The following is a 144,179-nucleotide window of genomic DNA, read 5'->3' as shown; positions in this document are numbered from 1 at the left end:
CTAGAGTCCGTCCTGACCTGTAAGACTTTTGTGTAATAAACTTTAAACTATAAAAGCAAGTTTTGGGTCCGCGGAGATTTCAGCATCAACTTCATCATCATCGACACCTCTCGGCTGCTAAAAAATAGACGAAACTACATACTCTATTCATTTATTGATTCTTCAATTAATTTGTAAAAAAATGCATTAATGCATGTGTTTTTTGTATCAATTCCATGGAAATGATTCATTAGCATTTCCTTGTAAGTTGTGCTCTTCCATGGAACTCAGTGTGTCACTCTACAGGATCATTTCGTTGCCCCCCCCCACCCTCAGCTTCGTTGAGTTTCTGCATGGAAGGAATCCAAGGTGTGTCTCAAACAAAACACCTTTCATTTCCTGGACTGTTTTTAGAGTTGTTTTTATCGAAACCTAATTTTCAGTTTCCTTGGAAGAAACTTGTGAGACTTGTTTCTCGTAAGAGGCGTCTGCTGATTAAAGCGATTATTCAGAAACACACGAGCCACAGCAGCTGATGCCAACGCCTTGTTTACGAACAAGTGGAAAGGGTCCAAGACTGGCCCTTTTGGAAGATGAAATGCGAGCGTATGTTACATATATGGTTAATCTGCATAAAAGAATATCCACATATGTTTCTGACAGGCAAAGAAAAGAGGAGGTGCAGGAGAAGCTTGATGAGCAAAAAAGGAACACAGTGCAACCTGGGGACAAGGTGTTCGTGAAGGTGTTTAGAAGAAAGTGGTATAACGAACGCCGTGAAGGACCATTTGAAGTAGTTCGCAGTACTGGAACCGTGGTCCAGGTTAAAGGATCTCCAACATGGTATCATTTATCACATTGTGTCAAAGCACCAAGTGAAGAGGCTCCACACTTACAGAACCAAGATGTTGAAGGCTCAAGAGAGCCGAGAGACAATCTGGAAGAACCTATACCAGACAGGAAAAGACATGAAAATCCTCAGAGTCAGAACTCAGAAGGAGAGATTGTCCACGTTGTGGACAATGTTGATGATTCTGTGCACATTCCTGATGATGCCAGAAATGACTGTGTAGTTAATGGACAGGAAAGAAGATTTAGTGACATTGTCTTTCAACATGTCCCACCAAGCAGGACCTGTTTAAGTTGCCTGTGAAGCACCGGAAATATCAGAGGGCTGTGACCCTGCTGCAGGACAACTCAGGGATCCAGTTAGACAAAGGAGCCCAAGACCAGTTAGGAAAAGGGCTCAACCAAACTATTACTAGAACCAGGGTTGAAGTAACTTTGGGAAAGTCAGTTCAGCTTCCATGTCAGCGTATAGGAGAAAAAAGTGGTGAAGGGAAACTAAGAGTTGAGTGGAAAGATAACAATGGTAAGGTGCTAGTTCTGTCAGGGACATCACTGAGGAAGTGTGCATTAATTAGTGACAAAAGGAGACTGAAGGATGGAGGAGATTGTAGTCTTTATGTATATAGGCCTCAAAAGGAAGATCAAGGTGATTATAGGTGCTCTTTTTATAATTCACGATTTGGGAGTGAGCGGTCCAAGTTGGGATTTAGTTATTAGGGCCCGAGCACAGACATCAAAGGTGTCTGGTGAGACCCTATTGAAATTGTAAGGATTATTATTATTATTATTATTATTATTATTCAGGCAAATGAATTGGCTTTTTGAGGGCTTTAACATGCTCAACTTCTTACCAAAATTTGCAGAAAGTTAGAAAGTGGTGAAAATTTACGTATTCTGAAGGAATTTTCAATGGGCGTCGCAAAATGACTCAACGGTGCCCCCCGAGACAGCCCGAGACCCCCGGAAGGTGTTCCCATTGACCTATCTTCACAAAAATCGATATACAGGTGTATCATGACCAGACAAACAAAAAAGTCTCTTGGTGCAATTGGAAAAACACAACAGGAAGCCTGCTATTTTGCATTTAGTGGCCATTTTGGCCATATTCCACATTTTTTCTTTGATACACTTGTACCAGGGTTTTCATCGGATCAACTTCAAATTGAAATGAGTGTCATCAAAACAAGATGGAGATAAAAACTGACTGACGGATTTTTTTTTAATCACACGGTGTGACCGTGGCGTGGCGTCAAAGTTTGATTACACGCCATTAAAACACGATGTTCTGTAACGCGGACATACATGGACCATGAATCCTTTGATTTCAGTCTTCCTAGATCAAAGGAAACTTTATGTCTTGCAAAGGTTACGTCTCTCTCTCTCTCAGAACTGGTTATTTTTGTTTTTTCAGACAAAAAGCATGCAACGCTTCAAAATGGATGTGCTCGGGCCCACCCAGTGCTGCTTTGCAGCCCTAAAAATTTTATATTATTCTTGTTACAAGTTGAATCACATTTGATACTGCTCCTGTATATATTTATTTATTATTATTATTATTATTCATTATTATTATTATTATTATTATTCAGGCAAATGAATTGGCTTTTTGAGGGCTTTAACATGCTCAACTTCTTACCAAAATTTGCAGAAAGTTAGAAAGTGGTGAAAATTTACGTATTCTGAAGGAATTTTCAATGGGCGTCGCAAAATGGCTCAACGGTGCCCCCCGAGACAGCCCGAGACCCCCGGAAGGTGTTCCCATTGACCTATCTTCACAAAAATCGATATACAGGTGTATCATGACCAGACAAACAAAAAAGTCTCTGGGTGCAATTGGAAAAACACAACAGGAAGCCTGCTATATTGCATTTAGTGGCCATTTTGGCCATATTCCACATTTTTTCTTTGATACACTTGTACTTATTATTATTATTATTATTATTATTATTCAGGCAAATGAATTGGCTTTTTGAGGGCTTTAACATGCTCAACTTCTTACCAAAATTTGCAGAAAGTTAGAAAGTGGTGAAAATTTACGTATTCTGAAGGAATTTTCATTATTATTATTATTCAGGTAAATGAATTGGCTTTGTGAGGGCTTTAACATGCTCAAATTATTACCAAAATTTGCAGAAAGTTAGAAAGTGGTGAAAATTTACGTATTCTGGAGGAATTTTTAATTATTATTATTATTATTATTATTATTATTATTCAGGCAAATTAATTGGCTTTTTGAGAGCTTTAACATGCTCAAATTATTACCAACATTTGCAAAAAGTTAGAAAGTGGTGAAAATCTACGTATTCTGGAGGAATTTTTAATTATTATTATTATTATTATTATTATTATTCAGGCAAATTAATTGGCTTTTTGAGAGCTTTAACATGCTCAAATTATTACCAACAATTGCAAAAAGTTAGAAAGTGGTGAAAATCTACGTATTCTGGAGGAATTTTTAATTATTATTATTATTATTATTATTATTATTCAAGCAAATTAATTTGCTTTTTGAGGGCTTTAATGTTAGTTAGTTCTCTCCTCTAGGGAGTGATCTCTGACCTGTTAATGGATGAGTATAGAACATGGGACATCATCATTAGAGATGAAGCATGTCTTTATGAATACACTATTTCATTTACATTATATGCTTAGACACATGCAGTTATGTCCTGCTGAACCACGAGATTTGGGACGTTGTTTTGCCTTGGGTCGCAACCTCTCTATAAAATGTGGGCTTGACTCCTGCAAAGGCAGGCTTCCATTATTGGCGTATGGATGTCTCCAGATTTCTAGAGTCCGTCCTGACCTGTAAGACTTTTGTGTAATAAACTTTAAACTATAAAAGCAAGTTTTGGGTCCGCGGAGATTTCTTTCTTCAGCATTAACTTCATCATCATCGACACCTCTCGGCTGCTAAAAAATAGACGATACAACATACTCTATTCATTTATTGATTCTTCAATTAATTTGTAAAAAAAATGCATTAATGCACATGTTTTTTGTATCAATTCCATGGAAATGATTCATTAGCATTTCCTTGTAAGTTGTGCTCTTCCATGGAACTCAGTGTGTCACTCTACAGGATCATTTCGTTGCCCCCCCCCACCCTCAGCTTCGTTGAGTTTCTGCATGGAAGGAATCCAAGGTGTGTCTCAAACAAAACACCTTTCATTTCCTGGACTGTTTTTAGAGTTGTTTTTATCGAAACCTAATTTTCAGTTTCCTTGGAAGAAACTTATGAGACTTGTTTCTCGTAAGAGGCGTCTGCTGATTAAAGCGATTATTCAGAAACACACGAGCCACAGCAGCTGATGCCAACGCCTTGTTTACGAACAAGTGGAAAGGGTCCAAGACTGGCCCTTTTGGAAGATGAAATGCGAGCGTATGTTACATATATGGTTAATCTGCATAAAAGAATATCCACATATGTTTCTGACAGGCAAAGAAAAGAGGAGGTGCAGGAGAAGCTTGATGAGCAAAAAAGGAACACAGTGCAACCTGGGGACAAGGTGTTCGTGAAGGTGTTTAGAAGAAAGTGGTATAACGAACGCCGTGAAGGACCATTTGAAGTAGTTCGCAGTACTGGAACCGTGGTCCAGGTTAAAGGATCTCCAACATGGTATCATTTATCACATTGTGTCAAAGCACCAAGTGAAGAGGCTCCACACTTACAGAACCAAGATGTTGAAGGCTCAAGAGAGCCGAGAGACAATCTGGAAGAACCTATACCAGACAGGAAAAGACATGAAAATCCTCAGAGTCAGAACTCAGAAGGAGAGATTGTCCACGTTGTGGACAATGTTGATGATTCTGTGCACATTCCTGATGATGCCAGAAATGACTGTGTAGTTAATGGACAGGAAAGAAGATTTAGTGACATTGTCTTTCAACATGTCCCACCAAGCAGGACCTGTTTCAGTTGCCTGTGAAGCACCGGAAATATCAGAGGGCTGTGACCCTGCTGCAGGACAACTCAGGGATCCAGTTAGACAAAGGAGCCCAAGACCAGTTAGGAAAAGGGCTCAACCAAACTATTACTAGAACCAGGGTTGAAGTAACTTTGGGAAAGTCAGTTCAGCTTCCATGTCAGCGTATAGGAGAAAAAAGTGGTGAAGGGAAACTAAGAGTTGAGTGGAAAGATAACAATGGTAAGGTGCTAGTTCTGTCAGGGACATCACTGAGGAAGTGTGCATTAATTAGTGACAAAAGGAGACTGAAGGATGGAGGAGATTGTAGTCTTTATGTATATAGGCCTCAAAAGGAAGATCAAGGTGATTATAGGTGCTCTTTTTATAATTCACGTTTTGGGAGTGAGCGGTCCTAGTTGGGATTTAGTTATTATTATTATTATTCAGGTAAATGAATTGGCTTTGTGAGGGCTTTAACATGCTCAAATTCTTACCAAAATTTGCAGAAAGTTAGAAAGTGGTGACAATTTACGTATTCTGGAGGAATTTTTAATTATTATTATTATTATTATTATTATTATTATTATTATTATTCAGGCAAATTAATTGGCTTTTTGAGAGCTTTAACATGCTCAAATTATTACCAACATTTGCAAAAAGTTAGAAAGTGGTGAAAATCTACGTATTCTGGAGGAATTTTTTATTATTATTATTATTATTATTCAAGCAAATTAATTTGCTTTTTGAGGGCTTTAATGTTAGTTAGTTCTCTCCTCTAGGGAGTGATCTCTGACCTGTTAATGGATGAGTATAGAACATGGGACATCATCATTAGAGATGAGGCATGTCTTTATGAATACACTATTTCATTTACATTATATGCTTAGACACATGCAGTTATGTCCTGCTGAACCACGAGATTTGGGACGTTGTTTTGCCTTGGGTCGCAACCTCTCTATAAAATGTGGGCTTGACTCCTGCAAAGGCAGGCTTCCATTATTGGCGTATGGATGTCTCCAGATTTCTAGAGTCCGTCCTGACCTGTAAGACTTTTGTGTAATAAACTTTAAACTATAAAAGCAAGTTTTGGGTCCGCGGAGATTTCTTTCTTCAGCATCAACTTCATCATCATCGACACCTCTCGGCTGCTAAAAAATAGACGATACAACATACTCTATTCATTTATTGATTCTTCAATTAATTTGTAAAAAAATGCATTAATGCATGTGTTTTTTGTATCAATTCCATGGAAATGATTCATTAGCATTTCCTTGTAAGTTGTGCTCTTCCATGGAACTCAGTGTGTCACTCTACAGGATCATTTCGTTGCCCCCCCTCCCCTCAGCTTCGTTGAGTTTCTGCATGGAAGGAATCCAAGGTGTGTCTCAAACAAAACACCTTTCATTTCCTGGACTGTTTTTAGAGTTGTTTTTATCGAAACCTAATTTTCAGTTTCCTTGGAAGAAACTTGTGAGACTTGTTTCTCGTAAGAGGCGTCTGCTGATTAAAGCGATTATTCAGAAACACACGAGCCACAGCAGCTGATGCCAACGCCTTGTTTACGAACAAGTGGAAAGGGTCCAAGACTGGCCCTTTTGGAAGATGAAATGCGAGCGTATGTTACATATATGGTTAATCTGCATAAAAGAATATCCACATATGTTTCTGACAGGCAAAGAAAAGAGGAGGTGCAGGAGAAGCTTGATGAGCAAAAAAGGAACACAGTGCAACCTGGGGACAAGGTGTTCGTGAAGGTGTTTAGAAGAAAGTGGTATAACGAACGCCGTGAAGGACCATTTGAAGTAGTTCGCAGTACTGGAACCGTGGTCCAGGTTAAAGGATCTCCAACATGGTATCATTTATCACATTGTGTCAAAGCACCAAGTGAAGAGGCTCCACACTTACAGAACCAAGATGTTGAAGGCTCAAGAGAGCCGAGAGACAATCTGGAAGAACCTATACCAGACAGGAAAAGACATGAAAATCCTCAGAGTCAGAACTCAGAAGGAGAGATTGTCCACGTTGTGGACAATGTTGATGATTCTGTGCACATTCCTGATGATGCCAGAAATGACTGTGTAGTTAATGGACAGGAAAGAAGATTTAGTGACATTGTCTTTCAACATGTCCCACCAAGCAGGACCTGTTTCAGTTGCCTGTGAAGCACCGGAAATATCAGAGGGCTGTGACCCTGCTGCAGGACAACTCAGGGATCCAGTTAGACAAAGGAGCCCAAGACCAGTTAGGAAAAGGGCTCAACCAAACTATTACTAGAACCAGGGTTGAAGTAACTTTGGGAAAGTCAGTTCAGCTTCCATGTCAGCGTATAGGAGAAAAAAGTGGTGAAGGGAAACTAAGAGTTGAGTGGAAAGATAACAATGGTAAGGTGCTAGTTCTGTCAGGGACATCACTGAGGAAGTGTGCATTAATTAGTGACAAAAGGAGACTGAAGGATGGAGGAGATTGTAGTCTTTATGTATATAGGCCTCAAAAGGAAGATCAAGGTGATTATAGGTGCTCTTTTTATAATTCACGTTTTGGGAGTGAGCGGTCCTAGTTGGGATTTAGTTATTATTATTATTATTCAGGCAAATGAATTGGCTTTGTGAGGGCTTTAACATGCTCAAATTATTACCATAATTTGCAAAAAGTTAAAAAGTGGTGAAAATCTACGTATTCTGGAGGAATTTTTAATTATTATTATTATTATTATTATTATTATTCAGGCAAATTAATTGGCTTTGTGAGGGCTTTAACATGCTCAAATTATTACCAACATTTGCAAAAAGTTAGAAAGTGGTGAAAATCTACGTATTCTGGAGGAATTATTATTATTATTATTATTATTATTATTATTATTATTATTATTATTCAAGCAAATGAATTGGCTTTTTGAGGGCTTTAACATGCTCAAATTATTACCAACAATTGCAAAAAGTTAGAAAGTGGTGAAAATCTACGTATTCTGGAGGAATTTTTAATTATTATTATTATTATTATTATTATTATTATTATTATTCAAGCAAATTAATTTGCTTTTTGAGGGCTTTAATGTTAGTTAGTTCTCTCCTCTAGGGAGTGATCTCTGACCTGTTAATGGATGAGTATAGAACATGGGACATCATCATTACAGATGAAGCATGTCTTTATGAATACACTATTTCATTTACATTATATGCTTAGACACATGCAGTTATGTCCTGCTGAACCACGAGATTTGGGACGTTGTTTTGCCTTGGGTCGCAACCTCTCTATAAAATGTGGGCTTGACTCCTGCAAAGGCAGGCTTCCATTATTGGCGTATGGATGTCTCCAGATTTCTAGAGTCCGTCCTGACCTGTAAGACTTTTGTGTAATAAACTTTAAACTATAAAAGCAAGTTTTGGGTCCGCGGAGATTTCTTTCTTCAGCATCAACTTCATCATCATCGACACCTCTCGGCTGCTAAAAAATAGACGAAACTACATACTCTATTCATTTATTGATTCTTCAATTAATTTGTAAAAAAATGCATTAATGCACATGTTTTTTGTATCAATTCCATGGAAATGATTCATTAGCATTTCCTTGTAAGTTGTGCTCTTCCATGGAACTCAGTGTGTCACTCTACCGGATCATTTCGTTCCCCCCCCCCCCTCAGCTTCGTTGAGTTTCTGCATGGAAGGAATCCAAGGTGTGTCTCAAACAAAACACCTTTCATTTCCTGGACTGTTTTTAGAGTTGCTTTTATCGAAACCTAATTTTCAGTTTCCTTGGAAGAAACTTATGAGACTTGTTTCTCGTAAGAGGCGTCTGCTGATTAAAGCGATTATTCAGAAACACACGAGCCACAGCAGCTGATGCCAACGCCTTGTTTACGAACAAGTGGAAAGGGTCCAAGACTGGCCCTTTTGGAAGATGAAATGCGAGCGTATGTTACATATATGGTTAATCTGCATAAAAGAATATCCACATATGTTTCTGACAGGCAAAGAAAAGAGGAGGTGCAGGAGAAGCTTGATGAGCAAAAAAGGAACACAGTGCAACCTGGGGACAAGGTGTTCGTGAAGGTGTTTAGAAGAAAGTGGTATAACGAACGCCGTGAAGGACCATTTGAAGTAGTTCGCAGTACTGGAACCGTGGTCCAGGTTAAAGGATCTCCAACATGGTATCATTTATCACATTGTGTCAAAGCACCAAGTGAAGAGGCTCCACACTTACAGAACCAAGATGTTGAAGGCTCAAGAGAGCCGAGAGACAATCTGGAAGAACCTATACCAGACAGGAAAAGACATGAAAATCCTCAGAGTCAGAACTCAGAAGGAGAGATTGTCCACGTTGTGGACAATGTTGATGATTCTGTGCACATTCCTGATGATGCCAGAAATGACTGTGTAGTTAATGGACAGGAAAGAAGATTTAGTGACATTGTCTTTCAACATGTCCCACCAAGCAGGACCTGTTTCAGTTGCCTGTGAAGCACCGGAAATATCAGAGGGCTGTGACCCTGCTGCAGGACAACTCAGGGATCCAGTTAGACAAAGGAGCCCAAGACCAGTTAGGAAAAGGGCTCAACCAAACTATTACTAGAACCAGGGTTGAAGTAACTTTGGGAAAGTCAGTTCAGCTTCCATGTCAGCGTATAGGAGAAAAAAGTGGTGAAGGGAAACTAAGAGTTGAGTGGAAAGATAACAATGGTAAGGTGCTAGTTCTGTCAGGGACATCACTGAGGAAGTGTGCATTAATTAGTGACAAAAGGAGACTGAAGGATGGAGGAGATTGTAGTCTTTATGTATATAGGCCTCAAAAGGAAGATCAAGGTGATTATAGGTGCTCTTTTTATAATTCACGTTTTGGGAGTGAGCGGTCCTAGTTGGGATTTAGTTATTATTATTATTATTCAGGTAAATGAATTGGCTTTGTGAGGGCTTTAACATGCTCAAATTCTTACCATAATTTGCAAAAAGTTAAAAAGTGGTGAAAATCTACGTATTCTGGAGGAATTTTTAATTATTATTATTATTATTATTATTATTATTATTATTATTATTCAGGCAAATTAATTGGCTTTTTGAGAGCTTTAACATGCTCAAATTATTACCAACAATTGCAAAAAGTTAGAAAGTGGTGAAAATCTACGTATTCTGGAGGAATTTTTAATTATTATTATTATTATTATTATTATTATTCAAGCAAATTAATTTGCTTTTTGAGGGCTTTAATGTTAGTTAGTTCTCTCCTCTAGGGAGTGATCTCTGACCTGTTAATGGATGAGTATAGAACATGGGACATCATCATTAGAGATGAAGCATGTCTTTATGAATACACTATTTCATTTACATTATATGCTTAGACACATGCAGTTATGTCCTGCTGAACCACGAGATTTGGGACGTTGTTTTGCCTTGGGTCGCAACCTCTCTATAAAATGTGGGCTTGACTCCTGCAAAGGCAGGCTTCCATTATTGGCGTATGGATGTCTCCAGATTTCTAGAGTCCGTCCTGACCTGTAAGACTTTTGTGTAATAAACTTTAAACTATAAAAGCAAGTTTTGGGTCCGCGGAGATTTCTTTCTTCAGCATCAACTTCATCATCATCGACACCTCTCGGCTGCTAAAAAATAGACGAAACTACATACTCTATTCATTTATTGATTCTTCAATTAATTTGTAAAAAAATGCATTAATGCACATGTTTTTTGTATCAATTCCATGGAAATGATTCATTAGCATTTCCTTGTAAGTTGTGCTCTTCCATGGAACTCAGTGTGTCACTCTACCGGATCATTTCGTTCCCCCCCCCCCCTCAGCTTCGTTGAGTTTCTGCATGGAAGGAATCCAAGGTGTGTCTCAAACAAAACACCTTTCATTTCCTGGACTGTTTTTAGAGTTGTTTTTATCGAAACCTAATTTTCAGTTTCCTTGGAAGAAACTTATGAGACTTGTTTCTCGTAAGAGGCGTCTGCTGATTAAAGCGATTATTCAGAAACACACGAGCCACAGCAGCTGATGTCAACGCCTTGTTTACGAACAAGTGGAAAGGGTCCAAGACTGGCCCTTTTGGAAGATGAAATGCGAGCGTATGTTACATATATGGTTAATCTGCATAAAAGAATATCCACATATGTTTCTGACAGGCAAAGAAAAGAGGAGGTGCAGGAGAAGCTTGATGAGCAAAAAAGGAACACAGTGCAACCTGGGGACAAGGTGTTCGTGAAGGTGTTTAGAAGAAAGTGGTATAACGAACGCCGTGAAGGACCATTTGAAGTAGTTCGCAGTACTGGAACCGTGGTCCAGGTTAAAGGATCTCCAACATGGTATCATTTATCACATTGTGTCAAAGCACCAAGTGAAGAGGCTCCACACTTACAGAACCAAGATGTTGAAGGCTCAAGAGAGCCGAGAGACAATCTGGAAGAACCTATACCAGACAGGAAAAGACATGAAAATCCTCAGAGTCAGAACTCAGAAGGAGAGATTGTCCACGTTGTGGACAATGTTGATGATTCTGTGCACATTCCTGATGATGCCAGAAATGACTGTGTAGTTAATGGACAGGAAAGAAGATTTAGTGACATTGTCTTTCAACATGTCCCACCAAGCAGGACCTGTTTCAGTTGCCTGTGAAGCACCGGAAATATCAGAGGGCTGTGACCCTGCTGCAGGACAACTCAGGGATCCAGTTAGACAAAGGAGCCCAAGACCAGTTAGGAAAAGGGCTCAACCAAACTATTACTAGAACCAGGGTTGAAGTAACTTTGGGAAAGTCAGTTCAGCTTCCATGTCAGCGTATAGGAGAAAAAAGTGGTGAAGGGAAACTAAGAGTTGAGTGGAAAGATAACAATGGTAAGGTGCTAGTTCTGTCAGGGACATCACTGAGGAAGTGTGCATTAATTAGTGACAAAAGGAGACTGAAGGATGGAGGAGATTGTAGTCTTTATGTATATAGGCCTCAAAAGGAAGATCAAGGTGATTATAGGTGCTCTTTTTATAATTCACGTTTTGGGAGTGAGCGGTCCTAGTTGGGATTTAGTTATTATTATTATTATTATTCAGGTAAATGAATTGGCTTTGTGAGGGCTTTAACATGCTCAAATTATTACCATAATTTGCAAAAAGTTAAAAAGTGGTGAAAATCTACATATTCTGGAGGAATTTTTAATTATTATTATTATTATTATTATTATTATTATTCAGGCAAATTAATTGGCTTTTTGAGAGCTTTAACATGCTCAAATTATTACCAACAATTGCAAAAAGTTAGAAAGTGGTGAAAATCTACGTATTCTGGAGGAATTTTTAATTATTATTATTATTATTATTATTATTATTATTCAAGCAAATTAATTTGCTTTTTGAGGGCTTTAATGTTAGTTAGTTCTCTCCTCTAGGGAGTGATCTCTGACCTGTTAATGGATGAGTATAGAACATGGGACATCATCATTAGAGATGAAGCATGTCTTTATGAATACACTATTTCATTTACATTATATGCTTAGACACATGCAGTTATGTCCTGCTGAACCACGAGATTTGGGACGTTGTTTTGCCTTGGGTCGCAACCTCTCTATAAAATGTGGGCTTGACTCCTGCAAAGGCAGGCTTCCATTATTGGCGTATGGATGTCTCCAGATTTCTAGAGTCCGTCCTGACCTGTAAGACTTTTGTGTAATAAACTTTAAACTATAAAAGCAAGTTTTGGGTCCGCGGAGATTTCTTTCTTCAGCATCAACTTCATCATCATCGACACCTCTCGGCTGCTAAAAAATAGACGAAACTACATACTCTATTCATTTATTGATTCTTCAATTAATTTGTAAAAAAATGCATTAATGCATGTGTTTTTTGTATCAATTCCATGGAAATGATTCATTAGCATTTCCTTGTAAGTTGTGCTCTTCCATGGAACTCAGTGTGTCACTCTACCGGATCATTTCGTTCCCCCCCCCCCCTCAGCTTCGTTGAGTTTCTGCATGGAAGGAATCCAAGGTGTGTCTCAAACAAAACACCTTTCATTTCCTGGACTGTTTTTAGAGTTGTTTTTATCGAAACCTAATTTTCAGTTTCCTTGGAAGAAACTTGTGAGACTTGTTTCTCGTAAGAGGCGTCTGCTGATTAAAGCGATTATTCAGAAACACACGAGCCACAGCAGCTGATGTCAACGCCTTGTTTACGAACAAGTGGAAAGGGTCCAAGACTGGCCCTTTTGGAAGATGAAATGCGAGCGTATGTTACATATATGGTTAATCTGCATAAAAGAATATCCACATATGTTTCTGACAGGCAAAGAAAAGAGGAGGTGCAGGAGAAGCTTGATGAGCAAAAAAGGAACACAGTGCAACCTGGGGACAAGGTGTTCGTGAAGGTGTTTAGAAGAAAGTGGTATAACGAACGCCGTGAAGGACCATTTGAAGTAGTTCGCAGTACTGGAACCGTGGTCCAGGTTAAAGGATCTCCAACATGGTATCATTTATCACATTGTGTCAAAGCACCAAGTGAAGAGGCTCCACACTTACAGAACCAAGATGTTGAAGGCTCAAGAGAGCCGAGAGACAATCTGGAAGAACCTATACCAGACAGGAAAAGACATGAAAATCCTCAGAGTCAGAACTCAGAAGGAGAGATTGTCCACGTTGTGGACAATGTTGATGATTCTGTGCACATTCCTGATGATGCCAGAAATGACTGTGTAGTTAATGGACAGGAAAGAAGATTTAGTGACATTGTCTTTCAACATGTCCCACCAAGCAGGACCTGTTTCAGTTGCCTGTGAAGCACCGGAAATATCAGAGGGCTGTGACCCTGCTGCAGGACAACTCAGGGATCCAGTTAGACAAAGGAGCCCAAGACCAGTTAGGAAAAGGGCTCAACCAAACTATTACTAGAACCAGGGTTGAAGTAACTTTGGGAAAGTCAGTTCAGCTTCCATGTCAGCGTATAGGAGAAAAAAGTGGTGAAGGGAAACTAAGAGTTGAGTGGAAAGATAACAATGGTAAGGTGCTAGTTCTGTCAGGGACATCACTGAGGAAGTGTGCATTAATTAGTGACAAAAGGAGACTGAAGGATGGAGGAGATTGTAGTCTTTATGTATATAGGCCTCAAAAGGAAGATCAAGGTGATTATAGGTGCTCTTTTTATAATTCACGTTTTGGGAGTGAGCGGTCCTAGTTGGGATTTAGTTATTATTATTATTATTCAGGTAAATGAATTGGCTTTGTGAGGGCTTTAACATGCTCAAATTCTTACCATAATTTGCAAAAAGTTAAAAAGTGGTGAAAATCTACGTATTCTGGAGGAATTTTTAATTATTATTATTATTATTATTATTATTATTATTATTATTCAGGCAAATTAATTGGCTTTTTGAGAGCTTTAACATGCTCAAATTATTACCAACAATTGCAAAAAGTTAGAAAGTGGTGAAAATCTACGCATTCTGGAGGAATTTTTAATTATTATTATTATTATTATTATTATTCAAGCAAATTAATTTGCTTTTTGAGGGCTTTAATGTTAGTTAGTTCTCTCCTCTAGGGAGTGATCTCTGACCTGTTAATGGATGAGTATAGAACATGGGACATCATCATTAGAGATGAGGCATGTCTTTATGAATACACTATTTCATTTTCATTATATGCTTAGACACATGCAGTTATGTCCTGCTGAACCACGAGATTTGGGACGTTGTTTTGCCTTGGGTTGCAACCTCTCTATAAAATGTGGGCTTGACTCCTGCAAAGGCAGGCTTCCATTATTGGCGTATGGATGTCTCCAGATTTCTAGAGTCCGTCCTGACCTGTAAGACTTTTGTGTAATAAACTTTAAACTATAAAAGCAAGTTTTGGGTCCGCGGAGATTTCTTTCTTCAGCATCAACTTCATCATCATCGACACCTCTCGGCTGCTAAAAAATAGACGAAACTACATACTCTATTCATTTATTGATTCTTCAATTAATTTGTAAAAAAATGCATTAATGCACATGTTTTTTGTATCAATTCCATGGAAATGATTCATTAGCATTTCCTTGTAAGTTGTGCTCTTCCATGGAACTCAGTGTGTCACTCTACCGGATCATTTCGTTCCCCCCCCCCCCTCAGCTTCGTTGAGTTTCTGCATGGAAGGAATCCAAGGTGTGTCTCAAACAAAACACCTTTCATTTCCTGGACTGTTTTTAGAGTTGTTTTTATCGAAACCTAATTTTCAGTTTCCTTGGAAGAAACTTATGAGACTTGTTTCTCGTAAGAGGCGTCTGCTGATTAAAGCGATTATTCAGAAACACACGAGCCACAGCAGCTGATGTCAACGCCTTGTTTACGAACAAGTGGAAAGGGTCCAAGACTGGCCCTTTTGGAAGATGAAATGCGAGCGTATGTTACATATATGGTTAATCTGCATAAAAGAATATCCACATATGTTTCTGACAGGCAAAGAAAAGAGGAGGTGCAGGAGAAGCTTGATGAGCAAAAAAGGAACACAGTGCAACCTGGGGACAAGGTGTTCGTGAAGGTGTTTAGAAGAAAGTGGTATAACGAACGCCGTGAAGGACCATTTGAAGTAGTTCGCAGTACTGGAACCGTGGTCCAGGTTAAAGGATCTCCAACATGGTATCATTTATCACATTGTGTCAAAGCACCAAGTGAAGAGGCCCCACACTTACAGAACCAAGATGTTGAAGGCTCAAGAGAGCCGAGAGACAATCTGGAAGAACCTATACCAGACAGGAAAAGACATGAAAATCCTCAGAGTCAGAACTCAGAAGGAGAGATTGTCCACGTTGTGGACAATGTTGATGATTCTGTGCACATTCCTGATGATGCCAGAAATGACTGTGTAGTTAATGGACAGGAAAGAAGATTTAGTGACATTGTCTTTCAACATGTCCCACCAAGCAGGACCTGTTTCAGTTGCCTGTGAAGCACCGGAAATATCAGAGGGCTGTGACCCTGCTGCAGGACAACTCAGGGATCCAGTTAGACAAAGGAGCCCAAGACCAGTTAGGAAAAGGGCTCAACCAAACTATTACTAGAACCAGGGTTGAAGTAACTTTGGGAAAGTCAGTTCAGCTTCCATGTCAGCGTATAGGAGAAAAAAGTGGTGAAGGGAAACTAAGAGTTGAGTGGAAAGATAACAATGGTAAGGTGCTAGTTCTGTCAGGGACATCACTGAGGAAGTGTGCATTAATTAGTGACAAAAGGAGACTGAAGGATGGAGGAGATTGTAGTCTTTATGTATATAGGCCTCAAAAGGAAGATCAAGGTGATTATAGGTGCTCTTTTTATAATTCACGTTTTGGGAGTGAGCGGTCCTAGTTGGGATTTAGTTATTATTATTATTATTCAGGTAAATGAATTGGCTTTGTGAGGGCTTTAACATGCTCAAATTCTTACCAAAATTTGCAGAAAGTTAGAAAGTGGTGACAATTTACGTATTCTGGAGGAATTTTTAATTATTATTATTATTATTATTATTCAGGCAAATTAATTGGCTTTTTGAGGGCTTTAACATGCTCAAATTATTGTCATAATTTGCAAAAAGTTAAAAAGTGGTGAAAATCTACGAATTCTGGAGGAATTTTTAATTATTATTATTATTATTATTATTATTATTATTATTCAGGCAAATTAATTGGCTTTTTGAGAGCTTTAACATGCTCAAATTATTACCAACATGTAATGGGGTGTTATTATATTCCAGCTAACTTTAAGAAACCCTGCAGATGGTATCGTCTCAGGGGGATGTACCAATTGCCGACAATGAGGAGGGGGGGATATGTATTTCTAGTGCTTTCTTATTTTCATTTTATAGCAAATGATTAGGCTAAATCAGTACTTACAAAAGGAGTAATGTTTTATGTACCTTTTATTTTCATGTGTATATGTTGTATATAAGTATTGTGGTCTGTGAACCCCCCTGTCGCGCTGTGGTACGTGCCGCTCAGGAACCTGTCTCTCTGTCTGCATCTGGAGCTGAAAGAGACAGTTACGGTTATGGAGTGTTCCACTTCTAAGTGTCATTGTTACGTTTAATGCATGCTACTGTGACAGCTTTCTTAAAGAGCAATATAAGATGGCTGTAACGTGTTAAGTGCAGAGTTTGAAGAGTTATTTCAGAAGTTAGGTCTGCGTAGTTTTCCCTTTGAAGTGCGCCGATTCGCGCCACTGCAACCCGCGGCATTATGGGAAACGTAGTCTTCTAGTGGGATTTGTACAGAACGAATGTGAAGTGCATTGTTTCTTTTTAAATGTTGTTTGTGAACCCACATGAAGGCATTGTGTATACTCTGTAATGGGTTAGACATGTAAGGCAGGGAATATTTATGTTTATTTTGTCCTTTTGGTTATATAATTATTTCATGCATCCTTCACAGCAGTTTAAGGAGATGTGAACTGATGCAGTCCCTGTTACATGTTTCATCATTACAGGTATGATTGTCAAATTAATCACTATACGATCATTGCAATTGACTGGTTTTGTTTATAATGTATATATGTTTTGTTACTCTCTGTCTGCATCTGGAGCTGAAAGAGACAGCAGTTTAAGGAGATGTGAACTGATGCAGTCCCTGTTACATGTTTCATCATTACAGCTGAAAGACCAAGTAAAAAGATATCCAAAGAGAGGTGATTTTGTGGTGTGTCGCAGAGTCGCTACAAACATTTGCAAAAAGTTAGAAAGTGGTGAAAATCTACGTATTCTGGAGGAATTATTATTATTATTATTATTATTATTATTATTATTATTCAAGCAAATTAATTTGCTTTTTGAGGACTTTAATGTTAGTTAGTTCTCTCCTCTAGGGAGTGATCTCTGACCTGTTAATGGATGAGTATAGAACATGGGACATCATCATTAGAGATGAAGCATGTCTTTATGAATACACTATTTCATTTACATTATATGCTTAGACACATGCAGTTATGTCCTGCTGAACCACGAGATTTGGGACGTTGTTTTGCCTTGGGTCGCAACCTCTCTATAAAATGTGGGCTTGACTCCTGCAAAGGCAGGCTTCCATTATTGGCGTATGGATGTCTCCAGATTTCTAGAGTCCGTCCTGACCTGTAAGACTTTTGTGTAATAAACTTTAAACTATAAAAGCAAGTTTTGGGTCCGCGGAGATTTCTTTCTTCAGCATCAACTTCATCATCATCGACACCTCTCGGCTGCTAAAAAATAGACAATACAACATACTCTATTCATTTATTGATTCTTCAATTAATTTGTAAAAAAATGCATTAATGCACATGTTTTTTGTATCAATTCCATGGAAATGATTCATTAGCATTTCCTTGTAAGTTGTGCTCTTCCATGGAACTCAGTGTGTCACTCTACAGGATCATTTCGTTCCCCCCCCCCCCTCAGCTTCGTTGAGTTTCTGCATGGAAGGAATCCAAGGTGTGTCTCAAACAAAACACCTTTCATTTCCTGGACTGTTTTTAGAGTTGTTTTTATCGAAACCTAATTTTCAGTTTCCTTGGAAGAAACTTATGAGACTTGTTTCTCGTAAGAGGCGTCTGCTGATTAAAGCGATTATTCAGAAACACACGAGCCACAGCAGCTGATGCCAACGCCTTGTTTACGAACAAGTGGAAAGGGTCCAAGACTGGCCCTTTTGGAAGATGAAATGCGAGCGTATGTTACATATATGGTTAATCTGCATAAAAGAATATCCACATATGTTTCTGACAGGCAAAGAAAAGATCGAGCTTCAGGAGAAGCTTGATGAGCAAAAAAATTTTGTAGTTTGGACGACAAATTCGCAGACATTTGAAGACAATGACCCTGTCATCAACATTCACTTCCTGATTGGTTCTCATCAGTCCTGACACAACTACCGGCATTAAGGCAAAGCGCTGTAAACACTTATTGTCAGAATATAGTTCCACCTCGTCGTCGTTCTGAAAAAAACACATCTTACAGCTTTGAGGTGTTTTTTGTAAACAGATGACAGGACGTACTTTGGTCTGCTCCTTCCTGAGTTGTTTGAGGACTGCCAGGTCCTCGCAGTCTTTTGCTCTTTCCTCACGCAGCTTTCCCATCACCGCAGATGTTTTGGCTATACAGCCCTTGATAGCTTGGTCTCTGCTCAGATGGGCCTCCATCACCTGTGTGACGCACAAGGACAAAAGATGCATCATTGTGGAGAAAACTCTGGAAGGGACACTGTGGAGGTTTATACTTCAGTCTCGGTCGTCACACTCACAGATTCACACAGTTGTTTGCATGTTTGTGTGGCAAATCAAAGCATTCTGTACTTCTGTTTTGGCAAGAATCCAGCTCAATACAAGAATGTCCTTCTTCGTTGTTCACATTTGAAAGACGCACGATGAAAAGTAATATTTATAATCTGTATTCATAGAGCACTTTTCATAACATATGTTGCAAAGTGCTTCACGAGTGCAGCATAAAAACAGGTTGTACAAAATCAACAACGTATATAAATACAAGTTCTGTATGAAATTCTAAGTAAAAGTGATAAAGATAAATGAATACACTTCATCATCGCTTCATTAGTCATTCCTCAGAATTGTGTCGGTTGCATTTTTTTCAACTGGTGCCAGTTGGCCTATAACGTTGTTTTGTTTTCTTTTAGTCAGTGGCTTATTGCCCAGTCACACCCACACATATACTGTATATATACTGGTGTAGTGTTCCTCTACTCACCACTCAACCTCCAGGTTCACATTGTGAGAGATTGTTTGTTATGATTTGGCGCCACAGACAAATAAAATTGAGTTTGGTTCAATCCCAACTCATCTGGTGGGTCTCCGGGGTCTTGGCACATTTTATTTCCGCAATAAATTTAAAACAATCACGCAACAATCAGGTGCATTTCTGTTCAGATTTTAAAATATATGTCTAAAAAGCATTTTTTGTTCATTACAGGACAACTGTACATCCTCAGCCATGGCCGCCATTGTAAGCTCAAACACAGCCTTTGCCTTGGATCTGCTCCGGACTCTGAGCCGTGCAAACCCAACAGGGAATATGTTTGTGTCTCTGCTGAGCATCAGCTCTGGCTATGGTCTACCTGGGAGCCCGAGGAGACACAGCTGCTCAAATGGCCAAGGTACATCACACTATGTCTCTGTTACCTGTCATTCAGAGAGTCAGAGCTGTGGGACCAGTTGGTTATGATGGAGCAGACTGAGCAGTGTTTCTAAACCATCTGTTCTTCTGACTCTAGATAAATCCCCTGACATAAGGTCCAGTATGTGCTGCTCTCTGACAGCAGGACATTGAACTGACAGTTCAATTCATTAAACCAGTTTGCTTTCGAAACAGAAGAACAAATCTTACAGTTTCTTATTTGTATCTTATTTTCGTCTCATCTATTAATGACTTCAGTGTTAAAAATGTGCAGATTTTAATCTGCAGTGTTTCACTGGGGTTTCTACAGAAGAAATCTCTATACACAGATTCTGCGTGTGAATATATAGAATTTGCAGGTGAGAGATGAGATTTTGTCGACTTCTGATTTCTACATTTTACAGACATTTTACAAGTGGGCTGGCAGGAAAACTTCCTGAAAATGTTCTGAGCAACTGACTCGGAGATTAGCTTCCTCACCTACAGACCCTGGACTCTTAGGTGCACATCTGAAAGCATTTAAATGTCATGTGTCAATCCAAACTTCCACACAGGCCCTGTCATTCCAACCTGGTGAAGCAGTCCATGCCGAATTCAAGAAGCTGATCGAAGACATCAACTCACCATCGAAATTATACATTCTGAAAACAGCCAATCGTCTGTATGGGGAGAAAACCGAAAAGTTCCTCCCTGTGAGTTTAAATTTTTCACTTATCACAGCAGAAATTGATACTTAAATATATCTTCTTTTTTTTTAACTTACTTGAAAGTATAACATGATATCTGCTCTCTGCAGCCATTCCTGGAACTTTTGCGTCTTTACTACCAGGCCGACCTGAAGACTGTGGATTTCATCGGGGCCGCGGAGGCGAGCAGAGTGGAGATCAACACCTGGGTCTACCAGCAGACAGGAAGTACGACTTTACACCTGAATTTAATGAAAAAGGGAATAAATCTTTTTACATTTTTCTGAATTGTCAGGTTTTCTGTTACATTTCAGATAAAATAAAAGATTTCCTGAAGCCAGGAATGGTCTCTGCAATGTCGAAGCTGGTTCTGGTCAATGCCATCTACTTGAGCGCAAAGTGGAAGAACAGCTTTAAAGACCTCAAAAAGCCAATAATTTGCCTGAAAAAAAAATTATCCTTATGTAGCGACTCTGCGACACACCACAAAATCACCTCGACACCACAGCTCTCTTTGGATATCTTTTTACTTGGTCTTTCAGCTGTAATGATGAAACATGTAACAGGGACTGCATCAGTTCACATCTCCTTAAACTGCTGTCTCTTTCAGCTCCAGATGCAGACAGAGAGTAACAAAACATATATACATTATAAACAAAACCAGTCAATTGCAATGATCGTATAGTGATTAATTTGACAATCATACCTGTAATGATGAAACATGTAACAGGGACTGCATCAGTTCACATCTCCTTAAACTGCTGTGAAGGATGCATGAAATAATTATATAACCAAAAGGACAAAATAAACATAAATATTCCCTGCCTTACATGTCTAACCCATTACAGAGTATACACAATGCCTTCATGTGGGTTCACAAACAACATTTAAAAAGAAACAATGCACTTCACATTCGTTCTGTACAAATCCCACTAGAAGACTACGTTTCCCATAATGCCGCGGGTTGCAGCGGCGCGAATCGGCGCACTTCAAAGGGAAAACTCCGCAGACCTAACTTCTGAAATAACTCTTCAAACTCTGCACTTAACACGTTACAGCCATCTTATATTGCTCTTTAAGAAAGCTGTCACAGTAGCATGCATTAAACGTAACAATGACACTTAGAAGTGGAACACTCCCTAACCGTACCTGTCTCTTTCAGCTCCAGATGCAGACAGAGAGACAGGTTCCTGAGCGGCACGTACCACAGCGCGACAGGGGGGTTCACAGACCAGAATACTTATATACAACATATACACATGAAAATAAAAGGTACATAAAACATTACTCCTTTTGTAAGTACTGATTTAGCCTAATCATTTGCTATAAAATGAAAATAAGAAAGCACTAGAAATACATATCCCCCCCTCCTCATTGTCGGCAATTGGTACATCCCCCTGAGACGATACCATCTGCAGGGTTTCTTAAAGTTAGCTGGAATATAATAACACCCCATTACATTCACCCCTCCTCAATTACAGCAAACTTTAAGACTATATGAGAACTCCTTCCTTATGGGGGTAACCTTGACCGTAGTCGTCCAATAGGACAGCAAACAACTTTACCAGGTAGAAATATGCCCTTATACATATAACCAAGAACCCCCTCCGATAAGATACATCTCAACCCTACATTCCGATTTTTCTATATACAACACTGGCCCTTAAAGCTGAACTGAATGACCCTCTCAGTGGTTTACGCATCTACAAAGGTCGAGAGAACTTCGAACAAGACAGACAAAGAATCTACACTTCCAGGTTCTCTTATGATCATGCTCATTGATTCCAGTAGTCTTCTAACAGGTTTTACTACTCTTCCTGTTCTGGTTGTCGTTGCATCCCCACTGAGGACAGTCTCTGATGGTTCCAGTCTTTGATTCCTCCAAAGCAAGTTCTCTTTTGGCAGAATTCGGTCATATTCTGGAGTGTTACACCTGGAGCAGCCGACAGGACTAGTCACACTACTAATCCCACTTCGAGTTGTCACTGACATGGAATAATCACTCCTACTGCTCCCAGGATCATGCAGTGTCTCCTGTTCCCTCACCCCACCCTCAGTACCAGAGTCACTTCTGTCGTTCCCAGAGACATCACTCTCGCTTGCAATGCTTCGACTGCTATTCCTGCTGGAGCTGCCCTCATGTAAAGAGGCCACATCCTCCTCTCCAACTGGTGTAGTCTGGTGCTGCTCCATACCAAGCCCAATTGCCGGTTGCTCTTCGAGAGTTCCTTGGGCCTCCCCAATACTGACTGTTTTGGGACATTGGCCATGCATTATCCAGACAGCTGTCCTACTGTCACCGGACTCACTTTCTATATCAAATAAAGGCTCATTGCCGAGACTTTCAACATCACGAGCCACCTCCTCTGAGACTGTGGAGAAGATCGTGGACATGTCCTCTGGTTCCACCACCGGCAGGAAGTTGACTGGCAGAATGAAGTTCCGATGAACAACCTTACTCTTCTTAGTGGTAGGATCCTCAACTCTGTAAATGTGCACAGATGGATCCTTCCATGTAATCACATGCACTGTTGAGTCCCACAGATCGGCCAATTTACCTTTTCCTCTGTCTTTCCTGTTTGCCAGCAGAACGTTATCACCAACTGTGAGCGGAACACCCTTGACCCTCTTATCATATTGCCTTGCCTGCCTTTTCTGTGCTTCTGTCGTGTTTCTCTGGGCAATCTTTACCGCTTCACTAAGGTCCCTCTGCAAAGAGTCAACGTAGGTGTCATGAGCCACCACATCCTCATCCCTCAATGTATTGCCAAACACGATGTCCACAGGCAGCCTGGGTACCCTACCAAACATAAGATAGAAAGGTGCGAAACCCGTTGTTTCATGTGTGGTACAGTTGTACGAGAATGTTAGCGTCTGTATCATCTGTGGCCACCGCTCTTTGTCTCTTGCTGGAAGGGAGCGGATCATGTTACCGAGTGTACGATTGAATCTTTCTGTCTGCCCATTGCCCATGGGGTGATATGGGGTGGTGTGGGACTTTTTGACTCCAGACACCTGTAACAGTTCCTTGATCAAATGACTCTCAAAATTAGCCCCCTTGTCTGAATGGATCCGGAGAGGAAACCCATAAGTACAGAAGAACTGATTCCATAACTTCCGTGCCACTACCTTGGCGGTCTGGTTCGGACAAGGAAATGCAAGGGCTAGCTTCGTGAAGTGATCTGTCACAACTAGCACATCAACACTTTCTCCGTTCTTCCCTTCAGCTGACCAGAAATCTATGCAAACCAGCTCGAGCGGTGCACTAGTCTTAATTGATTCTAATGGTGCCCTGGCCTCTGGCTCAAGAGTCTTGCTAACTACACAACGTTTGCAGTGAGAAACATATTTCTTAACTTCACCATCCATTCCTGACCAGAAAAATCTTTGGCGCACCAGATGAAGTGTTCTACTCTGGCCCTGATGGCCTGCATCATCATGAGTGCCCTTGAGAGCGACAGCCTTGAGTGAGCTGGGAAGCACTAGCTGATACCTTTTCCTACCAGTTCTGTCCTTGGATCTCCGGTAGAGAATGTCATTGGTCATCTCAAGTTTTTCCCAATGTTTTAGCGTCCTCAGAACTTGTGCAGGCTCATGGCATTTCTCCCGACGTGAGGGTCTCCTCTTCCTCTCAATGAAGAATCTAACACGAGCTATAACACAGTCCTCCTTTTGACTCCTTTTAATGTCATCCGCAGAGAAGGCTGGAAGAGCAGGTACGCCCCCCTTCAGCAGACTGCCAGGACACTGGGCAAAGTTGATGTTGCGTATTAGCCGGCCACTTTCCCATTCTGAACAGGATTCCAGGGTTGCTTTAACTCCCTCTCTGGACATTCCAATCTGACCTCCTACTTGGTTTTGGCCCAGGTAACTGTCACTGGTCTGGACATTGACTGACAACCGAAATGCCTCCTGTATTCGCTCCGAGGTTACACACTGAGCGCCATTCTCTAGGGCTTCACTAGCATCCAAGACTTTGGCAAATGGACGTCGGCTTAAAAGGTCAGCAGGTATGTTCTGTGTACCAGGTATGTACTTCAAGTCAAAATCAAAGGGTGCAAGTTTTGACACCCATCGTTGCTCACAGGCGTCTAATTTAGGCTTAGTCATGATATACGTCAGGGGGTTGTTATCAGTCAGGACCGTGAATTGGTTTCCCTTTAGCCAATGTGCATATTTATCACATACAGCCCACTTGAGAGCAAAAAACTCTAACCTATGAGCCGGGTAGCGGGACTGTGACTTAGACAATGTCTTATTTGCAAAGGCTACGGGTCTTGGTCTCTTTTCACCGTCAGGCACCTGACTAAGCACCGCCCCCAACCCATCCATCGAAGCGTCGATATAAAGGACAAATGGTTTCTTGAAATCTGGATGGGATAGAATAGCAGTCTGAGTAACCGCATTCTTGATTTTCTCAACTGCCAGCTCACAGTCAGTAGTCCAATCCTCTGGCTTTAAACGTCTTGGCTTGCTGACCCATGGCTTTCCATCTTTCCTCTTCTTTTTCTGTCCTGCAGTCAGTGCAAACAATGGTTTCGCCATTCCTGACAGGCCTTCTATGAAGTGCGAGTAATAGTTAGCCATGCCAAGAAAGGATCTTATCTTGGTTGGTGAGGGGGTTTCACCGTCATTTGCCATCAAATCTGCCGCTGTCACCTGGTTAATGGCGGAAACTTTGGATGGGTCAGTTGCAATGCCCTCTGCAGTTACAATGTGACCTAAAAACTTGACTGACTCTCTAAGGAAATAGCACTTTTTCTGTGCCAACTTCAGGTTATGTTCCCTGAGGCGAGAGAATACCATCTCCAGACGATCCAGTGCCTCCTGTTCACTTTTTCCAAACACAAGGAGGTCGTCCAAGTAACAGAGAAGGGAGAGATAATTCTGATCTCCAAAGATTGATGTCATCATTCTGGCAAATGTCGCTGGGCTGTTACATAGCCCCTGAGCCATTCGGTTGTATTCAAACAACCCGGCAGGGGTTGAGCATGCCGTATATTTGCGGTCATCTTCATGTATTGGGATGTTGTAGAATCCTGACGTCAAATCCATAGTACTGAAGAAGCAGTTCCCACCCAGTGCTGCAAGAGCATCACCCTGGTGTGGCAATGGGTATGCGTCCTTCTCTGTTCTCTGGTTTAACCATCTGAAATCAGTACATATTCGGAGTTCTCCTGATGGTTTCCAAACAATCACAAGTGGAGAGGCCCATTCACTGTAGGATTTCCGAATAATGCCCTTCTCCTCCATTGCATCCAAGGTCTCCTTCAGTTTCTGGTAGTCAGATGGTGGGATCCGCCTACATGGCAATCGGAAGGGCAGCTCATCCTTCAGTCGAATCCTATGGACAACTTGCTTGGCCTCTCCACAATCAAGTTTGTCACGGGAGAAGATTCCTTCATACTGAGAAACCAGATTAACGAGTTTTGATTTCCAGAAGTCAGACACTTCACAAGACTTTACATCTATCTCTGTTAAACCTAGTTCCTGCAGTTTTGACATGTAATCTGTTTTTACTCTCTCAGAGGACTCGGGGTCTGGTGACTCTACCTGGGTAACATTCTGCAAAACTGCCTTTGCCTTGCCAGGAGACCCTTCACTAACACCGTCGAGTTGTAATTCTTCAAGGGCTAGACACGGGTGTAACTGAGCGAGCTTGGTGTTACGGCGGAGGACTATGGGACGATCAAGGGGGTTAATCACCTTCATGGGAATCCACTTATCCCCCCGCAAAGGACAGACAGTGCGTGCTACTAACACGTTTCTTGGCGCAGACCGAGAGTCACTAGGTTCGACCATTACAGTGCTTCCAACAGACACTGGCACTTTCTCCTTTAGCTTTCCCCAAAGTAAATGTTCATGTCGCGGCTCCAAGGTCACACACTGCTTCAGCACAACAGCTCCCACCCTTTTTGGTATCCTTTCGCCATGCCAGCGATCAACATTTGACAGCAGGTCAAGTAGGGGTTCTCGAGAATCTTCTCTGGCTGGCCGTGAAACACTATCCCAAAACCAGTCACTATTCTTTGTCTGTCTCATTACGTGTCTCATCACATTTGATCCTACTATCATATCATCTATTTGTCCTGGAACAACTAGGAAGGAGACAGCCATTTTGCAACCAAGTAGATCTATGTTCAACTCATAAGTACATTTAGGTTTGGCCTCATTACCCCCACAACCTATCAGAATTTTTTCTGTTGGATGACTTGATTCTCCATCGATAATGTTGCCACCCCGGAGGCTGCGTTCAGCAGACTCACTCAGTGTGCAGGTTGTGGACCCGCTATCTACAAGAGCTGAGAGTTCCACTTTCCCTTCAACTAGTGCTGTGGCATAGAAAAGATCGTCTTCGTCATCTATTTTCCGGTAACCAATCCCCTGTGTCAGGCCATCTGGTTTCACCACTAGTGGTGTGGTTCTTTTTCTGTGGATCACTTGCTGCTTTGAATAGGTTTCATTTTCAGTATCAAAATCTGCAGGGTTCTTTGAGGTTGTGTCATATTCTGTGCCCACGCCACCCCCTTTTTGGCGTAGGCCCTTTAGTTTAAAGCTGGGTCTGGCACATGGGGCATGGCTACATTTGTTTTGTTCGCTTGCCTCTTTTCTGAGCATTCAAATCCTCTGTGTCCTGTTTTATAACACTTAAAGCATAGGCCTTCTCTAAAGCAATGGGCCTTGGTTGAATGATCTGGGGCTCTACAGACTCTACATGAGCTTAAGTTTGTGGTGGCCTCACCCACCTGTGCTCTACCCCAGGCTTGGCTTTGACTCTGCTCTTGCTTAGCAAGAATCTTTTCCATAAGGGAGATCATTTTACTCAAAGAGGCTGGCTCAAGGTTAGTAGACTGATTAGCACTAACTGGCTGCTGTGCCATGCACCAAGCATTGGGGGTCACATCCTCGTTAACTTTGACTGTGTTTCGTGTCTGACATGCCCTGGCTGATTGCCTGTCTCTGTGGTGGCTGTCAACCAGTTCCTGAACCTCTCCAACAGTCCATTTCTCAAGAGGTCTACTTCTGAGGGCTGTGTACAGGCTGGGATCAGGGCAATGTTTAACAAACATCATGGTTACTTCATGACCTGGATCCTCCACTTTCTTTCCCTGTCTTCGTAGGCACTCATCAGCAAGATCAATAGCCTTATTGAGTCTGATCCAGTAATCTAAACCACTCTCTGAACGCTTTGGTATAGTTTCGTAGAAGTCCTGTAGCGGAGTAGTTGACGAGATTGCATCTCCAAAGTGCTCTCTGAGAATAGTGAAGATAACATCAGGATCTCTGCTAATGCTTACGAACCGGTTGTTACGGATGCAAATCTTGACGACATCTCTTGCTCGCCCCATCAACCTGTCCATAACTTCATTGCCTTGCTCTGACAAACTACAGCCCTTCCTTGCCAGGTATGTTTGCATAATTTCTTGCCACTCACTAACAGTGCATCGATCTGAGCCGTCACCTCTGAAGTGAGGTGGCTCTTTAATGTCAGATTTGAGGATTAGGTTCATCTTTGACCAATCAAGGTTTTGGGCTGTGTTTGGGGGAGTGTTTACATTTTCATTAGCACTAGCCTGGCCTGCTTGTGACAACTTAGCTGAGATCTGACTCCCTATCTCACTGCTTAGCTGTTTGATCAAGTCTGCAACACCTTCAAACTGATTTAGTGGTAGACCAACAGGGGGGGCCCTGACACTCGATTCTATCAAATTAGCCAACTGAGCTCCCCGTCCCATCCCGGAGAACCCCCTCTGTGCACTCAATGTATTACCCTCATTGCGAACGGGAGTTACATTCACAGAGTCAATACCATTATTTGACATAAGATCATCTGACTGTGGCACACTGACATATCGTGAAGGAGATACACCTGCAGCCCCTTCAGGGTCATCACTGTTCGAAAAGGACATACTGTGCAGGGTCCGTTTTTCCAGGTTCTGTCCACCTGTGATGTCGAGAAAATGTAGAGAAGCTTCCCGGCGATCTGCAGCAGCTGATCTCTTGATCCGGGTCACGGCACCAAATATGTAGCGACTCTGCGACACACCACAAAATCACCTCGACACCACAGCTCTCTTTGGATATCTTTTTACTTGGTCTTTCAGCTGTAATGATGAAACATGTACAGTGTTGGGAAGGATACTTTGAAAACGTATTCCGTTACAGAATACAGAATACATGCACAAAAATGTAATCTGTAACGTATTCCATTACATTAACTTATCTGAGTAACGTATTCTGAATACTTGGAATACTTCCGGTTTGTATTGCATTTTTTAAGTGTATGATTGCGGCGTTTTTATAGTCAGGGGAGCAGCAGCAGTTTAAACTCTCTCTCCACCGATGCTGCGGGCCGCTGGATGTCCGGCTCCCATCCACTCCCACCTCTGTGCCGGTCCCACCAGAGGCTGAAGGACCCCCCCCTGTGCCAAGGCTGCCTCGCGCCGTGCTACGATCGTTTCGGCGTCGAGTCTATTTTAGTTTGAGCTTGACGCGAGCGTATCGCTCCAGGAAACACACTGAAAAATGATTTTAAACGATATTGATGACATATTTTATATGATTTATAAGCATGCATCCCATAGTTTGTATTCCCCTTCTGTTGTCCTGGAGTTTTAAATTTACCAATTTGACCGATCACATTATTAAATGCCCCCCTCTGCCCCTCCATACAGACACACAAGCAGTCATAAAGATAAAAAGAGGGGGGGGGGGCGGAGAATACGTAATTTACCCTCCACACCCGACATTGAATGGAGCAAACAGCGGAGAAGTTCTTGAAGATGGATGACATTAAATTGGGACGCTGTTGCAGTTAATGTTGGAGCAAGAAGTGACTATATGCTTTTATACTACTGGGTCAACGGGTGATATTATTTTAGCGTCGCTTCAGCGTCCGGTGTGAACCCGGCGTGCCTCGCTGGCCTCCTGCAGAGCCATGACAGCAGAGCTCTGGGAGCGCAGGTCGGTCTTCTCTCATCAGGCGCAGGAAGGGCAGCTTGCGGATCAGCAGCTCCGTAGATTTCTGGTAGCGACGGAACTCTCTCAGAGCCACGGTCCCGAGCCGGTCGCGGTGAGGCTTCTTCACGCCGCCGGGGTCCCGGGCGCTCATACGGCAGCCCTGGTCTCCAGCTGCTTCCTGGGGGCTTTGCCTCCGGTGGATTTACGAGACAGTGATTAAACTCGTGAAACAGAGAAGTACCGTCATGTAATCCACTGATTTCAACAATGTAACTGTATTCTGAATACCATCTATTTAATTTGTAACTGTAACGGAATACAGTTACTCATAATTTGTATTCTAAATACGTAACGCCGTTACATGTATTCCGTTACTCCCCAACACTGAACATGTAACAGGGACTGCATCAGTTCACATCTCCTTAAACTGCTGTCTCTTTCAGCTCCAGATGCAGACAGAGAGTAACAAAACATATATACATTATAAACAAAACCAGTCAATTGCAATGATCGTATAGTGATTAATTTGACAATCATACCTGTAATGATGAAACATGTAACAGGGACTGCATCAGTTCACATCTCCTTAAACTGCTGTGAAGGATGCATGAAATAATTATATAACCAAAAGGACAAAATAAACATAAATATTCCCTGCCTTACATGTCTAACCCATTACAGAGTATACACAATGCCTTCATGTGGGTTCACAAACAACATTTAAAAAGAAACAATGCACTTCACATTCGTTCTGTACAAATCCCACTAGAAGACTACGTTTCCCATAATGCCGCGGGTTGCAGCGGCGCGAATCGGCGCACTTCAAAGGGAAAACTCCGCAGACCTAACTTCTGAAATAACTCTTCAAACTCTGCACTTAACACGTTACAGCCATCTTATATTGCTCTTTAAGAAAGCTGTCACAGTAGCATGCATTAAACGTAACAATGACACTTAGAAGTGGAACACTCCCTAACCGTACCTGTCTCTTTCAGCTCCAGATGCAGACAGAGAGACAGGTTCCTGAGCGGCACGTACCACAGCGCGACAGGGGGGTTCACAGACCAGAATACTTATATACAACATATACACATGAAAATAAAAGGTACATAAAACATTACTCCTTTTGTAAGTACTGATTTAGCCTAATCATTTGCTATAAAATGAAAATAAGAAAGCACTAGAAATACATATCCCCCCCTCCTCATTGTCGGCAATTGGTACATCCCCCTGAGACGATACCATCTGCAGGGTTTCTTAAAGTTAGCTGGAATATAATAACACCCCATTACACTTACAATTTCAATAGGGCCTCACTGTCTGTCAGTGCCTGTCAGGTTGTCATCCTTATTTCCATTGGGTGTTATTTTATTATCTTTTAAAGATCTGTTGTGTTACATTGTTCACATTTCCATCTTCTCACATTTCTTTCTCTGTGACAATCACTTACATTTAATGAAGTATTTGGTCAGAGTCATGGGACTAGATTTATACAGGGAAATGCATTAGTCACAGAAACCTCACAAACGCTGCAGTTAAAATTTAATGTAAAGAACTTCAGGTGATGGGCAGTAGTCTCTCTCTCTCTCTCTCTCTCTCTCTCTCTCTCTCTCTCTGTCTCTCTCTCACACACACTGGTAAATAACTCTTCCCATTTCGGACCACTCATCAAGGGTTGATGATACAAAACTTATTGTGGATACTGAAAAACACCCAGAGCTCTAAGACCCACGCTTCTGTTCTGCTGACTGGAAATCAAGCAAGACCGAAACAAGCATTGAACAGAGAGAGGCTGAAAGATAAAGGCTTTCCTGGAGAAATGAACCCCAAGTATATTTCATTTAGAACTTGTTAATAAATACTTTAATAACATGAACTAATTTATAATAATAACAATAAGTGTTCTCTGAGTGCCCCTGTCTGTGCTGGGCCTAACCCACCCACCCCCCGCCCGCACAGAAACAAAAGCAAGAACAAATCTGATTTATTCAATTATATTTTATTTAATTCACGGCATACACATTTTTTTTGACATTCTCCTAACATCATGAGCTACACTACTAAGACAGTTTATAATTAGATGTAGGTTAACATTGTTTGATACAGAGCCGGGTTAATGTGAGATTATTTGATTGAACAGCCTGTAGGCACTGATAGGATGCTTTGTTTGGTTTGTGGTCCCTCTAGAAAGGCACAAGGGGGTCGTCGGAGCTTTTGCCTTGCTGAATGCCAGTCAGATCAAGGGTTCCTCCATCACATGGCAGTGCTTGGAAAATCTGGAGATGATCGTATTTTTCTTCTCCCACTTGGACCTGCAAGGAAACAAGAGTTAGAGTTTGTGTTCACCAGATGAATGTGAGTTCATCTTCATTTTGCTCCTCTGAGAAAAACATCTGGTTCCACTAAGTTTACCATTAAGTCGTTGAATGTCTCCCTGTAAACAGCAGCCTGCTGCATTGAAAATTATACTTTATGAGTCAGGCAGTATGTTTCCATCCTGTGATTTTCACACACACAAACCAAATCGTCAATCGCCTCCACCAATACATGAAAAAAAAAATAAAGCATTCATCCACATTTCCCACGTCATTTATGGAGGTTGGTCGTTTTAAATGTTGTTCTTTTGATGTGCTCCGTAAACAAGTTATCTGTTGCACTTGCTGCTCTCTCTGAGTTTCTCCTCACTGGAGGTTTGACTGGTCCTCTGTTATCGAAATCTCATTGTGTTATCTTCTTCTATAACAATGGCACCTCAGTGGAGCATTAAACCTTTACCTTGATGACCTCAACACTAAGTACACACGCGTATCAGAAAGTGAACAGCGTTGCAGCCAAATCCAATTCCGCTACCGAACTTGAATGTCTGGGCTTACAGACACTATACATGAGACCACAGGAGCAGCATGGAGGCCTCTATGTTTTCTGTAGTTTTCTTTAACGTTTGAAGAAGTAGTCACCAATTACTTCAAATGTATTGGATCGTCATAGTGGTGAGTGTGTTAAGAGTGAATGTTCATTTTTGGGTGAACTGTCCCTTTAAAGATGATATTTTCTATGGTGTGTCTATCTCATCGTCTCGGACTTGTTCTTCTTCTTCTACCTTAATCAAGTAGTTGATCCCGGCCACAACCTGCGTCCTGTACAACTTGGCTTTGAAGATGGGGTAGATCTTCCCTGTCCTTGCTTCAACCTCGTGCTTCATCTACACACCAAGAAGTGACAACAACAACAAAAACACAATGAAACAAACCCTTTCCATATGTGAATAGATCGTAGAGAACAGAGAGGAACAATGGTTTCTATACTCACAGCGTCACTGATCTTCTGGATTTCTCCATCTGCTTTGCGAGCTTCAGTATATCCACCTGGCATCTAAAATTTGGTTTGTAACAGGTCATTATTTGGAGATACTACATCATTATATTTGATTAGTAAATCATTGCTTATCATTTCCATGGAAATCAAGATAAAGCAACACCTCTGATACACCCACGAGTTCATTGGAAAACAGGTGTTCAACCAAGACCGAAACAGGTATTGCAAGTTTACAGACAAAAGACGATTCAAAGCGCTTCACAAATGCATGGATTTGTGTTCAGGGGTGAAGCTAGACATTTTTGGTCCTAAGAAAGAAGATAATGCCGGCACCACCCTATCACCCCCCACGGAAAAAAACCTAAACCACCAAACTGCCGGGAAAACCCATTTGATCATCCGTAGTTTAATAATAGAGATAATTCAAGAAAAAAATGACATAAGCACTCGATAAGTCCTCAAAGTTACTTACGGACTTTGTTGTGGTATAGAGCTGGACAATATATATTAAAACAATTTTAAACACAATAAAGAATTTTACATCAACAAATTTGTCGAAAAGGGACAAATGAGGAATGTTCATCTCAGACAAAAAGTTCATTTAAACATGTTCTTAAAAGGTTATCCATGTTAGTATTATTGTTATTATTATAATAAGTAGAAGTAGTAATAGTAGTTGTAGTAGAAGTAGAACTAGTAGTAGTAGTTGTAGTATACTGTTAAATGTACCAAACCTCCCCTGTACCTGGCACATTATTATTATAAATATACACCTAGATACAGCTCAATTAATGTAGTGTAATACATATACATGTTGACTTACCTCCCTTTTCATTTTCATCTCAATGGGGTCGTGGTGGCTTTTGCCTTGCTGAATCTCAGTCAGCTCAAGGGTTCCTCCATTACATGGCAGTTTTTGGTAGACGCTGAGATGAACATGATCATCTCCTCCCACATAGACCTGCAAGGATACAAGAGTTAGATTTTGTGTTGACCCGATGAATGTGAGTTCATCTTCGTGTTGCTCCTCTGAGAAAAACATCTGGTTCCACTAGGTGCAATATCTAGTCGTTGAATGTCTCCCTGTAAACAGCAGCATTGTGTCATCTTCTTCTATAACACTGGCACCTCAGTGGATATCAGTTAGTATCAGTAAGTAAACAGTGTTGCAGCCAAATCCAATTCCGCTACCGAACTTGAATGTCTGGGCTTACAGACATTCAAGTTCGCTTTTATGTTTTCTGTAGTTTTTTTTAACGTTTGAAGAAGTAGTCACCAATTACTTCAATTGTATTGGATCGTCATAGTGGTGAGTGTGTTAACAGTGAATGTTTTTGGGTGAACTTCCCCTTTAAAGATGATATTTTCTATGATTTGTGTGTCTCATCCTCCAGGACTTGTTCTTCTTCTTCTACCTTAATGAAGTAGTTGGTCCCGACCACAACATGCGTCTTGTACATCTCGGCTTTGAACATGTCGTACTTCTTCCCTGTCCTTGCTTCAACCTCGGTCCTCATCTACACACCAAGAAGTGACAACAACAAGAACAACACAATAAAACAGAAACCCTGTCCATGTGTGAATATATCACAGAGAAGAGAGAGGAACAATAGTTTCTCTACTCACCAAGTCACAGATAAACTCGACCTTTCCATCTGCTTCGAAAACCTCAGAGAGTCCACCTGGACGAGACATCTTCACGTCTCTTGATCGCAGCTAAAATAACAATAAACAAACGAGAAGCGTCTTTTATTCTTTTTACGAGGAAGTCACCTTAAGTCAGTGATCACATGATGTTTTGGAGCGTACCATCCACCTGCAGGGGAGAGGGGTGGATGGTACGCAACTTACTTTGTCATTAGTTTCATCGACAAGGTCATTATTTTGAGTAATGCATTTGAGATAACAATTATTTATTAAAGAAACTACCTAAAATTTGGTTTGTAACAGGTGATTATTTGGAGATACTACATCATTATATTTGATTAGTAAATCATTTCTTATCAGTTCCATGGAAATCAAGATGAGTAAACACCTCTGATACACCCACATGTGTTCATTGGAAAAAAGGTGCTCAACCATCAGAAATTCCTCCCATTGTCCTCAGATGTTCTGTCACGGAAGGGTAGGGAGGTGGAGGTGTGTTCTCTCTGCCTAGGCTTTCCATGTGTGCACCAGAACAGAGAGACACCTCAAATACATTTAAATGAAAAACACATGTTTGTTTTGGATGGTTTGGAGTTGACCTGAAGCTCCTGGGTGTCTCTGTGTCCCGCTGTGTGTTTCTCAGGAGGTGCTGAAGGTGATGTGCACCATGGACGACCGCATCGTCCACGGACTGAACACCACCGTGCCCACAGTTTCCTTCTCAGGCAAAGTTAATGCCACGTAAACATGCAAACAACTGTATGAATCTGTGAGTGTGACGACCGAGACTGAAGTATAAACCTCCACAGTGTCCCTTCCAGAGTTTTCTCCACAATGCATCTTTTGTCCTCCGTGCGCCACACAGATGATGGAGGCCCATCTGAGCAGAGACCAAGCTATCAAGGGCTGTATAGCCAAAACATCTGCGGTGGTGGAACAGCTGCGTGAGGAAAGAGCAAAAGACGGCGAGGACCTGGCAGTCCTCAAACAACTCAGGAAGGAGCAGACCAAAGTACGTCCTGTCATCTGTTTACAAAAAACACCTCAAAGCTGTAAGATGTGAATTTCAGAACGACGACGAGGTGGAACTATATTCTGACATTAAGCGTTTACATAGCTTTGCCTTCACCGCTGTTAGCTGAGTCAGGACTGATAAGAACCAATCATGAAGTGAATGTTGATGAGTGGGTCATTGTCTTAAAATGTCTGCGCTTTTGCCCGTCCACACTACAGGAAGTGAAGACAGAAATAACACACAAGGAACAGAGACTACAAAATAAAACAGGAAACAGAAACACAGAGTGTGAAAACATGAAAACACTTTGAACATAAACAACAGAGCTCTACCAGATAAACAGAAAACACTTTTACAATTTACACTGCAAAATATAAACTGCCAGATCGTGACAATCGGTCAATGTAAACATGTTCCGGGGTATCGGGGGGCACCGTTGAGCCATTTTGCCACGCCCCTTGAAAATTCCTCCAGAATACTTACATTTTTACCACTTTCTTATTATCTGCAAATAGATAATGGTTTTTAGCATAGAATTTTAGCATGTTAAAGACCTCAAAAAGCCAATAATTTGCCTGAAAAAAAAATTATCCTTACAATTTCAATAGGGCCTCACTGTCTGTCAGTGCCTGTCAGGTTGTCATCCTTATTTCCATTGGGTGTTATTTTATTATCTTTTAAAGATCTGTTGTGTTACATTGTTCACATTTCCATCTTCTCACATTTCTTTCTCTGTGACAATCACTTACATTTAATGAAGTATTTGGTCAGAGTCATGGGACTAGATTTATACAGGGAAATGCATTAGTCACAGAAACCTCACAAACGCTGCAGTTAAAATTTAATGTAAAGAACTTCAGGTGATGGGCAGTAGTCTCTCTCTCTCTCTCTCTCTCTCTCTCTCTCTCTCTCTCTCTCTCTCTCTCTCTCTCTCTCTCTGTCTCTCTCTCACACACACTGGTAAATAACTCTTCCCATTTCGGACCACTCATCAAGGGTTGATGATACAAAACTTATTGTGGATACTGAAAAACACCCAGAGCTCTAAGACCCACGCTTCTGTTCTGCTGACTGGAAATCAAGCAAGACCGAAACAAGCATTGAACAGAGAGAGGCTGAAAGATAAAGGCTTTCCTGGAGAAATGAACCCCAAGTATATTTCATTTAGAACTTGTTAATAAATACTTTAATAACATGAACTAATTTATAATAATAACAATAAGTGTTCTCTGAGTGCCCCTGTCTGTGCTGGGCCTAACCCACCCACCCCCCGCCCGCACAGAAACAAAAGCAAGAACAAATCTGATTTATTCAATTATATTTTATTTAATTCACGGCATACACATTTTTTTTGACATTCTTCTTACATCATGAGATACACTACTAAGACAGTTTATAATTAGATGTAGGTTAACATTGTTTGATACAGAGCCGGGTTAATGTGAGATTATTTGTTTTCAGTTCCATGGAAATCAAGATAAGGCAACACCACTGATACACCCACATGTGTTCATTGGAAAACAGGTTTTCAACCAAGACCGAAACAGGTATTGCAAGTTTACAGACAAAAGACGATTCAAAGCGCTTCACAAGTGCATGGAGGTGTTTTCAGGGGCGAAGCCAGACATTTTTGGTCCTAAGAAAGAAGATGATGCTGGCGTCATGTTTATGAGTGAGAAGGTGGGTTTCAATCCATCTGCTCTGATGTGTTTTCAAGTTGTGCATCAAAAATCCTTTGCAGTGATAACCCAATAAAGTAAAAATATCACAGTAGGTTTTAGACTTAGCTTTTTTTTAGACTTGTGTATCAATAACAAAATGCAAGAAGGTGCACTGGAAACACACTTGGGGACAATCGATCATGATTTTCATAAAGCCTGTGAATTCAACACATGCATTGAAACCAAAACATCGAATCAACTCAAAATGAGGAAAAGAATGTTCACCTCAAACAGTAGGTTAGGTGAGTAATGGTTTTGAGCTAGCAATATTTATTTAATAAATTAACTTATTATTGGTTTGTAACAAGTCATTAATTTGAGATACTACACATCATTATATTTGATTAGTAAATCATTTCTTATCAGTTCCATGGAAATCAAGATGAGTAAACACCTCTGATACACCCACATGTGTTCATTGGAAAAAAGGTGCTCAACCATCAGAAATTCCTCCCATTGTCCTCAGATGTTCTGTCACGGAAGGGTAGGGAGGTGGAGGTGTGTTCTCTCTGCCTAGGCTTTCCATGTGTGCACCAGAACAGAGAGACACCTCAAATACATTTAAATGAAAAACACATGTTTGTTTTGGATGGTTTGGAGTTGACCTGAAGCTCCTGGGTGTCTCTGTGTCCCGCTGTGTGTTTCTCAGGAGGTGCTGAAGGTGATGTGCACCATGGACGACCGCATCGTCCACGGACTGAACACCACCGTGCCCACAGTTTCCTTCTCAGGCAAAGTTAATGCCACGTAAACATGCAAACAACTGTATGAATCTGTGAGTGTGACGACCGAGACTGAAGTATAAACCTCCACAGTGTCCCTTCCAGAGTTTTCTCCACAATGCATCTTTTGTCCTCCGTGCGCCACACCGATGATGGAGGCCCATCTGAGCAGAGACCAAGCTATCAAGGGCTGTATAGCCAAAACATCTGCGGTGGTGGAACAGCTGCGTGAGGAAAGAGCAAAAGACGGCGAGGACCTGGCAGTCCTCAAACAACTCAGGAAGGAGCAGACCAAAGTACGTCCTGTCATCTGTTTACAAAAAACACCTCAAAGCTGTAAGATGTGAATTTCAGAACGACGACGAGGTGGAACTATATTCTGACATTAAGCGTTTACATAGCTTTGCCTTCACCGCTGTTAGCTGAGTCAGGACTGATAAGAACAAATCATGAAGTGAATGTTGATGAGTGGGTCATTGTCTTAAAATGTCTGCGCTTTTGCCCGTCCACACTACAGGAAGTGAAGACAGAAATAACACACAAGGAACAGAGACTACAAAATAAAACAGGAAACAGAAACACAGAGTGTGAAAAAATGAAAACACTTTGAACATAAACAACAGAGCTCTACCAGATAAACAGAAAACACTTTTACAATTTACACTGCAAAATATAAACTGCCAGATCGTGACAATCGGTCAATGTAAACATGTTCCGGGGTATCGGGGGGCACCGTTGAGCCATTTTGCCACGCCCCTTGAAAATTCCTCCAGAATACTTACAATTTTACCACTTTCTTATTATCTGCAAATAGATAATGGTTTTTAGCATAGAATTTTAGCATGTTAAAGACCTCAAAAAGCCAATAATTTGCCTGAAAAAAAAATTATCCTTACAATTTCAATAGGGCCTCACTGTCTGTCAGTGCCTGTCAGGTTGTCATCCTTATTTCCATTGGGTGTTATTTTATTATCTTTCAAAGATCTGTTGTGTTACATTGTTCACATTTCCATCTTCTCACATTTCTTTCTCTGTGACAATCACTTACATTTAATGAAGTATTTGGTCAGAGTCATGTGACTAGATTTATACAGGGAAATGCATTAGTCACAGAAACCTCACAAACGCTGCAGTTAAAATTTAATGTAAAGAACTTCAGGTGATGGGCAGTAGTCTCTCTCTCTCTCTCTCTCTCTCTCTCTCTCTCTCTCTCTCTCTCTCTGTCTCTCTCTCACACACACTGGTAAATAACTCTTCCCATTTCGGACCACTCATCAAGGGTTGATGATACAAAACTTATTGTGGATACTGAAAAACACCCAGAGCTCTAAGACCCACGCTTCTGTTCTGCTGACTGGAAATCAAGCAAGACCGAAACAAGCATTGAACAGAGAGAGGCTGAAAGATAAAGGCTTTCCTGGAGAAATGAACCCCAAGTATATTTCATTTAGAACTTGTTAATAAATACTTTAATAACATGAACTAATTTATAATAATAACAATAAGTGTTCTCTGAGTGCCCCTGTCTGTGCTGGGCCTAACCCACCCACCCCCCGCCCGCACAGAAACAAAAGCAAGAACAAATCTGATTTATTCAATTATATTTTATTTAATTCACGGCATACACATTTTTTTTGACATTCTTCTTACATCATGAGCTACACTACTAAGACAGTTTATAATTAGATGTAGGTTAACATTGTTTGATACAGAGCCGGGTTAATGTGAGATTATTTGATTGAACAGCCTGTAGGCACTGATAGGATGCTTTGTTTGGTTTGTGGTCCCTCTAGAAAGGCACAAGGGGGTCGTCGGAGCTTTTGCCTTGCTGAATGCCAGTCAGATCAAGGGTTCCTCCATCACATGGCAGTGCTTGGAAAATCTGGAGATGATCGTATTTTTCTTCTCCCACTTGGACCTGCAAGGAAACAAGAGTTAGAGTTTGTGTTCACCAGATGAATGTGAGTTCATCTTCATTTTGCTCCTCTGAGAAAAACATCTGGTTCCACTAAGTTTACCATTGAGTCGTTGAATGTCTCCCTGTAAACAGCAGCCTGCTGCATTGAAAATTATACTTTATGAGTCAGGCAGTATGTTTCCATCCTGTGATTTTCATACACACAAACCAAATTGTCAATCGCCTCCACCAATACATGAAATAAAAATAAAGCATTCATCCACATTTCCCACGTCATTTATGGAGGTTGGTCGTTTTAAATGTTGTTCTTTTGATGTGCTCTGTAAACAAGTTATCTGTTGCACTTGCTGCTCTCTCTGAGTTTCTCCTCACTGGAGGTTTGACTGGTCCTCTGTTATCGAAATCTCATTGTGTTATCTTCTTCTATAACAATGGCACCTCAGTGGAGCATTAAACCTTTACCTTGATGACCTCAACACTAAGTACACACGCGTATCAGAAAGTGAACAGCGTTGCAGCCAAATCCAATTCCGCTACCGAACTTGAATGTCTGGGCTTACAGACACTATACATGAGACCACAGGAGCAGCATGGAGGCCTCTATGTTTTCTGTAGTTTTCTTTAACGTTTGAAGAAGTAGTCACCAATTACTTCAAATGTATTGGATCGTCATAGTGGTGAGTGTGTTAAGAGTGAATGTTCATTTTTGGGTGAACTGTCCCTTTAAAGATGATATTTTCTATGGTGTGTCTATCTCATCGTCTCGGACTTGTTCTTCTTCTTCTACCTTAATCAAGTAGTTGATCCCGGCCACAACCTGCGTCCTGTACAACTTGGCTTTGAAGATGGGGTAGATCTTCCCTGTCCTTGCTTCAACCTCGTGCTTCATCTACACACCAAGAAGTGACAACAACAACAAAAACACAATGAAACAAACCCTTTCCATATGTGAATAGATCGTAGAGAACAGAGAGGAACAATGGTTTCTATACTCACAGCGTCACTGATCTTCTGGATTTCTCCATCTGCTTTGCGAGCTTCAGTATATCCACCTGGCATCTAAAATTTGGTTTGTAACAGGTCATTATTTGGAGATACTACATCATTATATTTGATTAGTAAATCATTGCTTATCATTTCCATGGAAATCAAGATAAAGCAACACCTCTGATACACCCACGAGTTCATTGGAAAACAGGTGTTCAACCAAGACCGAAACAGGTATTGCAAGTTTACAGACAAAAGATGATTCAAAGCGCTTCACAAATGCATGGATTTGTGTTCAGGGGTGAAGCTAGACATTTTTGGTCCTAAGAAAAAAGATAATGCTGGCACCACCCTATCACCCCCCACGGAAAAAAACCTAAACCACCAAACTGCCGGGAAAACCCATTTGATCATCCGTAGTTTAATAATAGAGATAATTCAAGAAAAAAAATGACATAAGCACTCGATAAGTCCTCAAAGTTACTTACGGACTTTGTTGTGGAATAGAGCTGGACAATATATATTAAAACAATTTTAAACACAAAAGTGAATTTTACATCAACAAATTTGTCGAAAAGTGACAAATGAGGAATGTTCATCTCAGACAAAAAGTTCATTTAAACATGTTCTTAAAAGGTTATCCATGTTAGTATTATTGTTATTATTATAATAAGTAGAAGTAGTAATAGTAGTTGTAGTAGAAGTAGAACTAGTAGTAGTAGTTTTAGTATACTGTTAAATGTACCAAACCTCCCCTGTACCTGGCACATTATTATTATTAATGTTGGGACATGGTTTTTATGCAAAAAGCAGGCCTGTATTGGAAGTCAAAAACCTGAAAGCACATGTTCTTTGTCTTGAAAAAGCCACAAGCCGCATGTTCAACGTGTGCAACGTGTTCTCTTTGTCCTGAGAAGGTAAAATAACTCCGTCTCCCAGGAGGCAACATGTCCCCTTTGTTTCAGCATCTTCGCACATAGGTGCGAATTTCTACCAGGATCAGCTGCCAATTGGTCAAATCTGGCCACATGACCTGGAGGCCACTGGGCCTATTTAAGAACAGGCCTCCTCCAGAGTCTTCCTCTTTCTCCAATCCCTCCGAGGGCGGAGGGCTGCTCCTCTCTTTCCATCGAACCCCACTGAGGACAACAGGCAGCCAGCCGTCTCTCCTGCAACTCTGAGGGAGGGGGGTCCACTCTCTTCCACAACTCTTCCAAGGGGGAAGCTGCTGGCCTTTCCTCCTGCATCGGCGAGTGGAGAAACCTGATTTCTCCAGCTCAAATCTTCTCTTTCCAACAACTGGAGGTCAAAGGTCGAGCTTCCAGCTCATCTTCTCGAGAAAACCTCCACGCATCCCAAGCTTCTTCTAAACTCCTTGCAGCGACTCGGTGTCCTGCAGGTAAGAACTACAGATTCAATAAGCAACTGAACTGCACAGCTCAACAGAACCGCTGAAGCAGAGACCACACGAACCAGAAGACTTCACAGAACTGAGAACTGAACTGCAACTTCTTTTCCCCTTTCCCTTGGACTGGTAACATCATCTGGGCTTAATAATTTTACTAGGCTAAGCAAGACTGTTTATTTGATTCTGTGTGGTGTCTTAAGTTTGATATATGTGGTGATATTGTGTTACAAGTTAAATCAAGGTTAATGTGAGTTGGGCTCGACAAAGACCCTGCCATTTTCTGATTAGCATTCTCACAGACCCCGCATATCTCTTCACCTACTTAGCTACGTCCCCCGACCAGAAGGAAGGGGGGGGGGCCTGCTAGCTTAGAGATCTTAAAAGATCACAGGAAGGTGTGACTCTCTTTGTTAGCCACCAGAGAGACCCTCACACACACACATCTTTGTTAGTTAGCACATATTGTTAGTAACTTGTGTTTCGATACTTTATTATTTTCATAATAAATGTTTTTCTTTTAACCTTGTCCTTTCATTAATGTTGCATGAGTGAAGTTTGCCAACCTCTACACTGTCAAGAACTCTATAAACCTTAATTGTTCACTATATAATCTTTAATAGTAAATATTGAGATTTCTAAGTGAACTAGATCTAAATGAGACTGATCTTAATCAATAAATTGGCTATCGTTTCCCTTCTATGAAGGGTGGTGCCCCGCGAGAACTTAGTCAAACTAAAGTTATGATTTAATATTAATATGTTAAATATTAATGTTTTATTTTCTATTTTTGATAACCAAATTTATTGAACGCCTAAAGGCACACTAGCTTATGGTATCACTCCTAACCATTATTGCACAACATTAATATACACCTAGATACAGCTCAATTAATGTAGTGTAATACATATACATGTTGACTTACCTCCCTTTTCATTTTCATCTCAATGGGGTCGTGGTGGCTTTTGCCTTGCTGAATCTCAGTCAGCTCAAGGGTTCCTCCATTACATGGCAGTTTTTGGTAGACGCTGAGATGAACATGATCATCTCCTCCCACATAGACCTGCAAGGATACAAGAGTTAGATTTTGTGTTGACCCGATGAATGTGAGTTCATATTCGTGTTGCTCCTCTGAGAAAAACATCTGGTTCCACTAGGTGCAATATCTAGTCGTTGAATGTCTCCCTGTAAACAGCAGCATTGTGTCATCTTCTTCTATAACACTGGCACCTCAGTGGATATCAGTAAGTATCAGTAAGTAAACAGTGTTGCAGCCAAATCCAATTCCGCTACCGAACTTGAATGTCTGGGCTTACAGACATTCAAGCTCTCTTTTATGTTTTTTTTAACGGTTGAAGAAGTAGTCACCAATTACTTCAATTGTATTGGATCGTCATAGTGGTGAGTGTGTTAACAGGGAATGTTTTTGGGTGAACTTCCCCTTTAAAGATGATATTTTCTATGATTTGTGTGTCTCATCCTCCAGGACTTGTTCTTCTTCTTCTACCTTAATGAAGTAGTTGGTCCCGACCACAACATGCGTCTTGTACATCTCGGCTTTGAACATGTCGTACTTCTTCCCTGTCCTTGCTTCAACCTCGGTCCTCATCTACACACCAATAAGTGACACAACAACGACAAGAACAACACATTAAAACAGAAACCCTGTCCATGTGTGAATATATCACAGAGAAGAGAGAGGAACAATAGTTTCTCTACTCACCAAGTCACAGATAAACTCGACCTTTCCATCTGCTTCGAAAACCTCAGAGAGTCCACCTGGACGAGACATCTTCACGTCTCTTGATCGCAGCTAAAATAACAATAAACACACGAAATTGACGTATTCTGGAGTAATTTGAAATGGGCGTGGCAAAATAGCTCAACAGCGCCACCTACGGAAAGCCCCCTCAGTTAGCTTTAACCGATCCTCACGAAAATAGAGACAATTGTGTATCATGACGTGACGCACAAGAAAGCCTCTTGGAGCATTATGAAAAACGCAACAGGAAGTCCGCTATTTTGGATTTAGTGGCCATTTTTGCCATATTCAACATTTTTACTTTGATGTACTTGTCGTAGAGCTTTCATCGGATCAACTTACAATTTAGATGAGTGTCATCACAACAATATGGAGATGTAAAGTTATCAAAAGAGTCCAGTGTTTACGGTAAGCGTGCTGCGTCATTTCGTCACTTCCTGTTATTGCCACGGGACACGGGTGGTGTAGTCGCTATCTGAATTAGCTCCTCCGCTAAACACAACTGTCTTTCTGTTCTACTACGGCTAAAATCACCGGTATATAGTTAAGGACCCTCACATACCAGCCCCTCCTCTCTGGTGCTTTGTGATTCTGTGTTCTGTTTAAATCTCACACTCATAGTTTTAGCAGCGATGTGTTCTCTCTCTCCCTCTCGCTCCACCGCTCTCTCCTGCTCCGAGTGTCTCATGTTTACTTACTCCTCCGCCTCCATTAACAGTAGTGGTAAATGTAATAAATGTAGTATGTTGGTAGACATGGAGGCGAGGCTTAGCAACTTAGAAGCTCGGCTCCTCAGCTTAGAACCCCCGTTAGCTATAGTTAGCCGGCCCGTGCTAGCCGCAGCGAAGCCACCTAGCTTAGCTTCAGCTAGCAGTCCCTCGACTTGCCCCGGGCAGCCGGGAGCCCAGGGTGGCTGGGTGACGGTCCGGAGGGGGCATAGTACCACCCATAGAAAGCCCACGATTAAAGACCCACCAGCTCACGTCTCAAATAGATTTTCTCCACTCAGCGACGCACCCGCTGAGAATCAAACTCTGGTTATTGGCGACTCGGTTCTCAGAAACGTGAGATTAGCGACACCAGCGGCCATAGTCAATTGTATCCCGGGGGCCAGAGCCGGCGACATCCAATCCAAATTGAAGCTGCTGGCTAAAACTAAACGTAAATACAGTAAAATCGTAATTCACGTCGGCAGCAACGACTCCCGGCTTCGTATGTCGGAGGTCACTAAAGTTAATGTTGAGTCTGTGTGTGCTTTTGCTAAAACGATGTCGGACACAGTAGTTTTCTCTGGCCCTCTCCCTAACACTACAGGTGATGACATGTTTAGTCGCATGTTGTCTTTTAACCGCTGGCTGTCGAGGTGGTGTCCTGTAAACGGTGTGGGCTTTATAGATAATTGGCAAACTTTTTGGAGTAAACCTGGTCTTGTTAGGAGAGACGGCGTTCATCCCACTTGGGATGGAGCAGCTCTCTTATCTAAGAATATTACTAAGTCTATCACATGACAACCCAGAGTTGGGACCAGGAAGCAGAGCTGCAGTGCTAAACACTTCTCTGCGCTCCCTCTGGATCAGTCACCCAACCGCATAGAGACTGTCTCTGTCTACCGTCCGATTCAATTATTTAAATTAAACAATAACAGAGCGAGAACTCACAATAATCTTATTCAAATTAACACAACCTCTGGAACAACACAGGAAACTAAGACTTTCAAATGTGGTCTTTTAAACATTAGATCACTGTCCTCAAAGGCTATTTTAGTTAATGAACTAGTCTCAGACTACAATATAGATTTATTGTCCCTCACTGAGACGTGGCTGCATCCTGATGAATATGTCAGTTTAAATGAATCTACTCCCCCCAGTCATATAAATTCACACGTTCCCAGGGAACTCGGGCGAGGAGGTGGAGTTGCTGCTATTTTTAACTCCAGTCTATCAATTAATCCTAAACCTAAATTTAGCTACAACTCATTTGAATGTCTTGTTCTTAATCTTCCACGTCAATCCAGGAAACACCAACAGCCAATCATATTTGCTGTAGTTTATCGTGCTCCTGGGGCTTATACTGAATTTCTAACAGAATTCCCTGAGTTTTTATCAAACCTAGTCCTAAAGACAGATAAAATTATTATTGTTGGTGACTTTAATATTCATGTTGACAATAATAAAGATAGCCTGAGCGTAGCATTTATTTCAATACTAGACTCAATTGGTTTTAGTCAGTGTGTGCATCAACCTACTCATTGTTGTAACCACACACTTGACCTTGTGTTATCATACGGTGTCAAAATTGAACATTTAACAGTACTTTCGCGCAATCCAGTACTATCAGACCATAATTTAATAACCTTCGATTTTTCACTATCTGAATATATGCCACTAATAAAAAACTCATTTTCTAGTTGTCTACCTGATAGTGCTGTAGCTAAATTTAAGGAAATAATTCCGATTACATTTAAACCCGTATTATCCGTCGACATAAACAACAAATTCTTTAAAAACCCGAGCTCTATTGAGATTGACCACCTCGTAGAAAGCTCTGCAGACTCATTACGATTAACATTAGACTCAATAGCGCCTCTAAAAAAGAAATGTGTAAAACATAGTAAATTAGCTCCGTGGTATAATTCCAAGACACATGAGTTGAAACAAATATCAAGAAAATTAGAAAGGAAGTGGCGCTCCAGCAACAGTGTTGAAAATCTCCTAGACTGGAAGAGTAGTGTTACAGAATATAAAAAGGCTCAAAAAGCCCAAAAAAGTAATTGAATTCTGGAGTAATGTGAAATAGGCGTGTCAAAATGGCTCAACAGCGCCACCTACGGAAAGCCCCCTCAGTTAGCTTTCACCGATTCTCACGAAAAAAAAGATGGTTGTGTATCATGACCAGACGCACAAAAAAGCCTCTCAGTGCATTTTGAAAAAAGCAACAGGAAGTCCGCCATTTTGGATTTAGTCGCCATTTTGCCCATATTCCACGTTTTTACTTTGATGTACTTGTCGTAGGGCTTTCATCTGATCAACATACAATTTGGACGAGTGTCATCACAACAAGATGGAGTACTAAAGTTATCAAAAGATCAACTTTTCGTCAGAGTCTGTGACCGTGGCGTGGCGTCAAAAATTGATTAAACGCCATCAAAACACGGGCGTCTGTATCTCGGACATATTTGGTCCAATCAAGTCCAAACTAGACACATAAGACAAGAGTCGCGACCCAAAGACACCAACACAGAAATCGTGACTTAAAATCACAGCGCCCCCTGGTGGCAGCAGGAAATGTCTTGTTTTTTGTACGTCATACACTTGGAAGTATTTCTCCTCATCCACTTTGCGCAACCATGTCAAACTGTGGCAAATGGGTCTCAAGACATTGATAATGAAGATATAAGATTTCTGTGACTTTTCGTCAAACGCCATATTAATGGCGTGGCATCAAAGTTCATCAATTCGCCATGACACACGAAATTGCTATAACTTCGGTGTTCAAGGTTCAATCTCCCTCAAACTACATGTGTGTGTCAACAGCCCCCCCCTGAAAGCTGTCAGACAGGTTTAAGGAATGGGCGTGGCAATAAAACTGACTAGCGCCCCCTAAAGGGTAGCCCCGGCACTACGATTGGCCTACAGCTACGAAAATCGACGGGGACATGTGTCTTTTCATGACAAAGAAATAAGTCTCTTGGATAGATATGCTAGAGTAAACAGGAAGCCGGCCATTTTGGATTTGGTGGCCATTTTGGCCATATTCTGCATATTTACTTTGATATACTTGTCGTAGAGCTTTCCTCAGATCAACTTAAAATTTATATGAGTCTAATCACAACAAGATGGAGATTCAAAGTTATCAAAATTTTATTTTTTCGTCAGAGCCTCTGACCATGGCGTGGCGTCAAAGTTTGATGAAACGCCATCAACACACGAGGTTCTGTATCTCAGACATATTTGGACCAATCGATTCCAAACTACACTAATAAGACAAGAGTCCCGGACTGATGATATCTGCACTGAAATCATGACTTAATATCACAGCGCCCCCTGGTGGCAACAGGAAATGTCTTTTTTTTTGCATGTCTTACACTTGGATGTATTTCTCGTCATCCACTGACCTCAACCATGTCAAACTCTATCAAATGGGTCTCAAGACATTGATAATGAAGATATAAGATTACTGTGACTTTTCGTCAAACACAGTATTAATGGCGTGACATCAAAGTTCATCAGCTCGCCGTGACACACGAAATTGCTGTAACTTCCATGTTCATGGTTCCATCTCACTCAAACTACATGTGTGTATCAACAGCCCCCCCCTGAAGATATTCATATGGTTTTAGGCAACGGGCGTGGCAAAAAAACTGACTAGCGCCCCCTAAAGGGAAGCCCCGGCGCTACGATTGGCCGACTTGTACAAAAAATGATTAGGGCATGTGTCTTTTCATTACAAACAAATAAGTCTCTTGGATCAATATGTTAGACCAAACAGGAAGCCCGCCATTTTGAATTAAGTGGCCATTTTGACCATATTCACCATTTTTACTTTGACATACTTGTCCCAGGGCTTTCATCAGTTCAACTTTAAATTCAGATGAGTGTCATCACAACAAGATGGAGATAAAAATTGATTTAGGGATTGTTTTTTCGTCACACTGTGTGACCGTGGCGTTGCGTCAAAGTTCATCAACTCGCCGTGAAACACGAAATGCTGTAACTTCAGTGTTCATGGTTCTATCTCACTCAAACTACATGTGTGTATCAACAGCCCCCCCCCCTGAAGATATTCATATGGTTTTAAGGCCGTGTGACCGTGGCGTCGAAGTTTGATTAAACGCCATCAAAACACGAGGTTCTGTATCTCGGACATATATTGTCCAATTAAGTCCAAACTAGACATGTAAGACAAGAGTCCCAGCCTGATGACATCTACACAGAAATCATGACTTTAAATCACAGCGCCCCCTGGTGGCTACAGGAAGTGAAGCGTTTATTGTCCAATTGAGTCCAAACTAGCCATGTAAGACTAGAGTCCCAGCCTGATGACATCTACACAGAAATCATGACTTTAAATCACAGCGCCCCCTGGTGGCTACAGGAAGTGAAGCTTTTATCCTTGCCACAGAGAGGAAAACGCATCCAACGCAGAGACATGCACTTGGTCATCGACCGCTCTCTCCCCCGACTGCAACAGGCTTCAACGTGCAGGTGCTCGGGCCCGCAAGTGCTACAACGTAGCCCTAGTTAGGGCCCGAGCACCGAATGGTGAGAGGCCCTATTGAAATTGTAAGGATTATTCTTATTATTATTATTATTATTGTGACTAAAGTGAATTGGCTTTTTGAGAGCTTTAACATGCTGAACTTCTTACCAAACTTTGCAGTAAATTAGTAAGTGGTGAAAATTTACGTATTCTGGAGTATTTGGAAATGGGCGTGGCAAAATGGCTCAACAGCGCCCCCTGGAACCCAGCCCCTAGGTTTCCACATAACCGATTTTCACCAAAATCGGGCAAGAGGTGTATCGTGACTAATCATGAAAAAAAGTCACAAAGGGTATTATGAAAAACGCAACAGGAAGCCCGCCATTTTGGATTTAGTGGCCATTTTGGCCATTTTGGCGATTTTTACTTTAATGTACTTGTCCCAGGGCTTTCATCAGATCAACTTCAAATTCAGATGAGTGTCATCACAACAAGATGGAGAAAAAAGTTGACTTAAAAAATCAACTTTTCGTCTCACCGTGTGACCTTGGCGTGGCATCAAAGTTTGATTAAACGCCATAAAAACACGAGGTTCTGTATCTCGGACAAACACGATCCAATCGAGTCCAAACTATACACATAAGACAAGAGACCCGGCCTGATGACATCTGCACTGAAATCATGACTTAATATCACAGCGCCCCCTGGTGGCATCAGGAAATGTATGTTTTTTTGCATGTCTTACACTTGGATGTATTTCTCCTCATCCACTGACCTCAACCATGTCAAACTGTATCAAATGGGTCTCAAGACATTGATAATGAAGATATAAGATTACTGTGACTTTTCGTCAAACACAGTATTAATGGCGTGGCATCAAAGTTCATCAACTCGCCATGACACACGAAATTGCTGTAACTTCCGTGTTCATGGTTCCATCTCACTCAAACTACACGTGTGTGTTAACATCCCCCCCCTTAAGATATTCATATGGTTTTAAGAAATGAGCGTGGCAAAAAAACTGACTAGCGCCCCCTAAAGGGCAGCCCCGGCACTACGATTGGTTGACATGTACAAAAATTGAATATGGCATGTGTCTTTTCATAACAAACAAATAAGTCTCTTGGATCGATATGTTAGACCAAACAGGAAGCCCGCCATTTTGGATTTAGTGGCCATTTTGACCATATTCCACATTTTTACTTTGACATACTTGTCCCAGGGCTTTAATCAGTTCATCTTTAAATTCAGATGAGTGTCATCACAACAAGATGGAGATAAAAAATGATTTAGGGATTGTTTTTTTGTCACACCGTGTGACCGTGGCGTTGCGTCAAAGTTCATCAACTCGCCGTGAAACACGAAATGCTGTAACTTCAGTGTTCATGGTTCTATCTCACTCAAACTACATGTGTGTATCAACAGCCCCCCCCCCCTGAAGATCTTCATATGGTTTTAAGGCCGTGTGACCGTGGCGTCGAAGTTTGATTAAACGCCATCAAAACACGAGGTTCTGTATCTCTGACATATATTGTCCAATTGAGTCCAAACTAGACATGTAAGACTAGAGTCCCAGCCTGATGACATCTACACAGAAATCATGACTTTAAATCACAGCGCCCCCTGGTGGCTACAGGAAGTGAAGCTTTTATCCTTGCCACAGAGAGGAAAACGCATCCAACGCGGAGACGTGCGCTTGGTCATCGACCGCTCTCTCCCCCGACCGCAACAGGCTTCAACGTGCAGGTGCTCGGGCCCGCAAGTGCTACAACGTAGCCCTAGTTATTATTTTTTTTCTTCCCCAAGTTAAATTGGCTTTTTGAGGGCTTTCCCATGCTCAAAAAGTTTCTAAACTTTGCAGTAAGTTAGAAATGTGTGAAAATGGTCATATTCTGTAGGATTTGGAAATAGGCGTGGCAAAATAGCTCAATAGCGCCACCTACGGATAAGCCCCTCATTTAGCATTTACCGATCCTCACAAAAAAAATACCCAGTTGTGTATCGTGACCAGACGCACAAAAAAGACTCTCAGTGCGTTATGAAAAAAGCAACAGGAAGTCCGCCATTTTGGATTTAGTGGCCATTTTGGCGATATTCCACGTTTTTACTTTGATGTACTTGTCGTAGAGCTTTCATCGGATCAACTTAAAATTTAGACGAGTCTCATCAAAACAATATGGACTACTAAAGTTATCAAAAAAATCAACTTTTCGTCAGAGCCTGTGACCGTGGCGTGGCGTCAAAAATTGATTAAACGCCATCAAAACACGGGCGTCTGTATCTCAGACATATTTGGTCCAATCAAGTCCAAACTAGACACATAAGACAAGAGTCGCGACCCAAAGACACCAACACAGAAATCGTGACTAAAAATCACAGCGCCCCCTGGTGGCAACAGCAAATGTCTTGTTTTTTGTATGTCTTACACTTGGAAGTATTTCTCCTCATCCACTTTGCGCAACCATGTCAAACTGTGGCGAATGGGTCTCAAGACATTGATAATTAAGATATTAGATTACTGTGACTTTTTGTCAAACGCCATATTAATGGCGTGGCATCAAAGTTCACCAACTCGCCATGACACACGAAATTGCTATAACTTCGGTGTTCAAGGTTCAATCTCCCTCAAACTACATGTGTGTGTCAACAGCCCCCCCCTGAAAGCTGTCAGACGGGTTTAAGGAATGGGCGTGGCAATATAACTGACTAGCGCCCCCTAAAGGGTAGCCCCGGCACTACGATTGGCCTACAGCTACGAAATTCGATGGGGACATGTGTCTTTTCATGACAAAGAAATAAGTCTCTTGGATAGATATGCTAGAGTAAACAGGAAGCCGGCCATTTTGGATTTGGTGGCCATTTTGGCCATATTCTGCATATTTACTTTGATATACTTGTCGTAGAGCTTTCCTCAGATCAACTTAAAATTTATATGAGTCTAATCACAACAAGATGGAGATTCAAAGTTATCAAAATTGTATTTTTTCATCAGAGCCTCTGACCATGGCGTGGCGTCAAAGTTTGATGAAACGCCATCAACACACGAGTTTCTGTATCTCAGACATATTTGGTCTGATCAAATCCAAACTAGACACATAAGACAAGATTCCCGACCTGAAGACATCTACACAGAAATCGTGACTTAAAATCACAGCGCCCCCTGGTGGCTACAGGAAGTGAAGCGTTTATCCTTGCCGCAGTGCCGAACGCATGCAACGCGGAGACGAGCGCTTGCTCATCCAACGTTCTCTCTTCCCCGACCGCAACAGACTTGGAACGCGCGTGTGCTCGGGCCCGTTAGTGCTACAACGTAGCCCTAGTTATTATTATTTCCCTTTTTGATCTTTTTAAGGGCCTAGACATGCTCAAATTCCGACCAAAGTTTGCAGGAAGTACGAAGTCCAAAAAAGTAATTGTATTCTGGAGTAATTTGAAATGGGCGTGGCAAAATGGCTCAACAGCGCCACCTACGGAAAGCCCCCTCAGTTGGCTTTCACCGATCCTACCGAAAATGAAGGAAGTGGTGTATCATGACCAGATGCACAAAAAAGTCTCTCAGTGCATTTAGAAAAACGCAACGGGATGCCCGCCATTTTGGATTTAGTGGCCATTTTGGCCATTTTGGCCATTTTTACTTTAATGTACTTGTCCCAGGGCTTTCATCAGATCAACTTCAAATTCAGATGAGTGTCATCACAACAAGATGGAGAAAAAAACTGACTTAAAAAATCAAGTTTTCGTCACACCGTGTGACCGTGGTGTGGCGTCAAAGTTTGATTAAACGCCATCAAAACACGAGGTTCTGTATTTCGGACATACACGGTCCAATCGGGTCCAAACTAGACACATAAGACAAGAGTCCCGGCCTGATGACATCTACACAGAAATCATGACTTTAAATCACAGCGCCCCCTGGTGGCTACAGGAAGTGAAGCTTTTATCCTTGCACAGAGAGGAAAACGCATCGAACGCGGAGACATGCGCTTGGTCATCGACCGCTCTCTCCCCCGACCGCAACAGGCTTCAACGTGCAGGTGCTCGGGCCCGCAAGTGCTACAACGTAGCCCTAGTCAATAAATGCAATGCTTTCAGTATTGCAATTTCACACATGCACAAAAAAGTAGCTTAATTCAGCTGGTGAGTGCTTTGGGAATAAATGTAAGCGATGGGATGCAAGTATCTCTCGGCCCCTTTAAATTCTTCAAAATTGCTCAGAGATGAAGAAAGGTTGGTGACCCCTGTTCTAGAAGAAGTGGATCGATCCTCTGCCTTCTGCTCTTGCTGCATGTCCGTCAGGATAAAGCTGCCCTCTTAACAGGCACGTGCACAAACATTTTGGGGGGCAGGTGCTCAAACCAAAAAAAAGGGCACCCATCGCCAAAATTGTTTATGAAATTAAAAATAATAATAATAAATAAATAAAAACTTACTGATTCTCCCTCATTTGTTTTACTAGTTGATGGCCTGATCCAATAAAAAAGAGAGCTGCTACCCTGAGCTGCTTGCTGCAGTTCCCTGTCCTTCTGCTTTTGGAGTCTGGCTTTTCTTGACATTATGCTGCAAATTTTGTAAATGAGATAAATAAGTTTTGTGCATAATAATCAAGAGTGACTTACATAATCTCTATAAAGCTGACAACACAGTACAAACACATTTTTGTTTACTGTTTTCTGACAGAGTTGAAGTATAAGCAGCACAACACTAATAATATACCACAATATATACCTCACGTAGCTCAACTTAAGACCTACCTTTCATTTAAATAATTACAATTTTAAATGAAACAAAACTAGTGAGCTTGTCTAATTTGTAGAACAGTAAAACTGCCTTTAAATTCTCTGTCTGTCTGCCTGCCTGTCTGTCTGTCTGTCTGTCTGTCTGTCTGTCTGTCTGTCTGTCTGTCTGTCTGTCTGTCTGTCTGTCTGTCTGTCTGTCTGTCTGTCTGTCTGTCTGTCTGTCTGTCTGTCTGCCTGCCTGCCTGCCTGCCTGCCTGCCTGCCTGCCTGCCTGCCTGCCTGCCTGCCTGCCTGCCTGCCTGCCTGCCTGCCTGCCTGCCTGTCTGTCTGTCTGTCTGTCTGTCTGTCTGTCTGTCTGTCTGTCTGCCTGCCTGTCTGTCTGTCTGCCTGCCTGCCTACCTGTCTGCCTGCCTGTATCTCTCTCCCTCTCTCTCCTCAATAAACATGACAAACGTCAGTAAACAGCTGGAAAGGCTTTGAAATCACGGATTTCAGTTTTTTGTTAGTTTATTTTTTAAGGAAAAGTCGAACCAGTTGCGACGTATTGTTTTCAGCGGCGCTTATGTTGTGGTTAATTTATCACCAAACAAAGTCGGGGGATCTCACAAACACCTTCATTACCTGTTTGTCTGATGCTGCGGGTCAGAGGAGAAGTGGCTGCAGCGTTTGGCGCTCAGCGCTGCATGAGGAGGAAGAGGAGGAGGAGGGGGAGGGAGGGGCCAGCAGGGGCTGGAGAGCGCGCGGAGCATGTCGGGGCGAAATTCTCACAAGAACTCAAATAAATGCCCCGTCAGACATCAAAACACATTTGGGGGGAATTGATGACAGAGAGAGTAATTTTTATTCTTAAATATTGATGAATGAGGAAAAAATTTGACTCCAGCAGAAGGGCACTTTTCTCATCCAGGGCAAAAGGGCTGGTGCTTGAGCACCACTAGGGGTTCATCTGTGCACGTGCCTGCCTCTTAACTTGATAAAAGTTAATGTAAAGAACTTTAGGTGATGGGCAGTAATCTCTCTCTCTCTCTCTCTCTCTCTCTCTCTCTCTCTCTCTCTCTCTCTCTCTCTCTCTCTCTCTCTCTCTCTCTCCCGCTCACTCACACACACACACACAGGTAAAATACCCTTCCAATTTCAGACCACTCATCAAGGGTTGATGATACAAAACTTATTGTGGATACTGAAAAACACCCAGAGCTCTAAGACCCACGCTTCTGTTCTGCTGACTGGAAATCGAGCAAGACTGAACATCGTATTGAACAGAGAGAGGGTGAAACATAAAGGCTAAACTGGAGATATAAACCCCAAGTATATCTCATTCATAACTTGTTAATTAATACTTTAATTACGTGAACTAATAAATAATAATAATCATAACAATAAGTGTTCTCTGAGTGCCTCTGTTTGTGCTGAGCCCTTGGAACCGTTCTAACCCACCCAACCCCCACCCGCATTGAAACAAAAGCGAGAACAAATCTGTTTTATTCAATTATATTTTATTAATTCAAGGCATACAAAAATTTGTTGACATTCTCCTAACATCATGAGCTACACTACTAAGACAGTATACAATTAGATGTAGGGTAACATTGTTTGATACAGAGCCAGGTTAATGTGAGATTAGTTGATTGAACAGCCTGTAGGCACTGATAGGATGCTTTGCTGGGTTTGTGGTCCCTTTAGAAATAATCAATGGGGTCGTGGTGGCTTTTGCCTTGCTGAATCTCAGTCAGCTCAAGGGTTCCTCCATTACATGGCAGTTTTTGGTAAACGCGGAGATGAACATGATCATCTCCTCCCACATAGACCTGCAAGGATATAAGAGTTAGATTTTGTGTTGACCCGATGAATGTGAGTTCATCTTTGTGTTGCTCCTCTGAGAAAAACATCTGGTTCCACTAGGTGCAATATCTAGTCGTTGAATGTCTCCCTGTAAACAGCAGCATTGTGTCATCTTCTTCTATAACACTGGCACCTCAGTGGATATCAGTAAGTATCAGTAAGTAAACAGTGTTGCAGCCAAATCCAATTCCGCTACCGAACTTGAATGTCTGGGCTTACAGACATTCAAGTTCGCTTTTACGTTTTCTGTAGTTTTTTTTAACGTTTGAAGAAGTAGTCACCAATTACTTCAATTGTATTGGATCATCATAGTGGTGAGTGTGTTAACAGTGAATGTTCATTTTTGGGTGAACTTCCCCTTTAAAGAAGATTTTTTCTATGATTTGTGTGTCTCATCCTCCAGGACTTGTTCTTCTTCTTCTACCTTAATGAAGTAGTTGGTCCCGGCCACAAGCTGCGTCTTGTACATCTCGGGTTTGAACATGTCGTAGTTCTTCCCTGTCCTTGCTTCAACCTCGGTCCTCATCTACACACCAAGAAGTGACAATAACAAGAACAACACAATAAAACAGAAACCCTGTCCATGTGTGAATATATCACAGAGAAGAGAGAGGAACAATAGTTTCTCTACTCACCATGTCACAGATCACCTCGGTTACTCCATCTGCTTCCAAAACCTCAGAGAGTCCACCGAGACGAGACATCTTCACGTCTCTTGATCGCAGCTAAAATAACAATAAACAAACGAGAAGCGTCTTTTATTCTTTTTAACGAGGAAGTCACCTTAAGTCAGTGATCACATGATGTTTTGGAGCGTACCATCCACCTGCAGGGGAGAGGGGTGGATGGTACGCAACTTACTTTGTCATTAGTTTCATCGACAAGGTCATTATTTTGAGTAATGCATTTGAGATAACAATTATTTATTAAAGAAACTACCTAAAATTTGGTTTGTAACAGGTGATTATTTGGAGATACTACATCATTATATTTGATTAGTAAATCGTTGCTTATCATTTCCATGGAAATCAAGATGAGGCAACACCTCTGATACACCCACGAGTTCATTGGAAAAAAGGTGCTCAACCATCAGAAATTCCTCCCATTGTCCTCAGATGTTCTGTCACGGAAGGGTAGGGAGGTGGAGGTGTGTTCTCTCTGCCTAGGCTTTCCATGTGTGCACCAGAGCAGAGAGACACCTCAAATACATTTAAATGAAAAACACATGTTTGTTTTGGATGGTTTGGAGTTGACCTGAAGCTCCTGGGTGTCTCTGTGTCCCGCTGTGTGTTTCTCAGGAGGTGCTGAAGGTGATGTGCACCATGGACGACCGCATCGTCCACGGACTGAACACCACCGTGCCCACAGTTTCCTTCTCAGGCAAAGTTAATGCCACGTAAACATGCAAACAACTATATGAATCTGTGAGTGTGACGACCGAGACTGAAGTATAAACCTCCACAGTGTCCTCTCCAGAGTTTTCTCCACAATGCATCTTTTGTCCTCCGTGCGCCACACCGATGATGGAGGCCCATCTGAGCAGAGACCAAGCTATCAAGGGCTGTATAGCCAAAACATCTGCGGTGGTGGAACAGCTGCGTGCGGAAAGAGCAAAAGACGGCGAGGACCTGGCAGTCCTCAAACAACTCAGGAAGGAGCAGACCAAAGTACGTCCTGTCATCTGTTTACAAAAAACACCTCAAAGCTGTAAGATGTGAATTTCAGAACGACGACGAGGTGGAACTATATTCTGACATTAAGCGTTTACATAGCTTTGCCTTCACCGCTGTTAGCTGAGTCAGGACTGATAAGAACCAATCATGAAGTGAATGTAGATGAGTGGGTCATTGTCTTAAAATGTCTGCGCTTTTGCCCGTCCACACTACAGGAAGTGAAGACAGAAATAACACACAAGGAACAGAGACTACAAAATAAAACAGGAAACAGAAACACAGAGTGTGAAAAAATGAAAACACTTTGAACATAAACAACAGAGCTCTACCAGATAAACAGAAAACACTTTTACAATTTACACTTCAAAATATTAACTGCCAGATCGTGACAATCGGTCAATGTAAACATGTTCCGGGGTATCGGGGGGCACCGTTGAGCCATTTTGCCACGCCCCTTGAAAATTCCTCCAGAATACTTACAATTTTACCACTTTCTTATTATCTGCAAATAGATAATGGTTTTTAGCATAGAATTTTAGCATGTTAAAGACCTCAAAAAGCCAATAATTTGCCTGAAAAAAAAATTATCCTTACAATTTCAATAGGGCCTCACTGTCTGTCAGTGCCTGTCAGGTTGTCATCCTTATTTCCATTGGGTGTTATTTTATTATCTTTTAAAGATCTGTTGTGTTACATTGTTCACATTTCCATCTTCTCACATTTCTTTCTCTGTGACAATCACTTACATTTAATGAAGTATTTGGTCAGAGTCATGGGACTAGATTTATACAGGGAAATGCATTAGTCACAGAAACCTCACAAACGCTGCAGTTAAAAGTTAATGTAAAGAACTTCAGGTGATGGGCAGTAGTCTCTCTCTCTCTCTCTCTCTCTCTCTCTCTCTCTCTCTCTCTCTGTCTCTCTCTCACACACACTGGTAAATAACTCTTCCCATTTCGGACCACTCATCAAGGGTTGATGATACAAAACTTATTGTGGATACTGAAAAACACCCAGAGCTCTAAGACCCACGCTTCTGTTCTGCTGACTGGAAATCAAGCAAGACCGAAACAAGCATTGAACAGAGAGAGGCTGAAAGATAAAGGCTTTCCTGGAGAAATGAACCCCAAGTATATTTCATTTATAACTTGTTAATAAATACTTTAATAACATGAACTAATTTATAATAATAACAATATGTGTTCTCTGAGTGCCCCTGTCTGTGCTGGGCCTAACCCACCCACCCCCCGCCCGCACAGAAACAAAAGCAAGAACAAATCTGATTTATTCAATTATATTTTATTTAATTCACGGCATACACATTTTTTTTGACATTCTTCTTACATCATGAGCTACACTACTAAGACAGTTTATAATTAGATGTAGGTTAACATTGTTTGATACAGAGCCGGGTTAATGTGAGATTATTTGTTTTCAGTTCCATGGAAATCAAGATAAGGCAACACCACTGATACACCCACATGTGTTCATTGGAAAACAGGTGTTCAACCAAGACCGAAACAGTCATTGCAAGTTTACAGACAAAAGACGATTCAAAGCGCTTCACAAGTGCATGGAGGTGTTTTCAGGGGCGAAGCCAGACATTTTTGGTCCTAAGAAAGAAGATGATGCTGGCGTCATGTTTATGAGTGAGAAGGTGGGTTTCAATCCATCTGCTCTGATGTGTTTTCAAGTTGTGCATCAAAAATCCTTTGCAGTGGTAACCCAATAAAGTAAAAATATCACAGTAGGTTTTAGACTTAGCTTTTTTTTAGACTTGTGTATCAATAACAAAATGCAAGAAGGTGCACTGGAAACACACTTGGGGACAATCGATCATGATTTTCATAAAGCCTGTGAATTCAACACATGCATTGAAACCAAAACATCGAATCAACTCAAAATGAGGAAAAGAATGTTCACCTCAAACAGTAGGTTAGGTGAGTAATGGTTTTGAGCTAGCAATATTTATTTAATAAATTAACTTATACACATCATTATATTTGATTAGTAAATCATTTCTTATCAGTTCCATGGAAATCAAGATGAGTAAACACCTCTGATACACCCACATGTGTTCATTGGAAAAAAGGTGCTCAACCATCAGAAATTCCTCCCATTGTCCTCAGATGTTCTGTCACGGAAGGGTAGGGAGGTGGAGGTGTGTTCTCTCTGCCTAGGCTTTCCATGTGTGCACCAGAACAGAGAGACACCTCAAATACATTTAAATGAAAAACACATGTTTGTTTTGGATGGTTTGGAGTTGACCTGAAGCTCCTGGGTGTCTCTGTGTCCCGCTGTGTGTTTCTCAGGAGGTGCTGAAGGTGATGTGCACCATGGACGACCGCATCGTCCACGGACTGAACACCACCGTGCCCACAGTTTCCTTCTCAGGCAAAGTTAATGCCACGTAAACATGCAAACAACTGTATGAATCTGTGAGTGTGACGACCGAGACTGAAGTATAAACCTCCACAGTGTCCTCTCCAGAGTTTTCTCCACAATGCATCTTTTGTCCTCCGTGCGCCTCACAGATGATGGAGGCCCATCTGAGCAGAGACCAAGCTATCAAGGGCTGTATAGCCAAAACATCTGCGGTGGTGGAACAGCTGCGTGAGGAAAGAGCAAAAGACGGTGTGGACCTGCCAGTCATCATAACTCAGGAAGGAGCAGACCAAAGTACGTTCTGTCATCTGTTTACAAAAAACACCTCAAAGCTGTAAGATGTGAATTTCAGAACGACGACGAGGTGGAACTATATTCTGACATTAAGCGTTTACATAGCTTTGCCTTCACCGCTGTTAGCTGAGTCAGGACTGATAAGAACCAATCATGAAGTGAATGTTGATGAGTGGTTCATTGTCTTAAAATGTCTGCGCTTTTGCCCGTCCACACTACAGGAAGTGAAGACAGAAATAACACACAAGGAACAGAGTGTTGTGCAATAGGAGTAGACTTGACGTTGGCTAATTATTAATAATCATGAAATATGATTATTAAAATAATAAAAATGATCTATCAAAAATAATTAAATTATTAATTGAAGATGATCAGTAATCAAATAACAATAAAACCACTAATGAGAAAATAGGAATTATCAATTAGAAAGTACAAGCTATCAATTAACAATGATAAGGTTATCAACCAAGAATGAAAATAATTAGTCAAAAACAATAAAATTATCAATTTAAGAATAATACTATCTATATTAATAATTGAGAAAGGGGGGCACCACCCTGGTTTCCAGGGACCAACGATGTCAAGCTATAATTATCAGTCTCATAATGATAAATGTCAAATTAATAATGTCAATATTTTAATATTAACGATTACTTAATAAACAGTGAAGGCTTCTAAGTTCGAGCACAGGCAATCATAATCCAGCTGCAATCACACACTTATGCACAAATAATCACAGACTACAGATACTTTAATTACAAAAGTATTTATTAAAAAGGGGAAATAAAGTTATAATGTTATTCAATGATTTATCATTTTAACAAGCTCCAATATTTCAAAGATAAACACAGCAGCAGCACTTATCACAATTCAGAAAATAAATGTAAAACCTGCGGTCTACCTATGTATGTCTGTCTGTGTGTGTGTGTGTCTGTGTCAAAGTGTCTCTCTGTGTATGTGTGTCTATGTGTGTGTATGTGAAATAAAGTTAGTGTTATTTAATGATTTATCATTTTAACAAACTCCCATATTTCAAAGATAACAACAGCAGCTTATCACAATTTAGAACACGCATGTAACCTCTGGTACATCTATGTGTCTGTGTGTGTGTATCTGTCTGTGTCTATCAAAGTGTCTGTGTGTGTGTGTGTGTGTGTGTGTGTGTGTGTGTGTGTGGGTGTGTGTGTGTGTGTGTGTGTGCGAGAGAGAGAGAAAAAGAAGGGGCGTGGCGATGACGCAGTCACGTAGTGACATCACATCTAAGATGGAGGCCGATCATGATTCGTGGAATCAAGGCCTAAAAACTCTCAAAATGGCGGATTGACTACAAAACAAGATGGCGGAGCCGTTATGCATTTAGAGCCAGAATAGGAGGAGAGAGGGAGAGAAGGCGTGGCAATAATAGACTCAAGATGGTGGTTTAACTTAACGTTATCCAAAATGGAGAATATGTTAATGACACCATGTGGCTGGAGCGCACACTGGTGGTCGTCACATGAATTACACAAAGGAAATTTTAGACAAAGAGAATTCTTATCTCTGCTTGGCTTTGGGGGCCGAATGGTTTCCAGATGTGTTCAGCCTCTCTAAGCATAGATTTAACTATGTGACATGACCTGTATTATAAATACAGATCGGAAGTGTGTATAGGTCGGTTTAGAAGGAGAGAGAGAGAGAGAGAGAGAGAAAACATGTAAGGAGAGTTCAAAGAAGCTCTTAAAAACACGCCAGAGATAGATTAACAGTGATTCACCCCTCAGCCCTCAAGCGAACGTTGTGGGCCGAGGTTCTGATCGGTGAAATCACTGCAGACTCACACAGACGTTAACAGTGCGGGCGGAGGCGCTTCTCGCGGCCCTATTTACTGTAACACAAAAACATTGCCAGCAAACCGGAAGTAGCGGCTCGGAGTAGTGGCCGGCTAAAACAATGGAACACTGAGGTTCCATCAACAAAATACACTCAAGTATTAAATCAATACGCTACGTATTAAAACTAACATCTGCCCAGACAACATAAGCCTCTTACTGTGACCGTGATTTCGTGGGTTGCATGCGCATTGGCGCGAATCTTCCGGAGGTTCAGTGAATAGCTTGAAGTCTCTCAGGCGGGCTCCCATGAGCACCGCAGCTGGGCCGGAGCGGATCCGTCGTGCTCCGTGACGGGATGAGGCTTCGTCTTCTTCGGTAGCAGCGGAGATCGTGCTGCCTCACAGGGACGTGCGGCTGCTTGTAGCCGTTGTAGATCGTGTGGAGAAAGAATAAAAGTAAAGTCCGTGGGGAAAACTTAAACAGTCTGAGATCGTCCAGCGAGCAATTTCCTGTTTGATCTTTCCAAGTTAAAACAGGAAAGGTCCTTTTCAAAATAAAAACGTCGACTAAGATAAAGGAATAAATGAATGAAATGAATTGAAACAAACATCTTATTGCCTCCATTAGTTTACTGAGTCGTCTGGTCAGGCCTGAGGAGGCCTAACTGGAACGTCAGTGCTGGAGTGAAAAAGAGCAGTTAAGAGAAAAGTAGTTCCCTCCTTAAGTTTGCTGGAACCTCTGGGCAGACCCGAAAGGGCCTGATGGGAACGTCAGCATCGGAGGAAAGAGAACGATTTCTGGGAGGTCAGCAGTCTTGTACCCCTGAGAGGAGGCCGGCCTCCTTGGAGGGGGGGTCAGGGGTCAGTGTGGCCTTCGGCCAATTGAAAGGTCAGAAGTCAAGTCTCAGGGAGCGGCTTACAGTGGTGGACCCAGGAAGTGATTTTCTCTCACATGGAGATAAGAGCTCCGTGCTGGAATTTTTATCTGAGGGGTTACCCGAGCCTGGCCTAAGGTTTTACGACTCTTTGTTCTAAGTCAGATCACTGGGCCTTGTCCAAAAAGAGACTACAAAATAAAACAGGAAACAGAAACACAGAGTGTGAAAACATGAAAACACTTTGAACATAAACAACAGAGCTCTACCAGATAAACAGAAAACACTTTTACAATTTACACTGCAAATATAAACTGCCAGATCGTGACAATCGGTCAATGTAAACATGTTCCGGGGTATCGGGGGGCACCGTTGAGCCATTTTGCCACGCCCCTTGAAAATTCCTCCAGAATACTTACATTTTTACCACTTTCTTATTATCTGCAAATAGATAATGGTTTTTAGCATAGAATTTTAGCATGTTAAAGACCTCAAAAAGCCAATAATTTGCCTGAAAAAAAAATTATCCTTACAATTTCAATAGGGCCTCACTGTCTGTCAGTGCCTGTCAGGTTGTCATCCTTATTTCCATTGGGTGTTATTTTATTATCTTTTAAAGATCTGTTGTGTTACATTGTTCACATTTCCATCTTCTCACATTTCTTTCTCTGTGACAATCACTTACATTTAATGAAGTATTTGGTCAGAGTCATGGGACTAGATTTATACAGGGAAATGCATTAGTCACAGAAACCTCACAAACGCTGCAGTTAAAATTTAATGTAAAGAACTTCAGGTCATGGGCAGTAGTCTCTGTCTGTCTCTCTCTCTCTCTCTCTCTCTCTCTCTCTCTCTCTCTCTCTCTCTCTGTCTCTGTCTCTCTCTCACACACACTGGTAAATAACTCTTCCCATTTCGGACCACTCATCAAGGGTTGATGATACAAAACTTATTGTGGATACTGAAAAACACCCAGAGCTCTAAGACCCACGCTTCTGTTCTGCTGACTGGAAATCAAGCAAGACCGAAACAAGCATTGAACAGAGAGAGGCTGAAAGATAAAGGCTTTCCTGGAGAAATGAACCCCAAGTATATTTCATTTAGAACTTGTTAATAAATACTTTAATAACATGAACTAATTTATAATAATAACAATAAGTGTTCTCTGAGTGCCCCTGTCTGTGCTGGGCCTAACCCACCCACCCCCCGCCCGCACAGAAACAAAAGCAAGAACAAATCTGATTTATTCAATTATATTTTATTTAATTCACGGCATACACATTTTTTTTGACATTCTTCTTACATCATGAGCTACACTTCTAAGACAGTTTTTAATTAGATGTAGGTTAACATTGTTTGATACAGAGCCGGGTTAATGTGAGATTATTTGTTTTCAGTTCCATGGAAATCAAGATAAGGCAACACCACTGATACACCCACATGTGTTCATTGGAAAACAGGTTTTCAACCAAGACCGAAACAGTCATTGCAAGTTTACAGACAAAAGACGATTCAAAGCGCTTCACAAGTGCATGGAGGTGTTTTCAGGGGCGAAGCCAGACATTTTTGGTCCTAAGAAAGAAGATGATGCTGGCGTCATGTTTATGAGTGAGAAGGTGGGTTTCAATCCATCTGCTCTGATGTGTTTTCAAGTTGTGCATCAAAAATCCTTTGCAGTGGTAACCCAATAAAGTAAAAATATCACAGTAGGTTTTAGACTTAGCTTTTTTTTAGACTTGTGTATCAATAACAAAATGCAAGAAGGTGCACTGGAAACAGACTTGGGGACAATCGATCATGATTTTCATAAAGCCTGTGAATTCAACACATGCATTGAAACCAAAACATCGAATCAACTCAAAGTGAGGAAACGAATGTTCACCTCAAACAGTAAGTTAGGTGAGTAATGGTTTTGAGCTAGCAATATTTATTTAATAAATTAACTTATTATTGGTTTGTAACAAGTCATTAATTTGAGATACTACACATCATTATATTTGATTAGTAAATCATTTCTTATCAGTTCCATGGAAATCAAGATGAGTAAACACCTCTGATACACCCACATGTGTTCATTGGAAAAAAGGTGCTCAACCATCAGAAATTCCTCCCATTGTCCTCAGATGTTCTGTCACGGAAGGGTAGGGAGGTGGAGGTGTGTTCTCTCTGCCTAGGCTTTCCATGTGTGCACCAGAGCAGAGAGACACCTCAAATACATTTAAATGAAAAACACATGTTTGTTTTGGATGGTTTGGAGTTGACCTGAAGCTCCTGGGTGTCTCTGTGTCCCACTGTGTGTTTCTCAGGAGGTGCTGAAGGTGATGTGCACCATGGACGACCGCATCGTCCACGGACTGAACACCACCGTGCCCACAGTTTCCTTCTCAGGCAAAGTTAATGCCACGTAAACATGCAAACAACTGTATGAATCTGTGAGTGTGACGACCGAGACTGAAGTATAAACCTCCACAGTGTCCCTTCCAGACAGGGCTGGACTGGGAGAACAAAACGGCCCGGGCATTTTTTGGCTCAGACCGGCCCACATAATTAGCCGAGCACATCTGCCATTAAATTGACGTAACTTATGTCTTCTAAATGTCTTAAAGTAGCTCATATTAAAAGTACTTAAGTATCAAAAGTATCTGGTGTTGAAATGTACTTAAGTATCAAAAGTACAAGAACTAAAATTAAAAATGCAAAGCTCTTTTTATAGTAGTCCTATACAGACACAAAACAACCCAAAATGTTTCTCCTCAAGATTTATCTCAACTGACTGAAAAATTACAACAACAATGTGCATATAATGTATAATTTTACCAATTTTGAACCCTAGATGCTGAGGTTCAAATAGTAATGGACCAGTGCATCTGAACTTCTAATTAACTATAAACAAGTGCCTCTTGTGTCTGCCCAAGAACATTAATAAACCACAGTATAACCACTATACTATAGGCACACAAAATAAGACACTATCTCTTATCCTATTCTAGAGGAAGTAAAAGTCGTAACAAGATTTCTGAAGGTGAACCTGCGGAGGGATAGACCAACCTCTCGCGCTGCACCCCCCCCCCCCCAACGGCAAACACGCCACCGGACCTGCACATCTCAGGAGGGAGGGGGCAGCGAGTGAGAGAGAGAGAGAGAGAGAGAGAGAGAGAGAGAGAGAGAGAGAGAGAGGGGTGCGCCGTGGGTAGAGGCGTGCGACGCCAACCTCCGCTGCTCAAGTAACGAGCCAGTTTGGAGAATGTATTGAAAATTGAAAATGCGCGCTCACATGTCTGCCTCCACTCGCTCATCATTGTCGAGTCCTCCTCGCTCGTCTCCCGGCGCACCTGCTGCTGCTGGGCTGGTGAACCCGGCACCACATAGGTCCGTCAGTTTGGCACATTTAGCAGCCTCCACCTCCAGAGACTTCAGCTTTTTTTCCCGATGCTTCTCAGCGCCACCCGGGCGTTTTTTTACTCTTATTATCCATTAAGTTAAGTTTCTGTCTCAGCAGCAGCCAGTCCCGCGACTCCCCCCGCCAATGCCATGAGGTCCCGCCCCCCCCGCCCCCGGTTTGTGTTGTGATTGACAGCACTGTCAGGGCTCTCTGAGCCTGTCAGCCCATGATTGATTGACAATGACAAACAATAGACCAATAATATGTGTCGATGCTGGCAACACACTGCTAGCCCTCTGTAGCCAATTGGCCGGCCCAATTGGAGGGAATTTAGAGAGGAAGAAGAGAAAAAAAACAAAACAACAACATAGCGGACCAGACCGGCCCACATTGGGTCAACGGCCCACCGGGATTATGCCCGGTATGCCAGATGGCCAGTCCACCCCTGCTTCCAGAGTTTTCTCCACAATGCATCTTTTGTCCTCCGTGCGCCACACCGATGATGGAGGCCCATCTGAGCAGAGACCAAGCTATCAAGGGCTGTATAGCCAAAACATCTGCGGTGGTGGAACAGCTGCGTGAGGAAAGAGCAAAAGACGGCGAGGACCTGGCAGTCCTCAAACAACTCAGGAAGGAGCAGACCAAAGTACGTCCTGTCATCTGTTTACAAAAAACACCTCAAAGCTGTAAGATGTGAATTTCAGAACGACGACGAGGTGGAACTATATTCTGACATTAAGCGTTTACATAGCTTTGCCTTCACCGCTGTTAGCTGAGTCAGGACTGATAAGAACCAATCATGAAGTGAATGTTGATGAGTGGGTCATTGTCTTAAAATGTCTGCGCTTTTGCCCGTCCACACTACAGGAAGTGAAGACAGAAATAACACACAAGGAACATAGACTACAAAATAAAACAGGAAACAGAAACACAGAGTGTGAAAACATGAAAACACTTTGAACATAAACAACAGAGCTCTACCAGATAAACAGAAAACACTTTTACAATTTACACTGCAAAATATAAACTGCCAGATCGTGACAATCGGTCAATGTAAACATGTTCCGGGGTATCGGGGGGCACCGTTGAGCCATTTTGCCACGCCCCTTGAAAATTCCTCCAGAATACTTACATTTTTACCACTTTCTTATTATCTGCAAATAGATAATGGTTTTTAGCATAGAATTTTAGCATGTTAAAGACCTCAAAAAGCCAATAATTTGCCTGAAAAAAAAATTATCCTTACAATTTCAATAGGGCCTCACTGTCTGTCAGTGCCTGTCAGGTTGTCATCCTTATTTCCATTGGGTGTTATTTTATTATCTTTTAAAGATCTGTTGTGTTACATTGTTCACATTTCCATCTTCTCACATTTCTTTCTCTGTGACAATCACTTACATTTAATGAAGTATTTGGTCAGAGTCATGGGACTAGATTTATACAGGGAAATGCATTAGTCACAGAAACCTCACAAACGCTGCAGTTAAAATTTAATGTAAAGAACTTCAGGTGATGGGCAGTAGTCTCTGTCTGTCTCTCTCTCTCTCTCTCTCTCTCTCTCTCTCTCTCTCTCTCTCTCTCTCTCTCTCTCTCTGTCTCTGGAGTGTGGTGGTTGAATGTGTGTGAGCTGAGAGCTGGTGACGGTAAATGAGCGGATTGTGTAGATAAGGTGAACACGGTGGTGGCGAACGGGATTGAAGTGAACGACACGTTCGTGTCTGTTCTGCCTCTCGCCACACCGGCGGTAAAAGTGACGCTGTCCAATGTCCCCCCGTTTATCAGAGATGAGACATTGTTAAGGGAATTATCGAGACACGGGAAGATAATGTCTCAGGTAAAAAAAGTGTCCTCGGGATGTAAGTCCCCTCTGTTAAAGCACGTGGTGTCCCACAGAAGACATCTATTTATGATTCTTAATAATAGGACTGAGGACCTGAACCTGGTGTTCAAAATCAGTGTGGATGAGTTCGATTATGTTATTTTTGTAACATCTAATAATACAAAGTGTTTCAGCTGTGGGAAGGAAGGACACCAAGCAAAAGGTTGTCCTCAGATAAATAAAACAGCTGACACTGAGGAACAGCAGGAGGGGACAGGGGGGGTCCAGCAGGAGGGACAGGCGAGTGAGGAGGGGACAAGTGGAGTCCAACCGGAGAGTCAGGCGAGTGAGGAGGGGACAAGTGGAGTCCAACCGGAGAGTCAGGCGAGTGAGGAGGGGACAGGGGAGGTCCCAAAGGAAGGACAGGTGAGTGAGGAAGGGACAGAGGAGGTCCCAAAGGAAGTACAGGTGTGTAAGGAGGGGACAGGGGAGGTCTAAAGGAAGGACAGGTGAGTGAGGAAGGGACAGGGGAGGTCCCAAAGGAAGTACAGGTGTGTAAGGAGGGGACAGGGGAGGTCCCAAAGGAAGGACAGGTGAGTGAGGAAGGGACAGGGGAGGTCCCAAAGGAAGGACAGGTGAGTGAGGAAGGGACAGAGGAGGTCCCAAAGGAAGGACAGGTGTGTAAGGAGGGGACAAGGGAGGTCCCAAAGGAAGGTCAGGAGTGTAAGAAAGGGCAGAAGGGGACAAGGGCGGTCCAGGTAGATGAAGGGGAAAAGGAGAAGACAGGGGGGGTCCCACAGGACCAAGTAAGCGATATTGACATGGAGAGAGACGAGGAGGTGCTTAAAGTTCCTCGTCTAAAAAGAAAGACCAGGAGCAACAGTGGTAGCTCAAAAGCTAAAAAAGGGACCGGGAAGAAAGGAGGGAGAGGAGCAGCAGAGTCTGAGTCAAGCATGGAGACAGACTCTGCTGACAGTGAATCCTCCGAATTCAGGGCAGGAAGCCAGAAGGGCACAAGAAGCTACAGTGCGGCGAAGATGAAAGTGTTTCTTCAAAAAACAAAAAACATGAAGGGTTTAAAGATAGAGGATTACTTCTCTGATACAGAACAGTTTTCAACCTCTGCCCGGCTGCACATGAGCAGCAAAGGCAGGGGAGGTTTTACTGACCAGGAGATGTATAGATTAAAGAAGATTGTTCATAAAATTAGACAACAGAAAAATAATGATGATGATGATGAATAAAGGTGAACATCCTGATTACCAATCAGTTCTTTTTTATATTATACAATATGAGTCTTTTAAGCATCAGTTCGCTAAACATAAATGGAGCCAGGGACCCTGCGAAGAGGTCACTGATGTTCCAGCAAATAGAAATGAAAAGAACTGAAGTGACATTCTTACAAGAAACACATAGTGACCCAAAAATTGAGAGTGACTGGAAAAGAGAGTGGGAGGGACAGGTGGTCCTGAGCCACCTTAGCACAACCAGTGGGGGGGTGGGCATCATTTTCTCCAGGAGCTTTGCACCAGAGTCTTTAGAAGTGGAAGAGGTGGTGGAGGGCAGGCTACTGGTGGTGAGGGCAAAGGTCGAGGAAATTTTATTTTGTTTTTAAAAATGTTTATGCTCCGGTCTCAGGACCTGATAGAGTCTGTTTTTTAAAGGTTTTAGACACAGTTTTAAGCAAAATAAAAATTGATGATTTTTTATTTTTAGGAGGAGATTTTAACTGTACAGAAAATGATGTTTTAGACAGAAATCACATGGAGCCCCACAGAGCATCCCAGAGTGCTCTGAGGCAGCTGCTGCAGGCCCATGAGCTGTGTGATGTTTGGAGAAGAATTAATGAAAATAAGAGACAATACACCTGGACTCATTGCCGAGGGAATCTCATTTCCATGGCGAGGTTGGACCGGTTTTATTGTTTTAAACATAGTTTTAGGATCTTCAGAAAGTGCAGTATACTCCCAGTTGGTTTTACAGATCACGCGCTTGTAGTATGTAACGTTTTTATCTCTAAGTTAAAGTCCAGAAGCGCATACTGGCATTTTAACACGTCTCTTTTATGTGATGCACATTTTAAGGATGTTTTTAAGTTTTTTTGGAGCGGTTTTAAAGAAAGAAAGAATGATTTTATTTCTTTAAAGCTGTGGTGGGACTGTGGGAAAGTTGAGATAAAGCAGCTCTGTCAACAGTATACCCTCAATGTTACAAAAGACATAACCAGATCTATGGAGGATCTGGAGACAGAAATTATGGTGGTGCTGAATTTAATAGATTCCACAGGAAATCGAGATTATATTAAAGATCTCAAGTCTAAAAAACCTGCTCTTAAAGACCTACTGGGCACTAAGGCTCAGGGGGCGCTGGTCAGGTCACGGTTCCAGACGGCAGCGCTTATGGATGCACCAACCAAATTCTTTTTTGGACTGGAGAAGAAGAATGGACAAAGCAGGATCATCCACACTCTGCGATCTCCTGAAGGAGAAGAACTCAGAGACAGCAAGGAGATCCGGAAGAGAGCCGTGAGTTTTTATAAGGATCTGTACAAAACTGAATATACTGAGAACAATTCCCTGTACGAATCATTCTGTGGAGCGCTACCTAAAGTCCCTCAAGATGTGAACACTGGGTTGGGCGGTCCCCTGTCGATGCAGGAACTCTACACGGCTCTGCAGAGCATGGGGGGGGGGGAAGGCCCCGGGCATCGACGGCATTCCAGTAGAGTTTTTTAAAGAGTTCTGGAATGAGATGGGGAAAGATCTTTTAACTGTTTTTAACGAAAGTTTTAGAGACTTGGTGTTGCCGACAAGCTGCAGGAGGGCAGTGATAACTCTCCTACCAAAGAAAGGAGACCTTCAGGAGATTAAGAACTGGCGTCCGGTGTCGCTGTTATGCACAGACTATAAGATCCTCTCCAAAGCTCTGGCAAACCGTCTGAGAGAGGTGATGGGAGAAGTGATCCATCAAGACCAGACCTACTGTGTGCCTGGTCGGTCTATTCTGGACAATGTGTCCTTAATTCGGGATATTGTGGACTTCTCTAGTTCATTAGGCATAAAAGCTGGTCTCATTTCTCTGGACCAGGAAAAGGCTTTTGATAGGGTTGAGCACCTTTACCTCTGGAAGACTCTGGAGAGGTTTGGCCTCAGCCCAGGTCTCTTAGCTATGATCAAGGTTTTGTATCAAGACATTGAGAGTGTACTGAAGATCAATGGAGGCCTGAGTGCACCTTTCAAAGTGCACAGGGGGGTGAGACAGGGCTGCTCGCTCTCAGGGATGTTATACGCACTTTCTATTGAACCCATGCTGAGTAAGATAAGAACTAAAATTGAAGGGTTGATTTTAAATGATTTTTAAAAAAGCCACATTTTATCAGCATATGCAGACGACATCATCGTCTTTGTAAAAAATCAGGAGGACATCCAAGAACTGGGAAAAATTGTCAGTGATTTTAAAATCATGTCAGCTGCTCGAGTGAACTGGGGGAAAAGTGAAGCGCTAGCAGTTGGAAGGTGGGAGGGGGGTTTACCCAGTCTGCCGGGGGGGCTGATGTGGAGGAGAGATGGTCTCAAGTACCTGGGGGTTTATGTTGGCAATGAGTCCATGGTTCAGAAGAACTGGGAGGGAGTGGTGGACAAAATGAAAGGGAGGCTCAACAAGTGGAAATGGCTGAAACCACAATTGTCATATAGAGGCAGAACCCTGATAATAAACAACCTGGTAGCTTCTGCTCTGTGGCATCGGCTGGCATGCATGGAACCTCCGAAAGGATTGATTCAGAAAACACAAGCAATCTTAACAGACTTCTTTTGGGACAGGTTGCACTGGGTGCCCCAGTGTGTGTTGTTTTTACCAAAGGAGGAGGGGGGGCAAGGGCTGGTGCATATCCAAAGCAGAATATCCACTTTTAGATTACAGTTTTTACAGAAGTATCTCTTAGGTCCACAGGATGTTGTTTGGAGACAAGTAACAAGCAGCATCCTGAGGGGGGCAACTGGGCTGGTTTTAGACATGCCACTGTTCTTAATGGATTTTAAGCTGTTTAAACTGTATGGATTATCTCCTTTTTATCAGTCACTTTTTAAGACATGGAACCTTTTTAAATGGAAAAGGCTGGAACCTACAAACTCTCTGCACTGGCTTTTAGAAGAGCCGCTGATCAACGGAGCCAGGCTGGATGTCCAGAGCAGCTCCACACCAGGCCTCACCAGCATGCTGTGCACCGCCGGAGTTGTAACCTTGAAGACGATGGTCCATGCAGCAGGTCCTGGACTTAACAACATCCCGGCGGTGGCGTCCCTCATCGGGCAGAGATCCAGGCGACAGGCAGAACACATTTTAAACGAATGGATTAAGAGACTCACGGGCGAGGAGGTGAAGATGCTAAAGGATTATTCTGCTGGAACGGAAACCCCTGATGACAGCGACCCGTTTTCAGGAGCTAGGTTTTAACCCAAATCTGGATGGGCTCTCAGGACCTTTTTTAAATAAAACTGAATGGAAACAACTGGACCTGTACACAGCCAAAGGGAGAGCCATGTATGAATGTTGTGTTTTAACCCTGAACAAAACTAAGCTGGATGTGAGGCCTGACACAGTGGGGAGGAAGAGACTGGATCTGGACAGCAAGGACAAACCAGTGTGGAGGGTTTTATACAAATCACCTTTAAGGATGAGGACTGGCGACCTGCAGTGGAGGATTTTACACGGAGCCATAGCGGTCAACAGTTTTATATCAAAAATCAATCCAACAGTCAAGTGCAATTGCCCGTTTTGTGGAGAAACAGAGACAGTTTTCCATGTTTTTTATGAATGTAAAAGACTTTTAGACCTTTTTAATACACTGCAGAAGGTTTTTAAACAGTTTGGTGAGACATGGAGTAAAAGGGCCTTCATTTTAGGAGCAGGATATAAGAAAACAAATAAAGACAAATGGGAACTTTTAAATTGGATGGTAGGGGAAGCTAAGATGTCAACTTACAGCAGCAGGAAGAACAGAGTATAGGACAGGGCAGGACAAGAAGCTCTTCCTGTTTTTATTTCTCTACTGAAAGCAAGAGTCTGGGTAGATTTTAGGTTTTTTAAAGAAATGAAGGACATGGATGGGTGCATCAAAAAGTGGTGTTTTAATGATGTAGTATGTTCTGTGGTTGAGGATGTTTTAATTTTTAATATGACTTTCTGAGTAGGTTTTAATATTGTTCTGAACGTACTGTTCGTATCCATTCATTAACAGTACTTTTGTATAAATTTTGAAAATAAAGGGTTCAAAAATCAAATCTCTGTCTCTGTCTCTCTCTCACACACACTGGTTAATAACTCTTCCCATTTCGGACCACTCATCAAGGGTTGATGATACAAAACTTATTGTGGATACTGAAAAACACCCAGAGCTCTAAGACCCACGCTTCTGTTCTGCTGACTGGAAATCAAGCAAGACCGAAACAAGCATTGAACAGAGAGAGGCTGAAAGATAAAGGCTTTCCTGGAGAAATGAACCCCAAGTATATTTCATTTAGAACTTGTTAATAAATACTTTAATAACATGAACTAATTTATAATAATAACAATAAGTGTTCTCTGAGTGCCCCTGTCTGTGCTGGGCCTAACCCACCCACCCCCCGCCCGCACAGAAACAAAAGCAAGAACAAATCTGATTTATTCAATTATATTTTATTTAATTCACGGCATACACATTTTTTTTGACATTCTTCTTACATCATGAGCTACACTACTAAGACAGTTTATAATTAGATGTAGGTTAACATTGTTTGATACAGAGCCGGGTTAATGTGAGATTATTTGATTGAACAGCCTGTAGGCACTGATAGGATGCTTTGTTTGGTTTGTGGTCCCTCTAGAAAGGCACAAGGGGGTCGTCGGAGCTTTTGCCTTGCTGAATGCCAGTCAGATCAAGGGTTCCTCCATCACATGGCAGTGCTTGGAAAATCTGGAGATGATCGTATTTTTCTTCTCCCACTTGGACCTGCAAGGAAACAAGAGTTAGAGTTTGTGTTCACCAGATGAATGTGAGTTCATCTTCATTTTGCTCCTCTGAGAAAAACATCTGGTTCCACTAAGTTTACCATTGAGTCGTTGAATGTCTCCCTGTAAACAGCAGCCTGCTGCATTGAAAATTATACTTTATGAGTCAGGCAGTATGTTTCCATCCTGTGATTTTCACACACACAAACCAAATCGTCAATCGCCTCCACCAATACATGAAATAAAAATAAAGCATTCATCCACATTTCCCACGTCATTTATGGAGGTTGGTCGTTTTAAATGTTGTTCTTTTGATGTGCTCTGTAAACAAGTTATCTGTTGCACTTGCTGCTCTCTCTGAGTTTCTCCTCACTGGAGGTTTGACTGGTCCTCTGTTATCGAAATCTCATTGTGTTATCTTCTTCTATAACAATGGCACCTCAGTGGAGCATTAAACCTTTACCTTGATGACCTCAACACTAAGTACACACGCGTATCAGAAAGTGAACAGCGTTGCAGCCAAATCCAATTCCGCTACCGAACTTGAATGTCTGGGCTTACAGACACTATACATGAGACCACAGGAGCAGCATGGAGGCCTCTATGTTTTCTGTAGTTTTCTTTAACGTTTGAAGAAGTAGTCACCAATTACTTCAAATGTATTGGATCGTCATAGTGGTGAGTGTGTTAAGAGTGAATGTTCATTTTTGGGTGAACTGTCCCTTTAAAGATGATATTTTCTATGGTGTGTCTATCTCATCGTCTCGGACTTGTTCTTCTTCTTCTACCTTAATCAAGTAGTTGATCCCGGCCACAACCTGCGTCCTGTACAACTTGGCTTTGAAGATGGGGTAGATCTTCCCTGTCCTTGCTTCAACCTCGTGCTTCATCTACACACCAAGAAGTGACAACAACAACAAAAACACAATGAAACAAACCCTTTCCATATGTGAATAGATCGTAGAGAACAGAGAGGAACAATGGTTTCTATACTCACAGCGTCACTGATCTTCTGGATTTCTCCATCTGCTTTGCGAGCTTCAGTATATCCACCTAGCATCTAAAATTTGGTTTGTAACAGGTCATTATTTGGAGATACTACATCATTATATTTGATTAGTAAATCATTGCTTATCATTTCCATGGAAATCAAGATAAAGCAACACCTCTGATACACCCACGAGTTCATTGGAAAACAGGTGTTCAACCAAGACCGAAACAGGTATTGCAAGTTTACAGACAAAAGACGATTCAAAGCGCTTCACAAATGCATGGATTTGTGTTCAGGGGTGAAGCTAGACATTTTTGGTCCTAAGAAAGAAGATAATGCCGGCACCACCCTATCACCCCCTACGGAAAAAAACCTAAACCACCAAACTGCCGGGAAAACACATTTGATCATCCGTAGTTTAATAATAGAGATAATTCAAGAAAAAAATGACATAAGCACTCGATAAGTCCTCAAAGTTACTTACGGACTTTGTTGTGGTATAGAGCTGGACAATATATATTAAAACAATTTTAAACACAATAAAGAATTTTACATCAACAAATTTGTCGAAAAGGGACAAATGAGGAATGTTCATCTCAGACAAAAAGTTCATTTAAACATGTTCTTAAAAGGTTATCCATGTTAGTATTATTGTTATTATTATAATAAGTAGAAGTAGTAATAGTAGTTGTAGTAGAAGTAGAACTAGTAGTAGTAGTTGTAGTATACTGTTAAATGTAACAAACCTCCCCTGTACCTGGCACATTATTATTATAAATATACACCTAGATACAGCTCAATTAATGTAGTGTAATACATATACATGTTGACTTACCTCCCTTTTCATTTTCATCTCAATGGGGTCGTGGTGGCTTTTGCCTTGCTGAATCTCAGTCAGCTCAAGGGTTCCTCCATTACATGGCAGTTTTTGGTAGACGCTGAGATGAACATGATCATCTCCTCCCACATAGACCTGCAAGGATACAAGAGTTAGATTTTGTGTTGACCAGATGAATGTGAGTTCATCTTTGTGTTGCTCCTCTGAGAAAAACATCTGGTTCCACTAGGTGCAATATCTAGTCGTTGAATGTCTCCCTGTAAACAGCAGCATTGTGTCATCTTCTTCTATAACACTGGCACCTCAGTGGATATCAGTAAGTATCAGTAAGTAAACAGTGTTGCAGCCAAATCCAATTCCGCTACCGAACTTGAATGTCTGGGCTTACAGACATTCAAGTTCGCTTTTATGTTTTCTGTAGTTTTTTTTAACGTTTGAAGAAGTAGTCACCAATTACTTCAATTGTATTGGATCGTCATAGTGGTGAGTGTGTTAACAGTGAATGTTTTTGGGTGAACTTCCCCTTTAAAGATGATATTTTCTATGATTTGTGTGTCTCATCCTCCAGGACTTGTTCTTCTTCTTCTACCTTAATGAAGTAGTTGGTCCCGGCCACAAGCTGCGTCTTGTACATCTCGGGTTTGAACATGACGTACTTCTTCCCTGTCCTTGCTTCAACCTCGGTCCTCATCTACACACCAAGAAGTGACAACAACAAGAACAACACAATAAAACAGAAACCCTGTCCATGTGTGAATATATCACAGAGAAGAGAGAGGAACAATAGTTTCTCTACTCACCAAGTCACAGATGAACTCGACCTTTCCATCTGCTTCCAAAACCTCAGAGGGTCCACCTGGACGAGACATCTTCACGTCTCTTGATCGCAGCTAAAATAACAATAAACAAACGAGAAGCGTCTTTTATTCTTTTTAACGAGGAAGTCACCTTAAGTCAGTGATCACATGATGTTTTGGAGCGTACCATCCACCTGCAGGGGAGAGGGGTGGATGGTACGCAACTTACTTTGTCATTAGTTTCATCGACAAGGTCATTATTTTGAGTAATGCATTTGAGATAACAATTATTTATTAAAGAAACTATCTAAAATTTGGTTTTTAACAGGTGATTATTTGGAGATACTACATCATTATATTTGATTAGTAAATCGTTGCTTATCAGTTCCATGGAAATCAAGATACACCCACGAGTTCATTGGAAAAAAGGTGCTCAACCATCAGAAATTCCTCCCATTGTCCTCAGATGTTCTGTCACGGAAGGGTAGGGAGGTGGAGGTGTGTTCTCTCTGCCTAGGCTTTCCATGTGTGCACCAGAGCAGAGAGACACCTCAAATACATTTAAATGAAAAACACATGTTTGTTTTGGATGGTTTGGAGTTGACCTGAAGCTCCTGGGTGTCTCTGTGTCCCGCTGTGTGTTTCTCAGGAGGTGCTGAAGGTGATGTGCACCATGGACGACCGCATCGTCCACGGACTGAACACCACCGTGCCCACAGTTTCCTTCTCAGGCAAAGTTAATGCCACGTAAACATGCAAACAACTGTATGAATCTGTGAGTGTGACGACCGAGACTGAAGTATAAACCTCCACAGTGTCCCTTCCAGAGTTTTCTCCACAATGCATCTTTTGTCCTCCGTGCGCCACACAGATGATGGAGGCCCATCTGAGCAGAGACCAAGCTATCAAGGGCTGTATAGCCAAAACATCTGCGGTGGTGGAACAGCTGCGTGAGGAAAGAGCAAAAGACGGCGAGGACCTGGCAGTCCTCAAACAACTCAGGAAGGAGCAGACCAAAGTACGTCCTGTCATCTGTTTACAAAAAACACCTCAAAGCTGTAAGATGTGAATTTCAGAACGACGACGAGGTGGAACTATATTCTGACATTAAGCGTTTACATAGCTTTGCCTTCACCGCTGTTAGCTGAGTCAGGACTGATAAGAACCAATCATGAAGTGAATGTTGATGAGTGGGTCATTGTCTTAAAATGTCTGCGCTTTTGCCCGTCCACACTACAGGAAGTGAAGACAGAAATAACACACAAGGAACAGAGTGTTGTGCAATAGGAGTAGACTTGACGTTGGCTAATTATTAATAATCATGAAATATGATTATTAAAATAATAAAAATTATCTATCAAAAATAATTAAATTATTAATTGAAGATGATCAGTAATCAAATAACAATAAAACCACTAATGAGAAAATAGGAATTATCAATTAGAAAGTACAAGCTATCAATTAACAATGATAAGGTTATCAACCAAGAATGAAAATAATTAGTCAAAAACAATAAAATTATCAATTTAAGAATAATACTATCTATATTAATAATTGAGAAAGGGGGGCACCACCCTGGTTTCCAGGGACCAACGATGTCAAGCTATAATTATCAGTCTCATAATGATAAATGTCAAATTAATAATGTCAATATTTTAATATTAACGATTACTTAATAAACAGTGAAGGCTTCTAAGTTCGAGCACAGGCAATCATAATCCAGCTGCAATCACACACTTATGCACAAATAATCACAGACTACAGATACTTTAATTACAAAAGTATTTATTAAAAAGGGGAAATAAAGTTATAATGTTATTCAATGATTTATCATTTTAACAAGCTCCAATATTTCAAAGATAAACACAGCAGCAGCACTTATCACAATTCAGAAAATAAATGTAAAACCTGCGGTCTACCTATGTATGTCTGTCTGTGTGTGTGTGTGTCTGTGTCAAAGTGTCTCTCTGTGTATGTGTGTCTATGTGTGTGTATGTGAAATAAAGTTAGTGTTATTTAATGATTTATCATTTTAACAAACTCCCATATTTCAAAGATAACAACAGCAGCTTATGACAATTTAGAACACGCATGTAACCTCTGGTACATCTATTTGTCTGTGTGTGTGTATCTGTCTGTGTCTATCAAAGTGTCTGTGTGTGTGTGTGTGTGTGTGTGTGTGTGTGTGTGTGGGTGTGTGTGTGTGTGTGTGTGTGCGAGAGAGAGAGAAAAAGAAGGGGCGTGGCGATGACGCAGTCACGTAGTGACATCACATCTAAGATGGAGGCCGATCATGATTCGTGGAATCAAGGCCTAAAAACTCTCAAAATGGCGGATTGACTACAAAACAAGATGGCGGAGCCGTTATGAATTTAGAGCCAGAATAGGAGGAGAGAGGGAGAGAAGGCGTGGCAATAATAGACTCAAGATGGTGGTTTAACTTAACGTTATCCAAAATGGAGAATATGTTAATGACACCATGTAGCCGGAAGTGTGTATAGGTCGGTTTAGAAGGAGAGAGAGAGAGAGAGAGAGAGAGAGAGAAAACATGTAAGGAGAGTTCAAAGAAGCTCTTAAAAACACGCCAGAGATAGATTAACAGTGATTCACCCCTCAGCCCTCAAGCAAACGTTGTGGGCCAAGGTTCTGATCGGTGAAATCACTGCAGACTCACACAGACGTTAACAGTGCGGGCGGAGGCGCTTCTCGCGGCCCTATTTACTGTAACACAAAAACATTGCCAGCAAACCGGAAACCGGAAGTAGCGGCTCGGAGTAGTGGCCGGCTAAAACAATGGAACACTGAGGTTCCATCAACAAAATACACTCAAGTATTAAATCAATACGCTACGTATTAAAACTAACATCTGCCCAGACAACATAAGCCTCTTACTGTGACCGTGATTTCGTGGGTTGCATGCGCATTGGCCCGAATCTCCCGGAGGTTCAGTGAATAGCTTGAAGTCTCTCAGGCGGGCTCCCATGAGCACCGCAGCTGGGCCGGAGCGGATCCGTCGTGCTCCGTGACGGGATGAGGCTTCGTCTTCTTCGGTAGCAGCGGAGATCGTGCTGCCTCACAGGGACGTGCGGCTGCTTGTAGCCGTTGTAGATCGTGTGGAGAAAGTGTGAGATCGTCCAGCGAGCAATTTCCTGTTTGATCTTTCCAAGTTAAAACAGGAAAGGTCCTTTTCAAAATAAAAACGTCGACTAAGATAAAAGAATAAATGAATGAAATGAATTGAAACAAACATCTTATTGCCTCCATTAGTTTACTGAGTCGTCTGGTCAGGCCTGAGGAGGCCTAACTGGAACGTCAGTGCTGGAGTGAAAAAGAGCAGTTAAGAGAAAAGTAGTTCCCTCCTTAAGTTTGCTGGAACCTCTGGGCAGACCCGAAAGGGCCTGATGGGAACGTCAGCATCGGAGGAAAGAGAACGATTTCTGGGAGGTCAGCAGTCTTGTACCCCTGAGAGGAGGCCGGCCTCCTTGGAGGGGGGGTCAGGGGTCAGTGTGGCCTTCGGCCAATTGAAAGGTCAGAAGTCAAGTCTCAGGGAGCGGCATACAGTGGTGGACCCAGGAAGTGATTTTCTCTCACATGGAGATAAGAGCTCCATGCTGGAATTTTTATCTGAGGGGTTACCCGAGCCTGGCCTAAGGTTTTACGACTCTTTGTTCTAAGTCAGATCACTGGGCCTTGTCCAAAAAGAGACTACAAAATAAAACAGGAAACAGAAACACAGAGTGTGAAAACATGAAAACACTTTGAACATAAACAACAGAGCTCTACCAGATAAACAGAAAACACTTTTACAATTTACACTGCAAATATAAACTGCCAGATCGTGACAATCGGTCAATGTAAACATGTTCCGGGGTATCGGGGGGCACCGTTGAGCCATTTTGCCACGCCCCTTGAAAATTCCTCCAGAATACTTACATTTTTACCACTTTCTTATTATCTGCAAATAGATAATGGTTTTTAGCATAGAATTTTAGCATGTTAAAGACCTCAAAAAGCCAATAATTTGCCTGAAAAAAAAATTATCCTTACAATTTCAATAGGGCCTCACTGTCTGTCAGTGCCTGTCAGGTTGTCATCCTTATTTCCATTGGGTGTTATTTTATTATCTTTTAAAGATCTGTTGTGTTACATTGTTCACATTTCCATCTTCTCACATTTCTTTCTCTGTGACAATCACTTACATTTAATGAAGTATTTGGTCTGAGTCATGGGACTAGATTTATACAGGGAAATGCATTAGTCACAGAAACCTCACAAACGCTGCAGTTAAAATTTAATGTAAAGAACTTCAGGTGATGGGCAGTAGTCTGTCTCTCTCTCTCTCTCTCTCTCTCTCTCTCTCTCTCTCTCTCTCTCTCTCTCTCTCTCTGTCTCTCTCTCACACACACTGGTTAATAACTCTTCCCATTTCGGACCACTCATCAAGGGTTGATGATACAAAACTTATTGTGGATACTGAAAAACACCCAGAGCTCTAAGACGCACGCTTCTGTTCTGCTGACTGGAAATCAAGCAAGACCGAAACAAGCATTGAACAGAGAGAGGCTGAAAGATAAAGGCTTTCCTGGAGAAATGAACCCCAAGTATATTTCATTTAGAACTTGTTAATAAATACTTTAATAACATGAACTAATTTATAATAATAACAATAAGTGTTCTCTGAGTGCCCCTGTCTGTGCTGGGCCTAACCCACCCACCCCCCGCCCGCACAGAAACAAAAGCAAGAACAAATCTGATTTATTCAATTATATTTTATTTAATTCACGGCATACACATTTTTTTTGACATTCTTCTTACATCATGAGCTACACTACTAAGACAGTTTATAATTAGATGTAGGTTAACATTGTTTGATACAGAGCCGGGTTAATGTGAGATTATTTGTTTTCAGTTCCATGGAAATCAAGATAAGGCAACACCACTGATACACCCACATGTGTTCATTGGAAAACAGGTGTTCAACCAAGACCGAAACAGTCATTGCAAGTTTACAGACAAAAGACGATTCAAAGCGCTTCACAAGTGCATGGAGGTGTTTTCAGGGGCGAAGCCAGACATTTTTGGTCCTAAGAAAGAAGATGATGCTGGCGTCATGTTTATGAGTGAGAAGGTGGGTTTCAATCCATCTGCTCTGATGTGTTTTCAAGTTGTGCATCAAAAATCCTTTGCAGTGGTAACCCAATAAAGTAAAAATATCACAGTAGGTTTTAGACTTAGCTTTTTTTTAGACTTGTGTATCAATAACAAAATGCAAGAAGGTGCACTGGAAACACACTTGGGGACAATCGATCATGATTTTCATAAAGCCTGTGAATTCAACACATGCATTGAAACCAAAACATCGAATCAACTCAAAATGAGGAAACGAATGTTCACCTCAAACAGTAGGTTAGGTGAGTAATGGTTTTGAGCTAGCAATATTTATTTAATAAATTAACTTATTATTGGTTTGTAACAAGTCATTAATTTGAGATACTACACATCATTATATTTGATTAGTAAATCATTTCTTATCAGTTCCATGGAAATCAAGATGAGTAAACACCTCTGATACACCCACATGTGTTCATTGGAAAAAAGGTGCTCAACCATCAGAAATTCCTCCCATTGTCCTCAGATGTTCTGTCACGGAAGGGTAGGGAGGTGGAGGTGTGTTCTCTCTGCCTAGGCTTTCCATGTGTGCACCAGAACAGAGAGACACCTCAAATACATTTAAATGAAAAACACATGTTTGTTTTGGATGGTTTGGAGTTGACCTGAAGCTCCTGGGTGTCTCTGTGTCCCGCTGTGTGTTTCTCAGGAGGTGCTGAAGGTGATGTGCACCATGGACGACCGCATCGTCCACGGACTGAACACCACCGTGCCCACAGTTTCCTTCTCAGGCAAAGTTAATGCCAAGCAAACATGCAAACAACTGTATGAATCTGTGAGTGTGACGACCGAGACTGAAGTATAAACCTCCACAGTGTCCCTTCCAGAGTTTTCTCCACAATGCATCTTTTGTCCTCCGTGCGCCACACAGATGATGGAGGCCCATCTGAGCAGAGACCAAGCTATCAAGGGCTGTATAGCCAAAACATCTGCGGTGGTGGAACAGCTGCGTGAGGAAAGAGCAAAAGACGGCGAGGACCTGGCAGTCCTCAAACAACTCAGGAAGGAGCAGACCAAAGTACGTCCTGTCATCTGTTTACAAAAAACACCTCAAAGCTGTAAGATGTGAATTTCAGAACGACGACGAGGTGGAACTATATTCTGACATTAAGCGTTTACATAGCTTTGCCTTCACCGCTGTTAGCTGAGTCAGGACTGATAAGAACCAATCATGAAGTGAATGTTGATGAGTGGGTCATTGTCTTAAAATGTCTGTGTTTTTGCCCGTCCACACTACAGGAAGTGAAGACAGAAATAACACACAAGGAACAGAGACTACAAAATAAAACAGGAAACAGAAACACAGAGTGTGAAAACATGAAAACACTTTGAACATAAACAACAGAGCTCTACCAGATAAACAGAAAACACTTTTACAATTTACACTGCAAAATATATACTGCCAGATCGTGACAATCGGTCAATGTAAACATGTTCCGGGGTATCGGGGGGCACCGTTGAGCCATTTTGCCACGCCCCTTGAAAATTCCTCCAGAATACTTACATTTTTACCACTTTCTTATTATCTGCAAATAGATAATGGTTTTTAGCATAGAATTTTAGCATGTTAAAGACCTCAAAAAGCCAATAATTTGCCTGAAAAAAAAATTATCCTTACAATTTCAATAGGGCCTCACTGTCTGTCAGTGCCTGTCAGGTTGTCATCCTTATTTCCATTGGGTGTTATTTTATTATCTTTTAAAGATCTGTTGTGTTACATTGTTCACATTTCCATCTTCTCACATTTCTTTCTCTGTGACAATCACTTACATTTAATGAAGTATTTGGTCAGAGTCATGGGACTAGATTTATACAGGGAAATGCATTAGTCACAGAAACCTCACAAACGCTGCAGTTAAAAGTTAATGTAAAGAACTTCAGGTGATGGGCAGTAGTCTCTCTCTCTCTCTCTCTCTCTCTCTCTCTCTCTCTCTCTCTCTCTCTCTGTCTCTCTCTCACACACACTGGTTAATAACTCTTCCCATTTCGGACCACTCATCAAGGGTTGATGATACAAAACTTATTGTGGATACTGAAAAACACCCAGAGCTCTAAGACCCACGCTTCTGTTCTGCTGACTGGAAATCAAGCAAGACCGAAACAAGCATTGAACAGAGAGAGGCTGAAAGATAAAGGCTTTCCTGGAGAAATGAACCCCAAGTATATTTCATTTAGAACTTGTTAATAAATACTTTAATAACATGAACTAATTTATAATAATAACAATAAGTGTTCTCTGAGTGCCCCTGTCTGTGCTGGGCCTAACCCACCCACCCCCCGCCCGCACAGAAACAAAAGCAAGAACAAATCTGATTTATTCAATTATATTTTATTTAATTCACGGCATACACATTTTTTTTGACATTCTTCTTACATCATGAGCTACACTACTAAGACAGTTTATAATTAGATGTAGGTTAACATTGTTTGATACAGAGCCGGGTTAATGTGAGATTATTTGTTTTCAGTTCCATGGAAATCAAGATAAGGCAACACCACTGATACACCCACATGTGTTCATTGGAAAACAGGTGTTCAACCAAGACCGAAACAGTCATTGCAAGTTTACAGACAAAAGACGATTCAAAGCGCTTCACAAGTGCATGGAGGTGTTTTCAGGGGCGAAGCCAGACATTTTTGGTCCTAAGAAAGAAGATGATGCTGGCGTCATGTTTATGAGTGAGAAGGTGGGTTTCAATCCATCTGCTCTGATGTGTTTTCAAGTTGTGCATCAAAAATCCTTTGCAGTGGTAACCCAATAAAGTAAAAATATCACAGTAGGTTTTAGACTTAGCTTTTTTTTAGACTTGTGTGTCAATAACAAAATGCAAGAAGGTGCACTGGAAACACACTTGGGGACAATCGATCATGATTTTCATAAAGCCTGTGAATTCAACACATGCATTGAAACCAAAACATCGAATCAACTCAAAGTGAGGAAACGAATGTTCACCTCAAACAGTAGGTTAGGTGAGTAATGGTTTTGAGCTAGCAATATTTATTTAATAAATTAACTTATTATTGGTTTGTAACAAGTCATTAATTTGAGATACTACACATCATTATATTTGATTAGTAAATCATTTCTTATCAGTTCCATGGAAATCAAGATGAGTAAACACCTCTGATACACCCACATGTGTTCATTGGAAAAAAGGTGCTCAACCATCAGAAATTCCTCCCATTGTCCTCAGATGTTCTGTCACGGAAGGGTAGGGAGGTGGAGGTGTGTTCTCTCTGCCTAGGCTTTCCATGTGTGCACCAGAGCAGAGAGACACCTCAAATACATTTAAATGAAAAACACATGTTTGTTTTGGATGGTTTGGAGTTGACCTGAAGCTCCTGGGTGTCTCTGTGTCCCGCTGTGTGTTTCTCAGGAGGTGCTGAAGGTGATGTGCACCATGGACGACCGCATCGTCCACGGACTGAACACCACCGTGCCCACAGTTTCCTTCTCAGGCAAAGTTAATGCCACGTAAACATGCAAACAACTGTATGAATCTGTGAGTGTGACGACCGAGACTGAAGTATAAACCTCCACAGTGTCCCTTCCAGACAGGGCTGGACTGGGAGAACAAAACGGCCCGGGCATTTTTTGGCTCAGACCGGCCCACATAATTAGCCGAGCACATCTGCCATTAAATTGACGTAACTTATGTCTTCTAAATGTCTTAAAGTAGCTCATATTAAAAGTACTTAAGTATCAAAAGTATCTGGTGTTGAAATGTACTTAAGTATCAAAAGTACAAGAACTAAAATTAAAAATGCAAAGCTCTTTTTATAGTAGTCCTATACAGACACAAAACAACCCAAAATGTTTCTCCTCAAGATTTATCTCAACTGACTGAAAAATTACAACAACAATGTGCATATAATGTATAATTTTACCAATTTTGAACCCTAGATGCTGAGGTTCAAATAGTAATGGACCAGTGCATCTGAACTTCTAATTAACTATAAACAAGTGCCTCTTGTGTCTGCCCAAGAACATTAATAAACCACAGTATAACCACTATACTATAGGCACACAAAATAAGACACTATCTCTTATCCTATTCTAGAGGAAGTAAAAGTCGTAACAAGATTTCTGAAGGTGAACCTGCGGAGGGATAGACCAACCTCTCGCGCTGCACCCCCCCCCCCCCCCCCCCCAACGGCAAACACGCCACCGGACCTGCACATCTCAGGAGGGAGGGGGCAGCGAGTGAGAGAGAGAGAGAGAGAGAGAGAGAGAGAGAGAGAGAGAGAGAGAGAGAGAGAGAGAGAGAGGGGTGCGCCGTGGGTAGAGGCGTGCGACGCCAACCTCCGCTGCTCAAGTAACGAGCCAGTTTGGAGAATGTATTGAAAATTGAAAATGCGCGCTCACATGTCTGCCTCCACTCGCTCATCATTGTCGAGTCCTCCTCGCTCGTCTCCCGGCGCACCTGCTGCTGCTGGGCTGGTGAACCCGGCACCACATAGGTCCGTCAGTTTGGCACATTTAGCAGCCTCCACCTCCAGAGACTTCAGCTTTTTTTCCCGATGCTTCTCAGCGCCACCCGGGCGTTTTTTTACTCTTATTATCCATTAAGTTAAGTTTCTGTCTCAGCAGCAGCCAGTCCCGCGACTCCCCCCGCCAATGCCATGAGGTCCCGCCCCCCCCGCCCCCGGTTTGTGTTGTGATTGACAGCACTGTCAGGGCTCTCTGAGCCTGTCAGCCCATGATTGATTGACAATGACAAACAATAGACCAATAATATGTGTCGATGCTGGCAACACACTGCTAGCCCTCTGTAGCCAATTGGCCGGCCCAATTGGAGGGAATTTAGAGAGGAAGAAGAGAAAAAAAACAAAACAACAACATAGCGGACCAGACCGGCCCACATTGGGTCAACGGCCCACCGGGATTATGCCCGGTATGCCAGATGGCCAGTCCACCCCTGCTTCCAGAGTTTTCTCCACAATGCATCTTTTGTCCTCCGTGCGCCTCACAGATGATGGAGGCCCATCTGAGCAGAGACCAAGCTATCAAGGGCTGTATAGCCAAAACATCTGCGGTGGTGGAACAGCTGCGTGAGGAAAGAGCAAAAGACGGCGAGGACCTGGCAGTCCTCAAACAACTCAGGAAGGAGCAGACCAAAGTACGTCCTGTCATCTGTTTACAAAAAACACCTCAAAGCTGTAAGATGTGAATTTCAGAACGACGACGAGGTGGAACTATATTCTGACATTAAGCGTTTACATAGCTTTGCCTTCACCGCTGTTAGCTGAGTCAGGACTGATAAGAACCAATCATGAAGTGAATGTTGATGAGTGGGTCATTGTCTTAAAATGTCTGCGCTTTTGCCCGTCCACACTACAGGAAGTGAAGACAGAAATAACACACAAGGAACATAGACTACAAAATAAAACAGGAAACAGAAACACAGAGTGTGAAAACATGAAAACACTTTGAACATAAACAACAGAGCTCTACCAGATAAACAGAAAACACTTTTACAATTTACACTGCAAAATATAAACTGCCAGATCGTGACAATCGGTCAATGTAAACATGTTCCGGGGTATCGGGGGGCACCGTTGAGCCATTTTGCCACGCCCCTTGAAAATTCCTCCAGAATACTTACATTTTTACCACTTTCTTATTATCTGCAAATAGATAATGGTTTTTAGCATAGAATTTTAGCATGTTAAAGACCTCAAAAAGCCAATAATTTGCCTGAAAAAAAAATTATCCTTACAATTTCAATAGGGCCTCACTGTCTGTCAGTGCCTGTCAGGTTGTCATCCTTATTTCCATTGGGTGTTATTTTATTATCTTTTAAAGATCTGTTGTGTTACATTGTTCACATTTCCATCTTCTCACATTTCTTTCTCTGTGACAATCACTTACATTTAATGAAGTATTTGGTCAGAGTCATGGGACTAGATTTATACAGGGAAATGCATTAGTCACAGAAACCTCACAAACGCTGCAGTTAAAATTTAATGTAAAGAACTTCAGGTGATGGGCAGTAGTCTCTGTCTGTCTCTCTCTCTCTCTCTCTCTCTCTCTATCTCTCTCTCTCTCTCTCTCTCTCTCTCTCTCTCTCTCTGTCTCTGGAGTGTGGTGGTTGAATGTGTGTGAGCTGAGAGCTGGTGACGGTAAATGAGCGGATTGTGTAGATAAGGTGAACACGGTGGTGGCGAACGGGATTGAAGTGAACGACACGTTCGTGTCTGTTCTGCCTCTCGCCACACCGGCGGTAAAAGTGACGCTGTCCAATGTCCCCCCGTTTATCAGAGATGAGACATTGTTAAGGGAATTATCGAGACACGGGAAGATAATGTCTCAGGTAAAAAAAGTGTCCTCGGGATGTAAGTCCCCTCTGTTAAAGCACGTGGTGTCCCACAGAAGACATCTATTTATGATTCTTAATAATAGGACTGAGGACCTGAACCTGGTGTTCAAAATCAGTGTGGATGAGTTCGATTATGTTATTTTTGTAACATCTAATAATACAAAGTGTTTCAGCTGTGGGAAGGAAGGACACCAAGCAAAAGGTTGTCCTCAGATAAATAAAACAGCTGACACTGAGGAACAGCAGGAGGGGACAGGGGGGGTCCAGCAGGAGGGACAGGCGAGTGAGGAGGGGACAAGTGGAGTCCAACCGGAGAGTCAGGCGAGTGAGGAGGGGACAAGTGGAGTCCAACCGGAGAGTCAGGCGAGTGAGGAGGGGACAGGGGAGGTCCCAAAGGAAGGACAGGTGAGTGAGGAAGGGACAGAGGAGGTCCCAAAGGAAGTACAGGTGTGTAAGGAGGGGACAGGGGAGGTCTAAAGGAAGGACAGGTGAGTGAGGAAGGGACAGGGGAGGTCCCAAAGGAAGTACAGGTGTGTAAGGAGGGGACAGGGGAGGTCTAAAGGAAGGACAGGTGAGTGAGGAAGGGACAGGGGAGGTCCCAAAGGAAGTACAGGTGTGTAAGGAGGGGACAGGGGAGGTCCCAAAGGAAGGACAGGTGAGTGAGGAAGGGACAGGGGAGGTCCCAAAGGAAGGACAGGTGAGTGAGGAAGGGACAGAGGAGGTCCCAAAGGAAGGACAGGTGTGTAAGGAGGGGACAAGGGAGGTCCCAAAGGAAGGTCAGGAGTGTAAGAAAGGGCAGAAGGGGACAAGGGCGGTCCAGGTAGATGAAGGGGAAAAGGAGAAGACAGGGGGGGTCCCACAGGACCAAGTAAGCGATATTGACATGGAGAGAGACGAGGAGGTGCTTAAAGTTCCTCGTCTAAAAAGAAAGACCAGGAGCAACAGTGGTAGCTCAAAAGCTAAAAAAGGGACCGGGAAGAAAGGAGGGAGAGGAGCAGCAGAGTCTGAGTCAAGCATGGAGACAGACTCTGCTGACAGTGAATCCTCCGAATTCAGGGCAGGAAGCCAGAAGGGCACAAGAAGCTACAGTGCGGCGAAGATGAAAGTGTTTCTTCAAAAAACAAAAAACATGAAGGGTTTAAAGATAGAGGATTACTTCTCTGATACAGAACAGTTTTCAACCTCTGCCCGGCTGCACATGAGCAGCAAAGGCAGGGGAGGTTTTACTGACCAGGAGATGTATAGATTAAAGAAGATTGTTCATAAAATTAGACAACAGAAAAATAATGATGATGATGATGAATAAAGGTGAACATCCTGATTACCAATCAGTTCTTTTTTATATTATACAATATGAGTCTTTTAAGCATCAGTTCGCTAAACATAAATGGAGCCAGGGACCCTGCGAAGAGGTCACTGATGTTCCAGCAAATAGAAATGAAAAGAACTGAAGTGACATTCTTACAAGAAACACATAGTGACCCAAAAATTGAGAGTGACTGGAAAAGAGAGTGGGAGGGACAGGTGGTCCTGAGCCACCTTAGCACAACCAGTGGGGGGGTGGGCATCATTTTCTCCAGGAGCTTTGCACCAGAGTCTTTAGAAGTGGAAGAGGTGGTGGAGGGCAGGCTACTGGTGGTGAGGGCAAAGGTCGAGGAAATTTTATTTTGTTTTTAAAAATGTTTATGCTCCGGTCTCAGGACCTGATAGAGTCTGTTTTTTAAAGGTTTTAGACACAGTTTTAAGCAAAATAAAAATTGATGATTTTTTATTTTTAGGAGGAGATTTTAACTGTACAGAAAATGATGTTTTAGACAGAAATCACATGGAGCCCCACAGAGCATCCCAGAGTGCTCTGAGGCAGCTGCTGCAGGCCCATGAGCTGTGTGATGTTTGGAGAAGAATTAATGAAAATAAGAGACAATACACCTGGACTCATTGCCGAGGGAATCTCATTTCCATGGCGAGGTTGGACCGGTTTTATTGTTTTAAACATAGTTTTAGGATCTTCAGAAAGTGCAGTATACTCCCAGTTGGTTTTACAGATCACGCGCTTGTAGTATGTAACGTTTTTATCTCTAAGTTAAAGTCCAGAAGCGCATACTGGCATTTTAACACGTCTCTTTTATGTGATGCACATTTTAAGGATGTTTTTAAGTTTTTTTGGAGCGGTTTTAAAGAAAGAAAGAATGATTTTATTTCTTTAAAGCTGTGGTGGGACTGTGGGAAAGTTGAGATAAAGCAGCTCTGTCAACAGTATACCCTCAATGTTACAAGAGACATAACCAGATCTATGGAGGATCTGGAGACAGAAATTATGGTGGTGCTGAATTTAATAGATTCCACAGGAAATCGAGATTATATTAAAGATCTCAAGTCTAAAAAATCTGCTCTTAAAGACCTACTGGGCACTAAGGCTCAAGGGGCGCTGGTCAGGTCACGTTTCCAGACGGCAGCGCTTATGGATGCACCGACCAAATTCTTTTTTGGACTGGAGAAGAAGAATGGACAAAGCAGGATCATCCACACTCTGCGATCTCCTGAAGGAGAAGAACTCAGAGACAGCAAGGAGATCCGGAAGAGAGCCGTGAGTTTTTATAAGGATCTGTACAAAACTGAATACTGAGAACAATTCCCTGTACGAATCATTCTGTGGAGCGCTACCTAAAGTCCCTCAAGATGTGAACACTGGGTTGGGCGGTCCCCTGTCGATGCAGGAACTCTACACGGCTCTGCAGAGCATGGGGGGGGGGGGGGGAAGGCCCCGGGCATCGACGGCATTCCAGTAGAGTTTTTTAAAGAGTTCTGGAATGAGATGGGGAAAGATCTTTTAACTGTTTTTAACGAAAGTTTTAGAGACTTGGTGTTGCCGACAAGCTGCAGGAGGGCAGTGATAACTCTCCTACCAAAGAAAGGAGACCTTCAGGAGATTAAGAACTGGCGTCCGGTGTCGCTGTTATGCACAGACTATAAGATCCTCTCCAAAGCTCTGGCAAACCGTCTGAGAGAGGTGATGGGAGAAGTGATCCATCAAGACCAGACCTACTGTGTGCCTGGTCGGTCTATTCTGGACAATGTGTCCTTAATTCGGGATATTGTGGACTTCTCTAGTTCATTAGGCATAAAAGCTGGTCTCATTTCTCTGGACCAGGAAAAGGCTTTTGATAGGGTTGAGCACCTTTACCTCTGGAAGACTCTGGAGAGGTTTGGCCTCAGCCCAGGTCTCTTAGCTATGATCAAGGTTTTGTATCAAGACATTGAGAGTGTACTGAAGATCAATGGAGGCCTGAGTGCACCTTTCAAAGTGCACAGGGGGGTGAGACAGGGCTGCTCGCTCTCAGGGATGTTATACGCACTTTCTATTGAACCCATGCTGAGTAAGATAAGAACTAAAATTGAAGGGTTGATTTTAAATGATTTTTAAAAAAGCCACATTTTATCAGCATATGCAGACGACATCATCGTCTTTGTAAAAAATCAGGAGGACATCCAAGAACTGGGAAAAATTGTCAGTGATTTTAAAATCATGTCAGCTGCTCGAGTGAACTGGGGGAAAAGTGAAGCGCTAGCAGTTGGAAGGTGGGAGGGGGGTTTACCCAGTCTGCCGGGGGGGCTGATGTGGAGGAGAGATGGTCTCAAGTACCTGGGGGTTTATGTTGGCAATGAGTCCATGGTTCAGAAGAACTGGGAGGGAGTGGTGGACAAAATGAAAGGGAGGCTCAACAAGTGGAAATGGCTGAAACCACAATTGTCATATAGAGGCAGAACCCTGATAATAAACAACCTGGTAGCTTCTGCTCTGTGGCATCGGCTGGCATGCATGGAACCTCCGAAAGGATTGATTCAGAAAACACAAGCAATCTTAACAGACTTCTTTTGGGACAGGTTGCACTGGGTGCCCCAGTGTGTGTTGTTTTTACCAAAGGAGGAGGGGGGGCAAGGGCTGGTGCATATCCAAAGCAGAATATCCACTTTTAGATTACAGTTTTTACAGAAGTATCTCTTAGGTCCACAGGATGTTGTTTGGAGACAAGTAACAAGCAGCATCCTGAGGGGGGCAACTGGGCTGGTTTTAGACATGCCACTGTTCTTAATGGATTTTAAGCTGTTTAAACTGTATGGATTATCTCCTTTTCATCAGTCACTTTTTAAGACATGGAACCTTTTTAATTGGAAAAGGCTGGAACCTACAAACTCTCTGCACTGGCTTTTAGAAGAGCCGCTGATCAACGGAGCCAGGCTGGATGTCCAGAGCAGCTCCACACCAGGCCTCACCAGCATGCTGTGCACCGCCGGAGTTGTAACCTTGAAGACGATGGTCCATGCAGCAGGTCCTGGACTTAACAACATCCCGGCGGTGGCGTCCCTCATCGGGCAGAGATCCAGGCGACAGGCAGAACACATTTTAAACGAATGGATTAAGAGACTCACGGGCGAGGAGGTGAAGATGCTAAAGGATTATTCTGCTGGAACGGAAACCCCTGATGACAGCGACCCGTTTTCAGGAGCTAGGTTTTAACCCAAATCTGGATGGGCTCTCAGGACCTTTTTTAAATAAAACTGAATGGAAACAACTGGACCTGTACACAGCCAAAGGGAGAGCCATGTATGAATGTTGTGTTTTAACCCTGAACAAAACTAAGCTGGATGTGAGGCCTGACACAGTGGGGAGGAAGAGACTGGATCTGGACAGCAAGGACAAACCAGTGTGGAGGGTTTTATACAAATCACCTTTAAGGATGAGGACTGGCGACCTGCAGTGGAGGATTTTACACGGAGCCATAGCGGTCAACAGTTTTATATCAAAAATCAATCCAACAGTCAAGTGCAATTGCCCGTTTTGTGGAGAAACAGAGACAGTTTTCCATGTTTTTTATGAATGTAAAAGACTTTTAGACCTTTTTAATACACTGCAGAAGGTTTTTAAACAGTTTGGTGAGACATGGAGTAAAAGGGCCTTCATTTTAGGAGCAGGATATAAGAAAACAAATAAAGACAAATGGGAACTTTTAAATTGGATGGTAGGGGAAGCTAAGATGTCAACTTACAGCAGCAGGAAGAACAGAGTATAGGACAGGGCAGGACAAGAAGCTCTTCCTGTTTTTATTTCTCTACTGAAAGCAAGAGTCTGGGTAGATTTTAGGTTTTTTAAAGAAATGAAGGACATGGATGGGTTCATCAAAAAGTGGTGTTTTAATGATGTAGTATGTTCTGTGGTTGAGGATGTTTTAATTTTTAATATGACTTTCTGAGTAGGTTTTAATATTGTTCTGAACGTACTGTTCGTATCCATTCATTAACAGTACTTTTGTATAAATTTTGAAAATAAAGGGTTCAAAAATCAAATCTCTGTCTCTGTCTCTCTCTCACACACACTGGTAAATAACTCTTCCCATTTCGGACCACTCATCAAGGGTTGATGATACAAAACTTATTGTGGATACTGAAAAACACCCAGAGCTCTAAGACCCACGCTTCTGTTCTGCTGACTGGAAATCAAGCAAGACCGAAACAAGCATTGAACAGAGAGAGGCTGAAAGATAAAGGCTTTCCTGGAGAAATGAACCCCAAGTATATTTCATTTATAACTTGTTAATAAATACTTTAATAACATGAACTAATTTATACTAATAACAATAAGTGTTCTCTGAGTGCCCCTGTCTGTGCTGGGCCTAACCCACCCACCCCCCGCCCGCACAGAAACAAAAGCAAGAACAAATCTGATTTATTCAATTATATTTTATTTAATTCACGGCATACACATTTTTTTTGACATTCTTCTTACATCATGAGCTACACTACTAAGACAGTTTATAATTAGATGTAGGTTAACATTGTTTGATACAGAGCCGGGTTAATGTGAGATTATTTGATTGAACAGCCTGTAGGCACTGATAGGATGCTTTGTTTGGTTTGTGGTCCCTCTAGAAAGGCACAAGGGGGTCGTCGGAGCTTTTGCCTTGCTGAATGCCAGTCAGATCAAGGGTTCCTCCATCACATGGCAGTGCTTGGAAAATCTGGAGATGATCGTATTTTTCTTCTCCCACTTGGACCTGCAAGGAAACAAGAGTTAGAGTTTGTGTTCACCAGATGAATGTGAGTTCATCTTCATTTTGCTCCTCTGAGAAAAACATCTGGTTCCACTAAGTTTACCATTAAGTCGTTGAATGTCTCCCTGTAAACAGCAGCCTGCTGCATTGAAAATTATACTTTATGAGTCAGGCAGTATGTTTCCATCCTGTGATTTTCACACACACAAACCAAATCGTCAATCGCCTCCACCAATACATGAAAAAAAAAATAAAGCATTCATCCACATTTCCCACGTCATTTATGGAGGTTGGTCGTTTTAAATGTTGTTCTTTTGATGTGCTCTGTAAACAAGTTATCTGTTGCACTTGCTGCTCTCTCTGAGTTTCTCCTCACTGGAGGTTTGACTGGTCCTCTGTTATCGAAATCTCATTGTGTTATCTTCTTCTATAACAATGGCACCTCAGTGGAGCATTAAACCTTTACCTTGATGACCTCAACACTAAGTACACACGCGTATCAGAAAGTGAACAGCGTTGCAGCCAAATCCAATTCCGCTACCGAACTTGAATGTCTGGGCTTACAGACACTATACATGAGACCACAGGAGCAGCATGGAGGCCTCTATGTTTTCTGTAGTTTTCTTTAACGTTTGAAGAAGTAGTCACCAATTACTTCAAATGTATTGGATCGTCATAGTGGTGAGTGTGTTAAGAGTGAATGTTCATTTTTGGGTGAACTGTCCCTTTAAAGATGATATTTTCTATGGTGTGTCTATTTCATCGTCTCGGACTTGTTCTTCTTCTTCTACCTTAATCAAGTAGTTGATCCCGGCCACAACCTGCGTCCTGTACAACTTGGCTTTGAAGATGGGGTAGATCTTCCCTGTCCTTGCTTCAACCTCGTGCTTCATCTACACACCAAGAAGTGACAACAACAACAAAAACACAATGAAACAAACCCTTTCCATATGTGAATAGATCGTAGAGAACAGAGAGGAACAATGGTTTCTATACTCACAGCGTCACTGATCTTCTGGATTTCCCCATCTGCTTTGCGAGCTTCAGTATATGCACCTGTCATCTAAAATTTGGTTTGTAACAGGTCGTTATTTGGAGATACTACATCATTATATTTGATTAGTAAATCATTGCTTATCATTTCCATGGAAATCAAGATAAAGCAACACCTCTGATACACCCACGAGTTCATTGGAAAACAGGTGTTCAACCAAGACCGAAACAGGTATTGCAAGTTTACAGACAAAATACGATTCAAAGCGGTTCACAAATGCATGGATTTGTGTTCAGGGGTGAAGCTAGACATTTTTGGTCCTAAGAAAGAAGATAATGCTGGCACCACCCTATCACCCCCCACGGAAAAAAACCTAAACCACCAAACTGCCGGGAAAACACATTTGATCATCCGTAGTTTAATAATAGAGATAATGGTATAGAGCTGGACAATATATATTAAAACAATTTTAAACACAAAAAAGAATTTTACATCAACAAATTTGTCGAAAAGGGACAAATGAGGAATGTTCATCTCAGACAAAAAGTTCATTTAAACATGTTCTTAAAAGGTTATCCATGTTAGTATTATTGTTATTATTATAATAAGTAGAAGTAGTAATAGTAGTTGTAGTAGAAGTAGAACTAGTAGTAGTAGTTGTAGTATACTGTTAAATGTACCAAACCTCCCCTGTACCTGGCACATTATTATTATTAATATACACCTAGATACAGCTCAATTAATGTAGTGTAATACATATACATGTTGACTTACCTCCCTTTTCATTTTCATCTCAATGGGGTCGTGGTGGCTTTTGCCTTGCTGAATCTCAGTCAGCTCAAGGGTTCCTCCATCACATGGCAGTTTTTGGTAGACGCTGAGATGAACATGATCATCTCCTCCCACATAGACCTGCAAGGATACAAGAGTTAGATTTTGTGTTGACCCGATGAATGTGAGTTCATCTTCGTGTTGCTCCTCTGAGAAAAACATCTGGTTCCACTAGGTGCAATATCTAGTCGTTGAATGTCTCCCTGTAAACAGCAGCATTGTGTCATCTTCTTCTATAACACTGGCACCTCAGTGGATATCAGTTAGTATCAGTAAGTAAACAGTGTTGCAGCCAAATCCAATTCCGCTACCGAACTTGAATGTCTGGGCTTACAGACATTCAAGTTCGCTTTTATGTTTTCTGTAGTTTTTTTTAACGTTTGAAGAAGTAGTCACCAATTACTTCAATTGTATTGGATCGTCATAGTGGTGAGTGTGTTAACAGTGAATGTTTTTGGGTGAACTTCCCCTTTAAAGATGATATTTTCTATGATTTGTGTGTCTCATCCTCCAGGACTTGTTCTTCTTCTTCTACCTTAATGAAGTAGTTGGTCCCGACCACAACATGCGTCTTGTACATCTCGGCTTTGAACATGTCGTACTTCTTCCCTGTCCTTGCTTCAACCTCGGTCCTCATCTACACACCAAGAAGTGACAACAACAAGAACAACACAATAAAACAGAAACCCTGTCCATGTGTGAATATATCACAGAGAAGAGAGAGGAACAATAGTTTCTCTACTCACCAAGTCACAGATAAACTCGACCTTTCCATCTGCTTCGAAAACCTCAGAGAGTCCACCTGGACGAGACATCTTCACGTCTCTTGATCGCAGCTAAAATAACAATAAACAAACGAGAAGCGTCTTTTATTCTTTTTACGAGGAAGTCACCTTAAGTCAGTGATCACATGATGTTTTGGAGCGTACCATCCACCTGCAGGGGAGAGGGGTGGATGGTACGCAACTTACTTTGTCATTAGTTTCATCGACAAGGTCATTATTTTGAGTAATGCATTTGAGATAACAATTATTTATTAAAGAAACTACCTAAAATTTGGTTTGTAACAGGTGATTATTTGGAGATACTACATCATTATATTTGATTAGTAAATCGTTGCTTATCATTTCCATGGAAATCAAGATGAGGCAACACCTCTGATACACCCACGAGTTCATTGGAAAAAAGGTGCTCAACCATCAGAAATTCCTCCCATTGTCCTCAGATGTTCTGTCACGGAAGGGTAGGGAGGTGGAGGTGTGTTCTCTCTGCCTAGGCTTTCCATGTGTGCACCAGAGCAGAGAGACACCTCAAATACATTTAAATGAAAAACACATGTTTGTTTTGGATGGTTTGGAGTTGACCTGAAGCTCCTGGGTGTCTCTGTGTCCCGCTGTGTGTTTCTCAGGAGGTGCTGAAGGTGATGTGCACCATGGACGACCGCATCGTCCACGGACTGAACACCACCGTGCCCACAGTTTCCTTCTCAGGCAAAGTTAATGCCACGTAAACATGCAAACAACTGTATGAATCTGTGAGTGTGACGACCGAGACTGAAGTATAAACCTCCACAGTGTCCCTTCCAGAGTTTTCTCCACAATGCATCTTTTGTCCTCCGTGCGCCACACAGATGATGGAGGCCCATCTGAGCAGAGACCAAGCTATCAAGGGCTGTATAGCCAAAACATCTGCGGTGGTGGAACAGCTGCGTGAGGAAAGAGCAAAAGACGGCGAGGACCTGGCAGTCCTCAAACAACTCAGGAAGGAGCAGACCAAAGTACGTCCTGTCATCTGTTTACAAAAAACACCTCAAAGCTGTAAGATGTGAATTTCAGAACGACGACGAGGTGGAACTATATTCTGACATTAAGCGTTTACATAGCTTTGCCTTCACCGCTGTTAGCTGAGTCAGGACTGATAAGAACCAATCATGAAGTGAATGTTGATGAGTGGGTCATTGTCTTAAAATGTCTGCGCTTTTGCCCGTCCACACTACAGGAAGTGAAGACAGAAATAACACACAAGGAACAGAGTGTTGTGCAATAGGAGTAGACTTGACGTTGGCTAATTATTAATAATCATGAAATATGATTATTAAAATAATAAAAATTATCTATCAAAAATAATTAAATTATTAATTGAAGATGATCAGTAATCAAATAACAATAAAACCACTAATGAGAAAATAGGAATTATCAATTAGAAAGTACAAGCTATCAATTAACAATGATAAGGTTATCAACCAAGAATGAAAATAATTAGTCAAAAACAATAAAATTATCAATTTAAGAATAATACTATCTATATTAATAATTGAGAAAGGGGGGCACCACCCTGGTTTCCAGGGACCAACGATGTCAAGCTATAATTATCAGTCTCATAATGATAAATGTCAAATTAATAATGTCAATATTTTAATATTAACGATTACTTAATAAACAGTGAAGGCTTCTAAGTTCGAGCACAGGCAATCATAATCCAGCTGCAATCACACACTTATGCACAAATAATCACAGACTACAGATACTTTAATTACAAAAGTATTTATTAAAAAGGGGAAATAAAGTTATAATGTTATTCAATGATTTATCATTTTAACAAGCTCCAATATTTCAAAGATAAACACAGCAGCAGCACTTATCACAATTCAGAAAATAAATGTAAAACCTGCGGTCTACCTATGTATGTCTGTCTGTGTGTGTGTGTGTCTGTGTCAAAGTGTCTCTCTGTGTATGTGTGTCTATGTGTGTGTATGTGAAATAAAGTTAGTGTTATTTAATGATTTATCATTTTAACAAACTCCCATATTTCAAAGATAACAACAGCAGCTTATGACAATTTAGAACACGCATGTAACCTCTGGTACATCTATGTGTCTGTGTGTGTGTATCTGTCTGTGTCTATCAAAGTGTCTGTGTGTGTGTGTGTGTGTGTGTGTGTGTGTGTGTGGGTGTGTGTGTGTGTGTGTGTGTGCGAGAGAGAGAGAAAAAGAAGGGGCGTGGCGATGACGCAGTCACGTAGTGACATCACATCTAAGATGGAGGCCGATCATGATTCGTGGAATCAAGGCCTAAAAACTCTCAAAATGGCGGATTGACTACAAAACAAGATGGCGGAGCCGTTATGAATTTAGAGCCAGAATAGGAGGAGAGAGGGAGAGAAGGCGTGGCAATAATAGACTCAAGATGGTGGTTTAACTTAACGTTATCCAAAATGGAGAATATGTTAATGACACCATGTGGCCGGAGCGCACACTGGTGGTCGTCACATGAATTACACAAAGGAAATTTTAGACAAAGAGAATTCTTATCTCTGCTTGGCTTTGGGGGCCGAATGGTTTCCAGATGTGTTCAGCCTCTCTAAGCATAGATTTAACTATGTGACATGACCTGTATTATAAATACAGATCGGAAGTGTGTATAGGTCGGTTTAGAAGGAGAGAGAGAGAGAGAGAGAGAGAGAGAGAGAGAAAACATGTAAGGAGAGTTCAAAGAAGCTCTTAAAAACACGCCAGAGATAGATTAACAGTGATTCACCCCTCAGCCCTCAAGCAAACGTTGTGGGCCAAGGTTCTGATCGGTGAAATCACTGCAGACTCACACAGACGTTAACAGTGCGGGCGGAGGCGCTTCTCGCGGCCCTATTTACTGTAACACAAAAACATTGCCAGCAAACCGGAAACCGGAAGTAGCGGCTCGGAGTAGTGGCCGGCTAAAACAATGGAACACTGAGGTTCCATCAACAAAATACACTCAAGTATTAAATCAATACGCTACGTATTAAAACTAACATCTGCCCAGACAACATAAGCCTCTTACTGTGACCGTGATTTCGTGGGTTGCATGCGCATTGGCCCGAATCTCCCGGAGGTTCAGTGAATAGCTTGAAGTCTCTCAGGCGGGCTCCCATGAGCACCGCAGCTGGGCCGGAGCGGATCCGTCGTGCTCCGTGACGGGATGAGGCTTCGTCTTCTTCGGTAGCAGCGGAGATCGTGCTGCCTCACAGGGACGTGCGGCTGCTTGTAGCCGTTGTAGATCGTGTGGAGAAAGTGTGAGATCGTCCAGCGAGCAATTTCCTGTTTGATCTTTCCAAGTTAAAACAGGAAAGGTCCTTTTCAAAATAAAAACGTCGACTAAGATAAAAGAATAAATGAATGAAATGAATTGAAACAAACATCTTATTGCCTCCATTAGTTTACTGAGTCGTCTGGTCAGGCCTGAGGAGGCCTAACTGGAACGTCAGTGCTGGAGTGAAAAAGAGCAGTTAAGAGAAAAGTAGTTCCCTCCTTAAGTTTGCTGGAACCTCTGGGCAGACCCGAAAGGGCCTGATGGGAACGTCAGCATCGGAGGAAAGAGAACGATTTCTGGGAGGTCAGCAGTCTTGTACCCCTGAGAGGAGGCCGGCCTCCTTGGAGGGGGGGTCAGGGGTCAGTGTGGCCTTCGGCCAATTGAAAGGTCAGAAGTCAAGTCTCAGGGAGCGGCATACAGTGGTGGACCCAGGAAGTGATTTTCTCTCACATGGAGATAAGAGCTCCATGCTGGAATTTTTATCTGAGGGGTTACCCGAGCCTGGCCTAAGGTTTTACGACTCTTTGTTCTAAGTCAGATCACTGGGCCTTGTCCAAAAAGAGACTACAAAATAAAACAGGAAACAGAAACACAGAGTGTGAAAACATGAAAACACTTTGAACATAAACAACAGAGCTCTACCAGATAAACAGAAAACACTTTTACAATTTACACTGCAAATATAAACTGCCAGATCGTGACAATCGGTCAATGTAAACATGTTCCGGGGTATCGGGGGGCACCGTTGAGCCATTTTGCCACGCCCCTTGAAAATTCCTCCAGAATACTTACATTTTTACCACTTTCTTATTATCTGCAAATAGATAATGGTTTTTAGCATAGAATTTTAGCATGTTAAAGACCTCAAAAAGCCAATAATTTGCCTGAAAAAAAAATTATCCTTACAATTTCAATAGGGCCTCACTGTCTGTCAGTGCCTGTCAGGTTGTCATCCTTATTTCCATTGGGTGTTATTTTATTATCTTTTAAAGATCTGTTGTGTTACATTGTTCACATTTCCATCTTCTCACATTTCTTTCTCTGTGACAATCACTTACATTTAATGAAGTATTTGGTCTGAGTCATGGGACTAGATTTATACAGGGAAATGCATTAGTCACAGAAACCTCACAAACGCTGCAGTTAAAATTTAATGTAAAGAACTTCAGGTCATGGGCAGTAGTCTCTCTCTCTGTCTCTCTCTCTCTCTCTCTCTCTCTCTCTCTCTCTCTCTCTCTCTCTCTCTCTCTCTCTCTGTCTCTCTCTCACACACACTGGTAAATAACTCTTCCCATTTCGGACCACTCATCAAGGGTTGATGATACAAAACTTATTGTGGATACTGAAAAACACCCAGAGCTCTAAGACCCACGCTTCTGTTCTGCTGACTGGAAATCAAGCAAGACCGAAACAAGCATTGAACAGAGAGAGGCTGAAAGATAAAGGCTTTCCTGGAGAAATGAACCCCAAGTATATTTCATTTATAACTTGTTAATAAATACTTTAATAACATGAACTAATTTATAATAATAACAATATGTGTTCTCTGAGTGCCCCTGTCTGTGCTGGGCCTAACCCACCCACCCCCCGCCCGCACAGAAACAAAAGCAAGAACAAATCTGATTTATTCAATTATATTTTATTTAATTCACGGCATACACATTTTTTTTGACATTCTTCTTACATCATGAGCTACACTACTAAGACAGTTTATAATTAGATGTAGGTTAACATTGTTTGATACAGAGCCGGGTTAATGTGAGATTATTTGTTTTCAGTTCCATGGAAATCAAGATAAGGCAACACCACTGATACACCCACATGTGTTCATTGGAAAACAGGTGTTCAACCAAGACCGAAACAGTCATTGCAAGTTTACAGACAAAAGACGATTCAAAGCGCTTCACAAGTGCATGGAGGTGTTTTCAGGGGCGAAGCCAGACATTTTTGGTCCTAAGAAAGAAGATGATGCTGGCGTCATGTTTATGAGTGAGAAGGTGGGTTTCAATCCATCTGCTCTGATGTGTTTTCAAGTTGTGCATCAAAAATCCTTTGTAGTGGTAACCCAATAAAGTAAAAATATCACAGTAGGTTTTAGACTTAGCTTTTTTTTAGACTTGTGTATCAATAACAAAATGCAAGAAGGTGCACTGGAAACACACTTGGGGACAATCGATCATGATTTTCATAAAGCCTGTGAATTCAGCACATGCATTGAAACCAAAACATCGAATCAACTCAAAATGAGGAAACGAATGTTCACCTCAAACAGTAGGTTAGGTGAGTAATGGTTTTGAGCTAGCAATATTTATTTAATAAATTAACTTATTATTGGTTTGTAACAAGTCATTAATTTGAGATACTACACATCATTATATTTGATTAGTAAATCATTTCTTATCAGTTCCATGGAAATCAAGATGAGTAAACACCTCTGATACACCCACATGTGTTCATTGGAAAAAAGGTGCTCAACCATCAGAAATTCCTCCCATTGTCCTCAGATGTTCTGTCACGGAAGGGTAGGGAGGTGGAGGTGTGTTCTCTCTGCCTAGGCTTTCCATGTGTGCACCAGAACAGAGAGACACCTCAAATACATTTAAATGAAAAACACATGTTTGTTTTGGATGGTTTGGAGTTGACCTGAAGCTCCTGGGTGTCTCTGTGTCCCGCTGTGTGTTTCTCAGGAGGTGCTGAAGGTGATGTGCACCATGGACGACCGCATCGTCCACGGACTGAACACCACCGTGCCCACAGTTTCCTTCTCAGGCAAAGTTAATGCCACGTAAACATGCAAACAACTATATGAATCTGTGAGTGTGACGACCGAGACTGAAGTATAAACCTCCACAGTGTCCCTTCCAGAGTTTTCTCCACAATGCATCTTTTGTCATCCGTGCGCCACACAGATGATGGAGGCCCATCTGAGCAGAGACCAAGCTATCAAGGGCTGTATAGCCAAAACATCTGCGGTGGTGGAACAGCTGCGTGAGGAAAGAGCAAAAGACGGCGAGGACCTGGCAGTCCTCAAACAACTCAGGAAGGAGCAGACCAAAGTACGTCCTGTCATCTGTTTACAAAAAACACCTCAAAGCTGTAAGATGTGAATTTCAGAACGACGACGAGGTGGAACTATATTCTGACATTAAGCGTTTACATAGCTTTGCCTTCACCGCTGTTAGCTGAGTCAGGACTGATAAGAACCAATCATGAAGTGAATGTTGATGAGTGGGTCATTGTCTTAAAATGTCTGCGCTTTTGCCCGTCCACACTACAGGAAGTGAAGACAGAAATAACACACAAGGAACAGAGACTACAAAATAAAACAGGAAACAGAAACACAGAGTGTGAAAACATGAAAACACTTTGAACATAAACAACAGAGCTCTACCAGATAAACAGAAAACACTTTTACAATTTACACTGCAAAATATAAACTGCCAGATCGTGACAATCGGTCAATGTAAACATGTTCCGGGGTATCGGGGGGCACCGTTGAGCCATTTTGCCACGCCCCTTGAAAATTCCTCCAGAATACTTACATTTTTACCACTTTCTTATTATCTGCAAATAGATAATGGTTTTTAGCATAGAATTTTAGCATGTTAAAGACCTCAAAAAGCCAATAATTTGCCTGAAAAAAAAATTATCCTTACAATTTCAATAGGGCCTCACTGTCTGTCAGTGCCTGTCAGGTTGTCATCCTTATTTCCATTGGGTGTTATTTTATTATCTTTTAAAGATCTGTTGTGTTACATTGTTCACATTTCCATCTTCTCACATTTCTTTCTCTGTGACAATCACTTACATTTAATGAAGTATTTGGTCAGAGTCATGGGACTAGATTTATACAGGGAAATGCATTAGTCACAGAAACCTCACAAACGCTGCAGTTAAAATTTAATGTAAAGAACTTCAGGTGATGGGCAGTAGTCTGTCTCTCTCTCTCTCTCTCTCTCTCTCTCTCTCTCTCTCTCTCTCTCTCTCTCTCTCTCTGTCTCTCTCTCACACACACTGGTTAATAACTCTTCCCATTTCGGACCACTCATCAAGGGTTGATGATACAAAACTTATTGTGGATACTGAAAAACACCCAGAGCTCTAAGACGCACGCTTCTGTTCTGCTGACTGGAAATCAAGCAAGACCGAAACAAGCATTGAACAGAGAGAGGCTGAAAGATAAAGGCTTTCCTGGAGAAATGAACCCCAAGTATATTTCATTTAGAACTTGTTAATAAATACTTTAATAACATGAACTAATTTATAATAATAACAATAAGTGTTCTCTGAGTGCCCCTGTCTGTGCTGGGCCTAACCCACCCACCCCCCGCCCGCACAGAAACAAAAGCAAGAACAAATCTGATTTATTCAATTATATTTTATTTAATTCACGGCATACACATTTTTTTTGACATTCTTCTTACATCATGAGCTACACTACTAAGACAGTTTATAATTAGATGTAGGTTAACATTGTTTGATACAGAGCCGGGTTAATGTGAGATTATTTGTTTTCAGTTCCATGGAAATCAAGATAAGGCAACACCACTGATACACCCACATGTGTTCATTGGAAAACAGGTGTTCAACCAAGACCGAAACAGTCATTGCAAGTTTACAGACAAAAGACGATTCAAAGCGCTTCACAAGTGCATGGAGGTGTTTTCAGGGGCGAAGCCAGACATTTTTGGTCCTAAGAAAGAAGATGATGCTGGCGTCATGTTTATGAGTGAGAAGGTGGGTTTCAATCCATCTGCTCTGATGTGTTTTCAAGTTGTGCATCAAAAATCCTTTGCAGTGGTAACCCAATAAAGTAAAAATATCACAGTAGGTTTTAGACTTAGCTTTTTTTTAGACTTGTGTATCAATAACAAAATGCAAGAAGGTGCACTGGAAACACACTTGGGGACAATCGATCATGATTTTCATAAAGCCTGTGAATTCAACACATGCATTGAAACCAAAACATCGAATCAACTCAAAATGAGGAAACGAATGTTCACCTCAAACAGTAGGTTAGGTGAGTAATGGTTTTGAGCTAGCAATATTTATTTAATAAATTAACTTATTATTGGTTTGTAACAAGTCATTAATTTGAGATACTACACATCATTATATTTGATTAGTAAATCATTTCTTATCAGTTCCATGGAAATCAAGATGAGTAAACACCTCTGATACACCCACATGTGTTCATTGGAAAAAAGGTGCTCAACCATCAGAAATTCCTCCCATTGTCCTCAGATGTTCTGTCACGGAAGGGTAGGGAGGTGGAGGTGTGTTCTCTCTGCCTAGGCTTTCCATGTGTGCACCAGAACAGAGAGACACCTCAAATACATTTAAATGAAAAACACATGTTTGTTTTGGATGGTTTGGAGTTGACCTGAAGCTCCTGGGTGTCTCTGTGTCCCGCTGTGTGTTTCTCAGGAGGTGCTGAAGGTGATGTGCACCATGGACGACCGCATCGTCCACGGACTGAACACCACCGTGCCCACAGTTTCCTTCTCAGGCAAAGTTAATGCCAAGCAAACATGCAAACAACTGTATGAATCTGTGAGTGTGACGACCGAGACTGAAGTATAAACCTCCACAGTGTCCCTTCCAGAGTTTTCTCCACAATGCATCTTTTGTCCTCCGTGCGCCACACAGATGATGGAGGCCCATCTGAGCAGAGACCAAGCTATCAAGGGCTGTATAGCCAAAACATCTGCGGTGGTGGAACAGCTGCGTGAGGAAAGAGCAAAAGACGGCGAGGACCTGGCAGTCCTCAAACAACTCAGGAAGGAGCAGACCAAAGTACGTCCTGTCATCTGTTTACAAAAAACACCTCAAAGCTGTAAGATGTGAATTTCAGAACGACGACGAGGTGGAACTATATTCTGACATTAAGCGTTTACATAGCTTTGCCTTCACCGCTGTTAGCTGAGTCAGGACTGATAAGAACCAATCATGAAGTGAATGTTGATGAGTGGGTCATTGTCTTAAAATGTCTGTGTTTTTGCCCGTCCACACTACAGGAAGTGAAGACAGAAATAACACACAAGGAACAGAGACTACAAAATAAAACAGGAAACAGAAACACAGAGTGTGAAAACATGAAAACACTTTGAACATAAACAACAGAGCTCTACCAGATAAACAGAAAACACTTTTACAATTTACACTGCAAAATATATACTGCCAGATCGTGACAATCGGTCAATGTAAACATGTTCCGGGGTATCGGGGGGCACCGTTGAGCCATTTTGCCACGCCCCTTGAAAATTCCTCCAGAATACTTACATTTTTACCACTTTCTTATTATCTGCAAATAGATAATGGTTTTTAGCATAGAATTTTAGCATGTTAAAGACCTCAAAAAGCCAATAATTTGCCTGAAAAAAAAATTATCCTTACAATTTCAATAGGGCCTCACTGTCTGTCAGTGCCTGTCAGGTTGTCATCCTTATTTCCATTGGGTGTTATTTTATTATCTTTTAAAGATCTGTTGTGTTACATTGTTCACATTTCCATCTTCTCACATTTCTTTCTCTGTGACAATCACTTACATTTAATGAAGTATTTGGTCAGAGTCATGGGACTAGATTTATACAGGGAAATGCATTAGTCACAGAAACCTCACAAACGCTGCAGTTAAAAGTTAATGTAAAGAACTTCAGGTGATGGGCAGTAGTCTCTCTCTCTCTCTCTCTCTCTCTCTCTCTCTCTCTCTCTCTCTCTCTCTGTCTCTCTCTCACACACACTGGTTAATAACTCTTCCCATTTCGGACCACTCATCAAGGGTTGATGATACAAAACTTATTGTGGATACTGAAAAACACCCAGAGCTCTAAGACCCACGCTTCTGTTCTGCTGACTGGAAATCAAGCAAGACCGAAACAAGCATTGAACAGAGAGAGGCTGAAAGATAAAGGCTTTCCTGGAGAAATGAACCCCAAGTATATTTCATTTAGAACTTGTTAATAAATACTTTAATAACATGAACTAATTTATAATAATAACAATAAGTGTTCTCTGAGTGCCCCTGTCTGTGCTGGGCCTAACCCACCCACCCCCCGCCCGCACAGAAACAAAAGCAAGAACAAATCTGATTTATTCAATTATATTTTATTTAATTCACGGCATACACATTTTTTTTGACATTCTTCTTACATCATGAGCTACACTACTAAGACAGTTTATAATTAGATGTAGGTTAACATTGTTTGATACAGAGCCGGGTTAATGTGAGATTATTTGTTTTCAGTTCCATGGAAATCAAGATAAGGCAACACCACTGATACACCCACATGTGTTCATTGGAAAACAGGTGTTCAACCAAGACCGAAACAGTCATTGCAAGTTTACAGACAAAAGACGATTCAAAGCGCTTCACAAGTGCATGGAGGTGTTTTCAGGGGCGAAGCCAGACATTTTTGGTCCTAAGAAAGAAGATGATGCTGGCGTCATGTTTATGAGTGAGAAGGTGGGTTTCAATCCATCTGCTCTGATGTGTTTTCAAGTTGTGCATCAAAAATCCTTTGCAGTGGTAACCCAATAAAGTAAAAATATCACAGTAGGTTTTAGACTTAGCTTTTTTTTAGACTTGTGTGTCAATAACAAAATGCAAGAAGGTGCACTGGAAACACACTTGGGGACAATCGATCATGATTTTCATAAAGCCTGTGAATTCAACACATGCATTGAAACCAAAACATCGAATCAACTCAAAGTGAGGAAACGAATGTTCACCTCAAACAGTAGGTTAGGTGAGTAATGGTTTTGAGCTAGCAATATTTATTTAATAAATTAACTTATTATTGGTTTGTAACAAGTCATTAATTTGAGATACTACACATCATTATATTTGATTAGTAAATCATTTCTTATCAGTTCCATGGAAATCAAGATGAGTAAACACCTCTGATACACCCACATGTGTTCATTGGAAAAAAGGTGCTCAACCATCAGAAATTCCTCCCATTGTCCTCAGATGTTCTGTCACGGAAGGGTAGGGAGGTGGAGGTGTGTTCTCTCTGCCTAGGCTTTCCATGTGTGCACCAGAGCAGAGAGACACCTCAAATACATTTAAATGAAAAACACATGTTTGTTTTGGATGGTTTGGAGTTGACCTGAAGCTCCTGGGTGTCTCTGTGTCCCGCTGTGTGTTTCTCAGGAGGTGCTGAAGGTGATGTGCACCATGGACGACCGCATCGTCCACGGACTGAACACCACCGTGCCCACAGTTTCCTTCTCAGGCAAAGTTAATGCCACGTAAACATGCAAACAACTGTATGAATCTGTGAGTGTGACGACCGAGACTGAAGTATAAACCTCCACAGTGTCCCTTCCAGACAGGGCTGGACTGGGAGAACAAAACGGCCCGGGCATTTTTTGGCTCAGACCGGCCCACATAATTAGCCGAGCACATCTGCCATTAAATTGACGTAACTTATGTCTTCTAAATGTCTTAAAGTAGCTCATATTAAAAGTACTTAAGTATCAAAAGTATCTGGTGTTGAAATGTACTTAAGTATCAAAAGTACAAGAACTAAAATTAAAAATGCAAAGCTCTTTTTATAGTAGTCCTATACAGACACAAAACAACCCAAAATGTTTCTCCTCAAGATTTATCTCAACTGACTGAAAAATTACAACAACAATGTGCATATAATGTATAATTTTACCAATTTTGAACCCTAGATGCTGAGGTTCAAATAGTAATGGACCAGTGCATCTGAACTTCTAATTAACTATAAACAAGTGCCTCTTGTGTCTGCCCAAGAACATTAATAAACCACAGTATAACCACTATACTATAGGCACACAAAATAAGACACTATCTCTTATCCTATTCTAGAGGAAGTAAAAGTCGTAACAAGATTTCTGAAGGTGAACCTGCGGAGGGATAGACCAACCTCTCGCGCTGCACCCCCCCCCCCCCCCCCCCCAACGGCAAACACGCCACCGGACCTGCACATCTCAGGAGGGAGGGGGCAGCGAGTGAGAGAGAGAGAGAGAGAGAGAGAGAGAGAGAGAGAGAGAGAGAGAGAGAGAGAGAGAGAGAGGGGTGCGCCGTGGGTAGAGGCGTGCGACGCCAACCTCCGCTGCTCAAGTAACGAGCCAGTTTGGAGAATGTATTGAAAATTGAAAATGCGCGCTCACATGTCTGCCTCCACTCGCTCATCATTGTCGAGTCCTCCTCGCTCGTCTCCCGGCGCACCTGCTGCTGCTGGGCTGGTGAACCCGGCACCACATAGGTCCGTCAGTTTGGCACATTTAGCAGCCTCCACCTCCAGAGACTTCAGCTTTTTTTCCCGATGCTTCTCAGCGCCACCCGGGCGTTTTTTTACTCTTATTATCCATTAAGTTAAGTTTCTGTCTCAGCAGCAGCCAGTCCCGCGACTCCCCCCGCCAATGCCATGAGGTCCCGCCCCCCCCGCCCCCGGTTTGTGTTGTGATTGACAGCACTGTCAGGGCTCTCTGAGCCTGTCAGCCCATGATTGATTGACAATGACAAACAATAGACCAATAATATGTGTCGATGCTGGCAACACACTGCTAGCCCTCTGTAGCCAATTGGCCGGCCCAATTGGAGGGAATTTAGAGAGGAAGAAGAGAAAAAAAACAAAACAACAACATAGCGGACCAGACCGGCCCACATTGGGTCAACGGCCCACCGGGATTATGCCCGGTATGCCAGATGGCCAGTCCACCCCTGCTTCCAGAGTTTTCTCCACAATGCATCTTTTGTCCTCCGTGCGCCTCACAGATGATGGAGGCCCATCTGAGCAGAGACCAAGCTATCAAGGGCTGTATAGCCAAAACATCTGCGGTGGTGGAACAGCTGCGTGAGGAAAGAGCAAAAGACGGCGAGGACCTGGCAGTCCTCAAACAACTCAGGAAGGAGCAGACCAAAGTACGTCCTGTCATCTGTTTACAAAAAACACCTCAAAGCTGTAAGATGTGAATTTCAGAACGACGACGAGGTGGAACTATATTCTGACATTAAGCGTTTACATAGCTTTGCCTTCACCGCTGTTAGCTGAGTCAGGACTGATAAGAACCAATCATGAAGTGAATGTTGATGAGTGGGTCATTGTCTTAAAATGTCTGCGCTTTTGCCCGTCCACACTACAGGAAGTGAAGACAGAAATAACACACAAGGAACATAGACTACAAAATAAAACAGGAAACAGAAACACAGAGTGTGAAAACATGAAAACACTTTGAACATAAACAACAGAGCTCTACCAGATAAACAGAAAACACTTTTACAATTTACACTGCAAAATATAAACTGCCAGATCGTGACAATCGGTCAATGTAAACATGTTCCGGGGTATCGGGGGGCACCGTTGAGCCATTTTGCCACGCCCCTTGAAAATTCCTCCAGAATACTTACATTTTTACCACTTTCTTATTATCTGCAAATAGATAATGGTTTTTAGCATAGAATTTTAGCATGTTAAAGACCTCAAAAAGCCAATAATTTGCCTGAAAAAAAAATTATCCTTACAATTTCAATAGGGCCTCACTGTCTGTCAGTGCCTGTCAGGTTGTCATCCTTATTTCCATTGGGTGTTATTTTATTATCTTTTAAAGATCTGTTGTGTTACATTGTTCACATTTCCATCTTCTCACATTTCTTTCTCTGTGACAATCACTTACATTTAATGAAGTATTTGGTCAGAGTCATGGGACTAGATTTATACAGGGAAATGCATTAGTCACAGAAACCTCACAAACGCTGCAGTTAAAATTTAATGTAAAGAACTTCAGGTGATGGGCAGTAGTCTCTGTCTGTCTCTCTCTCTCTCTCTCTCTCTCTCTATCTCTCTCTCTCTCTCTCTCTCTCTCTCTCTCTCTCTCTGTCTCTGGAGTGTGGTGGTTGAATGTGTGTGAGCTGAGAGCTGGTGACGGTAAATGAGCGGATTGTGTAGATAAGGTGAACACGGTGGTGGCGAACGGGATTGAAGTGAACGACACGTTCGTGTCTGTTCTGCCTCTCGCCACACCGGCGGTAAAAGTGACGCTGTCCAATGTCCCCCCGTTTATCAGAGATGAGACATTGTTAAGGGAATTATCGAGACACGGGAAGATAATGTCTCAGGTAAAAAAAGTGTCCTCGGGATGTAAGTCCCCTCTGTTAAAGCACGTGGTGTCCCACAGAAGACATCTATTTATGATTCTTAATAATAGGACTGAGGACCTGAACCTGGTGTTCAAAATCAGTGTGGATGAGTTCGATTATGTTATTTTTGTAACATCTAATAATACAAAGTGTTTCAGCTGTGGGAAGGAAGGACACCAAGCAAAAGGTTGTCCTCAGATAAATAAAACAGCTGACACTGAGGAACAGCAGGAGGGGACAGGGGGGGTCCAGCAGGAGGGACAGGCGAGTGAGGAGGGGACAAGTGGAGTCCAACCGGAGAGTCAGGCGAGTGAGGAGGGGACAAGTGGAGTCCAACCGGAGAGTCAGGCGAGTGAGGAGGGGACAGGGGAGGTCCCAAAGGAAGGACAGGTGAGTGAGGAAGGGACAGAGGAGGTCCCAAAGGAAGTACAGGTGTGTAAGGAGGGGACAGGGGAGGTCTAAAGGAAGGACAGGTGAGTGAGGAAGGGACAGGGGAGGTCCCAAAGGAAGTACAGGTGTGTAAGGAGGGGACAGGGGAGGTCTAAAGGAAGGACAGGTGAGTGAGGAAGGGACAGGGGAGGTCCCAAAGGAAGTACAGGTGTGTAAGGAGGGGACAGGGGAGGTCCCAAAGGAAGGACAGGTGAGTGAGGAAGGGACAGGGGAGGTCCCAAAGGAAGGACAGGTGAGTGAGGAAGGGACAGAGGAGGTCCCAAAGGAAGGACAGGTGTGTAAGGAGGGGACAAGGGAGGTCCCAAAGGAAGGTCAGGAGTGTAAGAAAGGGCAGAAGGGGACAAGGGCGGTCCAGGTAGATGAAGGGGAAAAGGAGAAGACAGGGGGGGTCCCACAGGACCAAGTAAGCGATATTGACATGGAGAGAGACGAGGAGGTGCTTAAAGTTCCTCGTCTAAAAAGAAAGACCAGGAGCAACAGTGGTAGCTCAAAAGCTAAAAAAGGGACCGGGAAGAAAGGAGGGAGAGGAGCAGCAGAGTCTGAGTCAAGCATGGAGACAGACTCTGCTGACAGTGAATCCTCCGAATTCAGGGCAGGAAGCCAGAAGGGCACAAGAAGCTACAGTGCGGCGAAGATGAAAGTGTTTCTTCAAAAAACAAAAAACATGAAGGGTTTAAAGATAGAGGATTACTTCTCTGATACAGAACAGTTTTCAACCTCTGCCCGGCTGCACATGAGCAGCAAAGGCAGGGGAGGTTTTACTGACCAGGAGATGTATAGATTAAAGAAGATTGTTCATAAAATTAGACAACAGAAAAATAATGATGATGATGATGAATAAAGGTGAACATCCTGATTACCAATCAGTTCTTTTTTATATTATACAATATGAGTCTTTTAAGCATCAGTTCGCTAAACATAAATGGAGCCAGGGACCCTGCGAAGAGGTCACTGATGTTCCAGCAAATAGAAATGAAAAGAACTGAAGTGACATTCTTACAAGAAACACATAGTGACCCAAAAATTGAGAGTGACTGGAAAAGAGAGTGGGAGGGACAGGTGGTCCTGAGCCACCTTAGCACAACCAGTGGGGGGGTGGGCATCATTTTCTCCAGGAGCTTTGCACCAGAGTCTTTAGAAGTGGAAGAGGTGGTGGAGGGCAGGCTACTGGTGGTGAGGGCAAAGGTCGAGGAAATTTTATTTTGTTTTTAAAAATGTTTATGCTCCGGTCTCAGGACCTGATAGAGTCTGTTTTTTAAAGGTTTTAGACACAGTTTTAAGCAAAATAAAAATTGATGATTTTTTATTTTTAGGAGGAGATTTTAACTGTACAGAAAATGATGTTTTAGACAGAAATCACATGGAGCCCCACAGAGCATCCCAGAGTGCTCTGAGGCAGCTGCTGCAGGCCCATGAGCTGTGTGATGTTTGGAGAAGAATTAATGAAAATAAGAGACAATACACCTGGACTCATTGCCGAGGGAATCTCATTTCCATGGCGAGGTTGGACCGGTTTTATTGTTTTAAACATAGTTTTAGGATCTTCAGAAAGTGCAGTATACTCCCAGTTGGTTTTACAGATCACGCGCTTGTAGTATGTAACGTTTTTATCTCTAAGTTAAAGTCCAGAAGCGCATACTGGCATTTTAACACGTCTCTTTTATGTGATGCACATTTTAAGGATGTTTTTAAGTTTTTTTGGAGCGGTTTTAAAGAAAGAAAGAATGATTTTATTTCTTTAAAGCTGTGGTGGGACTGTGGGAAAGTTGAGATAAAGCAGCTCTGTCAACAGTATACCCTCAATGTTACAAGAGACATAACCAGATCTATGGAGGATCTGGAGACAGAAATTATGGTGGTGCTGAATTTAATAGATTCCACAGGAAATCGAGATTATATTAAAGATCTCAAGTCTAAAAAATCTGCTCTTAAAGACCTACTGGGCACTAAGGCTCAAGGGGCGCTGGTCAGGTCACGTTTCCAGACGGCAGCGCTTATGGATGCACCGACCAAATTCTTTTTTGGACTGGAGAAGAAGAATGGACAAAGCAGGATCATCCACACTCTGCGATCTCCTGAAGGAGAAGAACTCAGAGACAGCAAGGAGATCCGGAAGAGAGCCGTGAGTTTTTATAAGGATCTGTACAAAACTGAATACTGAGAACAATTCCCTGTACGAATCATTCTGTGGAGCGCTACCTAAAGTCCCTCAAGATGTGAACACTGGGTTGGGCGGTCCCCTGTCGATGCAGGAACTCTACACGGCTCTGCAGAGCATGGGGGGGGGGGGGGGAAGGCCCCGGGCATCGACGGCATTCCAGTAGAGTTTTTTAAAGAGTTCTGGAATGAGATGGGGAAAGATCTTTTAACTGTTTTTAACGAAAGTTTTAGAGACTTGGTGTTGCCGACAAGCTGCAGGAGGGCAGTGATAACTCTCCTACCAAAGAAAGGAGACCTTCAGGAGATTAAGAACTGGCGTCCGGTGTCGCTGTTATGCACAGACTATAAGATCCTCTCCAAAGCTCTGGCAAACCGTCTGAGAGAGGTGATGGGAGAAGTGATCCATCAAGACCAGACCTACTGTGTGCCTGGTCGGTCTATTCTGGACAATGTGTCCTTAATTCGGGATATTGTGGACTTCTCTAGTTCATTAGGCATAAAAGCTGGTCTCATTTCTCTGGACCAGGAAAAGGCTTTTGATAGGGTTGAGCACCTTTACCTCTGGAAGACTCTGGAGAGGTTTGGCCTCAGCCCAGGTCTCTTAGCTATGATCAAGGTTTTGTATCAAGACATTGAGAGTGTACTGAAGATCAATGGAGGCCTGAGTGCACCTTTCAAAGTGCACAGGGGGGTGAGACAGGGCTGCTCGCTCTCAGGGATGTTATACGCACTTTCTATTGAACCCATGCTGAGTAAGATAAGAACTAAAATTGAAGGGTTGATTTTAAATGATTTTTAAAAAAGCCACATTTTATCAGCATATGCAGACGACATCATCGTCTTTGTAAAAAATCAGGAGGACATCCAAGAACTGGGAAAAATTGTCAGTGATTTTAAAATCATGTCAGCTGCTCGAGTGAACTGGGGGAAAAGTGAAGCGCTAGCAGTTGGAAGGTGGGAGGGGGGTTTACCCAGTCTGCCGGGGGGGCTGATGTGGAGGAGAGATGGTCTCAAGTACCTGGGGGTTTATGTTGGCAATGAGTCCATGGTTCAGAAGAACTGGGAGGGAGTGGTGGACAAAATGAAAGGGAGGCTCAACAAGTGGAAATGGCTGAAACCACAATTGTCATATAGAGGCAGAACCCTGATAATAAACAACCTGGTAGCTTCTGCTCTGTGGCATCGGCTGGCATGCATGGAACCTCCGAAAGGATTGATTCAGAAAACACAAGCAATCTTAACAGACTTCTTTTGGGACAGGTTGCACTGGGTGCCCCAGTGTGTGTTGTTTTTACCAAAGGAGGAGGGGGGGCAAGGGCTGGTGCATATCCAAAGCAGAATATCCACTTTTAGATTACAGTTTTTACAGAAGTATCTCTTAGGTCCACAGGATGTTGTTTGGAGACAAGTAACAAGCAGCATCCTGAGGGGGGCAACTGGGCTGGTTTTAGACATGCCACTGTTCTTAATGGATTTTAAGCTGTTTAAACTGTATGGATTATCTCCTTTTCATCAGTCACTTTTTAAGACATGGAACCTTTTTAATTGGAAAAGGCTGGAACCTACAAACTCTCTGCACTGGCTTTTAGAAGAGCCGCTGATCAACGGAGCCAGGCTGGATGTCCAGAGCAGCTCCACACCAGGCCTCACCAGCATGCTGTGCACCGCCGGAGTTGTAACCTTGAAGACGATGGTCCATGCAGCAGGTCCTGGACTTAACAACATCCCGGCGGTGGCGTCCCTCATCGGGCAGAGATCCAGGCGACAGGCAGAACACATTTTAAACGAATGGATTAAGAGACTCACGGGCGAGGAGGTGAAGATGCTAAAGGATTATTCTGCTGGAACGGAAACCCCTGATGACAGCGACCCGTTTTCAGGAGCTAGGTTTTAACCCAAATCTGGATGGGCTCTCAGGACCTTTTTTAAATAAAACTGAATGGAAACAACTGGACCTGTACACAGCCAAAGGGAGAGCCATGTATGAATGTTGTGTTTTAACCCTGAACAAAACTAAGCTGGATGTGAGGCCTGACACAGTGGGGAGGAAGAGACTGGATCTGGACAGCAAGGACAAACCAGTGTGGAGGGTTTTATACAAATCACCTTTAAGGATGAGGACTGGCGACCTGCAGTGGAGGATTTTACACGGAGCCATAGCGGTCAACAGTTTTATATCAAAAATCAATCCAACAGTCAAGTGCAATTGCCCGTTTTGTGGAGAAACAGAGACAGTTTTCCATGTTTTTTATGAATGTAAAAGACTTTTAGACCTTTTTAATACACTGCAGAAGGTTTTTAAACAGTTTGGTGAGACATGGAGTAAAAGGGCCTTCATTTTAGGAGCAGGATATAAGAAAACAAATAAAGACAAATGGGAACTTTTAAATTGGATGGTAGGGGAAGCTAAGATGTCAACTTACAGCAGCAGGAAGAACAGAGTATAGGACAGGGCAGGACAAGAAGCTCTTCCTGTTTTTATTTCTCTACTGAAAGCAAGAGTCTGGGTAGATTTTAGGTTTTTTAAAGAAATGAAGGACATGGATGGGTTCATCAAAAAGTGGTGTTTTAATGATGTAGTATGTTCTGTGGTTGAGGATGTTTTAATTTTTAATATGACTTTCTGAGTAGGTTTTAATATTGTTCTGAACGTACTGTTCGTATCCATTCATTAACAGTACTTTTGTATAAATTTTGAAAATAAAGGGTTCAAAAATCAAATCTCTGTCTCTGTCTCTCTCTCACACACACTGGTAAATAACTCTTCCCATTTCGGACCACTCATCAAGGGTTGATGATACAAAACTTATTGTGGATACTGAAAAACACCCAGAGCTCTAAGACCCACGCTTCTGTTCTGCTGACTGGAAATCAAGCAAGACCGAAACAAGCATTGAACAGAGAGAGGCTGAAAGATAAAGGCTTTCCTGGAGAAATGAACCCCAAGTATATTTCATTTATAACTTGTTAATAAATACTTTAATAACATGAACTAATTTATACTAATAACAATAAGTGTTCTCTGAGTGCCCCTGTCTGTGCTGGGCCTAACCCACCCACCCCCCGCCCGCACAGAAACAAAAGCAAGAACAAATCTGATTTATTCAATTATATTTTATTTAATTCACGGCATACACATTTTTTTTGACATTCTTCTTACATCATGAGCTACACTACTAAGACAGTTTATAATTAGATGTAGGTTAACATTGTTTGATACAGAGCCGGGTTAATGTGAGATTATTTGATTGAACAGCCTGTAGGCACTGATAGGATGCTTTGTTTGGTTTGTGGTCCCTCTAGAAAGGCACAAGGGGGTCGTCGGAGCTTTTGCCTTGCTGAATGCCAGTCAGATCAAGGGTTCCTCCATCACATGGCAGTGCTTGGAAAATCTGGAGATGATCGTATTTTTCTTCTCCCACTTGGACCTGCAAGGAAACAAGAGTTAGAGTTTGTGTTCACCAGATGAATGTGAGTTCATCTTCATTTTGCTCCTCTGAGAAAAACATCTGGTTCCACTAAGTTTACCATTAAGTCGTTGAATGTCTCCCTGTAAACAGCAGCCTGCTGCATTGAAAATTATACTTTATGAGTCAGGCAGTATGTTTCCATCCTGTGATTTTCACACACACAAACCAAATCGTCAATCGCCTCCACCAATACATGAAAAAAAAAATAAAGCATTCATCCACATTTCCCACGTCATTTATGGAGGTTGGTCGTTTTAAATGTTGTTCTTTTGATGTGCTCTGTAAACAAGTTATCTGTTGCACTTGCTGCTCTCTCTGAGTTTCTCCTCACTGGAGGTTTGACTGGTCCTCTGTTATCGAAATCTCATTGTGTTATCTTCTTCTATAACAATGGCACCTCAGTGGAGCATTAAACCTTTACCTTGATGACCTCAACACTAAGTACACACGCGTATCAGAAAGTGAACAGCGTTGCAGCCAAATCCAATTCCGCTACCGAACTTGAATGTCTGGGCTTACAGACACTATACATGAGACCACAGGAGCAGCATGGAGGCCTCTATGTTTTCTGTAGTTTTCTTTAACGTTTGAAGAAGTAGTCACCAATTACTTCAAATGTATTGGATCGTCATAGTGGTGAGTGTGTTAAGAGTGAATGTTCATTTTTGGGTGAACTGTCCCTTTAAAGATGATATTTTCTATGGTGTGTCTATTTCATCGTCTCGGACTTGTTCTTCTTCTTCTACCTTAATCAAGTAGTTGATCCCGGCCACAACCTGCGTCCTGTACAACTTGGCTTTGAAGATGGGGTAGATCTTCCCTGTCCTTGCTTCAACCTCGTGCTTCATCTACACACCAAGAAGTGACAACAACAACAAAAACACAATGAAACAAACCCTTTCCATATGTGAATAGATCGTAGAGAACAGAGAGGAACAATGGTTTCTATACTCACAGCGTCACTGATCTTCTGGATTTCCCCATCTGCTTTGCGAGCTTCAGTATATGCACCTGTCATCTAAAATTTGGTTTGTAACAGGTCGTTATTTGGAGATACTACATCATTATATTTGATTAGTAAATCATTGCTTATCATTTCCATGGAAATCAAGATAAAGCAACACCTCTGATACACCCACGAGTTCATTGGAAAACAGGTGTTCAACCAAGACCGAAACAGGTATTGCAAGTTTACAGACAAAATACGATTCAAAGCGGTTCACAAATGCATGGATTTGTGTTCAGGGGTGAAGCTAGACATTTTTGGTCCTAAGAAAGAAGATAATGCTGGCACCACCCTATCACCCCCCACGGAAAAAAACCTAAACCACCAAACTGCCGGGAAAACACATTTGATCATCCGTAGTTTAATAATAGAGATAATGGTATAGAGCTGGACAATATATATTAAAACAATTTTAAACACAAAAAAGAATTTTACATCAACAAATTTGTCGAAAAGGGACAAATGAGGAATGTTCATCTCAGACAAAAAGTTCATTTAAACATGTTCTTAAAAGGTTATCCATGTTAGTATTATTGTTATTATTATAATAAGTAGAAGTAGTAATAGTAGTTGTAGTAGAAGTAGAACTAGTAGTAGTAGTTGTAGTATACTGTTAAATGTACCAAACCTCCCCTGTACCTGGCACATTATTATTATTAATATACACCTAGATACAGCTCAATTAATGTAGTGTAATACATATACATGTTGACTTACCTCCCTTTTCATTTTCATCTCAATGGGGTCGTGGTGGCTTTTGCCTTGCTGAATCTCAGTCAGCTCAAGGGTTCCTCCATCACATGGCAGTTTTTGGTAGACGCTGAGATGAACATGATCATCTCCTCCCACATAGACCTGCAAGGATACAAGAGTTAGATTTTGTGTTGACCCGATGAATGTGAGTTCATCTTCGTGTTGCTCCTCTGAGAAAAACATCTGGTTCCACTAGGTGCAATATCTAGTCGTTGAATGTCTCCCTGTAAACAGCAGCATTGTGTCATCTTCTTCTATAACACTGGCACCTCAGTGGATATCAGTTAGTATCAGTAAGTAAACAGTGTTGCAGCCAAATCCAATTCCGCTACCGAACTTGAATGTCTGGGCTTACAGACATTCAAGTTCGCTTTTATGTTTTCTGTAGTTTTTTTTAACGTTTGAAGAAGTAGTCACCAATTACTTCAATTGTATTGGATCGTCATAGTGGTGAGTGTGTTAACAGTGAATGTTTTTGGGTGAACTTCCCCTTTAAAGATGATATTTTCTATGATTTGTGTGTCTCATCCTCCAGGACTTGTTCTTCTTCTTCTACCTTAATGAAGTAGTTGGTCCCGACCACAACATGCGTCTTGTACATCTCGGCTTTGAACATGTCGTACTTCTTCCCTGTCCTTGCTTCAACCTCGGTCCTCATCTACACACCAAGAAGTGACAACAACAAGAACAACACAATAAAACAGAAACCCTGTCCATGTGTGAATATATCACAGAGAAGAGAGAGGAACAATAGTTTCTCTACTCACCAAGTCACAGATAAACTCGACCTTTCCATCTGCTTCGAAAACCTCAGAGAGTCCACCTGGACGAGACATCTTCACGTCTCTTGATCGCAGCTAAAATAACAATAAACAAACGAGAAGCGTCTTTTATTCTTTTTACGAGGAAGTCACCTTAAGTCAGTGATCACATGATGTTTTGGAGCGTACCATCCACCTGCAGGGGAGAGGGGTGGATGGTACGCAACTTACTTTGTCATTAGTTTCATCGACAAGGTCATTATTTTGAGTAATGCATTTGAGATAACAATTATTTATTAAAGAAACTACCTAAAATTTGGTTTGTAACAGGTGATTATTTGGAGATACTACATCATTATATTTGATTAGTAAATCGTTGCTTATCATTTCCATGGAAATCAAGATGAGGCAACACCTCTGATACACCCACGAGTTCATTGGAAAAAAGGTGCTCAACCATCAGAAATTCCTCCCATTGTCCTCAGATGTTCTGTCACGGAAGGGTAGGGAGGTGGAGGTGTGTTCTCTCTGCCTAGGCTTTCCATGTGTGCACCAGAGCAGAGAGACACCTCAAATACATTTAAATGAAAAACACATGTTTGTTTTGGATGGTTTGGAGTTGACCTGAAGCTCCTGGGTGTCTCTGTGTCCCGCTGTGTGTTTCTCAGGAGGTGCTGAAGGTGATGTGCACCATGGACGACCGCATCGTCCACGGACTGAACACCACCGTGCCCACAGTTTCCTTCTCAGGCAAAGTTAATGCCACGTAAACATGCAAACAACTGTATGAATCTGTGAGTGTGACGACCGAGACTGAAGTATAAACCTCCACAGTGTCCCTTCCAGAGTTTTCTCCACAATGCATCTTTTGTCCTCCGTGCGCCACACAGATGATGGAGGCCCATCTGAGCAGAGACCAAGCTATCAAGGGCTGTATAGCCAAAACATCTGCGGTGGTGGAACAGCTGCGTGAGGAAAGAGCAAAAGACGGCGAGGACCTGGCAGTCCTCAAACAACTCAGGAAGGAGCAGACCAAAGTACGTCCTGTCATCTGTTTACAAAAAACACCTCAAAGCTGTAAGATGTGAATTTCAGAACGACGACGAGGTGGAACTATATTCTGACATTAAGCGTTTACATAGCTTTGCCTTCACCGCTGTTAGCTGAGTCAGGACTGATAAGAACCAATCATGAAGTGAATGTTGATGAGTGGGTCATTGTCTTAAAATGTCTGCGCTTTTGCCCGTCCACACTACAGGAAGTGAAGACAGAAATAACACACAAGGAACAGAGTGTTGTGCAATAGGAGTAGACTTGACGTTGGCTAATTATTAATAATCATGAAATATGATTATTAAAATAATAAAAATTATCTATCAAAAATAATTAAATTATTAATTGAAGATGATCAGTAATCAAATAACAATAAAACCACTAATGAGAAAATAGGAATTATCAATTAGAAAGTACAAGCTATCAATTAACAATGATAAGGTTATCAACCAAGAATGAAAATAATTAGTCAAAAACAATAAAATTATCAATTTAAGAATAATACTATCTATATTAATAATTGAGAAAGGGGGGCACCACCCTGGTTTCCAGGGACCAACGATGTCAAGCTATAATTATCAGTCTCATAATGATAAATGTCAAATTAATAATGTCAATATTTTAATATTAACGATTACTTAATAAACAGTGAAGGCTTCTAAGTTCGAGCACAGGCAATCATAATCCAGCTGCAATCACACACTTATGCACAAATAATCACAGACTACAGATACTTTAATTACAAAAGTATTTATTAAAAAGGGGAAATAAAGTTATAATGTTATTCAATGATTTATCATTTTAACAAGCTCCAATATTTCAAAGATAAACACAGCAGCAGCACTTATCACAATTCAGAAAATAAATGTAAAACCTGCGGTCTACCTATGTATGTCTGTCTGTGTGTGTGTGTGTCTGTGTCAAAGTGTCTCTCTGTGTATGTGTGTCTATGTGTGTGTATGTGAAATAAAGTTAGTGTTATTTAATGATTTATCATTTTAACAAACTCCCATATTTCAAAGATAACAACAGCAGCTTATGACAATTTAGAACACGCATGTAACCTCTGGTACATCTATGTGTCTGTGTGTGTGTATCTGTCTGTGTCTATCAAAGTGTCTGTGTGTGTGTGTGTGTGTGTGTGTGTGTGTGTGTGGGTGTGTGTGTGTGTGTGTGTGTGCGAGAGAGAGAGAAAAAGAAGGGGCGTGGCGATGACGCAGTCACGTAGTGACATCACATCTAAGATGGAGGCCGATCATGATTCGTGGAATCAAGGCCTAAAAACTCTCAAAATGGCGGATTGACTACAAAACAAGATGGCGGAGCCGTTATGAATTTAGAGCCAGAATAGGAGGAGAGAGGGAGAGAAGGCGTGGCAATAATAGACTCAAGATGGTGGTTTAACTTAACGTTATCCAAAATGGAGAATATGTTAATGACACCATGTGGCCGGAGCGCACACTGGTGGTCGTCACATGAATTACACAAAGGAAATTTTAGACAAAGAGAATTCTTATCTCTGCTTGGCTTTGGGGGCCGAATGGTTTCCAGATGTGTTCAGCCTCTCTAAGCATAGATTTAACTATGTGACATGACCTGTATTATAAATACAGATCGGAAGTGTGTATAGGTCGGTTTAGAAGGAGAGAGAGAGAGAGAGAGAGAGAGAGAGAGAGAAAACATGTAAGGAGAGTTCAAAGAAGCTCTTAAAAACACGCCAGAGATAGATTAACAGTGATTCACCCCTCAGCCCTCAAGCAAACGTTGTGGGCCAAGGTTCTGATCGGTGAAATCACTGCAGACTCACACAGACGTTAACAGTGCGGGCGGAGGCGCTTCTCGCGGCCCTATTTACTGTAACACAAAAACATTGCCAGCAAACCGGAAACCGGAAGTAGCGGCTCGGAGTAGTGGCCGGCTAAAACAATGGAACACTGAGGTTCCATCAACAAAATACACTCAAGTATTAAATCAATACGCTACGTATTAAAACTAACATCTGCCCAGACAACATAAGCCTCTTACTGTGACCGTGATTTCGTGGGTTGCATGCGCATTGGCCCGAATCTCCCGGAGGTTCAGTGAATAGCTTGAAGTCTCTCAGGCGGGCTCCCATGAGCACCGCAGCTGGGCCGGAGCGGATCCGTCGTGCTCCGTGACGGGATGAGGCTTCGTCTTCTTCGGTAGCAGCGGAGATCGTGCTGCCTCACAGGGACGTGCGGCTGCTTGTAGCCGTTGTAGATCGTGTGGAGAAAGTGTGAGATCGTCCAGCGAGCAATTTCCTGTTTGATCTTTCCAAGTTAAAACAGGAAAGGTCCTTTTCAAAATAAAAACGTCGACTAAGATAAAAGAATAAATGAATGAAATGAATTGAAACAAACATCTTATTGCCTCCATTAGTTTACTGAGTCGTCTGGTCAGGCCTGAGGAGGCCTAACTGGAACGTCAGTGCTGGAGTGAAAAAGAGCAGTTAAGAGAAAAGTAGTTCCCTCCTTAAGTTTGCTGGAACCTCTGGGCAGACCCGAAAGGGCCTGATGGGAACGTCAGCATCGGAGGAAAGAGAACGATTTCTGGGAGGTCAGCAGTCTTGTACCCCTGAGAGGAGGCCGGCCTCCTTGGAGGGGGGGTCAGGGGTCAGTGTGGCCTTCGGCCAATTGAAAGGTCAGAAGTCAAGTCTCAGGGAGCGGCATACAGTGGTGGACCCAGGAAGTGATTTTCTCTCACATGGAGATAAGAGCTCCATGCTGGAATTTTTATCTGAGGGGTTACCCGAGCCTGGCCTAAGGTTTTACGACTCTTTGTTCTAAGTCAGATCACTGGGCCTTGTCCAAAAAGAGACTACAAAATAAAACAGGAAACAGAAACACAGAGTGTGAAAACATGAAAACACTTTGAACATAAACAACAGAGCTCTACCAGATAAACAGAAAACACTTTTACAATTTACACTGCAAATATAAACTGCCAGATCGTGACAATCGGTCAATGTAAACATGTTCCGGGGTATCGGGGGGCACCGTTGAGCCATTTTGCCACGCCCCTTGAAAATTCCTCCAGAATACTTACATTTTTACCACTTTCTTATTATCTGCAAATAGATAATGGTTTTTAGCATAGAATTTTAGCATGTTAAAGACCTCAAAAAGCCAATAATTTGCCTGAAAAAAAAATTATCCTTACAATTTCAATAGGGCCTCACTGTCTGTCAGTGCCTGTCAGGTTGTCATCCTTATTTCCATTGGGTGTTATTTTATTATCTTTTAAAGATCTGTTGTGTTACATTGTTCACATTTCCATCTTCTCACATTTCTTTCTCTGTGACAATCACTTACATTTAATGAAGTATTTGGTCTGAGTCATGGGACTAGATTTATACAGGGAAATGCATTAGTCACAGAAACCTCACAAACGCTGCAGTTAAAATTTAATGTAAAGAACTTCAGGTCATGGGCAGTAGTCTCTCTCTCTGTCTCTCTCTCTCTCTCTCTCTCTCTCTCTCTCTCTCTCTCTCTCTCTCTCTCTCTCTCTCTCTCTCTCTCTCTCTCTCTCTCTCTCTGTCTCTCTCTCACACACACTGGTAAATAACTCTTCCCATTTCGGACCACTCATCAAGGGTTGATGATACAAAACTTATTGTGGATACTGAAAAACACCTAGAGCTCTAAGACCCACGCTTCTGTTCTGCTGACTGGAAATCAAGCAAGACCGAAACAAGCATTGAACAGAGAGAGGCTGAAAGATAAAGGCTTTCCTGGAGAAATGAACCCCAAGTATATTTCATTTATAACTTGTTAATAAATACTTTAATAACATGAACTAATTTATAATAATAACAATATGTGTTCTCTGAGTGCCCCTGTCTGTGCTGGGCCTAACCCACCCACCCCCCGCCCGCACAGAAACAAAAGCAAGAACAAATCTGATTTATTCAATTATATTTTATTTAATTCACGGCATACACATTTTTTTTGACATTCTTCTTACATCATGAGCTACACTACTAAGACAGTTTATAATTAGATGTAGGTTAACATTGTTTGATACAGAGCCGGGTTAATGTGAGATTATTTGTTTTCAGTTCCATGGAAATCAAGATAAGGCAACACCACTGATACACCCACATGTGTTCATTGGAAAACAGGTGTTCAACCAAGACCGAAACAGTCATTGCAAGTTTACAGACAAAAGACGATTCAAAGCGCTTCACAAGTGCATGGAGGTGTTTTCAGGGGCGAAGCCAGACATTTTTGGTCCTAAGAAAGAAGATGATGCTGGCGTCATGTTTATGAGTGAGAAGGTGGGTTTCAATCCATCTGCTCTGATGTGTTTTCAAGTTGTGCATCAAAAATCCTTTGTAGTGGTAACCCAATAAAGTAAAAATATCACAGTAGGTTTTAGACTTAGCTTTTTTTTAGACTTGTGTATCAATAACAAAATGCAAGAAGGTGCACTGGAAACAGACTTGGGGACAATCGATCATGATTTTCATAAAGCCTGTGAATTCAGCACATGCATTGAAACCAAAACATCGAATCAACGCAAAATGAGGAAAAGAATGTTCACCTCAAACAGTAGGTTAGGTGAGTAATGGTTTTGAGCTAGCAATATTTATTTAATAAATTAACTTATTATTGGTTTGTAACAAGTCATTAATTTGAGATACTACACATCATTATATTTGATTAGTAAATCATTTCTTATCAGTTCCATGGAAATCAAGATGAGTAAACACCTCTGATACACCCACATGTGTTCATTGGAAAAAAGGTGCTCAACCATCAGAAATTCCTCCCATTGTCCTCAGATGTTCTGTCACGGAAGGGTAGGGAGGTGGAGGTGTGTTCTCTCTGCCTAGGCTTTCCATGTGTGCACCAGAACAGAGAGACACCTCAAATACATTTAAATGAAAAACACATGTTTGTTTTGGATGGTTTGGAGTTGACCTGAAGCTCCTGGGTGTCTCTGTGTCCCGCTGTGTGTTTCTCAGGAGGTGCTGAAGGTGATGTGCACCATGGACGACCGCATCGTCCACGGACTGAACACCACCGTGCCCACAGTTTCCTTCTCAGGCAAAGTTAATGCCACGTAAACATGCAAACAACTGTATGAATCTGTGAGTGTGACGACCGAGACTGAAGTATAAACCTCCACAGTGTCCCTTCCAGAGTTTTCTCCACAATGCATCTTTTGTCCTCCGTGCGCCACACAGATGATGGAGGCCCATCTGAGCAGAGACCAAGCTATCAAGGGCTGTATAGCCAAAACATCTGCGGTGGTGGAACAGCTGCGTGAGGAAAGAGCAAAAGACGGCGAGGACCTGGCAGTCCTCAAACAACTCAGGAAGGAGCAGACCAAAGTACGTCCTGTCATCTGTTTACAAAAAACACCTCAAAGCTGTAAGATGTGAATTTCAGAACGACGACGAGGTGGAACTATATTCTGACATTAAGCGTTTACATAGCTTTGCCTTCACCGCTGTTAGCTGAGTCAGGACTGATAAGAACCAATCATGAAGTGAATGTTGATGAGTGGGTCATTGTCTTAAAATGTCTGCGCTTTTGCCCGTCCACACTACAGGAAGTGAAGACAGAAATAACACACAAGGAACAGAGACTACAAAATAAAACAGGAAACAGAAACACAGAGTGTGAAAACATGAAAACACTTTGAACATAAACAACAGAGCTCTACCAGATAAACAGAAAACACTTTTACAATTTACACTGCAAAATATAAACTGCCAGATCGTGACAATCGGTCAATGTAAACATGTTCCGGGGTATCGGGGGGCACCGTTGAGCCATTTTGCCACGCCCCTTGAAAATTCCTCCAGAATACTTACATTTTTACCACTTTCTTATTATCTGCAAATAGATAATGGTTTTTAGCATAGAATTTTAGCATGTTAAAGACCTCAAAAAGCCAATAATTTGCCTGAAAAAAAAATTATCCTTACAATTTCAATAGGGCCTCACTGTCTGTCAGTGCCTGTCAGGTTGTCATCCTTATTTCCATTGGGTGTTATTTTATTATCTTTTAAAGATCTGTTGTGTTACATTGTTCACATTTCCATCTTCTCACATTTCTTTCTCTGTGACAATCACTTACATTTAATGAAGTATTTGGTCTGAGTCATGGGACTAGATTTATACAGGGAAATGCATTAGTCACAGAAACCTCACAAACGCTGCAGTTAAAATTTAATGTAAAGAACTTCAGGTGATGGGCAGTAGTCTCTCTCTCTCTCTCTCTCTCTCTCTCTCTCTCTCTCTCTCTCTCTCTCTCTCTGTCTCTCTCTCACACACACTGGTAAATAACTCTTCCCATTTCGGACCACTCATCAAGGGTTGATGATACAAAACTTATTGTGGATACTGAAAAACACCCAGAGCTCTAAGACCCACGCTTCTGTTCTGCTGACTGGAAATCAAGCAAGACCGAAACAAGCATTGAACAGAGAGAGGCTGAAAGATAAAGGCTTTCCTGGAGAAATGAACCCCAAGTATATTTCATTTAGAACTTGTTAATAAATACTTTAATAACATGAACTAATTTATAATAATAACAATAAGTGTTCTCTGAGTGCCCCTGTCTGTGCTGGGCCTAACCCACCCACCCCCCGCCCGCACAGAAACAAAAGCAAGAACAAATCTGATTTATTCAATTATATTTTATTTAATTCACGGCATACACATTTTTTTTGACATTCTTCTTACATCATGAGATACACTACTAAGACAGTTTATAATTAGATGTAGGTTAACATTGTTTGATACAGAGCCGGGTTAATGTGAGATTATTTGTTTTCAGTTCCATGGAAATCAAGATAAGGCAACACCACTGATACACCCACATGTGTTCATTGGAAAACAGGTGTTCAACCAAGACCGAAACAGGTATTGCAAGTTTACAGACAAAAGACGATTCAAAGCGCTTCACAAGTGCATGGAGGTGTTTTCAGGGGCGAAGCCAGACATTTTTGGTCCTAAGAAAGAAGATGATGCTGGCGTCATGTTTATGAGTGAGAAGGTGGGTTTCAATCCATCTGCTCTGATGTGTTTTCAAGTTGTGCATCAAAAATCCTTTGCAGTGATAACCCAATAAAGTAAAAATATCACAGTAGGTTTTAGACTTAGCTTTTTTTTAGACTTGTGTATCAATAACAAAATGCAAGAAGGTGCACTGGAAACACACTTGGGGACAATCGATCATGATTTTCATAAAGCCTGTGAATTCAACACATGCATTGAAACCAAAACATCGAATCAACTCAAAATGAGGAAAAGAATGTTCACCTCAAACAGTAGGTTAGGTGAGTAATGGTTTTGAGCTAGCAATATTTATTTAATAAATTAACTTATTATTGGTTTGTAACAAGTCATTAATTTGAGATACTACACATCATTATATTTGATTAGTAAATCATTTCTTATCAGTTCCATGGAAATCAAGATGAGTAAACACCTCTGATACACCCACATGTGTTCATTGGAAAAAAGGTGCTCAACCATCAGAAATTCCTCCCATTGTCCTCAGATGTTCTGTCACGGAAGGGTAGGGAGGTGGAGGTGTGTTCTCTCTGCCTAGGCTTTCCATGTGTGCACCAGAACAGAGAGACACCTCAAATACATTTAAATGAAAAACACATGTTTGTTTTGGATGGTTTGGAGTTGACCTGAAGCTCCTGGGTGTCTCTGTGTCCCGCTGTGTGTTTCTCAGGAGGTGCTGAAGGTGATGTGCACCATGGACGACCGCATCGTCCACGGACTGAACACCACCGTGCCCACAGTTTCCTTCTCAGGCAAAGTTAATGCCACGTAAACATGCAAACAACTGTATGAATCTGTGAGTGTGACGACCGAGACTGAAGTATAAACCTCCACAGTGTCCCTTCCAGAGTTTTCTCCACAATGCATCTTTTGTCCTCCGTGCGCCACACCGATGATGGAGGCCCATCTGAGCAGAGACCAAGCTATCAAGGGCTGTATAGCCAAAACATCTGCGGTGGTGGAACAGCTGCGTGAGGAAAGAGCAAAAGACGGCGAGGACCTGGCAGTCCTCAAACAACTCAGGAAGGAGCAGACCAAAGTACGTCCTGTCATCTGTTTACAAAAAACACCTCAAAGCTGTAAGATGTGAATTTCAGAACGACGACGAGGTGGAACTATATTCTGACATTAAGCGTTTACATAGCTTTGCCTTCACCGCTGTTAGCTGAGTCAGGACTGATAAGAACCAATCATGAAGTGAATGTTGATGAGTGGGTCATTGTCTTAAAATGTCTGCGCTTTTGCCCGTCCACACTACAGGAAGTGAAGACAGAAATAACACACAAGGAACAGAGACTACAAAATAAAACAGGAAACAGAAACACAGAGTGTGAAAAAATGAAAACACTTTGAACATAAACAACAGAGCTCTACCAGATAAACAGAAAACACTTTTACAATTTACACTGCAAAATATAAACTGCCAGATCGTGACAATCGGTCAATGTAAACATGTTCCGGGGTATCGGGGGGCACCGTTGAGCCATTTTGCCACGCCCCTTGAAAATTCCTCCAGAATACTTACAATTTTACCACTTTCTTATTATCTGCAAATAGATAATGGTTTTTAGCATAGAATTTTAGCATGTTAAAGACCTCAAAAAGCCAATAATTTGCCTGAAAAAAAAATTATCCTTACAATTTCAATAGGGCCTCACTGTCTGTCAGTGCCTGTCAGGTTGTCATCCTTATTTCCATTGGGTGTTATTTTATTATCTTTCAAAGATCTGTTGTGTTACATTGTTCACATTTCCATCTTCTCACATTTCTTTCTCTGTGACAATCACTTACATTTAATGAAGTATTTGGTCTGAGTCATGTGACTAGATTTATACAGGGAAATGCATTAGTCACAGAAACCTCACAAACGCTGCAGTTAAAATTTAATGTAAAGAACTTCAGGTGATGGGCAGTAGTCTCTCTCTCTCTCTCTCTCTCTCTCTCTCTCTCTCTCTCTCTCTCTCTCTCTCTCTCTCTCTCTCTCTCTGTCTCTCTCTCACACACACTGGTAAATAACTCTTCCCATTTCGGACCACTCATCAAGGGTTGATGATACAAAACTTATTGTGGATACTGAAAAACACCCAGAGCTCTAAGACCCACGCTTCTGTTCTGCTGACTGGAAATCAAGCAAGACCGAAACAAGCATTGAACAGAGAGAGGCTGAAAGATAAAGGCTTTCCTGGAGAAATGAACCCCAAGTATATTTCATTTAGAACTTGTTAATAAATACTTTAATAACATGAACTAATTTATAATAATAACAATAAGTGTTCTCTGAGTGCCCCTGTCTGTGCTGGGCCTAACCCACCCACCCCCCGCCCGCACAGAAACAAAAGCAAGAACAAATCTGATTTATTCAATTATATTTTATTTAATTCACGGCATACACATTTTTTTTGACATTCTTCTTACATCATGAGCTACACTACTAAGACAGTTTATAATTAGATGTAGGTTAACATTGTTTGATACAGAGCCGGGTTAATGTGAGATTATTTGATTGAACAGCCTGTAGGCACTGATAGGATGCTTTGTTTGGTTTGTGGTCCCTCTAGAAAGGCACAAGGGGGTCGTCGGAGCTTTTGCCTTGCTGAATGCCAGTCAGATCAAGGGTTCCTCCATCACATGGCAGTGCTTGGAAAATCTGGAGATGATCGTATTTTTCTTCTCCCACTTGGACCTGCAAGGAAACAAGAGTTAGAGTTTGTGTTCACCAGATGAATGTGAGTTCATCTTCATTTTGCTCCTCTGAGAAAAACATCTGGTTCCACTAAGTTTACCATTGAGTCGTTGAATGTCTCCCTGTAAACAGCAGCCTGCTGCATTGAAAATTATACTTTATGAGTCAGGCAGTATGTTTCCATCCTGTGATTTTCATACACACAAACCAAATTGTCAATCGCCTCCACCAATACATGAAATAAAAATAAAGCATTCATCCACATTTCCCACGTCATTTATGGAGGTTGGTCGTTTTAAATGTTGTTCTTTTGATGTGCTCTGTAAACAAGTTATCTGTTGCACTTGCTGCTCTCTCTGAGTTTCTCCTCACTGGAGGTTTGACTGGTCCTCTGTTATCGAAATCTCATTGTGTTATCTTCTTCTATAACAATGGCACCTCAGTGGAGCATTAAACCTTTACCTTGATGACCTCAACACTAAGTACACACGCGTATCAGAAAGTGAACAGCGTTGCAGCCAAATCCAATTCCGCTACCGAACTTGAATGTCTGGGCTTACAGACACTATACATGAGACCACAGGAGCAGCATGGAGGCCTCTATGTTTTCTGTAGTTTTCTTTAACGTTTGAAGAAGTAGTCACCAATTACTTCAAATGTATTGGATCGTCATAGTGGTGAGTGTGTTAAGAGTGAATGTTCATTTTTGGGTGAACTGTCCCTTTAAAGATGATATTTTCTATGGTGTGTCTATCTCATCGTCTCGGACTTGTTCTTCTTCTTCTACCTTAATCAAGTAGTTGATCCCGGCCACAACCTGCGTCCTGTACAACTTGGCTTTGAAGATGGGGTAGATCTTCCCTGTCCTTGCTTCAACCTCGTGCTTCATCTACACACCAAGAAGTGACAACAACAACAAAAACACAATGAAACAAACCCTTTCCATATGTGAATAGATCGTAGAGAACAGAGAGGAACAATGGTTTCTATACTCACAGCGTCACTGATCTTCTGGATTTCTCCATCTGCTTTGCGAGCTTCAGTATATCCACCTGGCATCTAAAATTTGGTTTGTAACAGGTCATTATTTGGAGATACTACATCATTATATTTGATTAGTAAATCATTGCTTATCATTTCCATGGAAATCAAGATAAAGCAACACCTCTGATACACCCACGAGTTCATTGGAAAACAGGTGTTCAACCAAGACCGAAACAGGTATTGCAAGTTTACAGACAAAAGATGATTCAAAGCGCTTCACAAATGCATGGATTTGTGTTCAGGGGTGAAGCTAGACATTTTTGGTCCTAAGAAAAAAGATAATGCTGGCACCACCCTATCACCCCCCACGGAAAAAAACCTAAACCACCAAACTGCCGGGAAAACCCATTTGATCATCCGTAGTTTAATAATAGAGATAATTCAAGAAAAAAAATGACATAAGCACTCGATAAGTCCTCAAAGTTACTTACGGACTTTGTTGTGGAATAGAGCTGGACAATATATATTAAAACAATTTTAAACACAAAAGTGAATTTTACATCAACAAATTTGTCGAAAAGTGACAAATGAGGAATGTTCATCTCAGACAAAAAGTTCATTTAAACATGTTCTTAAAAGGTTATCCATGTTAGTATTATTGTTATTATTATAATAAGTAGAAGTAGTAATAGTAGTTGTAGTAGAAGTAGAACTAGTAGTAGTAGTTTTAGTATACTGTTAAATGTACCAAACCTCCCCTGTACCTGGCACATTATTATTATTAATGTTGGGACATGGTTTTTATGCAAAAAGCAGGCCTGTATTGGAAGTCAAAAACCTGAAAGCACATGTTCTTTGTCTTGAAAAAGCCACAAGCCGCATGTTCAACGTGTGCAACGTGTTCTCTTTGTCCTGAGAAGGTAAAATAACTCCGTCTCCCAGGAGGCAACATGTCCCCTTTGTTTCAGCATCTTCGCACATAGGTGCGAATTTCTACCAGGATCAGCTGCCAATTGGTCAAATCTGGCCACATGACCTGGAGGCCACTGGGCCTATTTAAGAACAGGCCTCCTCCAGAGTCTTCCTCTTTCTCCAATCCCTCCGAGGGCGGAGGGCTGCTCCTCTCTTTCCATCGAACCCCACTGAGGACAACAGGCAGCCAGCCGTCTCTCCTGCAACTCTGAGGGAGGGGGGTCCACTCTCTTCCACAACTCTTCCAAGGGGGAAGCTGCTGGCCTTTCCTCCTGCATCGGCGAGTGGAGAAACCTGATTTCTCCAGCTCAAATCTTCTCTTTCCAACAACTGGAGGTCAAAGGTCGAGCTTCCAGCTCATCTTCTCGAGAAAACCTCCACGCATCCCAAGCTTCTTCTAAACTCCTTGCAGCGACTCGGTGTCCTGCAGGTAAGAACTACAGATTCAATAAGCAACTGAACTGCACAGCTCAACAGAACCGCTGAAGCAGAGACCACACGAACCAGAAGACTTCACAGAACTGAGAACTGAACTGCAACTTCTTTTCCCCTTTCCCTTGGACTGGTAACATCATCTGGGCTTAATAATTTTACTAGGCTAAGCAAGACTGTTTATTTGATTCTGTGTGGTGTCTTAAGTTTGATATATGTGGTGATATTGTGTTACAAGTTAAATCAAGGTTAATGTGAGTTGGGCTCGACAAAGACCCTGCCATTTTCTGATTAGCATTCTCACAGACCCCGCATATCTCTTCACCTACTTAGCTACGTCCCCCGACCAGAAGGAAGGGGGGGGGGCCTGCTAGCTTAGAGATCTTAAAAGATCACAGGAAGGTGTGACTCTCTTTGTTAGCCACCAGAGAGACCCTCACACACACACATCTTTGTTAGTTAGCACATATTGTTAGTAACTTGTGTTTCGATACTTTATTATTTTCATAATAAATGTTTTTCTTTTAACCTTGTCCTTTCATTAATGTTGCATGAGTGAAGTTTGCCAACCTCTACACTGTCAAGAACTCTATAAACCTTAATTGTTCACTATATAATCTTTAATAGTAAATATTGAGATTTCTAAGTGAACTAGATCTAAATGAGACTGATCTTAATCAATAAATTGGCTATCGTTTCCCTTCTATGAAGGGTGGTGCCCCGCGAGAACTTAGTCAAACTAAAGTTATGATTTAATATTAATATGTTAAATATTAATGTTTTATTTTCTATTTTTGATAACCAAATTTATTGAACGCCTAAAGGCACACTAGCTTATGGTATCACTCCTAACCATTATTGCACAACATTAATATACACCTAGATACAGCTCAATTAATGTAGTGTAATACATATACATGTTGACTTACCTCCCTTTTCATTTTCATCTCAATGGGGTCGTGGTGGCTTTTGCCTTGCTGAATCTCAGTCAGCTCAAGGGTTCCTCCATTACATGGCAGTTTTTGGTAGACGCTGAGATGAACATGATCATCTCCTCCCACATAGACCTGCAAGGATACAAGAGTTAGATTTTGTGTTGACCCGATGAATGTGAGTTCATATTCGTGTTGCTCCTCTGAGAAAAACATCTGGTTCCACTAGGTGCAATATCTAGTCGTTGAATGTCTCCCTGTAAACAGCAGCATTGTGTCATCTTCTTCTATAACACTGGCACCTCAGTGGATATCAGTAAGTATCAGTAAGTAAACAGTGTTGCAGCCAAATCCAATTCCGCTACCGAACTTGAATGTCTGGGCTTACAGACATTCAAGCTCTCTTTTATGTTTTTTTTAACGGTTGAAGAAGTAGTCACCAATTACTTCAATTGTATTGGATCGTCATAGTGGTGAGTGTGTTAACAGGGAATGTTTTTGGGTGAACTTCCCCTTTAAAGATGATATTTTCTATGATTTGTGTGTCTCATCCTCCAGGACTTGTTCTTCTTCTTCTACCTTAATGAAGTAGTTGGTCCCGACCACAACATGCGTCTTGTACATCTCGGCTTTGAACATGTCGTACTTCTTCCCTGTCCTTGCTTCAACCTCGGTCCTCATCTACACACCAATAAGTGACACAACAACGACAAGAACAACACATTAAAACAGAAACCCTGTCCATGTGTGAATATATCACAGAGAAGAGAGAGGAACAATAGTTTCTCTACTCACCAAGTCACAGATAAACTCGACCTTTCCATCTGCTTCGAAAACCTCAGAGAGTCCACCTGGACGAGACATCTTCACGTCTCTTGATCGCAGCTAAAATAACAATAAACACACGAAATTGACGTATTCTGGAGTAATTTGAAATGGGCGTGGCAAAATAGCTCAACAGCGCCACCTACGGAAAGCCCCCTCAGTTAGCTTTAACCGATCCTCACGAAAATAGAGACAATTGTGTATCATGACGTGACGCACAAGAAAGCCTCTTGGAGCATTATGAAAAACGCAACAGGAAGTCCGCTATTTTGGATTTAGTGGCCATTTTTGCCATATTCAACATTTTTACTTTGATGTACTTGTCGTAGAGCTTTCATCGGATCAACTTACAATTTAGATGAGTGTCATCACAACAATATGGAGATGTAAAGTTATCAAAAGAGTCCAGTGTTTACGGTAAGCGTGCTGCGTCATTTCGTCACTTCCTGTTATTGCCACGGGACACGGGTGGTGTAGTCGCTATCTGAATTAGCTCCTCCGCTAAACACAACTGTCTTTCTGTTCTACTACGGCTAAAATCACCGGTATATAGTTAAGGACCCTCACATACCAGCCCCTCCTCTCTGGTGCTTTGTGATTCTGTGTTCTGTTTAAATCTCACACTCATAGTTTTAGCAGCGATGTGTTCTCTCTCTCCCTCTCGCTCCACCGCTCTCTCCTGCTCCGAGTGTCTCATGTTTACTTACTCCTCCGCCTCCATTAACAGTAGTGGTAAATGTAATAAATGTAGTATGTTGGTAGACATGGAGGCGAGGCTTAGCAACTTAGAAGCTCGGCTCCTCAGCTTAGAACCCCCGTTAGCTATAGTTAGCCGGCCCGTGCTAGCCGCAGCGAAGCCACCTAGCTTAGCTTCAGCTAGCAGTCCCTCGACTTGCCCCGGGCAGCCGGGAGCCCAGGGTGGCTGGGTGACGGTCCGGAGGGGGCATAGTACCACCCATAGAAAGCCCACGATTAAAGACCCACCAGCTCACGTCTCAAATAGATTTTCTCCACTCAGCGACGCACCCGCTGAGAATCAAACTCTGGTTATTGGCGACTCGGTTCTCAGAAACGTGAGATTAGCGACACCAGCGGCCATAGTCAATTGTATCCCGGGGGCCAGAGCCGGCGACATCCAATCCAAATTGAAGCTGCTGGCTAAAACTAAACGTAAATACAGTAAAATCGTAATTCACGTCGGCAGCAACGACTCCCGGCTTCGTATGTCGGAGGTCACTAAAGTTAATGTTGAGTCTGTGTGTGCTTTTGCTAAAACGATGTCGGACACAGTAATTTTCTCTGGCCCTCTCCCTAACACTACAGGTGATGACATGTTTAGTCGCATGTTGTCTTTTAACCGCTGGCTGTCGAGGTGGTGTCCTGTAAACGGTGTGGGCTTTATAGATAATTGGCAAACTTTTTGGAGTAAACCTGGTCTTGTTAGGAGAGACGGCGTTCATCCCACTTGGGATGGAGCAGCTCTCTTATCTAAGAATATTACTAAGTCTATCACATGACAACCCAGAGTTGGGACCAGGAAGCAGAGCTGCAGTGCTAAACACTTCTCTGCGCTCCCTCTGGATCAGTCACCCAACCGCATAGAGACTGTCTCTGTCTACCGTCCGATTCAATTATTTAAATTAAACAATAACAGAGCGAGAACTCACAATAATCTTATACAAATTAACACAACCTCTGGAACAACACAGGAAACTAAGACTTTCAAATGTGGTCTTTTAAACATTAGATCACTGTCCTCAAAGGCTATTTTAGTTAATGAACTAGTCTCAGACTACAATATAGATTTATTGTCCCTCACTGAGACGTGGCTGCATCCTGATGAATATGTCAGTTTAAATGAATCTACTCCCCCCAGTCATATAAATTCACACGTTCCCAGGGAACTCGGGCGAGGAGGTGGAGTTGCTGCTATTTTTAACTCCAGTCTATCAATTAATCCTAAACCTAAATTTAGCTACAACTCATTTGAATGTCTTGTTCTTAATCTTCCACGTCAATCCAGGAAACACCAACAGCCAATCATATTTGCTGTAGTTTATCGTGCTCCTGGGGCTTATACTGAATTTCTAACAGAATTCCCTGAGTTTTTATCAAACCTAGTCCTAAAGACAGATAAAATTATTATTGTTGGTGACTTTAATATTCATGTTGACAATAATAAAGATAGCCTGAGCGTAGCATTTATTTCAATACTAGACTCAATTGGTTTTAGTCAGTGTGTGCATCAACCTACTCATTGTTGTAACCACACACTTGACCTTGTGTTATCATACGGTGTCAAAATTGAACATTTAACAGTACTTCCGCGCAATCCAGTACTATCAGACCATAATTTAATAACCTTCGATTTTTCACTATCTGAATATATGCCACTAATAAAAAACTCATTTTCTAGATGTCTACCTGATAGTGCTGTAGCTAAATTTAAGGAAATAATTCCGATTACATTTAAACCCGTATTATCCGTCGACATAAACAACAAATTCTTTAAAAACCCGAGCTCTATTGAGATTGACCACCTCGTCGATAGCTCTGCAGACTCATTACGATTAACATTAGACTCAATAGCGCCTCTAAAAAAGAAATGTGTAAAACATAGTAAATTAGCTCCGTGGTATAATTCCAAGACACATGAGTTGAAACAAATATCAAGAAAATTAGAAAGGAAGTGGCGCTCCAGCAACAGTGTTGAAAATCTCCTAGACTGGAAGAGTAGTGTTACAGAATATAAAAAGGCTCAAAAAGCCCAAAAAAGTAATTGAATTCTGGAGTAATGTGAAATAGGCGTGTCAAAATGGCTCAACAGCGCCACCTACGGAAAGCCCCCTCAGTTAGCTTTCACCGATTCTCACGAAAAAAAAGATGGTTGTGTATCATGACCAGACGCACAAAAAAGCCTCTCAGTGCATTTTGAAAAAAGCAACAGGAAGTCCGCCATTTTGGATTTAGTCGCCATTTTGCCCATATTCCACGTTTTTACTTTGATGTACTTGTCGTAGGGCTTTCATCTGATCAACATACAATTTGGACGAGTGTCATCACAACAAGATGGAGTACTAAAGTTATCAAAAGATCAACTTTTCGTCAGAGTCTGTGACCGTGGCGTGGCGTCAAAAATTGATTAAACGCCATCAAAACACGGGCGTCTGTATCTCGGACATATTTGGTCCAATCAAGTCCAAACTAGACACATAAGACAAGAGTCGCGACCCAAAGACACCAACACAGAAATCGTGACTTAAAATCACAGCGCCCCCTGGTGGCAGCAGGAAATGTCTTGTTTTTTGTACGTCATACACTTGGAAGTATTTCTCCTCATCCACTTTGCGCAACCATGTCAAACTGTGGCAAATGGGTCTCAAGACATTGATAATGAAGATATAAGATTTCTGTGACTTTTCGTCAAACGCCATATTAATGGCGTGGCATCAAAGTTCATCAATTCGCCATGACACACGAAATTGCTATAACTTCGGTGTTCAAGGTTCAATCTCCCTCAAACTACATGTGTGTGTCAACAGCCCCCCCCTGAAAGCTGTCAGACAGGTTTAAGGAATGGGCGTGGCAATAAAACTGACTAGCGCCCCCTAAAGGGTAGCCCCGGCACTACGATTGGCCTACAGCTACGAAAATCGACGGGGACATGTGTCTTTTCATGACAAAGAAATAAGTCTCTTGGATAGATATGCTAGAGTAAACAGGAAGCCGGCCATTTTGGATTTGGTGGCCATTTTGGCCATATTCTGCATATTTACTTTGATATACTTGTCGTAGAGCTTTCCTCAGATCAACTTAAAATTTATATGAGTCTAATCACAACAAGATGGAGATTCAAAGTTATCAAAATTTTATTTTTTCGTCAGAGCCTCTGACCATGGCGTGGCGTCAAAGTTTGATGAAACGCCATCAACACACGAGGTTCTGTATCTCAGACATATTTGGACCAATCGATTCCAAACTACACTAATAAGACAAGAGTCCCGGACTGATGATATCTGCACTGAAATCATGACTTAATATCACAGCGCCCCCTGGTGGCAACAGGAAATGTCTTTTTTTTTGCATGTCTTACACTTGGATGTATTTCTCGTCATCCACTGACCTCAACCATGTCAAACTGTACCAAATGGGTCTCAAGACATTGATAATGAAGGTATAAGATTACTGTGACTTTTCGTCAAACACAGTATTAATGGCGTGGCATCAAAGTTCATCAGCTCGCCGTGAAACACGAAATTGCTGTAACTTCCATGTTCCTGGTTCCATCTCACTCAAACTACATGTGTGTATCAACAGCCCCCCCCTGAAGATATTCATATGGTTTTAGGCAACGGGCGTGGCAAAAAAACTGACTAGCGCCCCCTAAAGGGCAGCCCCGGCGCTACGATTGGCCGACTTGTACAAAAAATGATTAGGGCATGTGTCTTTTCATTACAAACAAATAAGTCTCTTGGATCAATATGTTAGACCAAACAGGAAGCCCGCCATTTTGAATTAAGTGGCCATTTTGACCATATTCACCATTTTTACTTTGACATACTTGTCCCAGGGCTTTCATCAGTTCAACTTTAAATTCAGATGAGTGTCATCACAACAAGATGGAGATAAAAATTGATTTAGGGATTGTTTTTTCGTCACACTGTGTGACCGTGGCGTTGCGTCAAAGTTCATCAACTCGCCGTGAAACACGAAATGCTGTAACTTCAGTGTTCATGGTTCTATCTCACTCAAACTACATGTGTGTATCAACAGCCCCCCCCCCCCTGAAGATATTCATATGGTTTTAAGGCCGTGTGACCGTGGCGTCGAAGTTTGATTAAACGCCATCAAAACACGAGGTTCTGTATCTCGGACATATATTGTCCAATTAAGTCCAAACTAGACATGTAAGACAAGAGTCCCAGCCTGATGACATCTACACAGAAATCATGACTTTAAATCACAGCGCCCCCTGGTGGCTACAGGAAGTGAAGCGTTTATTGTCCAATTGAGTCCAAACTAGCCATGTAAGACTAGAGTCCCAGCCTGATGACATCTACACAGAAATCATGACTTTAAATCACAGCGCCCCCTGGTGGCTACAGGAAGTGAAGCTTTTATCCTTGCCACAGAGAGGAAAACGCATCCAACGCAGAGACATGCACTTGGTCATCGACCGCTCTCTCCCCCGACTGCAACAGGCTTCAACGTGCAGGTGCTCGGGCCCGCAAGTGCTACAACGTAGCCCTAGTTAGGGCCCGAGCACCGAATGGTGAGAGGCCCTATTGAAATTGTAAGGATTATTCTTATTATTATTATTATTATTGTGACTAAAGTGAATTGGCTTTTTGAGAGCTTTAACATGCTGAACTTCTTACCAAACTTTGCAGTAAATTAGTAAGTGGTGAAAATTTACGTATTCTGGAGTATTTGGAAATGGGCGTGGCAAAATGGCTCAACAGCGCCCCCTGGAACCCAGCCCCTAGGTTTCCACATAACCGATTTTCACCAAAATCGGGCAAGAGGTGTATCGTGACTAATCATGAAAAAAAGTCACAAAGGGTATTATGAAAAACGCAACAGGAAGCCCGCCATTTTGGATTTAGTGGCCATTTTGGCCATTTTGGCGATTTTTACTTTAATGTACTTGTCCCAGGGCTTTCATCAGATCAACTTCAAATTCAGATGAGTGTCATCACAACAAGATGGAGAAAAAAGTTGACTTAAAAAATCAACTTTTCGTCTCACCGTGTGACCTTGGCGTGGCATCAAAGTTTGATTAAACGCCATAAAAACACGAGGTTCTGTATCTCGGACAAACACGATCCAATCGAGTCCAAACTATACACATAAGACAAGAGACCCGGCCTGATGACATCTGCACTGAAATCATGACTTAATATCACAGCGCCCCCTGGTGGCATCAGGAAATGTATGTTTTTTTGCATGTCTTACACTTGGATGTATTTCTCCTCATCCACTGACCTCAACCATGTCAAACTGTATCAAATGGGTCTCAAGACATTGATAATGAAGATATAAGATTACTGTGACTTTTCGTCAAACACAGTATTAATGGCGTGGCATCAAAGTTCATCAACTCGCCATGACACACGAAATTGCTGTAACTTCCGTGTTCATGGTTCCATCTCACTCAAACTACACGTGTGTGTTAACATCCCCCCCCTTAAGATATTCATATGGTTTTAAGAAATGAGCGTGGCAAAAAAACTGACTAGCGCCCCCTAAAGGGCAGCCCTGGCACTACGATTGGTTGACATGTACAAAAATTGAATATGGCATGTGTCTTTTCATAACAAACAAATAAGTCTCTTGGATCGATATGTTAGACCAAACAGGAAGCCCGCCATTTTGGATTTAGTGGCCATTTTGACCATATTCCACATTTTTACTTTGACATACTTGTCCCAGGGCTTTAATCAGTTCATCTTTAAATTCAGATGAGTGTCATCACAACAAGATGGAGATAAAAAATGATTTAGGGATTGTTTTTTTGTCACACCGTGTGACCGTGGCGTTGCGTCAAAGTTCATCAACTCGCCGTGAAACACGAAATGCTGTAACTTCAGTGTTCATGGTTCTATCTCACTCAAACTACATGTGTGTATCAACAGCCCCCCCCCCTGAAGATCTTCATATGGTTTTAAGGCCGTGTGACCGTGGCGTCGATGTTTGATTAAACGCCATCAAAACACGAGGTTCTGTATCTCTGACATATATTGTCCAATTGAGTCCAAACTAGACATGTAAGACTAGAGTCCCAGCCTGATGACATCTACACAGAAATCATGACTTTAAATCACAGCGCCCCCTGGTGGCTACAGGAAGTGAAGCTTTTATCCTTGCCACAGAGAGGAAAACGCATCCAACGCGGAGACGTGCGCTTGGTCATCGACCGCTCTCTCCCCCGACCGCAACAGGCTTCAACGTGCAGGTGCTCGGGCCCGCAAGTGCTACAACGTAGCCCTAGTTATTATTTTTTTTCTTCCCCAAGTTAAATTGGCTTTTTGAGGGCTTTCCCATGCTCAAAAAGTTTCTAAACTTTGCAGTAAGTTAGAAATGTGTGAAAATGGTCATATTCTGTAGGATTTGGAAATAGGCGTGGCAAAATAGCTCAATAGCGCCACCTACGGATAAGCCCCTCATTTAGCATTTACCGATCCTCACAAAAAAAATACCCAGTTGTGTATCGTGACCAGACGCACAAAAAAGACTCTCAGTGCGTTATGAAAAAAGCAACAGGAAGTCCGCCATTTTGGATTTAGTGGCCATTTTGGCGATATTCCACGTTTTTACTTTGATGTACTTGTCGTAGAGCTTTCATCGGATCAACTTAAAATTTAGACGAGTCTCATCAAAACAATATGGACTACTAAAGTTATCAAAAAAATCAACTTTTCGTCAGAGCCTGTGACCGTGGCGTGGCGTCAAAAATTGATTAAACGCCATCAAAACACGGGCGTCTGTATCTCGGACATATTTGGTCCAATCAAGTCCAAACTAGACACATAAGACAAGAGTCGCGACCCAAAGACACCAACACAGAAATCGTGACTAAAAATCACAGCGCCCCCTGGTGGCAACAGCAAATGTCTTGTTTTTTGTATGTCTTACACTTGGAAGTATTTCTCCTCATCCACTTTGCGCAACCATGTCAAACTGTGGCGAATGGGTCTCAAGACATTGATAATTAAGATATTAGATTACTGTGACTTTTTGTCAAACGCCATATTAATGGCGTGGCATCAAAGTTCACCAACTCGCCATGACACACGAAATTGCTATAACTTCGGTGTTCAAGGTTCAATCTCCCTCAAACTACATGTGTGTGTCAACAGCCCCCCCCTGAAAGCTGTCAGACGGGTTTAAGGAATGGGCGTGGCAATATAACTGACTAGCGCCCCCTAAAGGGTAGCCCCGGCACTACGATTGGCCTACAGCTACGAAATTCGACGGGGACATGTGTCTTTTCATGACAAAGAAATAAGTCTCTTGGATAGATATGCTAGAGTAAACAGGAAGCCGGCCATTTTGGATTTGGTGGCCATTTTGGCCATATTCTGCATATTTACTTTGATATACTTGTCGTAGAGCTTTCCTCAGATCAACTTAAAATTTATATGAGTCTAATCACAACAAGATGGAGATTCAAAGTTATCAAAATTGTATTTTTTCGTCAGAGCCTCTGACCATGGCGTGGCGTCAAAGTTTGATGAAACGCCATCAACACACGAGTTTCTGTATCTCAGACATATTTGGTCTGATCAAATCCAAACTAGACACATAAGACAAGATTCCCGACCTGAAGACATCTACACAGAAATCGTGACTTAAAATCACAGCGCCCCCTGGTGGCTACAGGAAGTGAAGCGTTTATCCTTGCCGCAGTGCCGAACGCATGCAACGCGGAGACGAGCGCTTGCTCATCCAACGTTCTCTCTTCCCCGACCGCAACAGACTTGGAACGCGCGTGTGCTCGGGCCCGTTAGTGCTACAACGTAGCCCTAGTTATTATTATTTCCCTTTTTGATCTTTTTAAGGGCCTAGACATGCTCAAATTCCGACCAAAGTTTGCAGGAAGTACGAAGTCCAAAAAAGTAATTGTATTCTGGAGTAATTTGAAATGGGCGTGGCAAAATGGCTCAACAGCGCCACCTACGGAAAGCCCCCTCAGTTGGCTTTCACCGATCCTACCGAAAATGAAGGAAGTGGTGTATCATGACCAGATGCACAAAAAAGTCTCTCAGTGCATTTAGAAAAACGCAACGGGATGCCCGCCATTTTGGATTTAGTGGCCATTTTGGCCATTTTGGCCATTTTTACTTTAATGTACTTGTCCCAGGGCTTTCATCAGATCAACTTCAAATTCAGATGAGTGTCATCACAACAAGATGGAGAAAAAAACTGACTTAAAAAATCAAGTTTTCGTCACACCGTGTGACCGTGGTGTGGCGTCAAAGTTTGATTAAACGCCATCAAAACACGAGGTTCTGTATTTCGGACATACACGGTCCAATCGGGTCCAAACTAGACACATAAGACAAGAGTCCCGGCCTGATGACATCTACACAGAAATCATGACTTTAAATCACAGCGCCCCCTGGTGGCTACAGGAAGTGAAGCTTTTATCCTTGCACAGAGAGGAAAACGCATCGAACGCGGAGACATGCGCTTGGTCATCGACCGCTCTCTCCCCCGACCGCAACAGGCTTCAACGTGCAGGTGCTCGGGCCCGCAAGTGCTACAACGTAGCCCTAGTCAATAAATGCAATGCTTTCAGTATTGCAATTTCACACATGCACAAAAAAGTAGCTTAATTCAGCTGGTGAGTGCTTTGGGAATAAATGTAAGCGATGGGATGCAAGTATCTCTCGGCCCCTTTAAATTCTTCAAAATTGCTCAGAGATGAAGAAAGGTTGGTGACCCCTGTTCTAGAAGAAGTGGATCGATCCTCTGCCTTCTGCTCTTGCTGCATGTCCGTCAGGATAAAGCTGCCCTCTTAACAGGCAC

General features: G+C 41.9%; 7 protein-coding genes across 7 annotated transcripts; all 7 read right to left on the bottom strand.

Annotated features, from left to right (window-relative positions):
* Positions 1–31,637: 31,637 nt before the first annotated feature.
* LOC133018196 (cystatin-B-like) lies at positions 31,638–34,464 on the bottom strand. Its single transcript, XM_061084514.1, has 5 exons — positions 34,396–34,464; positions 34,185–34,286; positions 33,593–33,730; positions 32,555–32,656; positions 31,638–31,766 (listed from the first exon to the last, which is right to left on the bottom strand). Exons 1-5 carry the CDS (start codon positions 34,462–34,464, stop codon positions 31,638–31,640), a joined length of 540 nt encoding a protein of 179 aa, XP_060940497.1.
* Positions 34,465–40,531: 6,067 nt separating this feature from the next.
* LOC133018195 (cystatin-B-like) lies at positions 40,532–43,976 on the bottom strand. The gene is made up of 4 exons (XM_061084513.1): positions 43,908–43,976; positions 43,692–43,793; positions 43,110–43,247; positions 40,532–40,681 (listed from the first exon to the last, which is right to left on the bottom strand). Exons 1-4 carry the CDS (start codon positions 43,974–43,976, stop codon positions 40,532–40,534), a joined length of 459 nt encoding a protein of 152 aa, XP_060940496.1.
* Positions 43,977–55,509: 11,533 nt separating this feature from the next.
* Positions 55,510–75,008, bottom strand: LOC133018193 (cystatin-B-like). The gene is made up of 3 exons (XM_061084512.1): positions 74,946–75,008; positions 56,147–56,248; positions 55,510–55,688 (listed from the first exon to the last, which is right to left on the bottom strand). The coding sequence occupies exons 1-3, from the start codon at positions 75,006–75,008 to the stop codon at positions 55,560–55,562; spliced, it is 294 nt and encodes a 97-aa protein (XP_060940495.1). The 3' UTR covers positions 55,510–55,559.
* A 290-nt stretch (positions 75,009–75,298) lies between these two features.
* Positions 75,299–76,646, bottom strand: LOC133018191 (cystatin-B-like). The gene is made up of 4 exons (XM_061084510.1): positions 76,578–76,646; positions 76,367–76,468; positions 75,775–75,912; positions 75,299–75,325 (listed from the first exon to the last, which is right to left on the bottom strand). Exons 1-4 carry the CDS (start codon positions 76,644–76,646, stop codon positions 75,299–75,301), a joined length of 336 nt encoding a protein of 111 aa, XP_060940493.1.
* A 17,341-nt stretch (positions 76,647–93,987) lies between these two features.
* On the bottom strand, positions 93,988–96,753 carry LOC133018190 (cystatin-B-like). The gene is made up of 5 exons (XM_061084509.1): positions 96,685–96,753; positions 96,474–96,575; positions 95,882–96,019; positions 94,905–95,006; positions 93,988–94,116 (listed from the first exon to the last, which is right to left on the bottom strand). The coding sequence occupies exons 1-5, from the start codon at positions 96,751–96,753 to the stop codon at positions 93,988–93,990; spliced, it is 540 nt and encodes a 179-aa protein (XP_060940492.1).
* Positions 96,754–117,027: 20,274 nt separating this feature from the next.
* LOC133018188 (cystatin-B-like) lies at positions 117,028–119,793 on the bottom strand. Its single transcript, XM_061084506.1, has 5 exons — positions 119,725–119,793; positions 119,514–119,615; positions 118,922–119,059; positions 117,945–118,046; positions 117,028–117,156 (listed from the first exon to the last, which is right to left on the bottom strand). The coding sequence occupies exons 1-5, from the start codon at positions 119,791–119,793 to the stop codon at positions 117,028–117,030; spliced, it is 540 nt and encodes a 179-aa protein (XP_060940489.1).
* A 10,530-nt stretch (positions 119,794–130,323) lies between these two features.
* On the bottom strand, positions 130,324–134,687 carry LOC133018187 (cystatin-B-like). The gene is made up of 5 exons (XM_061084505.1): positions 134,619–134,687; positions 134,403–134,504; positions 133,821–133,958; positions 131,291–131,392; positions 130,324–130,503 (listed from the first exon to the last, which is right to left on the bottom strand). The coding sequence occupies exons 1-5, from the start codon at positions 134,685–134,687 to the stop codon at positions 130,375–130,377; spliced, it is 540 nt and encodes a 179-aa protein (XP_060940488.1). The 3' UTR covers positions 130,324–130,374.
* Between the last annotated feature and the right edge of the window lie 9,492 nt (positions 134,688–144,179).

This window comes from Limanda limanda, chromosome 13 (genome assembly GCF_963576545.1).
Source record: "Limanda limanda chromosome 13, fLimLim1.1, whole genome shotgun sequence".
Classification (NCBI taxonomy): Eukaryota; Metazoa; Chordata; class Actinopteri; order Pleuronectiformes; family Pleuronectidae; genus Limanda; species Limanda limanda.
The sequence above is the reverse complement of the archived record's forward strand: the minus strand, read 5'-3'. Positions and strand labels throughout refer to the sequence as shown.

Coding starts and splice junctions, on each gene's coding strand:
- LOC133018196 (XM_061084514.1), bottom strand. CDS start 34,464: ATGTCTCGTCCAGGTGGACTCTCTGAGGTTTTCGAAGCAGATGGAAAG. Junction 32,657..33,592: donor AGATGAAAATGAAAAGGGAG/GTAAGTCAACAT, acceptor CTTGGTGTGTAG/ATGAAGCACGAGGTTGAAGC. Junction 31,767..32,554: donor GGATCAACTACTTGATTAAG/GTAGAAGAAGAA, acceptor GTTTCCTTGCAG/GTCCAAGTGGGAGAAGAAAA.
- LOC133018188 (XM_061084506.1), bottom strand. CDS start 119,793: ATGTCTCGTCCAGGTGGACTCTCTGAGGTTTTCGAAGCAGATGGAAAG. Junction 119,616..119,724: donor TCGAGTTTATCTGTGACTTG/GTGAGTAGAGAA, acceptor CTTGGTGTGTAG/ATGAGGACCGAGGTTGAAGC. Junction 117,157..117,944: donor GGATCAACTACTTGATTAAG/GTAGAAGAAGAA, acceptor GTTTCCTTGCAG/GTCCAAGTGGGAGAAGAAAA.
- LOC133018193 (XM_061084512.1), bottom strand. CDS start 75,008: ATGCTAGGTGGATATACTGAAGCTCGCAAAGCAGATGGAGAAATCCAG. Junction 56,249..74,945: donor TCCAGAAGATCAGTGACGCT/GTGAGTATAGAA, acceptor CTTGGTGTGTAG/ATGAGGACCGAGGTTGAAGC. Junction 55,689..56,146: donor GGACCAACTACTTCATTAAG/GTAGAAGAAGAA, acceptor ATATCCTTGCAG/GTCTATGTGGGAGGAGATGA.
- LOC133018191 (XM_061084510.1), bottom strand. CDS start 76,646: ATGTCTCGTCCAGGTGGACCCTCTGAGGTTTTGGAAGCAGATGGAAAG. Junction 75,913..76,366: donor GGACCAACTACTTCATTAAG/GTAGAAGAAGAA, acceptor GTATCCTTGCAG/GTCTATGTGGGAGGAGATGA. Junction 75,326..75,774: donor AGATGAAAATGAAAAGGGAG/GTAAGTCAACAT, acceptor TTTTCCCGGCAG/TTTGGTGGTTTAGGTTTTTT.
- LOC133018190 (XM_061084509.1), bottom strand. CDS start 96,753: ATGTCTCGTCCAGGTGGACTCTCTGAGGTTTTCGAAGCAGATGGAAAG. Junction 96,576..96,684: donor TCGAGTTTATCTGTGACTTG/GTGAGTAGAGAA, acceptor CTTGGTGTGTAG/ATGAGGACCGAGGTTGAAGC. Junction 96,020..96,473: donor GGACCAACTACTTCATTAAG/GTAGAAGAAGAA, acceptor GTATCCTTGCAG/GTCTATGTGGGAGGAGATGA.
- LOC133018187 (XM_061084505.1), bottom strand. CDS start 134,687: ATGTCTCGTCCAGGTGGACTCTCTGAGGTTTTCGAAGCAGATGGAAAG. Junction 133,959..134,402: donor GGACCAACTACTTCATTAAG/GTAGAAGAAGAA, acceptor GTATCCTTGCAG/GTCTATGTGGGAGGAGATGA. Junction 131,393..133,820: donor AGATGAAAATGAAAAGGGAG/GTAAGTCAACAT, acceptor CTTGGTGTGTAG/ATGAAGCACGAGGTTGAAGC.
- LOC133018195 (XM_061084513.1), bottom strand. CDS start 43,976: ATGTCTCGTCCAGGTGGACTCTCTGAGGTTTTCGAAGCAGATGGAAAG. Junction 43,794..43,907: donor TCGAGTTTATCTGTGACTTG/GTGAGTAGAGAA, acceptor ATTGGTGTGTAG/ATGAGGACCGAGGTTGAAGC. Junction 43,248..43,691: donor GGACCAACTACTTCATTAAG/GTAGAAGAAGAA, acceptor GTATCCTTGCAG/GTCTATGTGGGAGGAGATGA.